The sequence below is a fragment of the Erpetoichthys calabaricus genome, chromosome 3 (assembly GCF_900747795.2).
Source record: "Erpetoichthys calabaricus chromosome 3, fErpCal1.3, whole genome shotgun sequence".
Taxonomy (NCBI): Eukaryota; Metazoa; Chordata; class Cladistia; order Polypteriformes; family Polypteridae; genus Erpetoichthys; species Erpetoichthys calabaricus.
The window spans coordinates 280333313-280477491 of record NC_041396.2 but is presented as its reverse complement, the minus strand read 5'-3'; the positions used below and the strand labels follow the sequence as shown (position 1 = coordinate 280477491).

At 38.4% G+C, this 144179-nt stretch overlaps 2 protein-coding genes across 3 annotated transcripts; one reads left to right on the top strand and one right to left on the bottom strand.

Moving 5' to 3' along the window:
* Positions 1 to 28627: 28627 nt before the first annotated feature.
* Positions 28628 to 90377, bottom strand: phf23b (PHD finger protein 23b). Of its 2 annotated transcripts, none has more exons than XM_028798441.2 (5): positions 90246 to 90377; positions 60934 to 60965; positions 54584 to 54676; positions 46326 to 46989; positions 28628 to 31145 (listed from the first exon to the last, which is right to left on the bottom strand). In XM_028798441.2, the coding sequence occupies exons 2-5, from the start codon at positions 60955 to 60957 to the stop codon at positions 30934 to 30936; spliced, it is 993 nt and encodes a 330-aa protein (XP_028654274.1). In that variant the 5' UTR covers positions 60958 to 60965; positions 90246 to 90377; the 3' UTR covers positions 28628 to 30933. The 2 variants fall into 2 exon arrangements, with proteins under 2 accessions (XP_028654274.1, XP_028654273.1); XM_028798440.2 differs by lacking the exon at positions 90246 to 90377 and adding an exon at positions 61911 to 62600.
* elp5 (elongator acetyltransferase complex subunit 5) lies at positions 90297 to 136540 on the top strand. Its single transcript, XM_028798442.2, has 8 exons — positions 90297 to 90468; positions 110791 to 110851; positions 116827 to 116907; positions 126407 to 126627; positions 128103 to 128302; positions 129128 to 129226; positions 129473 to 129573; positions 136309 to 136540. Exons 1-8 carry the CDS (start codon positions 90411 to 90413, stop codon positions 136415 to 136417), a joined length of 930 nt encoding a protein of 309 aa, XP_028654275.1. The 5' UTR covers positions 90297 to 90410; the 3' UTR covers positions 136418 to 136540.
* The last annotated feature ends 7639 nt before the right edge of the window (positions 136541 to 144179 follow it).

Below are 144179 nucleotides of genomic sequence, written 5' to 3'. Positions count from 1 at the left end.
ACAGATTTACCATTAAGCTTGTTTTAATAAACAAGTATTTCAATATGCTAGTTTTATTATATTTTTGATAGCAGAGGAGTGTAACCCTGATTACTTTATAGCCTTCAGTTGTTGTATTTTGCGATAATATTCTGGTCAGCCTTCACCGCCCTCTATGCCAAGCTTGAGCCATTCCAAAATGTGACACACCCAGTGAGGATGTATCCTGGTGTGTGCCTGTTACAAAGAACAGATGGAGACAAGTAAGCTTTCCTTAGACATCTGAAGAAGTAAAGGCACTGGTGAGACATCAAGACAAGAGTCAAAATGCATTGTACCCACTTTGGTTCATCAGTGACGGTCACTCCAACCTTTCAATAGCATCCTCTCTGATCTAGATGTCAGATGTACACACACACGCACACACAGACATGATTCCAAAAATTATATTTTTGGACTCGTGTAAAATGTCGAGATTCATCAAAATCTCAAAATGGATTTTTTGGATGACTACAATACTTTCCCTATGAGAAAGTAAATCAGACACAGGGAGGTCTAAAAAGTCGAGATTCATCAAAATCTCGAGGTTGAATTTTTGGACAATACTTTCCCTATATTTCGTATATGAGAAAGTAAAAAAGGTTCTTTATTTAGTCATTGTTACTACCAAGTCTGAATGTTTTTTTTGCTCTGGTCATTGTTTCTTCAAGAATTGAGAGCGTCATCTTTTTAACTGGCACCTTAGCCCATTCTAGTAGCAACACTAACAACACAAAGCAGGACCCAAAACAAGACAGGAAGCCAGTCCATTACACCCACACTAGGTCAATTTCTTCCAGTTTACCTAAGATCTTGTCTTTTGTGTTTGTATTTTTCTTTCTCTTTTACCATTTCTTCCTCTTTCTTTACTCAGGAAGAAAATATGGAAGACTGGGACATGAGGCTGCCACTGCATGGAGATCAAATTGCTCAAGAGATGGGAAGTGACTGGCGCTACCGGCAATCATCTGGACTTTTTCTTGCCCCAATAGAAAGGATCTCTGCAAGAGGGCACAGCAAGAATAGGAAGAGGAATAACACAAAGCGGTAAGGTGTTATATGGCACATCAAAAAGTGATTCATGGGAGTGGCATGCTCAGAACTTTAGGTGGGAAGTGGCTCAGAGGGGACAAGGGACACAAATTCATGCCCACTTTTATTTCTTTGCTTTTCATTTCATGGGACATTTGGGGACGTTCTAATATTCACAAAATAGAAAAAAATATTTGGGTGACTTCAGATTATGTTAGACTATCACAATGTTCATTATACTCCCTCTACTGCACATAACCTTTATTTTTCTAATACTGTATAACACACACCAAACAGTCCATGTGAGCTTTCCAATATCTTCAGACTCACATCTGTTCAGTTATCTTGGTAGTCTAAAAATAGGACCCATGTGGGTATGTGTGCCCTGGACTGGTACACCTGTCTAGGGATATAGTACTGGCATAACCACCATGACCCTGAATCAGACTAAGCAGATTTGAGATTCTGTAGATATGTGCTCTATATGGCTTTCATTGTTCAAGACAGGAGTTCTAATTCAAACAAGACCTTCAGTCAACACATTTGCTGCCAGGCTCTTCTCATTGTCATTTCTGTGGTGTGGTAACTGGATGTGGTCTCAGTATTAGTACAATGACAATGAGGATGGGCCAGTCAGCCCAACAGAGTTTGTCAGTTTCTATTGTGAAATGATCTGGTCTGATCCACTAAACCCCAGGTACATTGAACAATTCTTTCTGCTAACTTCATTCAAATATCACATCCACTCCACGGTTTGGTCTTTCCTTCTCCACCAGGTGGGTTCTTGTTACCTACTCACTTCTTGACTCTAAACACATCTTCAAATGACTGGAAAGACCCATTAAGCTTGGGCCACTGACTACCTTCTGGTAGACCCAGGGAATTCAATGGAGTCTAACTGCAGACCCCCAGAGCTTGTGGGAGGGTTACATATATGTACAGTATGTATGTATATACAGTATATAGTACTGTGCAAAAGTTTTAGGCAGGTGTGAAAAAATGCTGTAAACAAAGAATGCTTTCAGAAATATAAATAATGATTGTTTATTGTTATCAATTTACAAAATGCAAAGTGAGCAAACAAAAGAAAAATCTAAATCAAATCAATATTTGGTGTTACTACCTTTTGCCTTCAAACCAGCATCAATTCTTATAGGTCCACTTGCACAAAGTCAGGGATTTTGTAGGATTCTAGTCAGGTGTCTGATCAACCAGTTCTACCAAACAGGTGCTAATGATCATCAATGTCACACTTACTGTAGATTGAAACACAGTCATTAACTGAAACAGAAACAGCTGTGTAGGAAGCTTAAAACTGGGTGAGGAACAGCCAAACTCTGCTACCAAGGTGAGGTTGTGGAAGACAGTTTCATGTCATGGCAAGATTGAGCACAGCAACAAGACACAAGGTAGTTCTACTGCATCAGCAAGGTCTCTCCCAGACAAAGATTTCAAAGCAGACTGAGGTTTCAAGATGTGCTGTTCAAGCTCTTTTGAAGAAGCACAAAGAAACAGGCAACGTTGAGGATCGTAGACGCAGTGGTCGGCCAAGGAAACTTGTTGCAGCAGATGAAAGACACATCAAGCTTATTACTCTTCGAAATCGGAAGATGTCCAGCAGTGCCATCAGCTCAGAACTGGCAGAAACCAGTGGGACCCAGGTACACCCATCTACTGTCTGGAGAAGTCTGGCCAGAAGTGGTCTTCATGGAAGAGTTGCAGCCAAAAAGCCATACCTCCGATGTGGAAACAAGGCCAAGCGACTCAAGTACACACGAAAACATAGGAACTGGGGTTCAGAAAAATGGCAGCAGGTGCTCTGAACTGAAGAGTCAAAATTTGAAATATTTGGCTGTAGCAGAAGGCAGTTTGTTCGTCAAAGGGCTGGAGAGCGGTACAATAATGAGTGTCTGCAGGCAACAGTGAAGCATGGTGGAGGTTCCTTGAAAGTTTGGGGCTGCAGTTCTGCAAATGGAGTTGGAGATTTGGTCAGGATTAATGGTGTTCTCAATGCTGAGAAATACAGGCAGATACTTATCCATCATGCAATACCATCAGGGAGGCGTATGATTGGCCCCAAATTTATTCTGCAGCAGGACAACAACCCCAAACATACAGCCAAAGTCATTAAGAACTATCTTCAGCATAAAGAAGAACAAGAAGTCCTGGAAGTGATGGTATGGCCCCCACAGAGCCCTGATCTCAACATCATCGAGTGTGTCTGGGATTACATGAAGAGACAGAAGGATGTGAGGAAGCCTACATCCACAGAAGATCTGTGGTTAGTTCTCCAAGATGTTTGGAACGACCTACCAGCCGAGTTCCTTCAAAAACTGTGTGCAAGTGTACCTAGAAGAACTGATGCTGTTTTGAAGGCAAAGGGTGGTCACACCAAATACTGATTTGATTTAGATTTCTCTTTTGTTCATTCACTGCATTTTGTTGATTGATGAAAATAAATGATTAACACTTCCATTTTCGAAAGCATTCTTTGTTTACAGCATTTTTTCACACCTGCCTAAAACTTTTGCACAGTACTGTGTATATATATATATATATATATATATATATATATATATATATATACTGTATATATATATATAGTGACAGTTTAAGGGTCCCCGTTACCCCTTGAACCCTCAGACCAGATATTAGACAGCAGATAAAAGTCCAAGAATTGACTTTATTATTATAAATAAGTGCACAGAGCACCACCACTCCACTATACTCAATAACAATCAATAATCAAATAAACAATCCTCCAATCTCCCAGACGCTTAGCCACCCTGCCTCCCAACTCAGCTCAACACTCTGGTCTCTCATAGTCCTCTATATAGTCCGTGACCCAGAAGCGTTTCTCAAATTTCTCGGATGGGTTTTTTCTGTTTTCACAGCTTAAGGATGGCTTTCTTCACCTGCATTGAGAGCTCCTTTGACCGCATGTTGTCTGTTCACAGCAAAATCTTCCACATGCAAGCACCACACCTGAAATCAACTCCAGGCCTTTTATTCTGCTTAATTGATAATGACATAATGACGGACTTGCCCACACCTGCCCATGAAATAGCTTTTGAGTCAATTGTCCAATTACTTTTGAGCCCCTGAAATGAAGGGATTGTGTTAAAAAAATGCTTCAGTTGCCTCACATTTTTATGCAATCGTTTTGTTCACCCCACTGAATTAAAGCTGAAAGTCTGCACCTCAACTGCATCTGAGTTGTTTCATTTAAAATTCATTGTGGTAGTGTACAGAACCAAAACTAGAAAAAAGTTGTCTCTGTCCAAATATTTATGGACCTAACTGTGTATAAACAGTATAAATATATATATATATATATAGGTTTATTTGCACAGATACCTTACAAAAAGGCTTCAAAAGCGGCATAAACATAAATATTCTTGTCCTTTCTTCTTTTCTCTCTCCTTCCACATCTAAAGGTAAACCTTGCCTATCTTCCACCTGACTCCAACTCACCTGGATGAGGCTTCTTTTATGTTGGACTCAGGGGTATTTCTGGTGTCATAGCACTGAATGGCAGAAGCACTTCCTGGTCAAGTGGAGGCCCCACAAAACTGGAGGTTCTTCTCTGTACTGCTCTCTCTTGTCTCACCCAAGAACCCTGAAAGGGTTGTCCCTCAGGACTATGAATCCCATAGTCCATACTTGGGCAAGAGGAGCATTGGCATCTGTTGTACCTGGGAAGGAACTGTTATTGACTGACAACCTCCTCAAGTCCATCCATTAATCTTCTGCCCCAACTGGGATAATAATCAGGCTGGGTTACGCCTCCATATATAGTGTCTATCAATTATAACCTCCTGTCTGGGCCATGAATCGCCCTTCATCCCATTCAGGGTGCCAGACCAGCACATAGGCATTTACAGCATATATATATATATTTGTAAAAAAGATGGGACAGAATGTAAATTTATAAAATGCAAAAAAAAAAAAAAGCAGCAATTGGTAGTGAAAACAGTACACAGACAAAGTATGTAATGTAACGTTTGACATATTTATTGGCGTGAGGCATGTTGGTGCAGTGGTAGCACAGCTGCCTTATAACAAGGAGGGTGGTGCTATGTCCCAGGTCCAGCTTGCACAGAGTTTGCATGTACTCCCTGTTTTGATATAGAATTATCTGGCAGCTCTAGTTTTCCCCCCACAGTCCAAAGACATACAGGTTAGGATGATTATTGATGTTAAATCCAGACATGGACTTTTCAGGAATTGCTCCTGCTTTGCACTGTATGCACACTGAGATAGGCTCAAAATTTACATTTTACATCCTTCCATAGACAGTGTTTCTTTGGCAATGTTTCTGTTTGGACACCCGCAACGCTGCATTGGACTTGTAGGTCCAACTGGCAGTCCTGCTGGGCTGCTTGTTGGTGCTCACTGCTGAGTGAAGTCTCCCCTGCCACATAACCCATAGGCATTTCTATGACACTCTTATGGTGTACTGGAAGTACTTCTGGAATTGCCTTTAAAAAAAGCTTCTCCTCCTAAGCCAGCTCAGTCTGTTCTGCTCTAACGATGTATTGTTTACCTTGCAGGAGGCGGGTTTTTCAGCCTATGGATTTGATTGGCAGCTCATCGTTCTCCAGGGACAGGAGCCTACAGGTAATGAAGGGCTTTGTGGTACCTCATTGACAACAATATCTGACCATCCATCCATCCACTCTGTAATCTGATTATAGGTTTGTAGGGTCATTAGTAGCACCATTCTTGGGCCAGTGTACCCATACACACACCTGCAGGGCTTGCTGGGAATTGTAGTCCTATGGTGCATTCCTGCTGGGTTCCACAGAAATAATCCTGCTCTGTTACTCTGTTATTATCAAGAAAAATTCTGGCTCCTCACAGCCTTGGTCCCTTTCTCATTGAGACAATATGTTACTTAGAAAAATTAATGAACAGTCCACATAGACTTATCTAGTCAAGGTGTCAAACTCCAAGCCCATGGGCCAATCCAACCATTGGACCTTTTTAATGTGACCCTCTTTGTCAATATTCAAAAAATGTTAAATACAACCTGTGATGACAGCTAGTTTTCTCAAAGCCACCCAATTACTGTATTATGTATTTTATATATTGACTAGCATAATACATGGACCACCAGCCTCTTCATTTCTTCATCTTGGTCATATTTGACTTCTAAAACCCGCATAATGCTCATCAGTCTAGCCCCAGTAATTACACGCAGACCTCCAGTCGCATGCATTTCTCCATCTTTGCCATTCTGTATCACACACTTAATGATCAGCCAATGTTGCTGCTCTTGTTCTTCTTCCTATTATGGCATTCGTCATCACATCATCAGATTCTGCGATTTGCTTACCACTCAGCCGATGTCACTGTTGTCCTTTTTCTTTCCAACTTGTCAATTCATTTGTCAATCAGTTTACCATAATAAATCCACTAGCACAGGTCAGTTTACTGAAGTGGCCACCACCTAAAAATTTTTGAAATAACAAAACACATCAGGTCATTTTTGATCTAGGCCAGGTTTAAGGTTCTAGCCCCAGCAGTTTGTGAGTAATCAGGTGACAGACAAACAGACCTTAGCATTTTATAAACTGCACTAGCTGTACTAGCTGTCTAACATGGGTTGAAATCTAAGTAATCAACACAGACCTCAGCATCAAAGTATGCAGTGCATTGTCTATTGGGATTATTTTTTAATGCGTGTAGTAATAAAATGTATTGCATTGTTTATTCAAACAGAAAACACATCACAAACATTTGTAGTAATTAAATGCATTGCTACAAATGCTTGCGATGCACCGTCTGTTGGAGTGACAAGTGCAATATCTATGTCTCCGTTATATGCCATTTGGTATCAGATTTGTAAATGTAGTGTTAATGCTTGTGATATGCCATCAGTCGGAATGAAAAATGCAATGCAATTAATTACTTCAAATTCTTGTGATGTGCCATCTGTCTAAGACGGGTTGAAATCTAAGTAATCAATGCAGAGCTTGGTGTTAACATTTGCAGCACATCTTTGGGAATGTATTTTGTAATGCATGTAGTAATAAAATGCATTATTACAAATATTTATGATGTGCCATCTGTTGGAATGACAATGCAATGCATATGTCTCTGTATGCCATTTGGTATGGGATTGATAAAAGCAGAATTAATGTTGGTGATGCACCATCTGTTGGAACTAGTTCTGAATTTGGTCTCCATGATCACCAGCATGTTTACACTAGTTTTTTTAGTATAGTCAAGTGCCCTCTGATGTGATACATATGTGACACACATGTGTACACATTTTTGCCAGCATCCAAACCACCGCTGATTTTACTGGTGTCGTTAGGCAGATTTGTTGATATGGGTGTTTAGAGTATTATCGTTATCAGCTCTCTTAATGGCACTCCTTTTTGACGGAGTGTGACACACCATTTAAGTCAAATGCATATTTTACATTGACTCCTACACTCTCTTCGTAACACTGAACAACAGAGAGCAAACACGTCAGGATAATTTTATTTTTAAAATCTTCAGTGTGCTCACTGCACATGCAACACACGTTTATATGTCTGTTTTTTTAGGAAACTTTTCGACTGTAGACAGTTCATTGTAATCTGATGCTTGTTGTCTGTCGATCAGGTTATCATGAGTACCTCTGATTAGTGACGTGCAATCAATGCTCCAACACACTTGGCCTGCATGTGCCAAGGCTTCTGAGGGAACATACAGGAGCAACTTAAGGAGATTTAGCAGCTCAGTGCTGTATGTCCTCATTGGTACATGTAGCTGTTGAGAACATCATGGCAGTGTAGTGATGAGTGGAAATGAATGAGAGGGAAAAACTAGATCTAGAAGAAGATTTACAAAATAACAGCTGTGCGTCCCTTCTGATGGATAGCAAAGGCCCCTGAAAGACACAGGACAGCGCTGGAGCTCATTAGAAGCCAAAAAGAGAGGAACCCAGTCAGGCCATCAAAAAACATCTCCAGTTATATATTAAGGTCTGGGTCGCAATCTGATTATTTAGGTGGTTACCTACAGGTAACGTTTGTGGTGGGTAGGCCAGTTGGCAAAAATCCACCCTGCCCTCTCAGTTGTGAGAAGCAGAGATTTGATACCCGCAAGGAAAAGCAAAGGTGCGTACAACAGATAAGCCCCAATTAGTGCGAAACGCCTGTCGCACAGACTTTGCTTCTCACAACTGTCTGCCAACTGGCCAACCAACCCTAAGCGTTACCTGGTAGGTAACCACCTATATATCAGATCATGATAAGACATAGTACTCTGATCTATACCCTGTGAAGTAAGAAAACCAGCCGCCGTAACGCAACGTCTGAGGTACGATCCCCATAAGGGGAAGAAAAAGTGCGTACACCTGATGAGCCCCGATTAGGGCAAAACACGTGTCGTGTACTCATGGTATTATATACAGTTAGGTCCATAAATATTTGGACAGAGACAACTTTTTTCTAATTTTGGTTCTGTACATTACCACAATGAATCTTAAATGAAACAACTCAGATGCAGTTGAAGTGCAGACTTTCAGCTTTAATTCAGTGGGGTGAACAAAACGATTACATAAAAATGTGAGGCAACTAAAGCATTTTTTTAACACAATCCCTTCATTTCAGGGGCTCAAAAGTAATTGGACAATTGACTGAAAGGCTATTTCATGGGCAGGTGTGGGCAAGTCCGTCGTTATGTCATTATCAATTAAGCAGATAAAAGGCCTGGAGTTGATTTGAGGTGTGGTGCTTGCATGTGGAAGATTTTGCTGTGAACAGACAACATGCGGTCAAAGGAGCTCTCCATGCAGGTGAAAGAAGCCATCCTTAAGCTGTGAAAACAGAAAAAACCCATCCGAGAAATTGCTACAATATTACGAGTGGCAAAATCTACAGTTTGGTACATCCTGAGAAAGAAAGCAAGCACTGGTGAACTTAGCAACGCAAAAAGACCTGGACGTCCACAGAAGACAACAGTGGTGGATGATTGCAGAATCATTTCCATGGTGAAGAGAACCCCCTTCACAACAGCCAACCAAGTGAACAACACTCTCCAGGGGGTAGGCGTATCGATATCCAAGTCTACCATAAAGAGAGGACTGCATGAAAGCAAATATAGAGGGTGCACTGCAAGGTGCAAGCCACTCATAAGCCTCAAGAATAGAAAGGCTAGATTGAACTTTGCTAAAGAACATCTAAAAAAGCCAGCACAGTTCTGGAAAAAACATTCTTTGGACAGATGAAACCAAGATCAACCTCTACCAGAATGATGGCAAGAAAAAAGTATGGAGAAGGTGTGGAACTGCTCATTATCCAAAGCAAAACACGGTGTAAAACACAGTGTAGGCAGTGTGAGGGCTTGGGCGTGTGTGGTTGCCAGTGGCACTGGGACACTAGTGTTTATTGATGATGTGACACAGGACAGAAGCAGCCGAATGAATTCTGAGGTGTTCAGAGACAAACTGTCTGCTCAAATCCAGCTAAATGCAGTCAAATTGATTGGGTGGCGTTTCATGATACAGGTGGACAATGACCCAAAAAATACAGGCAAAGCAACCCAGGAGTTTATTAAAGCAAAGAAGTGGAAAATTCTTGAATGGCCAAGTCAGTCACCTGATCTTAACCCAATTGAGCATGCATTTCACTTGTTGAAGACTAAACTTCGGACAGAAAGGCCCACAAACAAACAGCAACTGAAAGCCGCTGCAGTAAAGGCCTGGCAGAGCATTAAAAAGGAGGAAACCCAGCATCTGGTGATGTCCATGAGTTCAAGACTTCAGGCTGTCATTGCCAGCAAAGGGTTTTCAACCAAGTATTAGAAATGAACATTTTATTTCCAGTTATTTAATTTGTCCAATTACTTTTGAGCCCCTGAAATGAAGGGATTGTGTTAAAAAAAATGCTTTAGTTGCCTCACATTTTTATGCAATCGTTTTGTTCACCCCACTGAATTAAAGTTGCAAGTCTGCACTTCAACTGCATCTGACTTGTTTCATTTAAAATTAATTGTGGTAATGTACAGAACCAAAATTAGAAAAAAGTTGTCTCTGTCCAGCTATTTATGGACTAACTGTATATGAGAGGAGACGCATAAATTGTGGTTTTATAAAAAATAACGTTATTATGCAACTTACAGCAAGTCCCTTTTAGTCACTGTCAAAATACCCTCCCAGGGATGCAATACGCTCGCCCCAGCGCTTAATCCATTCCTGTTAACAATTCCTGTACTCATCTTTTGTTACCTGTCTAGAGTCTACTACGGTTTTGTTTTTCCGAATTACTTTCGCACTAGCAGATCGTTTTCACTTCGGTCACAGGGAGAGGAATCTGACGAATACGAGAGGTGTGAGGCAACTACCACAATGTTTTAGGTCAAAATCTCTTTGCCTGACTACGCGGTGTGTGCGGCCGTGTTGTCCTGAGGCAAAAGATAGTTTGGCGTGCGCCGCTGCTCCGGAGAGTTTTATTTTTTCTTAAGATGCTCTCCTGTAGACGCCTCAGCAGCTCAGTGTAAAGTCGCTGATTAATAGTCTGACCATTGGGGCAACTCTGTATGAACATGTCGGAAAAAGCGATAGTCGTTGCTTTAATGTTCAACAGGACCCGACGTGCTTTTCTCGACTTGGATAAAAAATATTCACTGCAGTCACGCGCACGATTGTAGAATAAATGTCAGAAATGCGCCTCTCGACCAACTCAGCACAATGCCACTTTGTCGACTGAATAACAAGACTACAGGCACGCGACACCTAGTGACGTATTTTATAACTGCACGACACATTCGCACGGCATTCCCCAACAGAGTGCAGACCGCAGTAGGTATGAGGTCAGTCATGAAATGTCCCAACGTCACGAAACGCCCTCAACGACAGTCACGTAACACCCACCGTATTCGACTACGATTAACACTAGGGCCCCGTTACACTATGGTTAAGATTACGGTTGTAGTAGGGTGAGTCAAAGGACGTTTTGTGAATGACATTGTGGGCATTACCTGATCTCTGTCATAGGCACTGTAACAACCCTCATCCCAATTTGGGGGATGAGTGGGGGTAGAGGGGAGTGGGGAAGAGAGCGTCTAAGTAAAGAAAATGGCCATTAAGGCATTAAGGTGGGCCGAGGACTCTGGTCTGGTCATGAGCCGGCCGTTTCATGAAATACATGTTATGTACTGGTTACTGTTTGACATTAAAAGTAATTTTCTAAACTACTAAACCTTATCTGCCCGGTACTGCGAATTATTTAGTCCTATATAACAGACCGCATTACGTCATCAAGTTGTTTTAGTTGTCAATACACAACGTTGCAGCGAAATATTTGGTCAAAACTGCCTTATGCAGATTTCTGTTTCGATACCGCTACATTTCGGTTGGCATATACATTATTGCTATTTATTGTATCTCATATCTGGTATTTAAATTCTTCGGTACTAATAATTAGTTTAGATTATGTATTATGCATTTTATTGTTCTCTGGTTGACGCCGTGAGCGATAATTGGTTTTCAAAACTTTTCAGCTGCGATTATTAGTATGGTGAAATAAAGTTATAAAGCACAGGGTATGAATTTTCCATATTAGGACAGAACATTTATAGTTTATCTTTAAGTTAATGGAACATTTCAATCATGTGAGGTTTTCATTATAACCTGTTATAATTTATTCAATTGTAAATTTGCAGCTACTACCCTACTAGGGTACTGGCACTTGGACTTGACATTGACATTTTACATGTACTCTAATAATGTGTAAGCCGTGTTACTAAATTTGTATTTTTTGTTAAATTTTATTTCTAAGCATGTCTTCAAATTTTAAGTTGTGCCTAAACAACAGTGTACAGATTAAGTTTGGCAACAGTTTAGATAGAGTTCAGATCATAGGCTCATAGCAAGTAACGAGCCGCGTACTCATCACAAATTTTAAGAAACTTACAATGAATAATGGGCCGAGTGGCTCGACCTCGTCACCTCACTCGTTGATGGATGCCCAGGCCGGTTTTGAGACCCAGTCCGCTCCTGCAACAGAGCTGCACAGCACTCAACTCCAGACTGTTCACCTGCAGCTCTTATGATTGATCGTGAACTTCACATTCCACTGGGTCATCTGCGTGCTCAGCCATCTCTGCCCACTCCGGCGCATACACACAACAATGCGTCCAAAAGCCAGAAATAAATGAAGCAACGCTTTGATAGGTCACACCGGCTCAAAATGCCAGGCATAATAACGGTATCAGATCGGGTCAGGGTCTGGAGGCCGCACCGAGATCATAAATCTTTTTAGTCTTTTCCTTCAAAAGTAATAAGCCAGTTAGGACCTGGCACATTTTGTGCAGCTGTTGGTTCCCGATATCATGCAAGTCGCCTCCTCAGGGTACCTGCGCCACCAGTACCGATCTGGGACTCTTCATGTTTTACGGCAGAGTGGTTCGATTCAACTGCAGGATCATCTTGCCGGGTGCAGGCGGAGTGCCCATCAGTGTTGCAACCTCCAACTGAAACCATCTCCAGACCTAAACGTGTCAAAACTCGGCCAGCCAGATTCAAAGATCTTCTTACTGGTTACGCAGACTTTAGAAAGATATTTCGTTTTTTGAAGACGCATAGACAGGGAAAAACTGTTCTGTACAGTTTCAATTATTTCTATAAAAGTTCAAGACTCGAGTTTTTCTGTGAGTTTGTGCATTTGTTGGGGGAAGGGAAAATATGTTTGCAATACATTATGTACATTTTACGACAGTGTGTGCTTGTTTGCCGTAAAGTGTTTGGGCGGGAATGGGGAGTCCTCTCTGAGGCAAACTGCGCCTGTCCGCCCTCGTACTGTATGCGCCATCCGGGACTTTTCTCTCCTGTCAGGCAATTAGGGGTCTTCCAGCCTGTAGTCATGGAATCATTCCAAGTGATTTTGCATCTTTTACAGGATGAAACGGAAGAAGACTGGGGTCTGGAAGACTATATCGAGAACAAGGACTAAAGCAAGCAAACATGCAGCAGATATATAGACCCAGAAAAGAATGAAAGGATACAGCGGGACAGGCTTGGCCAGCACCCACTTCACTGACTGCTTTTCGTGGACGTAAATGTCGACTTGAACATAAAATTCTGCTTTCACTTGGGACAATGCAAAATAGCTGCACACATTAGCCGTGATGTTTCTGTTGTCTCTGAAAAAACATTAAATACATAAACTGCAAAGTAACGAAATCTATGTTTTTTGGCAGGTCACGCATGGGGTATCAGCGGGTTCGTTTAGACTGCCGTCCGCAGTCATGTATAAGTGCTAAGAGTGACATCTAGTGGCCTTATATGCAAATTGCACGCTAGTGTGAGACTATTCGTTAACGCTGTGGTGTTTTTTAGAAGAGTCTTTCTCTGTTAGAAATAAATTATTATACGCTAGTGAATTTAAATCTTTTGTTAATATATTGGTAACTAATAAATATAATTATACAATCCATCTTGTGTATAGTGATATATATAAACAGTGGAAAAGAACAATGTGTGTTATTTCTAAAATATGTGTGTGTTCACCCTGCAATTGATTGTCCTTGTGTCAAGGTATTGTTCCTGCATAGCGGACATTGCTGGGTTAGGCTCCAGCTGCCTCGTGCCATGCCCTGGATAAGCAGGGTTAGGAGAATGGATGGATGGATGGATGGGTAGATAATGCTTTCTCAATCATTTCTTCACTTCAGTTTCCCTATGCTTATCCCATAAAGTTTCATGGTGACCAAACTATCTAATCCTCATGAAATTCTTCCAACCCCATCCTTGAAAATTCCTCAGGAGCTCTTGTGCCACTCCATAGGTAAAACCCCTCCAGTATGACCTAAGTCTTCTCCCAGCTGGCTGCACATTGTATCCCTCTAGAGGGTGGCAACCAGGGGGGATCCTCACTACCTGTCTGAATTAGATCAGCTGGCTCGCCTCCCCTCCACTGAGTCAGCGCCTTAATGTGGCAGAGTGGTTTCTGTCATTTAATGATCCCCTGAGAAATGCCATCGGGAGTCATGTATTCCTGGCAGTGCCACCCATTGCAACAAGGTCAGAGGTGAGGTCCTGACTGTGACTTACTCAACCACCCACACCCATCCCACCAAGGGTCAAACCAAAGTGGCGCAACTTTCTTCCGTACCTTGTGGTCTTGCACCTGGCTTACCATGTGGATTCCCGACAGGAAGTGAAGTGGTGTGATTGAGGATTGTGCACCCTCACTCCCACCGATATCAACAACTCCTTTGCGCAGGCTCTTCCTTCCATCTATCTTCCTCATCCTTTCTCCTGCATCAAAGTCCTACGGCGGTGGGCAACACACAAGACATCACTATTGAAGCCAACCTGCCGCACCTGGGGGGCAATTCCCCTGCCCATCGTACCCACGGGTCTGCCTTCCACGAATTGTACACACAGGAGGGGGGACAAGTGGATGGATGGCATCATTATCAGATCGACAGACAGCCATGACTAACTGGCTAGCTTAATTCAGACAATCAGAACTACTAATATACACTATTACAAATAAAACTACTAGAGTGGTCCTGCAGAGAGTTGTCATAGAGGAAACATTTTTAGTTCCCAAAAGATTAATCCATATTAAGGTTCCAGAAAGAACCATTTATTTATTTAGATCTGTAACAGGCTCCATACACTAAAGAACGGAGAACAGATGGTAACCAATTTGTGAAATACCGATGGCTCATGATTTGAAAAGGACTCACTGCATATGTACAGTAACATGGGCTACATCCAGGTTTTCCTAATCTGTTAGTGTCCTGCTAGGTAGAATATCATACATTAAATATTTAGGGTTTTTTTCTGCATATTAGGTTTTTCAAAGCACCAACTTCATGCGCAAAGAACCCATCGCAGAATGAAATGGTGCTTTGCCGAGCAATAGCTCTATGAGGAACCACACAACCCAGTAAGGAACCTTACAGGACCATTAGAGAATCCCCATTCTGAAGAAGGTAAGGTCATCCAAAACTGGCCACACATATTCATGATCTCATTCTTTTGGTCTTCACTCAGAGCTCTTGACCACAGCTGAGGAAGGGGATGCAGACAGCATTGTCCAAGGATCCACCACAGCCTGCTTCAACACATCATATGAAAAACCAGGGTCATTTTATTTGACTTCTCATCACAGAGTATGTTAGACTTGCTGAATGTAGCTGCTGATCTCTCTGGCAGACCACGTCAATGCACCAGAGAAAATTGTAGGGACGTGTCATATTTAACGATTGCATGCTGACCTTCCAGTGCAGTCACGCTCACCCCTTCAGCTGAACAAATGATCATTTAAAAAATGTGTAATTTGTTTACTCGGGTTGTCTTTTGTATTATACTAAATTTGTTTGGAGATCACAAATAATTAAGTGTCATGAATAAGCAAACAACAGAGGAAATCAGAAAAGGGGTAATTACATTTGCTTACTTGGTTGACACCTTTAGCCAACATTTATGTTACAATTGTTTCCATTTCTTTTTGGTTTTCCAATTGGAGCACAGGCAGGTCACTAGACTTGCTCAGGATCACACAGTGGTGTCAGTAGTGGGATTTGAACCCACAATCTCAGGGCCTGAAGGACAAAGTCTTAACCATTGAGCCACACTGTTGATTACTTTTCCACCACATTGTACCGTATGTGTTGATCATTTCAGAAGTAACTGTTTTACAGTATTTTAATAAAAAAAGCATGCATTTAGATAACTGGATAATGGACATGTGGATTATATAACACAAGTAATGAGAGCTTTGACATTGACTTTTTCCATATTATTTTCCATTGTTCAGCTTTGGTTACTGTTAGCTTCTATTATATCATAACCATTTTTTCTTCCCTTTCTGCATGAAAACATGAGATCAAATATTTGTCTTGGTCTTCACTAAAATGGGGAAACGTATAAAGAAACAGATCATTTTGAGCATTCTTTTAAGGAGTGGAGGTTAGCAAATGTTACCCTGTTGTGTGAAAAAGTGATTGAGCTGATCCAAGTAACTGTAGGCCAGTATGCTAAACGTGTATCACAGAGAAGCACAAGGATTAGTTATTCCTTTCTGTGACTGTCATTCAAAACTGGAGTCCTCCTTAACTTTATCCACAAAGCCTTCTTTGGTTTGGAACAATTACTTTTATGTTAAAGATCACATGTCAAATAATGCAAAGAGTACACGACACGTGTTTCGCCCTAATTGGGGCTCGTCAGGTGTACGCACCTTTGCTTCCCCTTATTGGGATCAAACATTGGACATCAGAACCTAAGGTGAAGCCTCAGACATTGTGCCATGGCGGCTGGTTCACATAGATAGATAGATAGATAGATAGATAGATAGATAGATAGATAGATAGATAGATAGATAGATAGATAGATAGATACTTTATTAATCCCAATGGGAAATTCACAACTTGACAGCGTATAATAATAATAATAATTCATTACATTTATATAGCGCTTTTCTCAGTACTCAAAGCGCTATCCACACAGGGAGGAACCGGGAAGCGAACCCACAATCTTCCACAGTGTATAGACCAGAGTATTATATCTATTGGTCTGAATCACATTTTGATTATTTGGGTGGTCACCTACCATGTAAAGCTTGTGGTTGGTCGGCCAGTCAGCAACCATCCACCACGTCCTCTCAGTCGGGAGAAGCAGATCATATGATCCCCAATTAGGGCGAAACACGTGGAGCGTACTCGTTGTATTATTTGATAGATACACTATAATAGAGGTCCCCAACTCTGGTCCTGGAGGGCCACAGTGGCTGCAGGTTTTCATTCTAACCCTTAATAAGTCACCAGTTTTTGCTGCTAATTAACTCCTTTCCCTTCCATTTTACTTGATTTGTTTATGAAGATTTGTTCCCCTGAATTTCTTCATCGCTCCTCTGAATTGCTTCATTTCCTTCCTTAAATGGCACCCAAGAAGAAATGAAATATGAGCCAAAGGAAGACCAAATAAGTCAGGATATCAAACTCCAACCACGGTCACTCCAACCAGTTTGTTAATTAGGTGGAGATTCTTGTTGTTAATTAAACCTGTTCTTTAATTCCATGGCTTGCTGCTGCTCTCATTGTGAAATAGCAGACATTTCTGAAGTTGTCTTCTTCTTCTTCTTCTTTCATTTACTCCCATTAGGGGTCGCCAGTGGATCATCTTCTTCCATAGCTTCCTGTCCTCTGACTCTTGCTCTGTTACACCCAGCCACCTGCATGTCCTCTCTTACCACATCCATAAACCTCCTCTTAGGCCTTCCTCTTTTCCTCTTACCTGACAGCTCTATCTTTAACATCCTTTTCCCAATATACCCAGCATCTCTCCTCTGCACATGTCCAAACCAACACAATCTCACCTCTCTGACTTTGTCTTCCAACCGTACAACATAAGCTGACCCTCTAATGTCCTCATTTCTAATCCTGTCCATCCTCGTCACATGCAATGCACATTTCTGAAATTGTCGATTTTCTCTTTTCTAAGAGCACTGAGTAAAATGTTTTGTGGACCTGAGCAGATCAACATTCCTGAGACCTTCATCTTTCTTTATTTTCAGATATTGTATGATGGACATAGTTTGCTTGTTATGTTTTGGCTCATATTAAATCTCACTATTGTTTGGCTGCTAACTAAGGAAAAAGAAACAATTAAGGGGTCTGAGTTTTCAAGAGCAGGTTGATTATGAGGGATGTTCAAAAAGTTTCCGTACTTGGAAACGGTGAAGGTGGGCGGAATAGTAGTTGGTCGTGTCTGAGAGTGTCATGTGACTAGTTCTGTCTGGAAAGCAGGCTGCCCTTGCAGTTTAGTATAAGAGGTATCACCCCGTGGTGAAGATGGCTGTGAAATGTATAAATTGCACCAAAGAGGAACAGTGTTGTGTCGTATGCTTTTAGATGACAGAAGGTGTGCTGGGAGCACAAATTCATCCCTGCATATGTGCTCAGTATGGGGATGAAGTTCTCTCTCGTAGAGTTGTCTATGAGTGGATTGAAATGTTCCAAAACAGCCGTACTAGTGTGACGGATGCAAAGCACTGCGGACGTCAAGCTACAGGCACGTGATGATGATGTGAAAGCAGCGGTGCATCAGTGGCTACACTCTCAACCAAAACCATTTTTTGCTGATGGCATTAACAAGTTGGTACGACTCTGGGAAAATTGCATTACATAGGAAGGTGACTATGTAGAAAAGTGATGTCACTTGTTATTTAAATTCGTAATAAATAGTTAAAAAAAAGTGCGGAAATGTTTTGAATAAATATTACTTCAAAAGAAGTTAATTAGCAGCAAAAACAGGCCACTAATTAAGAAAATGGTTAGAATGAAGACCTGCAGCCACTGCGGCCCTCCAGGACTGGAGTTTGAGACCCCTGCACTACAACATATCTGTGATCTGCTTCTCACAACTGAGAGGGCGTGGTGGATGTTTTGCCAACTAGCTCACCAACCACAAACGTTACATGGTAGGTGACCACCCGGTTTAGACCTATGGATATTTACATTATTTACAAGTTGCTTATCCAAAGCAACGTACAACATCTGAGATACAATTGGAAAAACCCAAAGAAATGTAACCAATCAGAGCACAGGCAGGTGAAGTGACTTGCTCAGGGTCACACAATATCCAATGGTGGGATTTGAGCCCACAACCTCAGGGTTTGAAGTTCAATGCCTTAACCACAACACCAGACTGGTGAGTCAGAAACCATCCCTCTGCATCAGTCCAGGTCAGCATTGAGCTTTTTGAAGGTTCAACATGATGTTTTTATTCAACAGTTCACACTAACCTCTGATGACTTTTTTTTTGATCAATTTTCCTGTTCCCACCCCATCCTGGAATGTTTGACAGTTCCCAAGCAGCAAACATCTTCATAAAATCGTGAACCGTGGGGCCAGGAATGCCAAGATCTCTGAAGATGGCCTTGTACCCAGGACCGGCACCACTATTAAGGCGAATTGGGCATTCATCAAAGGTGCAGATCATGAAGGGGGACAAACCCAGCTGCAGGGGTTAGTTACCAAACAAGGCGGTTGGCACACAATAACCTAGCACTGGCACTGCTGGTATCCTTTAGGATTTCCATGTTTGGCAAGAAGCGTTTCTGATGGTCTTGAACAGTTAAGTTAGTTCTTCACTTCTGCCTGTTTCAAACTATTTAATTACAACAAGAGGAACTCACACAGGTTCAAAAGTAGATGGTGACCTACTGGTTCCTTTCACATTTGTAGGTCTCTGTTAATTGGTATCCAGTTCAGCAAACAAAAGGCATTCTAAAAAGAGAGAATGAGGTGGTGCAGTCCGAGACAAAAAGAAGCCAATAAAGTGTTGAGAATCAAACAATCGAGTTAGCAAAAATGAAGCACTAAAATATTTCTGGAGCAACAATCTGCTTCTAATTAAGAAACTGGGTTGGAACCAAAACCTTGAGCCATCCAGAACTGAACGTGAGGAGCTCTGGCATAGAACAGCGCGTTCAGAAACTATTCAGACCACCCTAACTTCACGTTGAACACATTTTGTTATATTGCAGCCTTGTGCTGAAATCATTTCAATTCCATTTATCTCCACATCAAGCAACACTGAATATCCCAGCAAGACAAAGTGAAACAAAGACTTTGGGAAGTTGTATAAATTTCTTACAAATGAAAAACTGAAATATCCCGTTTGCACAAATAATCAGACCCCCTTGCTGTGACGGTTGCTATTTGGCACAGGACATCATTGAGATGTTGCTACACCTTTTTTGGATCCCCAAACCCCCCTACTCCCCCAAACCCCCCACACCACCACCACCACCACCACCACCACCACCACCACCACCCATGGTCCATTCAACCGATTGCACATGATGAGGAAGGCCCCACCCTACAGTAATAACCAGGCATGAGGTCAAAGGGACTGCCGGCAGAGCTTAGAGCCAGCATTGTATCGAGGCACACATCTGGGGAAGGTGACCAAAAAAAACAAAACAACTGCAGCACTGTAGGTCCCCCAAGGGCACAGTGGTCTCCGTAATTCTTAAATGAAAGACGTACGAAACGACCACAATTCTTTCCACAGCAACTGGGGGAGAAGGGCTGTGGTAAGAGAGGTGACCAAGAATCCAAAGGTCATTCTGGATGAGCACCAGAGGACCAGCATGGAGACGGAGGAAAAACTGACACCCCCCTCCCACTAATCTGGGCTTTATGGCACAGTAAAAGAAAAGGGTAAGCAGAACCTAACAACTAAATGATAATTTGAAACTGAAATCAGTATAATGAATGATATCTTAGCATAGTTCACAATAAAGAAATAATATACCACAAGGAATTTTATAAATAAGGAAAAGCATACAATTCAAAACGCAATAGACAAATGATAATGGCATATATTTGGACAAGAATTGAATATTTAAATACAAAATATAAGGTATAACCAAGAACTAATGTACTACCCCCCTTTTTCACTTTCTCATATACGATGAGAGTATTGTAATCATCCAAAAAATTTGATGTTGAGATTTTCATGAATCTCGACGTTTTAGACCTCCCTGAGTCTGCAAATAGCACTTTTGGAATTATGTGTGTATGTAACTACGATTACTTGAGTCGCTTTCACTTAGGTCAATTAAATTTTGCATACAAGTTATTAGGTACAAAATGTACATTTCTATCAACTTTTGAGCTATTTCCACTAAACAGAAGTGGTTCTTTTTTACATGCAGCTGCAGAGTCTGATTAATTCAACTTTACTTTTAAAATAATTGTTCAACATATTATTAATTTGATTTGTTGTTGACTGCGGTGGGTTGGCACCCTGCCCAGGATTGGTTCCTGCCTTGTGCCCTGTGTTGGCTGGGATTGGCTCCAGCAGACCCCCGTGACCCTGTGTTCGGATTCAGCGAGTTGGAAAATGGATGGATGGATTTGTTGTTGATGGTTCTTTAATATACATAATATAAAAATATAATCACTGTCTTGTGGTTTACTCCGCAAATATCCATCCCCATATCAGAGTATACGAGAGTCTAGGGGAGACCACTTCTGATTTTATTTTTTAGATTATCTAATATGTCTAGTCACTAACATAACAGCCCCAGTCAAAAAAAAAACAAACAATACAGCAGTGTAACAAGTGCAAAAAAAATGATAAACATCTTTTGACATGTTATTATTCTTGTATTTTTCTTTTTTATATAACCATCAGAAAATCGATACAGTGCAAGAAAAACAATAGAACAATTAATCAGAAAAACAGTGTGAGTGCAATGGAATTATCCAATCAGTATAAATTATAAAGAAGTCAAATTACAGTGGTGTGAAAAACTATTTGCCCCCTTCCTGATTTCTTATTCTTTTGCATGTTTGTCACACAAAATGTTTCTGATCATCAAACACATTTAACCATTAGTCAAATATAACACAAGTAAACACAAAATGCAGTTTGTAAATGGTGGTTTTTATTATTTAGGGAGAAAAAAAAATCCAAACCTACACGGCCCTGTGTGAAAAAGTAATTGCCCCCTGAACCTAATAACTGGTTGGGCCACCCTTAGCAGCAATAACTGCAATCAAGCGTTTGCGATAACTTGCAATGAGTCTGTTACAGCGCTCTGGAGGAATTTTGGCCCACTCATCTTTGCAAAATTGTTGTAATTCAGCTTTATTTGAGGGTTTTCTAGCATGAACCGCCTTTTTAAGGTCATGCCATAGCATCTCAATTGGATTCAGGTCAGGACTTTGACTAGGCCACTCCAAAGTCTTCATTTTGTTTTTCTTCAGCCATTCAGAGGTGGATTTGCTGGTGTGTTTTGGGTCATTGTCCTGTTGCAGCACCCAAGATCGCTTCAGCTTGAGTTGACGAACAGATGGCCGGACATTCTCCTTCAGGATTTTTTGGTAGACAGTAGAATTCATGGTTCCATCTATCACAGCAAGCATTCCAGGTCCTGAAGCAGCAAAACAACCCCAGACCATCACACTACCACCACCATATTTTACTGTTGGTATGATGTTCTTTTTCTGAAATGCTGTGTTCCTTTTACGCCAGATGTAACGGGACATTTGCCTTCCAAGAAGTTCAACTTTTGTCTCATCAGTCCACAAGGTATTTTCCCAAAAGTCTTGGCAATCATTGAGATGTTTCTTAGCAAAATTGAGACGAGCCCTAATGTTCTTTTTGCTTAACAGTGGTTTGCGTCTTGGACATCTGCCATGCAGGCCGTTTTTGCCCAGTCTCTTTCTTATGGTGGAGTCGTGAACACTGACCTTAATTGAGGCAAGTGAGGCCTGCAGTTCTTTAGACGTTGTCCTGGGGTCTTTTGTGACCTCTCGGATGAGTCGTCTCTGCGCTCTTGGGGTAATTATGGTCGGCCGGCCAATCCTGGGAAGGTTCACCACTGTTCCATGTTTTTGCCATTTGTGGATAATGGCTCTCACTGTGGTTCGCTGGAGTCCCAAAGCTTTAGAAATGGCTTTATAACCTTTACCAGACTAATAGATCTCAATTACTTCTGTTCTCATTTGTTCCTGAATTTCTTTGGATCTTGGCATGATGTCTGGCTTTTGAGGTGCTTTTGGTCTACTTCTCTGTGTCAGGCAGCTCCTATTTAAGTGATTTCTTGATTGAAACAGGTGTGGCAGTAATCAGGCCTGGGGGTGGCTACGGAAATTGAACTCAGGTGTGATACACCACAGTTAGGTTATTTTTTAACAAGGGGGCAATTACTTTTTCACACAGGGCCATGTAGGTTTGGATTTTTTTTCTCCCTAAATAATAAAAACCATCATTTAAAAACTGCATTTTGTGTTTACTTGTGTTATATTTGACTAATGGTTAAATGTGTTTGATGATCAGAAACATTTTGTGTGACAAACATGCAAAAGAATAAGAAATCAGGAAGGGGGCAAATAGTTTTTCACACCACTGTATACTGATTGGATAATTCCATTGCACTCACACTGTTTTTCTGATTAATCTAATTGTTCTATTGTTCTATTTACACTGTATCGATTTTCTGATGGTTGTTATTATTCGTGTATTTTTCCTTTTTATATATGCCAAAAGATGTTTATACTTTTTTTTGGCACTTGTTATACTACTGTGTTGTTTTTTTTTTTTGACTAGGGCTGTTATGTTAGTGACTAGACATATTAGATAATCTAAAAAAAGGAGTATTATATTTGTTCGTGGTCATACCTTATATTTTGTATTTATTCTCTCTCTACGTGTGTATATATCTATCTATATACGTGTGTATATATCTATCTATATACGTGTGTATATTTTATATATAGTCACAAAAATGACCCCAAGACGTTGCGAAGGTTTGGAGCAGCAACCCATATAATTGTTCCTGGCTGCAAAATCGATTTAACAAGGTTAACATGTTCACATAACAGAGTCCAAAACAGAACTGATTCTCTTGAGACAAGATGGCAGCTTTAAAGGTCAGTGGAGGAAGTGATGTGATCAATACCGGAACCAGAAGTGACATCAGAGCCGGGCGGGACTTCCCTAGAATGGTCTGCAAAAGATCAGAGAGAGGGAAAAATTAGTGCACTTCATCACCCCCCTGGTCTGGCGTGGAATCACATGTATTCAAGCCCTTTAGTTGTCTCCTAAACACACGTGTGTGACAGGGGAGGGGCCACCTCCCCTCCCTCCCCCCCTCAGCCCAGACCCGTCAAGTCAGGCGTTCTGCACCGAGAGGTCGTGAACGCGGGAGAGAGCATTGGCGTTGGCATGGAGAGAACCCCTCCGATGAATGAGCGAGAACTTCTAAGGTTGTAGATCAAGAAACCACCTCGTGACTCGAGGGTTAGACTCCTTATGCAGGGCCATCCACTGTAAAGGTGCATGGTCCGTGACAAGTGTAAACTCACGACCCAAGAGGTAGTACCTCAACTGTGTAATCAGCCACTTAATCGCAAGAGCCTCTCTCTCCACCGCCGCATACCTGGTCTCCCGATCCAGCAGTTTCCGGCTCAGGAACATGACAGAGTGTTCAGCACCATCGACGCTTTGGCTCAGCACTGCTCCTAGGCCTGTGTCCGAAGCGTCTGTCTGAAGGATAAAAGGAAGTGAAAAGTCAGGTGCCAATGTCAGGGTTTTATTTAAGTCACCGAAGGCTGCCTCCGTCATATCAGTCCATACCACAGTGTTAGGAGCCCTCTTCTTTGTTAAATTAGTCAAGGGCAAGGCTCTCTCTGAAAAGTGTGGTACAAACCGGCGGTAGTACCCTGCCAAGCCGAGAAACGCCTGGACCTGCCGCTTGGTTCACGGACAGGCCATGTCAAAATGGCTTCTATTTTAGAGCACTGTGGCTTCACAGTACCACGACCCACCAGGTAGCCCAAATATTTGGCTTCTTCCAATCCAAAGAAACATTTTTTTGGATTGATTCGAAGACCGGCTTCACCCAGCATCCGTAATACAGCTCGGACGTGCTGTAGGTGTTCCTTCCAGGTGCTGGAATAGATGATGACGTCATCCAGGTAGGCAGCACTATACGTGCTATGGGGGCAGAGAACTTTGTCCACAAGACGCTGGAAAGTCACAGGAGCCCCATGTAACCCAAATGGAAGGACACGATACCGCCAGTGCCTACTAGGGGTGCTAAACGCAGTTTTAACCTTTGCAGTATCCGTTAAAGCAGTGTTTCCCAAACTCGGTCCTGGTGAACCCTTGTGGCTGCAGGTTTTTGTTCCAACCAGCTTCTGTCTTTAATTGAAGTCCTGGGCTAATTAAGTGAACTGTTATTTCCCAAGTTCCGTGTTGTAGTTTCCCAAGTTTGTAGTTGCAGCCTTTGATTATTCAGTGTTGTTTGCCTGGGTGTCTGATCTGCTCATTTTAAATTGTCATTATTAAAGATACAATGAAGAGGGAAAAACTGCACAGATAAAGGTCAAAGTATAATGAAATCAACAAAAGAGTTAAGCATTTAAATCTATAGCAAAAGCAGAAATATTTCTAAATGTCTTATAAATGTAAAAACCATGCTGCTGTGCTTTTCTGAATGTCAAATAAAAAAAACAGCTAATTAAATGAGATCAGTGTTACCAAGTGTTGTCAATAATTAGGAATCCGGTTGGAACAAAAACCTGCAGCCAGAGGGGGTCACCAGGACTGAGTTTGGGAAACACTGCGTTAAAGGAACCTGCCAGTACCCTTTGGTCATGTCAAGTGTGGTCAGATATTCAGCCCATCCAAGCCTCTCAAGGAGGTCGTCCACTCGAGGCATTGGATAAGCATCAAATTGTTATACATAATTAAGCCAACGGAAGTCATTGCAAAACCTCCAACTCCCGTCGGACTTAGAAACCAAGACATTTGGGCTGAACCAGGGACTATGACTCCTAGGTCCAGCATGCGTTTGAATTTCCAGTTCCACTTCAGCCTTCTTTGCTTCGGGATGACAATAGGGGCATTCTCGGACTATAACCCCGGGTTCAGTCACATTATCGTGGGCAATCAGAGAGGTGCTTCTGGGGTTTTCGTCTACTACCTCCGGGACGGACGAGATAACTGCTTTGAGCTCACGCCTCTGTCGGGTATTCAAGTTAGACCCGAAGTTAAGTGTGTTAGTCTGAGTAAAGAAGGAGTGGAGCTGGCCGGAGGTGGGATCAGGGCCCCTTTCATTCCACGGTTTCAGCAGATTCACATGATATATCCGCTCACTCGGTCAACGATTGGGCTGTTTCACCAAATAGTCGACGAGTCCTTTTCTCTCCTTAACTTTGTATGGTCCTTGCCAGTCGGCAAGTAGTTTAGAGTGGGAGGTGGGAACCAACACCATGACTCGATCCCCCTGCAAGAAAGCCCATTTGGAGCCAACAAAAGGTACCTAAAGGACTCTCAAATTACGATGATTCTCTGGTCTGATGAGACCAAGATTGAACTGTCAAGTCTAAGCAGCTTGTCTGAAGGACACTGCTCATCACCTGTGCAATACGACTGTGACATTGAAGCACTGTGGTGGCAGCATCATGCTATGGAGATGACTGGGAGACTACATGCAGTTGAATGAAAGCTCAATGGAGCAAAGCAGAGATATTCTTTATGAAAACATGCTCCAGGGCACTAGGCTAAGAGTTCACCTTTAAACAGGCCAATGACCCCAATAACCACCAAAGCAAAGACAACAGAGGGGTGAGCAAAGCTTGTCAAGTCAAACTCATGACAGCCCCAGGCTGGAATCTGTGCTACAGCGGATTACAGAGTCAAGGGTCTGAATACTTGGTGTCAATTGGATATCTCAATTTCTAATTTTAATACATTTACAAACTGTCTAAATTCCTGGTTTCACTTTATCACTCTGGAGTTATTTTGCTTGACGAGGGGAAAAATGAACTTGAACGAATTTAGCACAAGGCTGCAGGATCAGAAAATGTAAAAAGTGAAGGGCACTCAGTGTACGAAGCACCAAGCAGTACAAGGATTTGAGGTGGCCTTGAAATGGCTCTGGAAAGCTACTCGGCTTAAGAGGACATTCTGCCCACATTTACATGGGCTTTATCTCCACAGCGTTAACAACGTATGTTTGTAGGGTTAATTGGTGATGTGAAAGTGAATGTGTAGGACCCTGGGTTCCAATGCCCATTGTAGGGTTGGTGTCTGCCTTGTGTGGAATGTTAATGTGGCAGGCTCCAGGCACTCTATGACCTTCAACTGTTTTGCTTATAGAAAAGGATGGTTATAATGTTGACCTTTATAGGGGATACACTTTGAAACTTCATGGAGCCCCAAGGCAAGCAGTGGTGCAGTGATGTCCAATTTGTTGTATGAGAAGCAATGCAAATGTAAGGCAGCACGATGTCAGAGATCAGAAACACTGAAGTGCTGCATGAAAGACAAGGATATTGCCTCCGAACTGGCAGACTAAAGAGCTGGATGTGAAAAAACGGACTCAAAGATGTGCTGCAAGCACTCACATCCACTTCAGTGGGAAAAAACCATCACTCCTTCATTTTTCCCGTCATCTGCCAGCTACAAGAGGGCAGGAGTCCAACCTTGAAGTGTCAGGTGCAAAGGGAGGAACAAGTTAGCCCCAGATGGGGTGTCATGTCCTCAGAAGGCACACTCACACACCAGTACCTGGTTTCTCCAAGCCAATTTAAGATGGATTGGCAGAAGAAGCCAGAAAGCATGCAGACCCATTCAAAGCAACCCAATTGGAACTTTAATGCCTTGTTCCCAAGAATGGCTGTACTCTACTGTATGCGATTCTCTCATGTGTTATATAACATCAGGAATTCAGATGGGCTCTCACACATGACTTATTTGTACAAATTTAATGTGAGCGCACAGACAAGTTGATTTTAGTCTCTTGAAAGGTTGGAGGCCTTTTGAACAATCTCATGGGAGACTATGTAGCAAAATTCCCAGTTGAGACTCACAGTGCATGCACAATTTGACCCTCTGAAAAATGTGATGTTTCACCGTGTACTGAATCTGCTTTAATATTAGGCGAAACGTGACCAAGTTTGCTATTTATATTCATTTGATTTGCATTATCTAATGACTTAACTGACACTACTTACACTAGTCCTCACAGGTGGCACAGTGGCAGTGCTGCTGCTTTGCAGTAAGGACACTGTGGAAGATTGTGGGTTCGCTTCCCGGTTCCTCCCTGTGTGGATAGCGCTTTGAGTACTGAGAAAAGCGCTATATAAATGTAATGAATAATAATTATTATTATTAATCTGTTAAAAGTGCAAACCTGCACTGCTACCAAGAGTTTATAGCTACTGGTCAATACTGTCCAGTACTTCTCACATGAAGACCCAATTGTGATCCATATTGTCCTGCTTATCATACTTCCATAAATGTTTTGCAGCCAGACTTTCAAAACCTTAAACACAGTCGAGTCGCTTTGACTGGTCAGTGGGAAGTGAAATGCACAATTGGCTTACTTGGCCACTCACACCTGTCAGAACTATTTTCATGTCAAAAACCATTTGAAGTTTACAAGCCACTCCAATTGGGTTGGAATATCTCATATATTGCAAATAGAGACAGTGACCTTCAACCAAATTTCATGGAATTCTGAAAAACCACTCTGGAGCGCACAACTACAGTTAAAATTGTTTTGTGTACACTCACTCTGAGAAACACGGGTAATCCATTAAGCTAAATTTTGGTCTTGTGGGCTCTTACATAGTTTTTTAGCAGTAACCACCATTCCAGGAGCTGCACAGTAATGTTGTTTTTAAGTGCAATAATGATAAAGGCATCTATCCATTTCTCTTCATAACCACTCCTCCTTCGGGCCAATGGGCACATGTTATACACAGTTACCCTGCAACAATTTCACTAAACTGGGGCACAAACCAGTTGGCCTCCTCTAATATTCACCTGGGCCTTCTGCCCTCATATTACAAAGCCTATGCTTTAGGAATAATGAGTAGTCAACTCAATGTAATTAGATGGACAGGGAGACATGTGCACAAAATACTGCAACAGATAATTATGCAAACATGAAAAAATCACAGATATATCTGGACACTTGGCCAAAAACCTCTGTCCAAGACCTTTTGCTAAAAGCATACACAGGGCACAAAAAGGATCACCACAGGTCAGAAACATTTAAGTAAGGGTGCTGAGGAGGGGAAAAAATAAAGCAAATAAATCAAAAAATGTATTTATTGAGCTACACATTAAAGGAAAAAACATCTGATGCAGAAAATATAACATTGTCTTTTTTCTTTTTAAATCACATATGTACAATATCTGGTCAAATTATGTACAGAAAAGGGAATAAAAAAATATTCTGCACATCTGCAGCAACCAAAGCAACACTTCTTTAGCATTCACTTTTTCAATTCAAGAACCATCAGCAAAAATAAAATAAAATCCCTAAAACTATGAGACCTGCTCCCTCTGAATTACAACCCCCCCCCCCCCCCCCCCCCCCCTCAACACTGAACTCAAAGCTCCAAAACTCATTAAATAAATCGGGAGCTGTTTTCTTGACTACAAGTCATTATTAACAAAACACAATAAAAAATCCAGTATATACAAACAACTTGTCCCCTGCAGCAAGGCCAACTGAATTTCAAAGCCCAAACTGTGATCAATATCTCTTTCGCTTAGCTTTGAGCACAGGACAGCAAGTCGGGTTGCAACCTGGGGCCAATATCCTTAAGTAACTTCATCAGCTGGCATCAAATGGGGGACGACCCTTTCCTACAAATAAAAACATTTTGGAATCAGTGTTTCAATGTCGTAATATACCTCCTAATTGCCTTCCTCATCCTAGAAGCATCTCCCAAAAGGTTTGCACAGTGCATTTCTTAATAAAGGGCATAATAAAACAAATGTTTGAATTTGTACGACTGGACATTTCTGAATGGTGTAATGTCAGACTTTCGCAACATTGTCCGGAAGAAAAGATGTTAAAGATAATGTGCTTGCATAGCTAGCTTCTAAGTGACTTTCTTTAAGGCACAGGTTAAAAAAATGAAATGAGCTATAGTGCCTTTAATCTAAATGGTTTTAATTTCCCCCTAAATGTTAACATTTTTTCCCTTCTGAAATTAAGCAGGTTTCAGCAGAACCTAACAAACAACAGGAGTGAAGTATCCAAAAACTCTGCCAATATATCATTACTGCATTGGGAAGATCAAACATTCTCCATAACCATTTTGCTAATACGACTGTATAAGAATTTATTACAAAAAGGATTGTTTTCCTTGTCAACCAAGCAATTACTACTAATAAAATAGTAAGTTTGTTTATATAGCAATTTAGTTTTCAATATATGCAGCATGGAATGCTCTCTTTATTCTTAGTAACCAACAGAATAGACAATTCGTGAAAGGGATTCTTTTTGATTCTCAAAGTAATTTAAGGCACAATCACTATTTTGTAAGGGAATCTTCAAGTATCTATAGGACAAAAGGAGTTGCTTTTTAAAATCTAATTTTCTAAAATTCCCCTTTTCTTACACAGAGAGAGGATTTTTTTCTTCTCTGCTTCAAGGCCATCCACTGTACCTTGTTACACCCTCTCCACTTTATATGTGGAATGGGTAAACTGAACTCTCGAGTTGTGCAGAAATTTTATGTTCTCAATTCTTGGTGCTCCTCATTAATTAGTTTGACTATTTACTCACTTTTAAAGAAAAACTTGGCACATGTCCAGAGAGACCACCCTCCAACAATTCAAGCAGCAGCAAATTGCCTTGGTACTACACAATTAAGAATCTTCCTTTCCACTAGCAGAACCAAAGGGTCATGAAAATAGATATTGCTCTCCTAAAACTTAAACCTTAGTCAATATATACTGTTGCTTGTTTAATTGTTCAGCTATTTTGAGCAATTAATTATAAATCCATATAATACTCTATCAACCAAAAAAGTCATTAACTTAGCATAAAGGGTTTATACCTCCTTGCAAGTGTGGTTCTTGTTAAATCTCACTAAGCACTGCATTTGAAATACCAGAAACTTAGCCAAGTGCTATCAAATGTGCCATCGACCTGGAAGGAGGACAAAAATGAAGACTGGTTTTCCTCTAAAAATGAAAATAAGCCAGCTACACTTATTTTTGATTATTGTACATAAAACATTTAACAACGTGAATTGCCTCTTCAAATTATTACTTGCAGCAATTAAACATGTATTAACAAGCCAAAAAACCACTCATAAACAAAAAAGTGAATTTTAAACCAAAACAGCATGTGAACAATTGTATAGTAAATTACTGATACTTTGAAAAACTACTTTAAAACAAACAAAATAAAAGTGAAACAAAAACTTGTTGCACACATGACAGGGCCATGTTGCTGAATTCTGTGCTTTATACTGCCTTTGCAGAAGTCATCCAGATATTTATTTGTCCACATTGAAGAAAATTGAGTCGTTCCATCAAGAGTTTCTGATTAAGAAAGGGAGACAGAGCCACAGCTGGGTGGGGACCTTGAACAAATATTAGACTTTCTCAGCGTCCTTCTTGGGCCCTGATCGGCGGTCAATACGCACATCTTTGCACTTGTGGCAGTAGAAGATATCTGGCACATTTGACTTTTTAATTTTTGCGCAGGAGAGGTGCACCCAAATGCCACACTGATTGCATTCTATCATGGGTCGGCCAGCAAAGGGCTTTCGGCAGTAGCAGGTGATTAAGTCCCATGAGTCGTCTCCTGTAAGAAAAGAAAATGAAAAAAAATTATACACATATGGCATTTCACTCGAGTAATCATCACTGCAACAGTTTTTGTGAAAAATCAAAATGTACTCATGATCCTCTTAATACCTCACCATAAATAAAGTACTGTCTTTAATGATTTCACACTAGGAGTGAGCACAAGGCATGCTTTTATGAATCGATAGGTTGTTACTTTCTGCTTGTAGTAAGCCAATCCACAGTGTCAGACCCACCATCAGCATACCATAATCAACACTGCCAAAACAGCACCCAGGCTTTATCAATTCAGACCAGGAAGCAGAGTGGGAGGAGGTTTGAGAATGCAGTGCAAGAAAACCACAAACAACTGGCTGTGGTTTTCTAGAAGACTTACGATGCTCAGTGGTACACCTTTTGTTTAGGGCTGCACCTAACAACCATTTTTTAAACAATTAGTCTAGCAATTATTTTTTCAATTTGTCAACTAATCTAATATTTTGTTACATCTACAGAGACATCTTTTACTTTTAATGTAAGGCTGATGGGATTAACTGCGTATTATGGGATATAGTTGAAGGAAGTATATGGCACACATGTAACAAGTCATCCTGTGGTTCTGAGCACTATTAAAAGAATAAAGTGGCAGAACAAAACAAGGTGTCAGGAAAAAAAAAAAAAAAAAAAAAACACTACTTAAAATAAACAGTTATGGATGTTGCCAGAGCTCCTTCAATTCAAATAGACTGGGATTCGGTCAATTTGCCACACCTGGGACAAAAGTTCATATAGCACGTACAGATAATTGTTCATGGAACCAGATCAAGACAAAAGGTAAAAGGAAAATTATAGTTACTTGCTGCTGTGGATTGGTGACGAATGATGGGATATCTACAACAGACAACAGTAAGAAACTAAAAACATACTATGGCTGCTTTGAGGCTTTTAAAATGCCAAAAGCACATTCGATATCTGCTCACACACTACAAATTTAATGAAAAGATGCAGGTACCTGGTGAATCATTTCAACAGTTCCTGAATGGGATATGGCTGCTAGTCAAAGACTGTGCATATGGGAATAGCTAGAGACATCTGTTACTTTAAATGTAAAGCTGATGGGATTAACAGCACATTATGGGTTGGTCTGTACATTATGGGATATAGATGGAGGAAGTAAACGGCATATGTAACAAGCTATCCTGTGGTTCTGAGATCTTTAAATTTGAGAGATGTTCAAACATCTGTTACTTTAAATGTAAAGCTGATGGGATTAACAGCACATTATGGGTTGGTCTGTACATTATGGGATATAGATGAAGGAAGTAAACGGTATATGTAACAAGCTATCCTGTGGTTCTGAGTTCTTTAAATATGAGGGATGTTCAAAAAGTTTCTGCACTTTTTTTGTACACTCTTATGAATTTCAAAAACCAACTAGTGTACATCACTTTTCTACATAGTCACCTTCATTTGTAATTCAATTTTCCCAGTATCGTACCAACTTTTTAATGCCCAATTACTCCCGCCTTCACCGTTTCCAACAAAAATACGAAAGTGTGGAAACGTTTTGAATGTCCCTCGTAGAATAAAGTGGCAGAACATATAACAAAACTTGGTCAACAGTAGTAACTTTGGATTACTCCATTAAAAATCTAACACCAAATCAAAATAATTTCAGTTCACAAATAAATGATAAAGTAATGAAGTTTGAATCAGATATTACAGATCAGATGTTTTTAGCAATATAAGTGCAAAAACGCAAGCTCAAGTAATGGTGGAGTTTGTTATCAGATTTTAATAACTAGCATTCTGACTAGCAGTCCAACATTAGTGCAAAAATCCTCTTAACACTAGAACACAACTTATTAAGTTGATAAGTAAATATTATATAACCAAAACTTGGCAAAAAAAATAAACTAATATAAAGTGAGAGTAAAGTAGTGTATCAAAAACCTGTTGATTAGCTAACAATATGCTATCCTGCTTACTATACACTATTTCTGCCAGAATGTACACTACTTTTAGATATTTTCTTTTAACTCATTATAAAAATAAAAGCTTGTTGCTCAGTGCTAGCCTACTAATGCATTGTTGCTGGGGTGACAGTCCTTTATAAAGTTCAGCACCCGGTTAGACTTATCAATCAGAACTAACAAAAATAACTAGAACTAACTCCACTGTCTTGGCAGCAACTTCATAAAAAAACTTCAAAATGCTTCTGTTTTAGATGCTCCTGCATAGCTGTTGTGCTGCTATGATATACAATTTCATATTTACAGAGTTTATAGAACACAATATTGCTTGGCTATAGCTTAAAGTACTCCAATCTACAGTTTTTTACATGACCTGCAGATGAACTAGGTGCTGCCATGTCGATCTCTTGAAAGATGTTAAAAATGTGATGCGGCAAGGTATGTCACACCAGTTGATGAATTTATATAAATCAACTATCGATTACATCGACATGCCATAACAGCACCTACTTTGTTCCTGTCTACCAAAGATCAACACCCTACACAACTTAAATTGATTCTGCATTTCTCCACACACAAACAAGATGTGTCAGTCAAACAGTTTTACTGGCTGTGGTCAGGCATTCACTCTGCTGCGCTTAAGCGTTTGTTTTGTAATGGTTATATACACATTATATAAACACAACTCAACTGCTATTTTGTTAGGTGCACCAGCTGGTTAGTAAAAATTTCTTCATCGTACAAACAATCAATCACATGGCTCAAAATACAAGTAGAATTTAGACAAGAGATCAAGGAGATTAGTTGTCATTGGACCAACAGAATGGACAGCTGGTGATAGTTTGACTGTTGGTGCCCAAGGTGTGATTACACAATCTGAAACAGTTGATTTCCTGGGAACAAAAGACACTGCACATTCTAATATATACAGTACATATAAACAAAAAAACATCCAGTAAATGGCAGGTCTGTTGATGACAAATGACCAGGCTAATTCCAGGCAGCAGACAGGATGCAAACATTTAAGAAAGGCATTTGTGAATGCCCAACACTCCAATTTCTCTGCTTGCTGCTTGACTATATCCCTTATTGCTGCAACCATGCCTGCATTATAAAAGGTGCAACTGCAAGTGCAGGAGCATTAACCATATTTATATGTTCTGATCATGCACATCATTAGACTGGACACATTGAGGAGGACCAGAGAGGAAGAGTTCCAAAACCTTTCCAAATTTAACATGGGACCTTTGTCAAAGCCTACATTTTTATAATACTTGATTTGGATTGCAAATTAGATTTCTAGAATCTAGAATTTGCAATTTGACAAGTAGGCAATACTGAAATACAGTAGTTCCTCCTCCATCGCGGGGGTTGCGTTCCAGAGCCACCCGCGAAATAAGAAAATCCGCAAAGTAGAAACCATATGTTTATATGGTTATTTTTATATTGTCATGCTTGGGTCACAGATTTGCGCAGAAACACAGGAGGTTGTAGAGAGACAGGAACGTTATTCAAACACTGCAAACAAACATTTGTCTCTTTTTCAAAAGTTTAAACTGTGCTTAATGACAAGACAGAGATGACAGTTCTGTCTCACAATTAAAAGAATGCAAACATATCTTCCTCTTCAAAGGAGTGCGCATCAGGAGCACAGACTGTCAGAAAGACAGAGGAAAGCAAACAAATCAATAGGGCTGTTTGGCTTTTAAGTATGCGAAGCACCGCCGGTACAAAGCTATTGAAGGCGGCAGCTCACACCCCCCTCCGTCAGGAGCAGGGGGGGGGGGGGGGAGGGAGAGAGAGAAAGAAACAAACAGTCAAAAATCAATACGTGCCCTTCGAGCTTTTAAGTATGCGAAGCACCATGCAGCATGTCGCTTCAGGAAGCAGCTGCACAGAAGATAGCAACGTGAAGATAATCTTTCAGCAATTTTAGACTAGTGTCCGTATCGTCTAGGTGTGCGAACAGCCCCCCTGCTCACACCCCCTACATCAGGATCAGAGAAAGTCAGCGCAAGAGAGACAGAGAAAAGTAAGTTGGGTAGCTTCTCAGCCATCTGCCAATAGCGTCCCTTGTATGAAATCAACTGGGCAAACCAACTGAGGAAGCATGTACCAGAAATTAAAAGACCCATTGTCCTCAGAAATCCGCAAACCAGCAAAAAATCCGCGATATATATTTAAATATGCTTACATATAAAATCTGCGATGGAGTGAAGCCGCGAAAGGCGAAGCGCGATATAGCGAGGGATCACTGTAATGCCTTCTCTGTAAAGCACAATATGATTGAATGAAGGAGGAGGGAGGGGCTTAGGTGCTAATCCCTTCTTTTACAGTCCTAAACTTTTGTCTACTTCAAATTGTCTATACATTTAAATGGTTTACATTCACATTCCTAATACTAATAAATATCCTGATAACAGCTTTTGTTGGCTTTCTGAATTTTTTTTCCAAGTATAAGGTCTTTCACTAGCCATTTAACAAATGCTTGCCTACATTCCTTAGATGGATTATGAATGCAGATACAGTATGTATGTAAACTGTAATCACAGTGCTGTACTGTAGGTACTGTTAGGCACCTTGGACAAATGCAAGTCGAGTGTAAAAAAACGTATATAGTAGTAGTAGTATGCCATGTTTTAGAAAATGAGTTATTTATAATGCAGATAAAACTGAAAATTTAATGTCATATTTTCTGCATTGTTCTCTTGATAAATTAATTTTCTAAAAATGCTTAATTAAAAGTCACATTTACAGCAACAGGCACATGGACAAAACCAAATCTTGATGAGGCTCAAATTACACACAACTTTTGAGATGTGGAATTAAAACCATTAGAGCAACCCAAAAATACATTGATAGAATGTACAAACTTTAGAAAGTTGATTGCTTAATCTACAAAGTTATCAAACAGATTAATATATTAAAATTCCATAAAGATACTACTACCAATATTAAGTGGAATGTGGTCTCATTGTTTGGAAGCACCTGAAACTGGCATGTATTATATCTTAATCTGGACTGGTAATCACAATCTATATTATTGCTATTTAATCACTGCAGGAAATTATACTGGTGTTCAATTTAAGGACAACCTTGGGACACTGATCTTGGCATTCTACTATAGAAACTTAGTTGGTTCTTTTGATACACAGCCATCATTCACAGTACCCACAGAAGAGAATGCCTTGTGGCTCAGTATTGGGAACAATACTTTTTATTTTTTACATGGAACCATTAGTGGATGAAACTCAAAAACAAAAATTTTAAGAAACTATTATAGAGAATCAATTTTAACCAAAGTAAATTTTATATAAGTCATATAATTAACATAGGAAAAAAAATAAGTGAAAATAACTCATTAAGGGAAAAAAAAAATATAGGAGACAATTATACAAAGATAATACCCAATTTTGTTAATTGAAAATAGATTGACAGAATTCCTCCAGACCCAAAATACTAATGTTATCATTGTTTCAAGATTTAAGCACAATTATATTCACAGACTGAAAAATGTGCTTTTTACAGTTTAAAACAAAATGTAAAATTAGGGCAGTTTTTCAATTTCCTACATCTTAGAAAACTATTTCACTTATTTGTGTAAAATAGACTACAGAACTGCTTTATTATGCTCTTCATCTTGATCAATAGTAACAATTTAACAATACAGCACCAGTGTCATAACTAAAACCAAAATATTTTTCTGTTAAAGCCAGTTCTTAAATCACTATATTAAACTCCTCTTAGATATAGGGCAAGTTGCAAAATTTTCCTTTTGTCATAAAATGTCATGGATTGGTCCGACGACAACTTATCCTAAATTTAGAGAGCTCAATAATGTCTGTATTTCACATTTTAAGCAAACATGCCTCTGAAGGCTAAGATTACTTTAAGAAGCTGAACCTTTAACTACAGAGTCCTTACACTCTGAAGTGAACTACAGACTAATATAAGGGAAAATCAAATGTAAAAGCAATTTGAAAATTACGCAGTGACTGCAATGGTTAAAAGCTGGTGCAATTCAACATGTGTGCAATGGCTTATGGGTAGTTTGGACACACACAGTGCAGAGCTCTGCCTTTAGTCTACTAGAAGCAGGATTGCACCATTCTTGAACAATGTAATGCAGCAAGACTTCTTCAGGCAGGGGGAGTGAAACCTTCTGAAATTCAAAGGATGTTAACTCAGTACAGAAGTTAAAACAGCACAAAAAAAATGTATGAATGGATAGAAAAGTTTAAAGCAGGAAGAACAAGTGTAACCGACAAAGCTTGATCTGGTTGACCATCAGCTTCGTGCACACAAGCCCAGATTGACATGGTAAATGTTTTCACAAGAGAAGATAGACAAATCACACTGTATGCTGTTGTTACATATTTGGATATTAGCTATGGATCTGCATAAGCCTTACTGAATGACAGCTTGGGAAGCCAACAGCTTCTTATTTGAGCAAAGCATATCTTTTAGAGGAGCAGTACAGAATGTTTAGGCTTTTTTTTTTTTTTTTTATATAAACTGCAGCAACTGTTTATTGACCATTACTAAATCTCTTAATGCAATTCTTTCTTTTCTTAGCTGAACGTGTTGTTGATGATGATGTGTTATCATTTTAAGCATCAATCCATGTGTAAGGGAAGGAAAGATGCAGCAAATGACCATCAATTACCATGCACTGACATTGTAGGAAAGAAAAAGAATCTAATAAGCTATGAGGTTACTTAAACATCTGTACTCAAGCTAACATAGCACTATTTGAAACAATTATGTGACATTTGCATTTCATATTTTCTTCAGAGAGCAGTTATACAGCCTAAATAATTATACGCCTTTAATCCTCTTATTAAAAAATCTATATGAAACCCAGGAGACTTGCGTTAATACACCAAACTTACTCAGGTTGCTACAATAACAAATATTTGTTTAATTAATGTTGTGCTGTGTTGTGTTTGTTACCTGAATCTGCAAAGAAGTCCTTACATGCTAGACTCCCAGTATGCACCTTTTCCACTAACGCCAAGAACTAGAATAATGAGCTAGCTCCAGGTACCTCAAACCTTTTTTAACCCATTAACTGCTAATTTTTTTCCCCCGAATATTTTCGCTTTACTGTTATAGATTAACATCTGCTTAATAAGGAAAACATATATTTTGAATCTCAACATTTGTACTTTTTCCAACATTTCAAAATTTTGGCCATCCCCAAATGGGGATCATGACACATACTAGTTTTGGTGCCATACTGGAAAACACTCAACATGTAGTCCAACATTACATTTGCAGCACTGTTTTCTTGCATTAGTCTTACACACTGCACACTTCCTTTGTTTGCCCATTTCTGTGCGTTCAATGTAGTGACCAGTTCCAGAGGTTCTGATATCAACAGGAACACGACTCTTGGCTGGTTTGGAGAAGGATTTCCTCCCGGTTTAAAGTACATGATCCCCAAATGGGGATCGTGGCAGTTAATGGGTTAAACATTTGTCCCAACATTAAGCCTACCTTCGTGAAATTAAACTACTTAATCGAAGTCCATCATTTTAAAATTTCTTTAACAGCCTTTGTTCTGTTGATTTCAAGGGACTTCACATACAGTGCATCCGGAAAGTATTCATGCGCATCACTTTTTCCACATTTTGTTGTTACAGCCTTATTCCAAAATGGATTAAATTCATTTTTTTCCTCAGAATTCTACACACAACACCCCATAATGACAACGTGAAAAAAGTTTACTTGAGGTTTTTGCAAATTTATTAAAAACAAAAAATTTGAGAAAGCACATGTACATAAGTATTCACAGCCTTTGCCATGAAGCTCAAAATTGAGCTCAGGTGCATCCTGTTTCCCCTGATCATCCTTGAGATGTTTCTGCAGCTTAATTGGAGTCCACCTGTGGTAAATTCAGTTGACTGGACATGATTTGGAAAGGAACACACCTGTCTATATAAGGTCCCACCGTTGACAGTTCATGTCAGCACGAACCAAGCATGAAGTCAAAGGAATTGTCTGTAGACCCCCAAGACAGGATTGTCTCGAGGCACAAATCTGGGGCAGGTTACAGAAAAGTTTCTGCTGCTTTGAAGGTCCCAATGAGCACAGTGGCCTCCATCATCCGTAAATGGAAGAAGTTCGAAACCACCAGGACTCTTCCTAGAACTGCCCGGCCATCTAAACTGAGCGATCAGGGGAGAAGGGCATCAGTCAGGGAGGTGACCAAGAACCCGATGGTCACTCTGTCGGAGCTCCAGAGGTCCTCTGCGGAGAGAGGAGAACCTTCCAGAAGGACAACCATCTCTGCAGCAATCCACCAATCAGGCCTATATAGTAGAGTGGCCAGATGGAAGCCACTCCTTAGTAAAAGGCACATGGCAGCCTGCCTGGAGTTTGCCAAAAGGCACCTGAAGGACTCTCAGACCATGAGAAAGAAAATTCTCTGGTCTGATGAGACAAAGATTGAACTCTTTGGTGTGAATGCCAGGCGTCACGTTTGGAGGAAAGCAGGCACCACTCATCACCAAGCCAATACCATCCCTACAGTGAAGCATGGTGGTGGCAGCATCATGCTGTGGGGATGTTTTTCAGCGGCAGGGGCTGGGAGACTAGTCAGGATAAAGGGAAAGATGACTGCAGTAATGTTAAGAGACATCCTGGATGAAAACCTGCTCCAGAGCACTCTTGACCTCAGACTGGGACGACGGTTCATCTTTCAGCAGGACAACGACCCTAAGCACACAGCCAAGATATCAAAGGAGTGGCTTCAGGACAACTCTGTGAATGTCCTTGAGTGGCCCAGCCAGAGCCCAGACTTGAATCCGATTGAACATCTCTGGAGGGATCTTAAAATGGCTGTGCACCGACGCTTCCCATCCAACCTGATGGAGCTTGAGAGGTGATGCAAAGAGGAATGGGCGAAACTGGCCAAGGACAGGGGTGCCAAACTTGTGGCATCATATTCAAAAAGACTTGAGGCTGTAATTGCTGCCAAAGGTGCATCGACAAAGTATTGAGCAAAGGCTGTGAATACTTATGTACATGTGATTTCTCAGTTTTTTTATTTTTTAATAAATTTGCAAAAATCTCAAGTAAACTTTTTTCATGTTGTCATTATGGGGTGTTGTGTGTAGAATTCTGAGGAAAAAATGAATTTAATCCATTTTGGAATAAGGCTGTAACATAACAAAATGTGGAAAAAGTGATGCGCTGTGAATACTTTCCAGATGCACTATAAGTGATTGTACTTTGTTACTGCTTATCCTTGTGTCCTTATCCAGAATTAGCTACTGAGCTGGACTGACCTCAACTCCAGTAATTACTTGTACCCTGAGACTACATTCCATTTGTTCCCATGCCGTTCAATTCTGTGCCAAATGTATTTTCACTACATTTGTCACATTTGGTTGTTATACTAATAAACATTGCTTTGCCTTCAAAACCCAACACCCATGACAAATTAAGTGTATGCAGATTATTTTTCAGCAATTAAGTATCTAGTTTTACAAGCCTTTCTAACTGTTCATCCCTGCAATTACATGAGTCTGTTAACTCTTTTATATCATTAGAGATACTTACTTGCCTCATCCTTCAAAGCATTATAAAATCAAGCCACATGAATGTCTGCCCAAAATTATGATTAAAAACTTCTAAATAAACTTTATTTTAGAATGAAAATACAGAGCAGCTCCTTTTAAAAGTGTTTTAGATAAGGATGTCATGATAGCAGAATGCTTGAACTCAATACTGATACCAGTAATAACAGGTTACTCAATTTCTTACCATGACAACGTTCTAAACTTATTCTTTGACATTTTCTGTAACTGAAAAATACTTAATTCATACTAAATATACAAATTCAAACTGTATATACTGCTGAATTAATGAATTCCAATATATTTCTTGGTATTTCCATTTTTATTTAATGCTGTTTTTGTAACAATATGCTTTTAAAGTCTGGTTTCTCAGTGAACCAATTGGTTAGGTTTGTAACATTTGCTTAATAGATAAGTCAAATTAATTCAAACCACCACAAGTTTCTGACATTGACAGTTTGATTTTCCAAGCTTGTACTGGGGCTGAGCTGAAGGCTAGTAGTATCGCCCACTGCTGATTGGCTGAACACATCACTTATACCTCCAAACATTTATAGAAATTTCCTTAGTGTGCCAAACCACAGCCATGACTTTTTTTTTTTTTTTTTTAATCTTGCACCCCTCACAGAAAAACTGTCGGACACTCATATTTGCAGCAGGATGCATGGGAGATTCCCGTGCTTAGCTACTTTAGCAGGAGTGGGTGGTAACTGAGGGAAGGCAGACTAATCAATGTATTACGCTCAAAGTCAGAACAAAACAGGCGTATTGGCAGCACCACACCACTGTGGTACTGCAGACTTTTTTGAGTGCTTGAAGTGAGACAGTACCAGCAGCACTCGAAGCCAATATACGCTCAAAGGGTTAGCCGCATAATCTCCCATCACAAAGAAGTAATAACTAATTGGAAGAGGGAACAACCTGCTGATGAAACATAGTAACTGCGGCCATTTGTTTCCACTTCAAGCACTGCTGGAGGGTTCATAGTATAGTATTTCAGCTGTGAAGTGACACGTCTATAAGGATCAAGGATCATTCCAACATCCATGTGCAGAAATGAAGTTCGGTACTCAGGTACCTATAATTAAACAGTGGTCACGATAACCTACATATTAAAATATAGCCCCTTAACCCCATAGACTTTGTGATAAATGTATCAAAGATAAACAAAGCGGACTCAGCATTTGTTTTTGGCACCGGTCAGTACAAAGGTCTGAGACAGCAAAATTAACTCCTGCATCCAGAGTTAAAATGCTCACACACCATTATACAGCTACATACAGTCATGGTCGATATTATCGGCACCCCAGGAATTTTCCCAGAAAATTGTTGCAATTACAAATGTTTTGGTATATATGTTTATTTCCTTTATGCGCATTGGAACAATACAAAAAAAAACAAAACAGAAAAATAGCCAAATCTGACATAATTTCACAGAAAACTCAAAAACCGGGCTGGACAAAATTATTGGCACCCTCAACTTAATATTTGGTTGCACACCCTTTGGAAAAAATAACTGAAATCAAGCGCTTCCTATAACCATCAACAAGCTTGTTACACCTCTCAACTGGAATTTCCGACCACTCTGCTTTTGCAAACTGCTCAAGGTCTCTCAGATTTGAAGGGCGCCTTCTCCCAACAGCAATTTTGAGATCTCTCCATAAGTGTTCAACCAGATTTAGATCCGGACTCATTGCTGGCCACTTCAGAACTCTCCAGCTCTTTGTCTTCAACCATTTCTGGGTGCTTTTAGAGGTATGTTTGGGGTCTTTGTCCTGCAGGAACACCCATGACCTCTGATGCAGACCCAGCTTTCTGACACCGGGCACTACATTGCGCCCCAATATCTTTTGGTAGTCTTCAGATTTCATGATGCCTTGCACACAGACAAGACATCCAGTGCCAGAGGCAGCAAAACATCCCCAAAACATCTTAGAACCTTCACCATGTTTGGCTGTAGGTACTGTGTTCTTTTCTTCGTAGACCTCATTCCATTTTCTGTAAACAGTAGAATGATGAGCTTTAAAGTTCTGCCTTGGTCTCATCTGTCCACAAGACGTTCGCCCACAAGGATTTTGGCTTCCTCAGGTACATTTTGGCAAACTTCAGTCTGGCATTTTTATGTTTCTGTGTCAGCAGTGGGCTCCTCCTGGCTCTCCTGCCATAGCGTTTCATTTCGTTCAGATGTTGACGGATAGTTCGAGCTCACACTGTTGCATCCTGAGTCTGCAGAACAGCTTCAATATGTTTTGAAGTTGATTGGGGCTGTTTATCCACCATTCGGACTATCCTTCGTTGTAGTCTTATCAATTTTTCTCTTCCGTCCACGTCCAGGGAGATTAGCTACAGTGCCATGTGTTGTGAAGTTCTTGATTATGTTGCACACAGTGGACAAAGGAACATGAAGATCTCTGGAGATGGACTTGTAGCCCTGAGGTTGTTATTTTTCCACAATTTTTGTTCTCAAGTCCTCAGACAATTCTCTGCTCTTTTTTCTGTTCTCCATGCTTAGTGTGGCACACTCAGACACACAACAGAAAGGTTGAGTCAACTTTTCTCCATTTTAACTGGCTTCAGGTGTGATTGCTATATTGCCAGCACCTGTTTCTTGCCACAGGTGAGTTCAAACGAGTATCATATGCTTGAAATAAAATGATTTACCCTCAATTTTGAAAAGGTACCAATAATTTTCTCCGGCCCATTTTTGGAGTTCAGTGTGACATGATGTCAGATTTGGCTTTTTTTCTGTTTTTTTGTGTTGTTCCAATGCACATAAAGAAAATAAACGTGTATACCAAAACATTTGTAATTGCAACAATTTTCTGGGAGAAACGGTGCATTTTCTGGGAAAATTCCAGGGGTGCAGATAATTTCGGCCATGATTGTAGGTAGAGCAGCTAATTATTTATAATTTGCAAGCATCTCTATCTCGCTCTTCTCCACCAGCTTGGCGATGGTATTGTACACAGATGTCTTGAAATTAATATGTGATATTAACCCTTTACTTCAGAACTTCTGTAAAAAAAAGCCTTTGTTTTGCATTAATGATTACACTTTCTTAATGCTTTTTCCTGTGTACAAATCCAAAATTTGAAAATTGAGTGCGGGTAATGACAGCTTAGATTTATAACTGAGACAGCATTACATTCTTCAATGCATCATTCAAATATATGTGCTTTTACTTATGGGTTATACTAATGAACATTAGTTTGCCTTCAAAAGCCAAACAAATGACAAACCCAGAGCTTGCCGATTCATATTTACCAATTAAGAATGCTGGTTTGCTTGTCCTATTGACACTGTTTCATCGATTAAGATTCTCTGTTAATGCAGGTCAGATAAAAAATGGAGGCGGGGCCTGTCCTTCGAAGCATTGAAACACTAAATAAATTTCATTTTGGTATTAAACTGAGCATCATTATCGGTGCAGGTAAACCAAACAGGCACTTCAATTAAAATTTTCTTCAATGTTTTCTCTTTACAACGGTTTGTGCTGGGAGTCCTCTAACATCCCTAGAGTCCTAGATGTGGACACATGCAAAGCACCAACCACAACCCTAAGCAACAACCCTAAATTGTACAAGCCGCTAAGAAAATGGGCAGATGCTTGGATAGGTGTACATCTGTTGCGGGTTCTTTGCAGTCAGAGAATGAAAGATAAGTCTCCATTTGTTTATCAGCACTGCGTAGGACACTGCAATAAAAAGGAATTAATCTTTTTATCTATTCGTCTCCTTTTACAAATGCATGAAAAGCTAAACGATTACACCTAATTGGTAATGTTATGTTGCTCTCAAATCATGCAGAGATCCATTTAAATATTCAATAAGGAGATAAAAGTGGCAACAACACAAGCCTGTCTGTATGTGCATTTTTATATATTTTTTACATACACACATACATACATACATACATACATACTTTTTTTTTTTTTTTAAGTCAGAATCACAATTTGATTATTAGGTGGTTACCTAGCAGGTAACACTTGTGGTTGGTCAGCCAGTTGGACAACATCTGTCCAAGCAGCTCATAGATATGTGACACAGTAGCTGCCAAATACTACAAAGAGTACACGATATGTTTCTCTCCCTTATTGGGGCTCATCAGGTGTACGCACTTTTGTATCTCCTTGCAGGAATCAAACCTCTGACGTCAGCTGCACCATGGCAGCTGGTTCTCTTATTTGGCAGGGTGAAGATCAGAGTTAAGTACTCTTTGTATTATTTGGCAGATACCGTACCACATATCTATGAGCTGCTTCTCACAACTGACAGGACGTGGCAGATGTCTGCTGCCTGGCTGACCAACCACAAGTGTTACCTGATAGATAACCACCTAGTAATCAGATTGAGACTCAGACTTAAAAAAAAATAATACTCCGATCTTCACCCTGCCAAATAAGTGAACCAGCCACCATGGTGTATTATCAGAGGCCTTGCCCCAAGCACGGACATCGGAGGTTTGATTCCTGTAAGCAAGATTTGCTCTTGCAATGCATCTAGTACAACTAGAATGGGCAATACAATTGCCTATAATCCTGAACTGGATAGATCATACAGAAAATAGATGGATGGTTGCAGTTGGGACCATCACATTCAGAAGGCAACATTGTTTCTTTATTGACTGTGTATGCCATTGTATTAAAAAGGCAATTAATCTTGCAATCATTTTCAATTCCCGCTTTCAGGGCACAACAAGTTAAAATTAATACAATTCATTCATCAAACTGGTCACATCATCACACTCTCAAAGCATGCATGAATCATAGTACTTTAATTCTAAACTAAACTCAGGTTATATTGTTGACCTAAACCCACATTTTGTTGCCTTAAAAACGCTCAGAATTTGGAATTAAAAAAGAGGTACATAAAAACAAAAAGATGAAGGTGTACAAGGGCAAAAAATGAGTAATACTAACTGGTCTTGCAATCCAATATTAATCACTTACATTCCCTAATTAGAAGACATTTCATATTATACCTATTATGTCCTCAATTCAAAGGTTCAATTCCATTTCAACATGCTTCACTTTCATACTCTGCTTGGATTTTCCACAAGTATCTGTTCATATTTTCAAATACTTACACCAAAACAGTAACATAAAAAAAAAATCATTTCTGGGCAAGGATCCCTTTAAGTTAATCTAAACACACAGGGTAGTTAAATAGATAATGGAAGGTTTACCTTTAACTCAGACAAGCTAACATTTTCTTGTCATTCTGAGTAGACTCAAGTCTTAGTTTTGCCTTGCAGTCAGCAGGGTAAATCAAAAAAATGTTGAGCAGTTTCAAAGTGTAACTTGTACTCCAAAAAATGTTAGTTTACCAGAATATCAGAATCAGAATCAATAGTAACAATTTTAAGTAAAGAATGTAATTGGACTTAACATGATAAAGCTAAGGCTATAACACAGGAATTAAAATACTTGGGAATTAAAATACTTTAATTTTTGCAAGAAGTTACTGGAAACTGCTTTTCTTTTTCAGGTTTTTAAAATGAACTGAGAACATTTAAAATGACTTGGATTTACCACCTCAGGAGCTGTGTGACTAGGAATATGGAAGAGACAAATTTAAGAACAGTGCTTACTGTGAAAAGGGCAAAGCAAAATAGACTTGGCTTAGCAAGTTTGTAAAGCAGTACCTGATTCAACCATGATATCCTCATCTGCAATCCAGGTCTCCCTTTCACTAGAACTTCTGTCTGCCTCACGAGTAGAATCTTCCTCAAAACTCTCAGCCAATTCAGACTCCTTTTTTTCAGATGAACTCTGATCTTCAACTTTCATCTCGCCTGAATCACTGAAGTCTAATCTTGCCATGTATCCATCTCCAGATCCTTGACCTGGCCCTCTTGGCACCACTAATCCCAAGCTGGGGACTCCCTCAGAATCAGTTTCACTTTGAGCAGAACTCTTTAATTTCTTAAGAACTTTTGTAGTCTTAGTGCTTTTACTGCTTTTGATTCGACTCCCCTTCTCCTGACCAAACGTTCCTATTGAAGCTGATGAGCCTATTGTGTTGCTTAGCTTTTTTAGTTTCTTTTCTTTCTTCCTTTCAGATTTTGAAGTGGTGTTAGAGCTGCTGCTGCTGTCATACAGGGAATCCTTGAGTCTCATTTTCTCCAACAGAGTACCATCTGAGTTGAGCCTTGGTAACCCTTTACCTTTGGAGACACGAGCTTTGTGAACAAATGTCTGAATAGTGTGCAAATCAGAATGCGCTGAAGTCCAACCATCACTTGAGTCTCCACCACCTTTGGCCTGACTGTGTGGAGAACTGGAACTTGTGGGTGTCCACGGACTTTCCTGGAGGGTCAAGGAAGAAGAACTTAATTTCAGAACACTAATATATTTCATAAAATTAAAACACATGGTTCGTTTTGCCAAATTAACTTACACAGTGCATTCTCTAAATCTCTCTAAGGTTCCAAAAACTAACTTTCAAGGCTTTTCCCATTCAAAAAGAGGCAACCAATGACCTATTCTAGTGCTGGGAGGTATACCACTTCATACAGAAAACCGTTTTTTATTTTTGTTATGATATGAATTTTTCTTATTCCGCAATACAGGTTTAAATAGCTTAAACAACGTTCAGAACGTGGTGCAGCGGAAAACTGTTTAAGGGGGGGACCTTTTTCACTGCTACACCACTAAACACGCATGCAACGGAGTATGTGCATTAGTGGAGGTATTGAGCAATGAAACTGGACAGAGAACATTTAGAAACTGAAGCTGTAGCAGATGATAAAGTTGAACGTGATGACACAGAAGAACTTTTGCCGAAAAAAGGAGCCGTGTCTGTTGTCTGGAGATACTTTGGTTTTAAAAGGTCGGATGTAGACCAAACAAACTATTTACTGCAAATGCTGTCGAGCTAAAGTTGTTGCCGGAGGCGGCAACACAAGCAATTTGCTGCACCATCTTAGCCACAAACATGCTTTGGTGTACCATGAATGTATGGAACAAAGATTGGTACCCTCCGTGTCCTCAGGTAAAACTGAAAAAGCTAGAGGACACTCAAGTCAGACGCGTTTGCCAAAGGTACTGCCAACAACAAAAAAAGCAAGCGGTGAATCGAGATAACCAACGTCATTACAATCCATATAGCTAATGTGTCAGTGGACAGAGACTGGGAACATTAACAGAAAGTGTAGTTGGTTTAAAAAAAAATTTACCCTTTATTCATTTTCTAAAACATGTTCAGTGCAATACAACTTTTGACAAGCACCTTGGGATATTTTACTAAGTCTAAATGCCTCTTTGGATGATTGAAAATATGTTGTCAAAATTATAGTTTAAGTCGTTTGCAAAATTTGCTCAATAAAAAAGTTCTATATTTTGACTGCAGCTGTCATGTAATGTGATTCCTTCTCGTCATTATTGCCACCCCCTTGAAAACTATCACTTTATGGGGCCATGCAAACCTGTATTAATACGTGTGTGCACATTAAAATGTTTTTTTGTACAATGTACAATTCTCATGACAGTGGAATAGGTTATTCTTAGTCTCCTGCAGAAATTGCAGTGGAAAATGTGGTTAACATCCACTCATGCACGGGAAAAAAATACTGTCGAATACCATAAAACCGGTATAATTTTGAAAAATACCGTGATATAGAATTTTGGTCATACCGCCCTGCACTAACTTATTCCCATTCATCCACAGCATGAACACACAAAATCTACACTATATGAAAATGCACAAAGTCATTTTCATGTTTTCAGATCCTGTTATACAGCATTATCAGGAACAAAGCTATTGTCTGTTCTAAGTCTGCAGTATTAATACAAATGACACTGAATAAGCAACTGCTCTAAGTGGAGCAAGGCTATTTTCTATCATCTGCACTAAAACTAAAATTTGCTGCTTCAATGAAAACACTCTGAGAAACACGAAAGAGGAAAAAAACCAAAAAAAAAAACAACACACTAATAATTGTACACACGCCAGGGCAATAAAATCTAACACAGCAATGCACTTTGTTAGAAGTTAAAAAACAAAAGCATGTTATTACTGACCCTACAAATCTGCATCAATGGCATATTATTAAAAATGAACTCAGATTTAAGAGACAATAAATTGTCAGAATGTTGCCTAAAAACTAACAATGCTGCCTATTAAATAGCATAACTTTTCAAATTCTTGATGTGAAAAAAACCCTCATGCATATATTCAAAACTCAAAGCATCCAACATTTAAATTTTCATTAACACTACGTACAGTGGTTACAATAAGCCTCAAATGTTGTGAATCCATGAATTGCTGTCTTAACATTAAAATTTTTTAAGTTATAAAAAGAAAAATACCAGACATACCCCAAATTCAGAACCTGATCAAAAACCACAACAAAACATTTCTTTCCTGTAGTGCTCTGTCAACAGTAATATACCCAACATCTATTCACACTGTCAAGCTGCCATTCTTATGCAGAAACCTAATTATTAATATTGGTAAAATAGGAGGATTCTAGTGTCTCTAGCCATTTTGACTATAGTAAGTAACTTGTTTATGTACCTTTAGTAAGTTAATCTTTAATAGAAGCCTAAACCTTTCCTTTTTTTCACTATCACTGAATTATGTCTCATCTCTCCAATACACTTGTGGCTTCTAACTTTAATGTTCTCCATCTTACAGAGATATGGCACGGTTACCAGGACTTTCACTTACAATCCTTGATCGCTAGGTGTATTCATGGTCAACCCAAAGGTGGAAAATTTGTAAATACATATGGTAGTCAGCTGGACTATCAGCTTTGCAAATCTGGTAGTTCAGGTACACTTTCAGGTAGCCCAGCTTTATATACAGAGAGGAGGGGTATGTGGAACTTTTTACAGCAATATTTATTTGGGAAGTTTTATTGAATAGAAGTCATCTTCAAACACCATATTTCAGTTAAACAGATGATTTTAGAGGATTATGCTGATATGTAGTCTTTTTCCAATGTACATAAATTTTACTAAAAATTTACTAGTAGTACTAGGGTGTTGTACCTTGTTAGCCATTGTGAATATAGAGAAAAACCAAGCAAAATGACACCTTTTATTGGCTAACTAAAAAGATTACAATATGCAAGCTTTTGAGGCAACTCAGGCCCCTTCTTCAGGCAAGATGTAATCATCTTACATCTTGCCTGAAGAAGGGGTCTGAGTTGCCTCGAAAGTTTGCATATTGTAAACTTTGTAGTTAGCCAATAAAAGGTGTCATTTTGCTCGGCTTTTCTCTAAAAATTTACTGAAATGCTACATTAATATTGTATTATTAAATTTTGTTTTCAGGCCTAATTTAGACACCACCAATTAATTTCTCAGTTTGACCTTCAGGAGTATTATCAGGTGTAACCAATTTTTTTTTTTTCCCCCCCAATGTCATACAGTTTTCTTTTTTCTAATTTTGGTTTTGTACATTACCACAATGAATTTTAAATGGAACAACTCAGATGCAGTTGAAGTGCAGACTTTCAGCTTTAATTCAGTGGGGTGAACAAAACGATTGCATAAAAATGTGAGGCAACTAAAGCATTTTTTTTAACACAATCCCTTCATTTCAGGGGCTCAAAAGTAATTGGACAATTGACTCAAAGGCTATTTCATAGGCAGGTGTGGTCAAGTCCGTCGTTATGTCATTATCAATTAAGCAGATAAAAGGCCTGGAGTTGATTTGAGGTGTGGTGCTTGCATGTGGAAGACTTTGCTGTGAACAGACAACATGCGGTCAAAGGAGCGCTCCATGCAGGTGAAAGAAGCCATCCTTAAGCTGTGAAAACAGAAAAAACCCATCCGAGAAATTGCTACAATATTACGAGTGGCAAAATCTACAGTTTGGTACATCCTGAGAAAGAACGCAAGCACTGGTGAACTTAGCAACGCAAAAAGACCTGGACGTCCACGGAAGACAAGAGTGGTGGATGATCGCAGAATCATTTCAATGGTGAAGAGAAACCCCTTCACAACAGCCAACCAAGTGAACAACACTCTCCAGGGGGTAGGCATATTGATATCCAAGTCTACCATAAAGAGAAGACTGCATGAAAGTAAATATAGAGGGTGCACTGCAAGGTGCAAGCCACTCATGAGCCTCAAGAATAGAAAGGCTAGATTGGACTTTGCTAAAGAACATCTAAAAAAGCCAGCACAGTTCTGGAAAAACATTCTTTGGACAGATGAAACCAAGATCAACATCTACCAGAATGACGGCAAGAAAAAAGTATGGAGAGGGCGTGGAACTGCTCATTATCCAAAGCATACCACATCATCTGTAAAATACGGTGGAGGCAGTGTGATGGCTTGGGCATGCATGGCTGCCAGTGGCACTGGGACACTAGCGTGTATTGATGATGTGACACAGGACAGAAGCAGCTGAATGAATTCTGAGGTGTTCAGAGACATACTGTCTGCTCAAATCCAGCTAAATGCAGTCATATTGATTGGGTGGCGTTTCATGATACAGATGGACAATGACCCAAAACATACAGCCAAAGCAACCCAGGAGTTTATTAAAGCAAAGAAGTGAAAAATTCTTGAGTGGCCAAGTCAGTCACATGAACTTAACCCAATTGAGCATGCATTTCACTTGTTGAAGACTAAACTTCGGACAGAAAGGCCCACAAAACAAACAGCAACTGAAAGCCACGGCAGTAAAGGCCTGGCAGAGCATTAAAAAGGAGGAAACCCAGCAATCTGGTGATGTCCATGAGATCAAGACTTCAGGCTGTCATTGCCAGCAAAGTATTAGAAATGAACATTTTATTTCCCAGTTATTTAATTTGTCCAATTACTTTTGAGCCCCTGAAATGAAGGGATTGTGTTAAAAAAATGCTTTAGTTGCCCTCACATTTTTATGCAATCATTTTGTACACCCCACTGAATTAAAGCTGAAAGTCTGCACTTCAACTGCATTCTGAGTTTAAAATTCATTGTGGTAATGTACAGAACCAAAATTAGAAAAAAGTTGTCTGTCCAAATATTTATGGACCTAACTGTACATTGACGACTACAGCCAGCGACATATGTATACTGCTGCATAAATTTTGTCAAGCTTAGACCATTAAGGGGGCCCTCATGTTAGTAAAGATGAGGTTTAGGCCAGTTAGGCCAGAAAAAGCATATTCACAATCTGCAGTATTTGGGCTAATATTAAGGAGCACTTTCACAATATACAGTATACCTGTCAGAAGTCCAGAATACATTTCAGTTAATGGTGAGCCTTTTTTTTCCTTTTTAAATTATTCCCCTCATGCCTTTTCTGCAGCTGCTTAAGTAAAGATCCAATGGAGTATTGCTCACTGATTGTGAAAGGTTAATGTCCACTTCCTAAGGCTGAACAACCTGAAAATCTGTGACAAGAGTTGTTGGAACTTTACAGCCATCACATGTGATCAACAAGCTACTTAAAATTTTACGTTATTTTCTAAGCTGTAGCAAGCCCTGTTAGTTGAAAAGAGTCACCTGCTGCGTCGATGTACATTTTTGTTTCCCAGTTGTATATTTCATTAACAGATTCAGTACTGCTCAGCATTTGTTAGATTTTGCAACCTGACTATTATACTAAACAGTTAATGTTATTGCACTTTTTCAGTTTTTTAATCCTAAAATTAGTTTCACCTGGAAACAAAAGACCGTTTTCACATGTGGTTTCTGGATTCTCTCTGCATACAGCACAGTACTGATGCCATCCCCTTACTGTAGTCTTCGCTACTTTTAGGAATATCCTATGTAGTTAATCCACTTATAAAGTTCTTTCATTATTTAAAGTTACTTTACATGTACTTCTGTCATAAGGCTGCTTGTAATTACCCCAGCAAAGTCAATGTCTTAATTCCATATGGCCACTGACAGAGACTGTACTTTTCTGGTTTGATAAATGAGTATCTGCTATGAAATCTGTGGGAACAAAGCCTCAGTGAATTTTATTCCAGTGAGACATGGTGGCACGATAGTTAGCTTGGCTGCCTTACAGCTCATGTCACTATTTGTCCACAATAACCAAACCAGCATAGCTGGCAGTCACTTTCCTAGCATTCATGGACCATTAAGACCATTGCACCATTATAATGTACTCAAAATTGGTTCTCCTTCATCACAGACTTAAATGCATTTCACAATGTTCTAAGATATTTCCATATCATCAAACAGGTAAATCAAATTCAGCAAGGGTCACTCATCACTACTGACCATTACAAATTTTAAAATACAAACCTAAATATATATATTCAAAATTCAATGGAATGCAAATGCCATTTTGCAACCAAATATTAAATAACAATTTTTTTCTGCCACACATCTGCCCTACCAAAATTAATCAGGTCAGATGACTCCATGAATTTTTTTTAAAAAACAACTCAAAACTCATCTGTTCAGGAAGGCTTTTAGCTCTATTTGACTTTATTACCCTTCTCTCAGTTTATTTCTCTGTCAAGATGCTAATGTAACCTGTGTGTGTGTGTGTGCTAGACCATCAATTATGTTGTCTGTTTTCTTTTTTTTTTTTTTTTTTCAGATTCACTGTATTAATCTTTTTTATTTATCTGGTTTGTACAATGCTATATACTGTATACGCTGCCGTTCTTTATTATATTCTGTAAGTGCCTTGAGCATGGGAAAGGCGCTATATAAATAAAATGTATTATTATTATTTTAGGTTGAAAATGTTCATTTATTAATCTACCAATGCAAAACTGGCTTTTGTACGATCTGCTTCATCAAGAGAAATCCACAGATTTCTCTATACAAGAGCTTCTCATATAGTGCCTGCATGTGGCTCTGACCTTTTAGAATGGACTACGTACTACAAAGGCCAATTTTCCCACTAGACTGGTACTTGTTTAATCATCCTGCATAACCTATTTTAGCATTTATTCATAGTTTTAAATTTAACTGATATATTGTGTGGCTAGCTACTCATAACCTCATCCTATGTTCTCCTCTGACTTTTTTAAACATGCGTGAGCTTTGGAACTGTAAAAAAAATAAAAATAAAAAAAAAATACTGGGAAATATTCTTGCAGACAAAAATGGAGAACTATTTTATTTTTTGTATTTGGGGAAAAAATACTATAAAATTCCACATTTGAATTCTCTTTTTTCCAATTTATATTTTTTTAAGAAATAATATAAGGTGCACTCAATCAAGTGAAAACACCACAAATACCATAGTATATTGCAAAAACATGAAAATCTTTTCCTACTAACCCACATTCTTTTTAATTGTTTAAACTGTTGTAGTTTAGTGATGCTGTGCAACTAATTTAGTATGAGACAAAATCCCTGAAAAAATAATTGGCATGCCAGAACAATAAAACATATGTTTGCTTATCCAGTAACAGATGAAAAGTTAACTGAAAACAACACAAGAGAGGCTATAATTACATTTTCAAAATAATTAGTACAAAGCTGGGGCTGACCACAAGGTTTCTGAGCAGCTCCTTACCGCCTTGAATACCCCTGCATTAACTATGAAACGGAGTAAATATAGTTCTATATCAGAAAGTGAACCAGAAATTCACATTAGAAATGCGAGAACCTCTTACTGAAAACCTTGTGACCTCTCCTTTTAACAAAAGTACTTAATAGTGATTAGCGTGCATGTGTGTCAAATTAGGTAACTTAAAAAACATTAAGCTTAGATGAGGGCTAGGTGGAATTTAACAGCTAAATGTAACAAAGGGATACACTTAAGTGGTTGATTCTCTTTCTTAGTACACCTTAAGTGAGAGAGGGCTCTTCTTAAATTCCTGAATACAGCAAATATCAAAAATGTACTGAACTTATATGATCAACTAACCCAATATTACAATAGTAATGAGCTAAAAAAATACATAAAAGTCAAAAAAAATATTTTGTAACTTCTCTAGATTCTTTTAACCCTCTTCACCCAGGAAAGGAAAAAAAGTGTGATACTAACCTCTTTTGGAGTTGGGATATAACCAGCATATGCCAAAACAAAGCTGCAAAATTGCTTAAAGTCTTCTACTGTCCTCTTTCGCTTCTCAGGAGGCTAAGATAGAAAACAGTTGTAAAGCAAGGCAGTGAAACTGACTTAAACACAATTTTACTTTGGATGTTTTCATTAATATTAAAAACTTCGAAGTAAAAGGACTGGGATAAATTAATCCAAATTATATATTGAACACGGCAGAATGATAAAAAGAACATTTTTAAGTAGAAAAAAAAAAATCACGTCTGACAGGCAAAAAGTCAAAAAGCTACAAAGATCAGATAAGCAAGGCTCTTCCAGATATCATTCCAAAAGACTTTTTACTTTTGCCATTTAATGGTTTGCTATGATAGGTGCCATACATAATTCATCACTCACACGCCACACCCAAGACCCCATTTAAAATCACATTTCAAAATTGCCCAAAAGCATTGCAAAGTGTAATGAAAATGTACCAAAACATACTGTGCAACCACAAAATGAAACCATTTCAGGAACCATAATGTATAAGCATATCCATAAATTAACACCTTAACTACGAAATTGTGAACCTAGTGAAACATTGAGTGTTTACCACCACAACAAGATAAAAACAATGATCATGTGTTACAATAGTACCATGCCACATCACTTCTTTCATGTATGAGAAGGCAATAAGTAAAATGAGCCAATTTCAAGGTTTGAATACCTGCTGCTAAGCATGGCTTCTAACCACAACCCAACTTAAAAGTTCAACAAAATAAGCACTAGAAAGACAAAGAAAGAACTAACACAGTCTTTTCTATTCTTTAACTGTGCCTAGTCCCAGGTAGAAAAGGCACATTTTAAAACAGAAAATGACAAAGCAAGAGTTGTGAGCCTGTACCTTTAAAAAATCTGGACATTTTTCTTACATATATAAAAACATTTGACAACACCTATAACTAACAAGAGTAGAGCAAAGGACAATCACTGCAACCACAACAATGTTAAAACATTTCCAAAAGGAATAGTGAGACAGAGTCCTAATTTAGGAAACAGGCATAATCAACTGCACCTATTTAAAATTCCATCTGTTTACTTTCTCAGCTGAACATTTCCAATTTGTGTTAAAAAATGAATACGTAAATATATTGTGCATAAATTCTTGGAGAAACGTGAATTGAAGCAGTCATTATGGTTTCAGTATCTATTAATCGACTTTTTGTATGAAGCATTCACATATGAGAAAATACAAAATTCAAATATAACAGTGAAATGCACAACATACAGCAGGTGGCAAACTATTTAACAGCTCAACTTGCACTGAAAGTGTCAGACGTTACTTTTTTTGGAAAACGCACCACCGCTAGTAACACTAAATGAAAAGCAAAATTTTTTTTCAGTTGCCAATATACAAGCTCATGATTGATTTTCAGACAATATAGTATATAGCTAGTCTGGCATGACTATGTGATTCCTCAAATAACTTACTACAACATATACGTAACACTACCTTATAATGCACTGTTGACACTAAATATGCCTAACATGTTGCAAAGGCAATGAAACAAATTGTAATTCAGACAGAAACAATGCCTAAATTAAACACTTCCAGACTGTTAATTCAGGCACCCTTATATTCGCAGCTCATTTGGAGCGTTCAGGCTAACTCATGTGACTCAACCATCACTAGACTGATCAAAGCTGGACCTTGAGTTCTTATATACAGTAAGTATACTGTACAAAAAAACTGTTGATAAAAAGTTGCTCACTATGGCCTCAGCTTTTGGATGCATGTTTAAATCACTTCCACTTCAGACAGACTGCTGACCCTTGATGAAATTATAGCACTATTACTACTGTGCAAAGCATTCAACAAAATAACAGTAGGTGTAACAAATGTTAGTAGTAACACATAGTTGGGTTTCTCTTTTCAGTGCAAAAATGTCTGCATCGTTGCATGACTAGTAACATTCAGTCAACTGTTACCAATTACAGCTTTGTAAAAAAGGATTATTATGATCTCTCATTTTGAATTTACTCATCTCTAAAATTAACAATATCCCTCTGTCATAAAAAAAAAAAAAAAAAAACTTGCAACAAGACTTTTTTTGATCTTTTGAAGAGAGACAGAGATACTAACTTCCTGCAAGACGGACAAGTCATGACATACTTACAATCTTCAGACACAAGTCCAGTGATACACATGCAGAGCAGGTTAGAGATAATGGAAGTAGGAAAATTCGAAAGTCTCAAAAAATGAAAGCAAAGATCGCATTAGCGAAATCAAACTGAAAATATTACTCAGGGAAATAACGGAACAGTGAAAGATTGAATATTCAGGTGCTGCACAGGCTTTTAAATGTTCAAAGCTCTGCACGAAATGCAGATCACATGCCACGCTGCAGCAGCAAGCCAACAGCTTCTCAAGCAAAGAGGAGGTGAAAAAAGACACCTGTTATATGTTTCCCAATGTATCACCGTTTAAGAGGAGTGGCCGCGTCTCCTTGGGGTGTGCTCAGCTCCCTCTTCACAATGGCACCAACCGCTGGGGGGACGGGGGGAGGGTATGGGGTGCGAAGGGTTGGTGAAGGATTTGCAGATTACGTGTGAGGGCAGCAGCAGCATGAAAGCAGCTGCTCGAGCAAAGATGAGTTAAAAAAAAATGTATCTGTTTCTCATTGTATCACCGTTTAAAAAAAAAAAAATTGTTTACCATTGTATCACCATTTAAGAGGGGTTTCGGAGAAGTGGCTGCTGGCAGGGGGCAAAGACCACTAGTAACTATAAAAAATTGTAACATATTCCTGTTGTCCATTATTCATAAATATTTTTAAATAAGCATCCAAACTAGATCTGCGGGGGATTGATCTTTAAAGCCTTCTCCCACAGCTCATCTTGCTCTTGTATATTCCCACAAAGAAGGAAGATTGTTTCCGATTTGCCACATTGAGCACTGGCTAAAAGTAAGCAACTTCTTGTGTACCCGTGCACATATACAATGCTTGGCATCACAGAACAGCTGATTTTAAAGGCATTTCTCACTTTTTTAGAAAAGGATTGTTTATAGAGGAGAGCATTCACAAGAATACAAAATAACTTTTGTGATGTAATTATGTTTTAGGAAACAGGTGTTTTACAAAATAGCCAGGCACTGACTGCATTAATTATGAAAATCCATTGACCTTACAATAAAATAAAATAAAAAATGTAACCCTTAGAGATGCTTATAAGGATTGTTTATAGAGGAGAGCATTCACAAGAATACAAAATAACTTTTGTGATGTAATTAATGTTTTAGGAAACAGGTGTTTTACAAAATAGCCAGGCACTGACTGCATTAATTATGAAAATCCATTGACCTTACAATAAAATAAAATAAAAAATGTAACCCTTAGAGATGCTTATGAAGTACAGTTTTGATAGAATTCTGAATCTTTCTACAAAAAAATAAAACAAGCGTAAAAAAAGGCAAACAGCTCTGGACAGATCGGCAGTTCATTGTAAGCTTTTTTGACACTCACTAACGCTGGACAAACTTAAGAGTTACCAATTTGAAGAAGCCTACTAATTTACAATGTGATGTTATGCACAACCATGAGAGAGAATTCTATAAGAGAACCATCATCACTATAAGTGCATCAAAGAAAAAATGTCCTGCAAATTTTCTTCTCGATTAGTTCACATTCTTCATCTGTTTTTTCAACTTGTTGGTTATAAGACTTGGCTTTTTACACCAACAGCACCCAGACTACTGGTATTTAATGAGCCTCCTCCCAAAACAAAACATGTAAACTGCCTTACCAATGTAGCGTGTGTTAACTGCTTCTTTCAGTAATGTCAGAAAATAACAGTTAAGAAACAATACATACAAAAAACAAATAGCTAGTTCCTTGCATTACTATGAACAAATGATCTGGATGGAACAGTCTCAGTAATGGATGGTAAAAGATGGCAGTATTTGTGAAGATTACAAAAATTTGAAATACACTTCCAGCTAATATGTCCCATATTTGAAATAAAAATTTGCTTTCACACACACAGGTCATGTCACGATTCCTGATTAGCCTCTGTTTACAAATATTCATTTAATTGAGTAACTCACGTCCCTCCTCATGTGGTTTTAAATACTACAAATTACCAGCAGTTTTAAACTACTGTTGGAATTATGTAGAACCATCATCACAGCACTGTCACTAATAGATCCCTACACATTTCTGTTATAAATGAGAGGTCAGTTTGCCCTTTAATAACAATGCATTAACCACAATTAAAAAATAACTCACATTTAGGCTTTCCATTTAAAATCCCCATTTTAATAGCATGTTCAGTGTTGTTAATACAGTTATCTTGTGCGACAAATGCTTTCACAATATGTTTTAGACAGAGCTATAGATCCAATGAAAAACTAATTTTACAAAATCACCTCAGTCATATCAAGGCTCCCAAGAGCATGGGAGTTGGGCTAGCAGAAGGGGAAGGGAGACAATGTGCCGATTGAAAACATAAAACAAGCCCAGTAGGTTGTAGGACACACTAATCAACAAAACGACTTAAATCTTAGAACAATGGAGAAAACCAAACTAACTGAACACAAACAACTATGGCAGAGTACAAAGGAGAATGTGCAAAGTGGACACATACAATGACCAGGTCATGAATCAAATCAAGGTGGACAAGATCATGGGCATAATTTTTGAGGTGTTCAGCATGTAGATCATATTGATTACACAGATTTGATATGGTGAATAGAAACAACAAGAAGAAAAGCTGTTGACCACCTACAATCTGTCAGTCAGCATTTTTTTAATCCACTTAGTCCTGAACAGTGTCGCAGGGGTCTGTTGGAACCTATCACAGGCAGCACAGGGCACAAGGTAGGAACAAACTCTTGACATGGCACCAATCCATTACAGGGCAATCACATACACCCCCAACCACACAGTAAGGCCAGTTTAGGATTACCAATTCACCTAACCTGCATGCTTATGAACAAATTTTACCCCCTACACCCCCATGCAAATTTTGTTCTGAAAAACTGCATTCACCCTGTTGCCCAGAAGTGCAATTCCTATTGGACATGAAAATCCCAGCATGATTTGTGAAGGACTGCATCAGCAAAAAAAGAAGGTAAAAGACATTAAAATTCAGCTGAATAGCTTTCCTCAGATATTTTCTTTTCACCATATGAATAACCTTGACCTTTCTTCTACAAAAAATAAACCAAAGATAGTTATGAAATCTAGAGTGTCTGCACAAGCCAAAAGCTTCATGAACACTATAGCAAGTACATTTGTGTCCAGTGATTTCTTCTACTTATTCCATTTTATCTCTTCTGACTTGTATATATATGAGATTGATATGCCTGATTAACCCTATTCATACAGCTTTAAAGGTTTTGACTAAAATTTGTCTGGCCAGACACCAGTTTTTAGACACCAGTCTCCTCTAATTTTTCAGGCCTGGGACCAGCACCAAGTTGGGCAGGTTTGCTAACTCGGCAACTGTGTTTACGTCCACATTGATTATGTAGAAAAATAAAACTTATGTTATTGACATCTTTTTGATTCCTTTCAATTTTAAGAACACAATTTCTCCTAACAGTACAGATGATGACTAGGGCCTATCTAAGAAATACAAGGTAAAAGCCGGACAAATTTGGGTAGACTCATATTACAAATTAGTGGAGGAGGAGGAAGGGGTAGAAACACACACACACATACGCTACTGAATTACTGGCAGTATGGTCTTGTGGAAAAACACCCGACTTAAAACCCAAAATTGCTGGGTTCAACATTTGTCTGGACCTCAATGTGTGATCTTCAGCAAAGCACATTATATAGTATGGTATAATACTAATAATTTAATATAAAGTATGGTAATAAATGAACAAACTCCCTGTATGTAATTGCATAAAGTATCTCAGGATTAACTACAGAAAAGGTGCTACATGCAACATTATTGCTTTAACTCTGACAATTTATGTATCAAATAATCCAAAGGGCACATCTTTAAGTAATGCTTATTTCCTATAAATCCCAATAACTACTGATTTGATAGAGGTTTATCGCCTAGCTGCTAAGGGCACAACTTATAAGCACTGCAATTATATTCTGTTCTTTTCTCTGCTGAAGTCCATTTTACATCAATCCTCTCTGCAGTTATTACTTAAGTTTCTGGACAGAATCAGTTAACTATGGCACCAATGTATCTTGGTATTAAACTTAAAACAACGTATTCTTAAGTCCAGCAGTACAGCCGGTAACATATGCACCTTTATCTAAAACTTGCAGGTCTAGTTAAACATGGATTCGTTAAAAAAAAAAAAAAAAAAAGGTTTAGCAGGGGGTACTTACCAGAGACTCCGGTTTGCATTTCATAAGGGAATCTGAGAAGAGAAAGAAAGACAGAAAAAAAAATTACACACTTCTAAAAGTAGCCAACACCATCATCTCTCATGAAATTGTTATTGCACAATTCAGTATATGACGTGAATGTCTCCGTTCCAAGCCAGGCCCAAGCGGCTTGGCTATTGTTAAGTATTAACGTTTATTGTAGAACTAGTTAAGGATAAAAAAGCTATGCATAATACTGTTTCTCGATGGCCTTCTGTTACGATGGCACCTTAAAAGGCTTTATTCGTCAAAAGTCACATCAGCAGAAAAAGCATCTGGAACAAAATATCACCAAATCCGAACAGATTACTGTATTGTAATACGCGGTTTAAAATTAGCCCGATAACCAAAAAGAGGAAAGTGGTGTCGTTTTAAAAACAGAATTAAGCCCACCGTAATCACGCTTTTATTACTTCCACCCTTTTTATCCCCACGAAGAATGAACTGAAACATTTCCTCACAGCCCATGTACAAAACTAAGTAAAAACAAAAGATCTGTGCAAGATAAAATAGGGACAAACAACAGAACTCGGGGTGAAATAAAACTGCTGAAATACGTATCGCTGTTCAAAATCCACAAAACTAAATGTAAAAAGGCACGAGTCGTTAAACAGTTCCACAATGCCACGGCAAGGGAAAAAAAATCCTGCCATCGACCATATTTTGCCAACGCATCAATAGGCCTGACGCCTTTCGTTTGTTAAAAAAAATAAAGAATAAACCAAAAGACCGTCATTGATGGGAGATCACCGAAATCTACCCCCCTTGGCATCTGCAAAACAAGTTTTGACCATTTTTGTCGTCTTCTCGCAAACAGTTCAGTTTGTCGTGATCTTACCCAAAACATGGACCCCAACGCCACCTTTTTGTTTTCTTTTTTGCACAGCTAGACGCGAAATGGTAACGATTAAATGAATTAATGTATTCTCCTTGGTTACCTTGATGCTCGGACATGACTTCGAGCATTCTGTCGCCAGCAGCCTTCCCTCGAGTCCGTCGTTCGTCGATCTTTTCTCCCCCCACCCCAACCCCCTGAACCCCAGCTCTCCGGAACTAAGCACCGGGACTGGGATTTCAGGGGTTTCTGCTCACAAAACACCAGTAGAAAATAAAGCAAAAAAAACAAAACAAAAAAAAACTGGGTATTCTTATTCCTTTCTTGCAGACAAGGCCCACCAAGGGAGTTCCACTTTCCGCGCTGCTCGGTTCTATCCTGTTCTGTTCTCGTCTCTTACGATCTTTGGTCGAGATGTGCCATTCGATGCGACATCTTCGTCGTCCTCTCCCAAACCGACGTCCACTTAAAATGTAGCTCCGCTGTAAAAGACTGTTGCTTCTCCGTCAGCCGGCAGAAAAAAAAATCTGTCCGACGCCCTGATCCGCTCACCCCCTGGGCCGCATCGGCTGCATACAACAACCGCCACAGCTTCTCTCAGAATTCTCCTGTCTATGTTGTTTTCTTTCCAGCAAAATATAAGGATAAAAATAACAAGACAGGGATCCTTGGTGTTATTTTTACCACGACCAAACTTCATAAAAGAAAAAATCTCTCTGGACCACCTAAGCAAACACCTCCTCGAAACCACCATTAACGCAGAAAACCGATTCTAAAGCGGCCTCTCGCGGCAATAGCCTGAATACGGCGTTAAAGGCGGGGGTGTAGAGAAAGTGTGGCGGTCGCAATAAGGATTGTGGGAATTGTAGTTTTACCACCCATATCATCAAGCGTTAAAAATAAATAGAAAACTACAATCCCGTTCGTCTAAGCGAATATTTTTGATCATTCATTATTAGCAAGACCAATCCATTCTAACATTAATCCCTACACAAAAAAAGCTTCTATTACATTAAATTCTAATTATAATATTTAAAGTCTGCACATATATTTCAGCTTTATCTGATTCTTTAACAATGTTAATTGTAACACGATAGATAGATAGATAGATAGATAGATAGATAGATAGATAGATAGATAGATAGATAGATAGATAGATAGATAGATAGATAGATAAATAGATAGATAGATAGATAGATAGATAGATAGATAGATAGATAGATAGATATGAAAGGCTTATAATATGACAGGATACTGATTTTTTTCCTTAGTCTAGCTACAGGTATAATTACATAGTAGTTCTCCTACTCCTTCTTGTTTATTTTTTTATCTCGTTCTCTGTTGCTTCTGATGCTTGAGCCTTCTAATCATTCTTGTATGTATTAAAACTTGCTTTGTAAGTTACCTTGGATAAAGGCATATGCTGAAGAAATAATAATTTATCTATGCAATAAAACCTTAATGTGTGTGTATGTGTGTGTGTCCAGTTCCTGCCAGTAACCTGATTGGTCAATTGTTCTGTGATTGCTCAGTCAAACAAAATTGAAACAGGAAGCGCCAGGCAAGGGAGGTGGACTACACATGAGGATACATAGGAAAGGTGTGGGATTAACGTTAAGAGTCGGCATCAAACATGGCAAGTACTCACAAGAATATGAGGGGTGTTTTTACAGGGGTAATGGGGGCCAATCTACCATTGGTGGTAGTCAAAAGGCGAACTGGAGTCGAGCAAGGCACCTTGAAATATTAATAGATTGGCAGCAGAATTACCAGACAAGAAAGGTTGAGACACATATGGATACCAAAGAAAAGTATAGGAGGAACACGTCAGGTACACATTAGGCAAGAAATATCAAATTTTTTTAAATTTATGCAATTACCTGCCTTTTACAGGTAACGTAGGTAGTAATAATAATAATAATAATAATAACAACGATAGATAGATAGAACTTCATTAGTCCCAAAAGCTTTTAACTTTACAGAAGCTTAATAAAAAAATAATATAACAACAGTTCTACTCAAAAACACACCCAAAATAATAAAAAGAAAGTAAAATTTCTGACTTAACCAGAGATGAAAAAATCAGTCCCAGATACAATGAGGCACTATAAGGACACATAATCATAGATATGAAGGAGCCCCAGCAGCATTTCTTGACAAACTTCTGCTGAATAATTCATTGTCTAAAATCCTCAATGCTGGTGTGTCAGAGAGATGTGTAGCATTTTACATAAAGGCCACAAGTTGTATCTTCATTCTCTCCTCCTCTATTGCCTTCAGAGTATGTTCCAGAACTGAGTATGCCCTTCTTAATCAGCATAAACATTTGGCAGGCCTCTCTTGAAGTGATGTTACCAGCCCAGCATGCCACAGCACTGCTACATTATTTCTTATTAGACATATCAGAAATGTGTATTTTAGGTTGAATATCAAACCTAAACTGACACAGCGTGTGGATCCTGTTTAAATTTAATTTTTGATGCACCCACAATCACAGACTGGAATAGGTGGGTTTAGTGAATGAAAATTCTATCAATATTCAAGTTCAGCTTTATTGTCAAGTGTACAAAGTAAAATTACATTTTACTTGTGTGTTTCCTCATCAAGTTACCTACATTTAGAGCAAAGTCACCATCCCTCTTCCATGTTGCAAAAGGTGAATAAAGAAGGCTGGGGTCAGGAAGGGCTTCCAGCCTTAAAAATGTCTGCTTTAATACCAGCATGATGATGTACATAGGTAAGAGTTACAAAGCATGAGGGGATGAAGCTCATAGTACCCCATGGGTGACCCTCAACTGCCTATATCAAACATAAATTTGGAGACCCTGATTTATAATGTTCCTAAACCTGATGCACCATGGGGAGACTGGTCTGGTGGGAGGAGAGATGTAGATGTTGTTTTAGTAAGACATGTGAAGGAGAGAGTATAAGAAATGCCACAATGCCACGGTTGGTACATTTGTGTCAGAAAAATGGGGAGACAAGTGGTGGGGGTGAAAAGAATGAATAAGTGCTTTGAAATTGCTAAGGTAACTGTTGGTACACAATTGATGAGTATAGTTTCAGCATGGACCTCATGGGCTAGCAGAAGCGGTAAAGAGTGAGTTTTTGGACAGGCTGAGGGAGGTGATGTCTGGAGTAATTCAGTGGAACGTTGTAGTGGGTGGATACTTGTATGGACAGCCAGTGCTGATGGTTATAAAGAAGGACGTGGGAGCTTTAGTTTTGGTATCTGGAGTATTGTGGATAAGAGAATTCTGGAATTTGGTTATGCAGTGGAAATGGTTGTGTGCAACACCATGTTTAAAAAGGGGGAAAACAAGTTGGTGACACATGTATTTGCTAGTGTAAGAAGCACAATAGACTACTAGCTGAAAGGACCATGGTGATTGAAAGTAATGGATATCTGAAAGAAATACATGTAGAATGGTATGATTTACTGTAAAATTCATTGTGAGAAAACAGAAGGAACAAACTGTATGTTTTCATAAGAAGGTGCTGTAGAAGCATTCAAAAAGAAGAAGAAGGGCAAAGCAGCAGGCCCAGCTAATGTAATGTTGGAAATGTTAAAGGCAGCGGAAGATCCTGGAGTGGAATGGTTATCAACTTGCATAATAGGAAAGAGAACAACAGATACAACCTTTGTTGTCAGGCAAATGCAAAAAGTGTCAGGTGAAAGAGAGAAGTTACATTATATATTTGTAGATCTGCAGAAGGCTTTTGACAGGGACAACTGGTGAAAGCAGCATTGCAAAGATTAGCTGTGGATGGATGGTTAGTGTCTGTAGTGATTTTAATGTATGAGGAAATATGAACTGTGGATGGATGCAGCAGATGGGGATAATGAGCTTTGAGGTTACGGTGGAGCTGCACCGGAGATCCATGCAGAGTAGATTGCTTTTTGTGATAATGATTCTGACCAGAGTTGCTGACCAGAGAAGTTCATGAAGCATTGCCATGGTAGCTCTTCTTTGCTGATTTTAATGGCAAAAATAATGGTGAATTTAATTTAATGGTGAATAGGAATTAAAGGAGAAGATCATGGTGACATCATGGTGATGGAATAGGTTGGTACATGGACATATGGGATATCTGTTAAAGGTATTGGAAGAAACGCAACCTAATGCATGATTTGCTGTAAGTGGTTGCATAAAAGATGACATGTAGTGAAGGATAGTCTGCAGGCGGGCAATGGATGTGATCTTTGTTTGCAGTAAGTGTGTGAATAGTGTGCAGAATGCCAATGTAGTAGTACATGTAAATACATGTCAAAAATGGAGTTGTTATGGTGAAAGTAGAAAAGTTCTGCTACTTGGGTAACATGCTCAGTACAGACAGAGGTGTGGACGCAGCAGTGATAGCTGTGGTGATAACATGCATGGGAGAAATTCTGGGAGCTGCATCCCAACATTAAAAAGTTAAGTTTATGAAAGTTGTGTGAGGAGTACTATGGGAGTGAGACATGGCCAGTGAAGTTGGAACATTAAGAAAAGCTGGAAAGAACAGAGATGAGATAAGAGGAAAATTAAAGCTGACTTAAATGAAAGACCTTGTGTGGAGATGATAGGCTTTGTAATGATGAGAAGCATACTAAGGTTGTCTGGGCATGTGGATATAAAGTCAGAGGACGATTGGGTGATGAGATGCACCAAGAAGGAGACTAAGAGGGAAGCTAAAGAAGATATAGTTGGGTGTGGTTATGGGTGATACAAAAAAAAATTTCATCCCAAAGGATGTCCAGGACTGTTAAGAGTAAAGAAAAAGATTTGGGGGTTAACTGGCTAACACAGAAAACGGCCATTAAACAACATAATAGTGATAAATGTAGAATACCATCAGAATACACACAAAAAAATAATACGACAGCATACATAAATATATACTTACAGTATATGCTACATGCTTGTATAGTATTTATTATTATTAATGGCTGTTCAGCAACCTCATGATCTGCAGATAGATACTGTCTCTGAATATACTGGTGAAGGTGCCAATAGACCTCTACCATTTGACAGAAGGCAAGAGTGTAAAAAGTGACTCTGCAGGATGACGGAGGCCTTTAATAATTCTTTTTGCCTTTCTAATGTAGTGAGTGTTGTACATGTCATGAACAGAAAGCAAGTGGGTGCTGGTAATATTCTGTGCCACCAGCACCATCCTCTGCAGTGCTTTCCGTTCCTGAGCCTAGCAAGTGCTATATCAGGATATAATGCACCGAGTGAGGATGAACTCTGCTGTACATCTCTAGAAGTTTGTGAAAACAGACAAAGAAATATGAGTTGTCTTCAGATGTGTAATGAAGTAGAGGTGCTGGGGAGCCTTTTTGACAAGAGCCCAGTTAAAGACAATCCAAGAAATTTGAAGTTGCTCAACCTTTCAATGGCATACCCTCCAATGTAGTCAGACATTAAATATGAATGTACTGTTCTTACACCATTGAGTTATTAAGTAGACCTCTTCTCTGTGAGCAGTCTCATCATTGTTGGTGATCAGACCTGTGATGTCAATGTCAACAACATATTTAAAGCTGAAGTGTTGGCTGTGTCTGCCCACAGAGGTCAGAGGTGAACAAGGAGTACAGAAGAGAGCTCAGCACAACAACCTGTGGAGCACCTGTGTTAAGGGTTTGCATGGAGGGTGTGATGCTGCCATTCTGCACATGCTGATATCCATTGGTTAGGAAGTTCAAAATCCAATTGCAGAGTAATGCACCTAGTTCTAAACTGAGGAGTTTGGTGGTTTGCACTGTTTGTACAACCATGTTAAATGCTGAGCTTTAATCTGTATGTAATGATTTTTAATATCCAGATGTGCCTGGATGGTATGGGGATATAACATGCTCTGTGCCTCGGTTGTGATGATATGTAAACTGGAGGTGATCAATGACTATCTGGAATATTCTTTTTAATGTATTCCAGCACTAATACTGTATCTCAAAGTATTTCAACAGAACTGAGTAAGTGACACCGGTCTGTAGTCTGTTTTCTTAGCACAGGAATAACTGTTATCCTTTTAAAGCAGGCAGGGTCAACAGATTCTCTCAGTGATATATTAAAGATGGAACTAAATACATCAGCAAATTGGTTGCCATGGGTTTTTCAAACAAGCCCTAAAATTTTATCTGGACCGGATGCTTTGGGAACATTAACTCGTTTAAAGGTACTACTTATGTCAAGTATGTATTTTGCATTGCAATGTTATTTTGCGTTTTCCCACCCATGAAACAATGGATGTGAATCAAACTGTGATCCTGGAGGGCCATGGTGGCTGCAGGATTTAATATCAGCCTCTTACTTAATAAGTAAGTCAAACACTGCTACTAATGGAACTGACTACTTTTGCCTTCATATTAGCTGACTAGCATTTTAAAAATTTAGAAACTTTAATTGTTTCTTTTTTCAAACAATAATGAGATTCAAAACAAGCAAACAGACAACCAACTAATTCAGGTACAGGACCACCATGTTCAATACAACAAAATTCTTGCTGTTAATAAAACCAGTTATTTAAAGTAATTCTATGGTTTATTAGTGCTCTCATTCTGCCACACTAGACATTTCCAAAACAGTTGCTTTTGGGAGCATTATCAAAATGTTTTGTGGCACAGAGCAGATCAGCATTTCTTTTCATTTCTTTTTAGAACAGATATTGTTTATGGATGGAAATGTGTAAACTGGTAATCTGATAGGTATTGTCTAGCTGCTCGTTAATGAATAAAAAATAGTTAAGGATTCTGGACCATAAAAACAAAGTTAACTGAAGTTAAGGTAATAGAAATTTATCTCATTATCAGCAGCAATTGGTTACTAATTAGGAAAGTAGTTGAAATGAAAACCTGCAGCGACTGTTTGAAACCCTTAGTAGGACATCCATCCATTGAAAGGCACACTCTCACACACTCCTATATTGATTCACTCACAGTCCAAAGTGGTTGGGAAGAGTGCCAGTTTGGTGGACAAAAGAAAAACTAGGCCCATCAATAAATTCCTTAATTAATTGGACTCTTTACTGACTGTGGTGTGTCTTTGATCTTCTAGAAAATATCACTTCAGACTTGACCAGTTACAGTATTAGGACTGCTGATCCATTTTCCATCTCAGCAGTATGGGTTACGTTGTTTTTACCATTAAAATCAAGAAGGGTGAAGGCCTGAAGTCATTAATTGCACTTATATTACATGATAAAAAGTGACCAGTGTTTGTATACTTGTTCACAAGCTAGATGTGAATGACAATGGTGCTAATTTCTCTTTCTGCTGATTTTTTATACTGTTTCATGTTTTTTTTCTTTATTGACCCTGTTTTACTCTACCAAACATCAGAAAATCTTTGTAATATGCACAGGCATTAACCCTTCCTCACTAATTATGCCACACAACTTAAACACTGATTTTCTCTCAGCTGGACTACTGCAACTCTTTCCTGGTGGGACTTCTTTCATCTGACATCTGACCCCTCTAGCTTCTCTAAAATGCATCTGCAAGCCTAGTGTTCTCTGTTCTTTGTTTCACTCCTACTACTCTCCTCTATTTAGGTCTTTTCACTGACTTCCTGATACTGCAAGGATCCAGTTAAAAACTCTTGTCCAGACATACAGTTATGTGAATGGTCTTTCCCCTCAGTATCTCCAGTCATTGGTTTCTCCATATGGTCTCTTCATATGTCCCTTCAAAAAGTCTTCATTCTGCTTGTCTGTCTGCTGACTGTCTCTCCTCTTGACTGACATGCTGACACTGGACAATGCTTCTACATTCTTGCTCCACGGTTGTGGTGTGATCTTTCTTTAGCTATTCAAACTGCATCCAATTTACTCATGCTTAAGCATCTTTTCATGAAATATTTTGGAACTGGTTAGTTCTATTCTATAGGACAGCAACTGTCGTAGTGACAAAGAGTTTAGGATACTGATGTTTGTCTTAGTCAAGTTAAAGATATAATCTATAGTAGCAGCAGTAGTAGTCCTACTTCCACTTGCTTGGTTTTTATCTTGTTCTCTATTGCTTTTGATGTTTACACCTTCTAATCATTCTTGTATGTATTATATCTTGCTATTTAAGTCACTTTGGAAAAATAATAATAAATCAATAAAATATATTCACACCAAAACAGCACTCTGTTATGGATCAAGGTATCAAAGCCACAATCAGCCCAAGACAATAAGAGATTTGACAAATCACAGGAGATTATTCACTCTACAAGTTCTCCTAATACTTCATCCACATACCTTTTTAAAATGTTGCTAGGCTTTCCACTTTGACTACATGACTCTGTAACAAATCTGATATTAAATTCCTACAACCCTTTTTGTAAAGAAGTACTTCCTATAATCAGTTTTGAATTCACTTCAGTTTAATTCTCACCATTTTCATCAAGTGCACGACTGTCTATTTACGTGAAAGTAAACTACTAAGATAGCTGCCAATAACAGTTAGTACTTCAACTACAGTCATGTTCCCTGTTCCAATCATTTTCTTTAAAAAGTGGGTATTACAAAAAAAAAAAAAAGGCACAAATTCAGACAGTTATAGTAAAATGGCCAGCAGAGGAATACTGCTTCAATTATAGAATTCTGATCTGCAGGAAGACCTTGGCTGAAACTTAAGGCTGCAGCATAACCAAGGTCTCATTGAAGTATCACAAAGATTCCACATACAAAACAAAAAACAACCAAGCTGCAAAACGTCATTACTGCTTCCAGAAAACAAACAAATATGACTTAAAGAGTTTTCCAAATATAAAAAAACAGCATAAGACTTGGACCTGTTGTCCTCAAATAAAAGGTAATTAATTAAAAGTGGCTGAATTTCCCATTGGGATTAATAAAGTATCTATCTATCTATCTATCTATCTATCTATCTATCTATCTATCTATCTATCTATCTATCTAAAGTCCAACAGTAGAATGATAAACTAAATATAAATTTCAAACATATAGGCACCATGTCTTAGAGGGGAGAGGTGGATTAATACAGGCTTGCATGTATGGCAAAGCTAAGGAGATGTATGTGTCAGTCTGGTCCTAAAATAAAAGGGAATGGAAAATATTTTCATAGGCGGTATAATGTGGAAATCCAAAACAAAAGAAATGTATTATTGATAAAAGGAAAAAACCAAAAAAAAAACAAAAAAAAAACACAAAGACAAAGCAATGCAAGAATGTGATAAAACATTAAACCAAAAGCTTAAAGTATTGTGTGTTATTAAGAGAGTTGGTTTTGTGTAAAAGTGGCGAAGAAGTACTTTTTATCTAGTAGTAGCTGTTTAATGATGTGTATGTACTTGTAGTTGGTATTCCTGTTTAAGATGCATTCTACTTGTAAAATATTGGGTGCATGGATCGATGAAGGCATCTACAGTTAGTGGAGGCACTACAGAACATCAGCAATAGCAATTTTTGGTAAAAAAAAAAAAAAAATTAACACATCAAAAGAAAGATGCAATTTTTGCATACATATAATTAAACACTTGTTTAAAATATTTTATCATTTTAAATTTAGAGGTTATGAGATGTGACTGTTACATAAATACTTGCAAATATGCTGTATATATTGTACCCAACTGTGCATATACACACATATACAGTACATACTTGTATCTTCGTGTTGGTATTACATTATTGTTAACTATTCAGGAGACATTCAAGAAATAATTTCATTGTACTGTACTAAGCACATATGACAATAAATTTGACTTGGATAGTCGATCTGAGTGAAGCTTTTTGCGCTCCTCCGAATGCTGTCTTCGGTTAATTGTGACTTTAAATCGGCTCAAGGTTTGTGAAATGCTATGTTAAGACTTCTTGCTCCATGAGTAACTGAATGTGCAATTTCAGATAGTGGTTATATTAGATGGCAGTTATTGTTGTAGTTAATTAATTTTGCGTTCACGTCTGGTCGGAGGAATTGTAGATAATTTCACTCTAGTCAGCGTTGACTATTCACGACCATTCGGGCTAACGGCTTCCAAAATATTCCGCCTTTGTTACTGTTAATAAAATTGCCAAGTTGGATTACCTTAATGCTGGATAACATACACCTTCATAATTACTAAATTACATGTTTTATTCAACTTAGAACATAAATATGTCATAATCAACCACAAAGAAGACTGTCTCTACCTGCAAGTGGACACATCCCTCGCTACCCATTTAGCCTTTCCTCAAGGGGTTGTGGGAAATGTAGTACTCGCGTTTACTAGTGTTTGTTGCCAGTACATGCGCATGCGCGCACACACACAACTACACTCCCGGTGTCACATAGAAAGGGGATGGGACTTATTAGAACATACGATAATCTTCCGATGCGTGTGTCAAGTTGGAGTACAGGTCCCAGGGGTGTTCCGATATTCAGGTCTTCGGGGTGTTGCGTGTGTGGTCAACGGTATACGAAAGTGCTGTTCAACTTAAGAAGCGCGATTCTTTGTTTCCGCTTTACGAGTTCGTTTAAAGTGCTCCGCACTGCACAATATGCAGGTCTCACAGTTTGGTACTAGGCGGCAATAATAGCGATGAACAACACATTGGCAGAAGCTGCATTTTGAATTACATTTTATAAACGTTTTAGATATGTGACAAATGTGTATACTGTAACTCGGTAAAGCGCTTATGGCTATATCCCAACAGAGTTGACTATCATGTCATTTAATTCCTCAAAAAGTCCGGGTTCTTGTAAATGATTAAAAGAATAACTCATGTCATTGTATAATCCGAATCCTCAGTTAACTGATAGTAATGTTTTATAATACTCGAACTATTGCAATTTCCATCGTGCAAATCTCCAAAAGAGAATTGCTATAGATAAAAATGGATACAGACTTAATGTCAAAGAATGCCAGACCTTCGCCTGATATCTACCTGAAACACGCATCCGAACTTTCCAACGGATAAGAGTATCTGCGGTGTTATGGATGATGCCACAACTCTACTAATCATTCATAGAGGTGAGAAAAATACATTTGTAAACCGCTACCGCTGGCGAAAAACATCGGAAAGCGTAATGCGAATGTAACGCACGCAGACTACACTACAATAATAATATCAATAAAATATTTACCGGAGGATGCCATTCTCTTTGACCCGTCTTCTATTGCTATAGTAAAGTGAAGAACTGTGCAGAATTCTCGCGTTTCGTCTGTGGCTGCCGAACATCGTTGTAACGTAATCGAAAGTACAACCGGTGGAATCGAAAAATAACTCCTCGTAGTTCGTCCAACCTTTAACGGGAGAAAACTCTTCTTAGAGGTTGTCCCAGTTGGAAGGTTTATCGTAAAGCCCCGACTGTATGTATTTTAATGTGTGTATTTTAAGGTTTAGCTTGAAATCCTCACTCACAGTTCTTTTGATAGTGACACGAGTACTTAGGTAGTCGTGGTCACGTAAGCCTGTTTTCTTCTACGTTTTGTCTGGGCCATGTCAAATTAATAGACCATGCTCGAAGTATGTGACATACTGTATACCGGTATTTGTATCACTCATAGTGGATAATACTGCCTATCTATCTATCAGACAGATTCAACATGCACACCCACTATGGCTTTTTATTCTTTTAATGTGGAATAAACTCCATATTTTCTTTTGGTGCCAGTACATGTGCGCACACACACACACACACAACTACACTCATATAATGGCACCACATACATAAAATTATTATTATTATTATTATAGGAATAGTTATGCTTATTCCATCCGTCCCTGTGTTATACGAACAGTAAAGCATCCTGAGACCATTCATGTGTGGGGTTGCTTCACAGCCAAGGGAGTGGGTTAACTCATAGTTTTACCTAAGAACACAGCCATGAAAAAAGAATGGTACCAAAACATCCCCTCTGAGAGCAACTTCTCCCAACCATCCCATGAACAGTTTGGTGATGAACAATGCCTTTTCCAGCATGATGGAGCACCGTGCCATAAGGCAAAAGTGATAACTAAGTGGCTCTGGGAACAAAACATCAAAATTTGGGGTCCATGGCCAGGAAACTTCCCAGACCTTAATCCCATTGAAAACTTCTGGTCAATTCTCAGGAGACGGGTGGACAAACAAAAACCCACAAATTCTGACAAACTCCAAGCATTGATTATACAAGAATGGGCTGCCATCAGTCAGGATTTGGTCCAGAAGTTGATTGACAGCATGCTAGGGCAAATTGCAGAGGTCTTAAAAAAAGAAGAGCCAGCACTGCAAATACTGACTCTTTGTATAAACTTAACATAATTGTCAATAAAAGTCTTTGAAACTTATGAAATGCTTGTAATTATACTTCAGTATACCAGAGAAACATCTGACAAAAATATCTAAAAACAATGAATCAGCAAACTTTGTGAAAACCAATGTCATTCTCAAACCTTTTGGCCACGACTGTACTGACAAAATACAAAACAAGATAAAAAAAAGTCTGAATTCTCGTAAGCCACCCTAATTCAGGGTGTTCATAAAAAATGTAATGATTTAGTTCATGAGATAGAAGTACATAATAAACAAGAATAGTTGATCAATATTTGAAATATTAAAATATGTGCTTCAATTCAAATATTTAAAGTCTAGATATTCTTGATCTTTATATATAATACACTACCATGGCTGTCCGTTTGTCTGTCCAGGATTTTAAATCACCTGTAGCTCGCAAATCGTTTGACCTATTGACCTGAAATTTGGTACACATATACTATGTGATGTCTACTATCTGCTTTCGGGGTGATGATTGACCTCCAAGGTTATTCCTCTTTTTATTTTTATTTATTGTAGAATCAACTCTCGGCAGCGGCCAGCAGGGTGGTCGTGCGGCGCACCGTTCTGATCCCTGCCACCTTTTCTGTCACTTCCCCTACCTCTTCATATCTTAAATCATTCTTGAGGCAGATTGAAGACTTAAGTGGCAGCTTAAGTGAAAAATTAAAGAAAACATACTAAGTAATTGCAACACAAACACTGACTTAATCAGTTTTAACATAAAAAGATGCTGACGAAAGAAGAGAAGAAGCAGGCCGTTTGGGTGGAGAAAAGAAGAGCTGCTCAGGAAGCAGCAAGCACATCAACCTCTGAGCAAACGAATGCTAAATGTACAGAGAAAGAGTATGAAAACTAGGAATGCTCAAGTCAAGTGTCAAGTATATTCACTGCACGTTGTTGTGCAGTGCGCCATTACTGGTTCTAATATAATAAATGTGTCACTTTCACTCTCTGATAGATAGGTCCATAGAGGTCCAAGTCCCTATTAAAGGATCAAAAATAACAACATATTCATAATTACTGTCCTTGAAATGTCCTAAATTGATACCCCAAATGCTTATGTTTGAAATGTGTCATTTTGACCCTTCTAAGAGCAGCTCTCAGAGGGGTACAGAATCAAATATTAAAAATATTATCATATTCATGACCAGCATCCTCGAAATAGCATAAAAGAACACTCCACATGTCTATATTAATGGTCCCCATTTTGTCAAATTTTTTTGTGATGAGGAGTAACTTTGACCCCTCATATGCCAATGTGTGCACAACTTCAAGTCCTTTTAATAATTTTTGATAAAGACACCAATTGGTTTACCCTTTATTTTAAGGTTGTAATTTTGTGCATAAAATATAATCCAAAAGTTGACTAAAAATGAGAATTTATTGGGTCTAGAGGACAAAACATAAGTGAAGAACCCGAAAACACTCAATGTCTTGTATGACAAGACATCAGACAAGTTGATCATTATATTATATGTGGGGGTTTTTTCATGCAGGCGAGTCAGGAGATATTGGACCAAAAAAACTGAAGTGATTTAAAAGTGTTCATGAGTGATTCTTATGAACACAATATATTTTGTAATACTAACAATGCTATCTACATTATGATTGTCTCTGAATTTTACTTTCATTTAGTACAGCACATGCAAATAGTACTTTTAATAATTTTTTTATTTGACTCATTTTTGTAAACAATACTTGAATAAGATGATAAAAAAGGTGCAGCCAGCACAACCTTTTGCTAACTGACTGTCATATTGACTAAATATATGAGTGCTGAGTTCATCCAGCTGTCCAGCCTTTAGATCTTTTCCTATTAACCACCTGAATAAAAAGAGCCAAGAGCTCAGCATGTACCCTCTACTACAGAGGTTCTCAACCTTTTTGGTGTCACAACCCAGTTTTCCCCATATAATTGTCTTTACAATACTCCTTGATGAATTAGGAACAATCATTGGAACAGAATTGAGACTGAGCTCAATAGTGAGAGCAGCAACCCACTGCAGCCTAATGTGACCCAGTACCAATATAAACAATAGCAATTCACAAACCATCAGCAGCAGCCCAAGACCCAAAAATGGTTTGTGACCCAGTGGTTGGGAAACACTATGAAAGATTGCCATGTATGGTTAATGCCTTGCTTGGAATCACAATCTTAGAACCCATACAGAATGTACTATTCTTGCTTTTTTAACTGGGAACCTGTGGCTGTGTTATTTTCTTTATGATGTTATTTTTGCCCCTCATTGTTATTTGACCATAAATTATTAGGTTTCTGAAATGGAATATGTTATTTTATAATTGTTTTCCAATTTTAAACTAATTCAAAGTCAGGGTCCCATGGAGCCAGAGTTTATCTCTAGCAGCACTAGGTGCAAATCTGGAAGCTGTCATTTTTTTTAATCCTTTATTTGCCATATACAATTTCTTGTATTAGGAATTTGTCATTTTTTGCATGCCCCCAAGTTACTCTCCAGAGAGTTTCGGGGTCAGAGTGCAGGATCAACTATTTGTATAGCACCCCTGGTACAGTTGTAGGTTAAGGGTCTTCCTTATGGGCTCAACAGAGTACCGTTCCTTTTGTCACTGCCAGGATTCGACTTGGCAACCTTCAAGTTGATAGCAAAGATCCTTTAGCCAGAGAATCACCACTCCACCCATTTTGTTCATTGCACTGATCAACTCATGCATACACCTACTCTCTCAATACAGGGCTAATTTGGAGTCACCAAATAACATACACATTTTTAGGGAAACAGAATGAAAACTATTAATCAGAGAAAATCCATGTAAAAATGGAGGGAATGTGCAAATTACACATGAAAAATAAACAAGCCTAACCGTATCTATTCTGTTTCACTTCCCCAGATCCTGCTGTGACACATGGTGCCACTTCTCTACTGCTAAACTGTTCTCTTGCTCATGGAAAAGACACCTGAAAATACCGGGTGCAGATTTTTCTAATTTTCTAGTTTTATAATAATTACAATGTATTTCTGCATTTTATTATTTTTTTAATTAATTATAGCATCAGAGAGTTGTGGTACGTCACTTACTGAACTACTGTGCTGTGCTTTTCTATATTCTCTGAGGTGTTTTACATTATTGTGTATGCGTATAATTAGCCTTGCAATGTAAGCATTATGCCTTCTGTTTATTATGCTTACCATGTATTCACATTTTACAATCAGTAGTCAACAGTTTAAAGTTTCTTGTTTCCTACTGAAATATAGCTCCTAAGTATTTGAACTGTTCTGATACAATTTAAGTTGCTATGTATTGTGAATTGGGAACAATATGCCGTAATTAAAGTTAATTCTGAATGCCATAATCTCCTTTAGGATTCATTGAATAGGTTTAACATACTGTTTGTGGCACCAAATATTGGTTGGTTATATAGTCAGCAATAAGAGATATGTTTTGCTAAAGTACTTCCCAAAGAATAACAGAATAATTGCAGAATAACAGCATGAAGGAAGTGTGGGATGGGATGAAGATCATCACTGGCTGCAGCTCGAAGCGGGGTACCACCATTGAGAGAGACGTGAAGAGAGCAAACCAAATGAACAACTTTTTTAACAGGTTTGACCACCCTAACCCACTCTCACTCTCACCTCGGAGTACTGCACCCTCCACACATCCTTCTGCTGATACCAGCATAAGAAAGACATCCCCACCCATAATAACAACAGCGCAAGTGAGCGGAGAGCTGAGGAGACTTCGTGCCAGCAAAGCACCGGGTCCAGATGGAGTACGCCACGACTGCTGAAGGTCTGTGCATCGGAGCTGGGGGGTCCTCTACAGCGCATCTTCAACCTGAGCCTGGAACAGGGGAGAGTCCCAAGGCTTTGGAAAACATCTTGTATCACCCCAGTCCCAAAGGTATCACGTCCTAGTGAGCTGAATGACTTTCGGCCTGTTGCTCTGACATCACATGTGATGAAGACCATGGAGAGGCTGCTGCTTCACCACCTTAGGCCACAGGTTCAACACGCCCTTGACCCTCTGCAGTTTGCATATCAGGAGAAGGTGGGAGCGGAAGATGCCATCATCTATATGCTACACCGATCCCTCTCTCACTTGGACAGAGGCAGTGGTGCTGTAAGAATTATGTTTCTAGACTTCTCTAGCGCCTTCAACACAATCCAACCTCTGCTCCTTAGGGACAAGCTGACAGAGATGGGATTAGATTCATACCTAGTGGCATGGATCGTGGACTATCTTAAAGACAGACCTCAGTATGTGCGTCTTGGGAACTGCACGTCTGACATTGTGGTCAGCAACACAGGAGCGCCACAAGGGACTGTACTTTCTCCGGTCCTGTTCAGCCTATATACATCGGACTTCCAATACAACTCGGAGTCCTGCCATGTGCAAAAGTTCGCTGATGACACTGCTATCGTGGGCTGTATCAGGAATGGGCTGGAGGAGGAGTATAGGGACCTAATCAATGACTTTGTTAAATGGTCCGACTCAAACCACCTACACCTGAACACCAGCAAAACCAAGGAGCTGGTGGTGGATTTTAGGAGGCCCAGACCCCTCATAGACCCAGTGATCATCAAAGGTGACTGTGTGCAGATGGTGCAGACCTATAAATATCTGGGAGTGCAGCTGGATGATAAATTAGACTGGACTGCCAATACTGATGCGCTGTGCAAGAAAGGACAAAGCCGGTTATACTTCCTTAGAAGGCTGGCTTCCTTCAACATCTGCAATAAGATGCTGCAGATGTTCTATCAAACAGTTGTGGCGAGCGCCCTCTTCTACGCAGTGGTGTGCTGGGGAGGCAGCATTAAGAGGAAAGACGCCTCACGCCTGGACAAACTGGTGAGGAAGGCAGGCTCTATTGTTGGCATGGAGCTGGACAGTTTAACATCTGTGGCAGAGCGAAGGGCGCTCAGCAGGCTCCTATCAATTATGGAGAATCCACTGCATCCACTAAATAATGTCATCTCCAGACAGAAGAGCAGCTTCAGCGACAGACTGCTGTCACTGTCCTGCTCCACAGACAGATTGAGGAGATCGTTCCTCCCCCAAACTATGCGACTCTTTAATTCCACCAGGGGGGTAAACGTTAATATTTAACATTATACATAGTTATTGTCTGTTTTTTTCACCTGTATTATTATCATTCTTTAATTTAATATTATTTATTGTATCAGTATGCTGCTGCTGAAGAATGTGAATTTCCCATCGGGATTAATAAAGTATCTCTCTATCTATCTCTATCTATCTCTATCTCTCAAAGAGTGTCCTGAATCTGTTGGTGTTTGACAAAGGGGACAACTAGGCATTCAAGGGCAATAGCAAATAACATTAGTGATAACACTGGACAATAACATTTTTAAATTGGTTTGCTTCCTCAAGAATTTTTGCTGATTATGATAGATAGCTTCAAGCTGAATGCAAATATAATTGCAGATTGACTGCATCTCATAGTAACTTGGACTGACATGAAATTAACTTTTAATGAGTTTTGCATGTTTAATTGTATACTGTTGCTGACACATTGCATTAATTCAATAAAGCTAAAATGTTTTGATGCTGATATTTGTTTCATCTCCATATCTGATGCTTGTAATTTCATTGTCCAATAATAGTTAGCCAACATTGATGGATTCCACTTGTGCGATAACACGTTTACACCAGTGCAATATCTTGGTGAAACCTTCCACTATGTTCATGACTGAGTGTGAATGCAGAAAATGAATCTTTAGCAACATTTTACTGTAATGTTCAGTTTTCTATGCTTGAAACATATTGTCAACCAGCTGGTTGTAGTTTGGTGCTTTGTAGTTGCCAGGAAAATTTTCAACAACTGCTTTGAATGCTTTCCATGCGATTCCCTCCAGCACCACTAGCAGGTCTTCTAATCACTTGTCATTGATGACGTGTCTGATTTGTGGACCAGTTCTTTCCTTAATTTTGGCAACAGTTATTTGTGGAAACATCTGTCTCAGATATTGAAATCCTTCTGTTTCCTTGTTTATTGCTTTCATGACAATATTAAGCAGTCTAAATTTTATAAGGAGAGGAGGCAAAAATATATTTGTTAGGTCGATAAGTAGTTTATCTGTCACAATTTTCTGTCCTGGAACTAAATGCTTACAGAGCAACCAGTTGTTTTTTAATGTAATAAGACTTTTTCGCATGGCTCTCACATTTACAAATGAAACAATAGTGCTTTTTATAGTATTTGAGCTGCATAAAGTTCTAATTTCCTTTTTTTTTGATAATTTCTAATATCTATCTATCCCTTGCATTAGTGCCAGTGATTTTAGGTCACTACAGATGTTCCAACTGTACCTGTTGTACTGTATATGTTGTCACACACGTGTGCCTGGGGAATAACCTAAAAGGCTTTTGTTGAGTATAATTTACCGCCAAGACATGAGAGGGCATTATGTAATAACAGTCTCTCTTCTCCTTCCCCTCCTGCAGAAAGAAAGATTGACACCTCTCCAACAGTGACGTCACTTCCGGGGCCAGACCAGCTGGTCCCGCCTTTTCCTCCCATAATCTATCATAAGAGAAAACAACACCATCTCGGGCAGACCGATTGATTTCTAAGATATCTCAGTTTTGCACGGTTCCTCACATTTTATTTTTAGATAGATTGATACTTTATTAATCCCAAGGTGAAACTCACATACTCCAGCAGCAGCATACTGATACAAAAAACAATATTAAATTAAAGAGTAATAAAAATGCAGGTAAAAATAGACAATAACTTTGAATAATGTTAACGTTTACCCCCCCCGGGTAGAATTGAAGAGTCGCATAGTTTGGGGGAGGAACGATCTCCTCAGTCTGTCAGTGGAGCAGGACAGTGACAGCAGTCTGTCACTGAAGCTGCTCCTCTGTCTGGAGATGACACTGTTTAGTGGATGCAGTGGATTCTCCATAATTGATAGGAGCCTGCTGAGCGCCCGTCGCTCCGCCACAGATGTCAAGCTGTCCAGCTCCATGCCTACAATAGAGCCTGCTTTCCTCACCAGTTTGTCCAGGCGTGAGGTGTCCTTCTTCTTAATGCTGCCTCCCCAGCACACCACAGCGTAGAAGAGGATGCTTGCCACAACCGTCTGATAGAACATCTGCAGCATCTTATTGCAGATGTTGAAGCAGGCCAGTCTTCTAAGGAAATAACGCCGGCTCTGTCCTCTCTTGCACAGAGAATCAGTATTGGCAGTCCAGTCCAATTTATCATCCAGCTGCACTCCCAGGTATTTATAGGTCTGTACCCTCTGCACACAGTCACCTCTGACGATCACGGGGTCCATGAGGGGCCTGGGCCTCCTAAAATCCACCACCAGCTCCTTGGTTTTGCTGGTGTTCAGGTGTAGGTGGTTTGAGTCGCACCATTTAACAAAGTCCTAGATGAGGTTCCTATACTCCTCCTCCTGCCCACTCCTGATGCAGCCCACGATAGTGTCATCAGTGACTGCACATAAATTCAAAAACTTTTACCAGAATCTCATCATTGTAGTCTTTCATAAAAGTCTGCTGGTTTGCCATCTGAACCTACCGATTTCACACTTGCATGCAATTAATACCATCTTGAATTCTAGAGAGCGTAGCAGTAGAGGTATCGATCCACCTCTTGAACCCTCAGGTACCACTCCAAACACCAGGTAAAAGTCCAAGACTTCTTTATTTTACAATAATCACGTGCACAAAGCACCCTCCACTCCACACTACTCATATAATAAATAATACTCCAAACACAAATACCAATCCTCCTCTCCCAGACACTTCGCCACCCTACCTCCCAGCTCAGCTCAGTGTACTGGGCTTTCCCAGAGTCTTTTATACCCCCTGACCCAGGGGTGTTCCTGTTCCATTACCCACAAGTCCTTATTCCTTCCGGGTCAGGGTAGACGTTTTCTTCAACCTGGAAGTACGTCATCTCTCCTGTTCACGTGACCAGGACGTACTTCCAGGTTATAGGGCACATACGAGTCCATGAGCCTCCCTACAGCGACTCCTGGTGATCCCCAAGGTATCCAGCAGGGCTGTGTATAAAAACTACATAGTCCATGAGGCCTTGCTGGAATTCAGGGCCCGTCCATGCTGTCGGGAGAGCTCCTCCTGGCGGCCTGGGGGTGAGGGCCGGAATATGAAGCCGGCCATTCACCAGAAGAGCTTTACTTATTTGTAAATGCTCTGAGGTTTCTATTTTATCAAAAATTTTCTGTTATTAGTTTCATTTTTATAAGTCATTAATTCTGATTTATTTTTAGTTTTTAGTTTGTCTTTTTGTGAAAAAGAGGTTATTTGTTCACCCAAATACACTTGAAGATATTCCCACAGACCTGTGTGGAATTACTGCATCAATTTCTACAGGGACAAATTTAATAAAATCTTCATCAGCTGATATTAATTAATTAAGTGAACAGCTGCGACTGAAATAAGTGGTGCATAATATTTAGAGTTATAAAAAAAGAGGTGCATTTTTTTTAAATAACAATGACATCACACATTCAAGATAAGACAGAAGGTAATGGGTTATAATGCGTGAAAAGACCATCAGCTTGTAATGAACTGTGATGCACTTGTGAGAAATAAAGAATATTGTCTCAAATGTGGGTACAGAAACCTCTTGACAGACTGTGGTCCTTGCTAAATTTGGAGTTACTGGGGCAGTTTTAGATATTTTAAGCTGCAGGTGACCTATTTAGAGACAGGTTTAAAACAAAATAAAATCTCCTGCCATTAAAAGTTTATGAGAGCTCTTACTTTTAATTAGAAAGAGAATACTGACTAAAAATTATTAAATGTTCCAATTGGATTTCATGCATCAGCTAAAAATATTTTAGCTTCCTTCAGTTTCCATAGCATCATTCCAAGTCCCATATTATCAGTAGCCACAAAAGGGATGTGTTTCTTTTACACATCTTTTACACTCTTCTGCTCATCCTACCATAGTTTGAGAAGAAAACCTGAAAACTACAAATAGCAAAGTTCCTGACAAAAATAGGCTTCTGTGGGGACTAAATCTGAACATGCCTCCTGATCAATGAATAAAGAGGGAAGTGATTCTTCAATTCAAAGGTCTTTCTGAAAGTAATTTTCTAACCAGCTAAATCAAGACAAGGGTTGCATGGATGGTGCTGGGAGCGCAAGGGAGAAATAGGGTGCCAGTCCATCTCAAGGCAAACACACACACACTAGGACAAATTTAGTGTTGCCAATTCACCCAACTTGCATGTCTTTGGACAGTGGAAGGAAACTGGAGTATCCAGAGGAAATCCATGCATGCACAGGAAGAACATGCAAACTCCATGCATGGAGGAACTCCTTACTGTAAAACTATTATTTAATTTTCTATGCAGTAGTACACTGGGGAAATGGCATTAGTGCATGTGATGCCAACAAGTTCAAACAAACAGATTAAAAAGACTGGAGGAAGTGGTAAAACAAAGGTCACTCAACAAGCTGCTTACTATCCTGGGCAATGACTTGCATCCCCACACGAGGTTTTCGCTAAACTGAGGAGCACCATCAGTAACAGTGGGGAAACTGCACTGCTCCAAGGAGCACCTTGTCAGGTGGTTTCTACCTTCAGCCGTTCATCTCTATAATTAGTCACCCCATGCAGTATTATTATCTGTTTGCTGAATGGTACTGAGGTGGTTAGACAATGACACTTTATGAAATATACTGAGTCAAAGACTGACATCCTGTACTGTGAATTTTGTAATTGATAAGTATGTGCAATTGTAATCACTGTACACTTGGTGACTACTTAAACTTTGAAGATACACTTATAGATAATTCTTATTATATGTTTACTTTAACCTTGCTAGTATACTTAAGATTTGTGTATTTCTTGCTACATGTACACTTGTTCCTTGTTATGTCGGCTGCTGTAACCCAGCAATTTTCTGTTCAGGATTAGTAGAATTTTTACCTATCTAGCCAAAATATATGTGTTTTTGATGCATTGAACATACAGTTAGACACCTAAAATATAAAATTATGTGACTTGACTAATATTAGTCATGGACATTTTGATATTGCCTGCTGTTTGTTCATCGCTGGTCTCCAGAGAAGACTATTGTGGAACTTTGGAAGGATCTTTGCTATTTTCATTCCCTACATAAAAGCATGACATTAAATTTTTTTCTCACCCATTACTGAAAACGTCATGAGGTAAGTAACAAGTAAAAAATGATTAGGTAACATTGAGAAATGCCGATAAAGACAAGAAGTCCACAACCTAACTCCAAATCATCAAAAACAACTCCTAACAGGCAGTGACCATCTTGGGATTTGGACCTAGGGCTCTGTAACTATGTAGCTCTGTAGCCAGCAGTGCTAACCATCATGATGTATTATAAATTACAGGAAAAAAAATTGACATTTACTTTCTTTACTGCATGACATTGTGTGGTTTGGGCCTGTATCTAGCCTTATACAGTACATCTTCTTAGCAAGAACTTGTGTAAATCCATTAAGTAGACTGAGTTCTGTTAGCATAACATCTCCCACATGGTTTATGCTTTTCAAGCAGTTTATAAGGCACATACTGTGTAATCATTTTACATTGATTTGGGCAGTGCTGAAGCCAGCCAGTAACCAATAAAAAGTTACAGATGAGAGGCACAGCTATTGGCATGGCTCTCATACAGCTCTAGACTAAAGGGTTTAGCCCAAACCTGTTCCCAGTATATGTATGTGTGATGTCCAGTGATGGACTGGCACCTCATCCAAGACTGTTTATTGCTTTGTAACCCATACTGTTGGGTTAGGCCTTGGATCTGGATTAAACAACTTTGATAATGGATGGAGCAATATAAGCTTTGCACAAGTGGATTCGGAAATTATTCAGATCCGTTCACTTTCTGCACATTTTATTGTGTTGTGGGTTTCATTTTAAATGTATAACATGGACATTTTCCCCATCAATCTACACTCAATAATCCATAATGGCAAATTAATACTTTCTGGAACTACTGATTACATCAGAAACACTAGTGAAAAGTGAGGAAAGAATTCCAAGAAGTAATCCAGTCTGGAATACTGTAATACAATATGTTAAAAGATAGAGGGCAGACATAAGGTCATAAGAAACTTGACAAATGAGGGAAGACTATTGTGAATAAGTGAATTTCTCCTTGGGATTAATAAAGTATCTATCTATCTATCTATTCAGTCCATCAAGTTAGTTTGTTTATCTAATAGCTAAGCTGTCCAAATATCTCATTTATATCCTTCTTAACAGTTGTCAAGGCTTCTTCTTCTACTACATGGCTCAATAGTTTGTTCCAGATTACCACAACTCTTTGAATATAGAAGTGCTTCCTGACTTCAGGCTTAAATGCACTAACCTTTAATTTCCACTAGTGTCCTTGAGGATGTGATTCACCATTATGCTGAAAGATGTTTTCTGGAGCTACTTTATCAATGCTTTTGAGAATTTTGAAGACCTGGGTTAGGTCTTCAAACAGTCTCTTTTCTTCAAGACTAAATGTTTAATTCAATGAGCCTATCAGAGATTGAAACATCCTTAAATACTCTGATACACTAGGTTGCTCTACTCTGCATGGACAAAACTGTGATCAAAGTCTCAAGATCTGTGGAGCACCCAGTGATGATACAGAATATGCCGAAGGTCACATCACTGCTGTCAATAAGTGTCTGCTCAAAGTGGTAGACATTAATAAGCACCATTTCTTATTTTTACCATTTTACCATGTGTTATTTTTACAACAATATCTGTCATTTACTTTAAAGAAGATTGAGATTTTTAAACTTGATATTTATAAAAAAGAAACAGAAAAATGCTACACACCCTGAATCAGCATTTTTTATGTTTACTTAATGATTCAGGTCACATCACTGCTGTCAATAAGTGTCTGCTCAAAGTGGTAGACATTAATAAGCACCATTTCTTATTTTTACCATTTTACTATGTGTTATTTTTACAACAATATCTGTCATTTACTTTAAAGAAGATTGAGATTTTTAAACTTGATATTTATAAAAAAGAAACAGAAAAATGCTACACACCCTGAATCAGCATTTTTTATGTTTACTTAATGATTCTCACATACCTAACCATTAATAATCAATTTTGGATCTTACACTGGACGCTGGATATTTTATATATTAGTGTTTCTTAAATTGTGTTTTGTGGAAACCTAGGGTTCTGTAAAAACTTTCAAGAGTTCTGTGAGCTGTCAGTCCTAATACCTTGCATTAGCTGTAGCTACTGGAAAAATTATTGGTGATCAATGAAGAGCCTGAATTTGACAAACTCAGCACTGAATGCTGCTCTCACAGCACAGAAAGAGAAATTTCTTGGTCTGTAATGGTAACTGTTAAAAGTCTCTATTGTTTGATGCATGCAGTGCTCCATTCATCGTCATGCGTCTAGCTGCATGCATTAACTTCATTATACTTATTTATATTGCAGTGAGTATTTGTATTAAAAAAAAAAGAATCAGCAACTTAAGCCATACAGTGCAGTGAAAAATATTTGCCCCATTCCTGATATTTTTACTTAGTCATTACACTTTTTTGTTTCTGATCTTGAAACACATTTAGTATAAAATGAAAGCCAAACTGAGTTAACATGATACAAAGTTTTTAAATGATCATTTAATTTACTGAAGGATAAACGTTTTCACAGCACTGTGTATATACAGATGTGGCCATAAATATTATCTTTGCTGATTTTCAGATAATGTACCAATTCTTCCACAAAATTTGGAGTAGGAAAAAAAAACTGGGGAAAAATAAGCCAAATCTAATATTTTTTTCACACAGATGCCCAAAAAAAGGTATTAACAAAATGATTGGCACTTTTTAGAAATTATAAGAAATAACTGGATTTAATGCAGGTAATCCTCCTGTAACTGGTATTCCAAATCACCTGTGTCATTTACAAAATGTTAATCTATATATATAAAAGTCAATATATGTTTGTGTGTATGTATGAATGTATGTATGTTCCTGCATCACTTCCGAATGGCTGGAGCGATTTTCATGAAACTTGGTACACATGTTTCTCATTGGTCAACTAAAAATACTGTAGGGTGAAATCAACCCTAACCCACCCTCCTGGGTACGGTGGGGGTAGGGGGTGATCTTGTGGTCTTATATGCATGCTATCATCCAGTTGACACTTGGAACAACCACCAGAGGGCGAACTGGAGGTGACTGACAGCATTCTTTATGTTTGAGCACCACCGAGTCTGTTGCATTTGAAATTAAACAGAGTTGGCCGGGTTGGCATCCCAACTATTTTTGGGACTCATTCTGTTTAAGTGACTCGAGCCGCCATATATATATATATATATATATATATATATATATATATATATATATATATATATATATGGAAGAGAAGGTCTGTTATACGGTTTGCATATTTGCAGATGGAGATCCACAAAGGGAGAAAAATGAATCACGTATCATAAAGTAGTTTTTATTCCTGAGCGTTCAACCCCTGCCAGGGGTCTTCATCAGAGGATAATGCTTAGACTTACAAGAATCAAAGCCAATATATAGCAGAAGAGTTTTTCATAGCTGTGTGCTTCATGGATTGCCGAAGTTTCCCATCGTCTAATACATTGGAGGGCTTCTTGCCCGAAGGTTTTACGAATGGAAGAGAAGGTGTGAAGAAGAAAAAAAAACTCTTCTGCTGTATATTGCCTTTGATTCTTGTAAGTTTAAGCATTATCCTCTGATGAAGACCCTTGGCAGGGGTTGAAAGCTCAGGAATAAAAACTACTTTATGATACGTGATTCATTTTTCTCCCTTTGTGGATCTCCAGCTGCAAATATGCAAACCGTATCACAGACCTTCTCTTCCATCCGTACAACCTTCGGGCAAGAAACCCTCCAATGTATTAGACGATGGGAAACTTCGGCAATCCGTGAAGCACACAGCTATAAAAAACTCTTCTGCTATATATTGCCTTTGATTCTTGTAAGTCTAAGCATTATCCTCTTTGTGGATCTCCAGCTGCAAATATATATATACTGTATGTATATATATATATATATATATATATATATATATATATATATATATATATATATATATATATATATATATATATATATATAAATGTGTGTGTGTGTGTGTGTGTGTGCGTGTGTGTGTAGATATATATAGATATATCTTAAATATAAAGCAGACTGTAACAATCTTGCGGTCTTGTATATATGTTATCATCCAGTTGACACTCATAACATTTCTGGTGTGCTCCGTAAATGCAAACAAAAGTTTTATCATGAAAAATCCGTAGTATTATTTGTTTGTCGTTTAATGTTTGTTTTTGTTAACTATATTTTAATTTTGCATTACTCTTGTTGTAACAATGTTGTAGTGATGATAGAATTAAAACAATCTAATAATAATATTAATTTAATTGACATTTTTTATGTCGTCAAAAATTCTGCATGTAAAAACTTATTACTATACCACAAAACAAAAATTAATCTGTCAAAAAACCTTAAAAAAGCTTAGCTTTTCATCATTTTTACACTACTTTGAACTTATTCAGTGATTACATTTTGATTAAAATAAGCTATCTATTATATTATATATAAGATAAGTAAGCAATTTTATTTTTATCTACCATAAACATCCTATATTTATTTTGTGGATTCAGCATCTCACTTTGCGATTTTTCTTTATTCATTAATGAACTAAATGTAATTTGTTCCACAACATCGTAGCTAACGTGTTGGTGTTACAATTTTTCGTAAAAAAAATTAAACAAGAATTTTTTTAATACATTCATAATCAAAAAACTAATTTAACTTATCTAAATTTAATGTAAAGTATAAACCAAATATAGCTATGATATTTAACTTATAATATTTATTTATATACTGTACGTAAAATATTTAATGTTTAATTGATTGTAAAACAATTTCAATTTGAAGAGACTAACTGGAGATTTGGTCTTGTACAGTATGCCTGTTATCATCCACTTGATGCTTGGAACGTTTGGACAGTCATTAAAAATTGCTGGAATCAATTTGGACACAGCCTGTTTCTCACATGAACAACTTTATGTGGCACGTTCAAGGGTACGAAGTCCTAAGAACCTTTATATATTGGCTAAAGATGGAAAAACTAAAAACATTGTATATAACAAGGCACTTCAGTAAACAATACAACACTTTAGTGAGTCTTCATTGTTTGTTAATTGATTTTTATTTTTAAAGTTTTTTTTTTTTTTTAATGATATATTTCTCAAACAATTAAAACACTTTATTTTCTTCCCAGGCAACGCCGGGTATTTCAGCTAGTTAAATATGAAAACTACTTTTCTAAAAGTCAGCACCAACGAGAAGGTTTTTTTGGGGGGTTCTGGCTCCATTTAATCATAATTAACAATTAAAGAATATCTTTTTCTATGAATGTTACAAGTTATGTTTAACAATTTACAGGTTAGTTAACCTCTTGATGGGGTTAATATGGTACCTACATTAAAGCTATCCACCTTAATAAAAGGATACTGTAAGTGTCTGTGTGGTCATCTGATTGCTATAGCTCTGTCATTCCAAAAGATAGTGCATCACAATCACTTTAAGTACTAAAATGCATTTCATTAGTCATTCCAACATAACATTAACACTCACAAACATTAACACTGCTTTTATGAATCAAATACAAAACTGCATATACCAGAGACATATAAAGTACATTGCATTTGTCATTCAAACCGATGATGCATCACGTACGTTTGAGGCAATAAAATGTTACAAAATACGTTCCTAAAGATGGTGCTCTGCAAACGTTAAGGCGGAGATCTATACTGATTATTTAAGATTTCAACATAAGACTTTAACCTGTCTTGAACAGGTAGCATAGCTGGTCCACAAACGGATAAGTGTCTGTGTGTGCATCTGGTTTCTATGTCTCTGTCATTCCAACAACAGATGGCACATCACAAACATAACACTGCTTTTACGAATCCCATACCAAATGGCATACAAGACATTGCATTTGTCATTCCATCCGATGGCACATCACAAACATTTATAGTTACAAAATACATTTCTAAAGATGGTGTACTGCAAAGGTTAAGGATAATGTGTACAGTACTGCAAAATGTTAAGAGAGTGTTATTTTTAGAGCCCTGACATCGAATGTGTGGTGATATGACAAACCTGTAAACAAATAAATCTCTTTTATCTTTTTATTCATTCACAACACTTACAAGGCTCCATCCTTTCTTGATTTACCTTATAATGTCATCGTATCTCATACAGGCCGTCTAACCTCGGCGTTGAGTCGGAACTAACGCGCCGACTGCAGCCTGTACTAGACGGTCGTTGGAGACGGCGGGACTCCTCTCGACTTCCGGTGGTGCAGCGGAGAACGCTGCGCTGCTGTCACTGCAGAGAGTCATGCTGAGCGAAGTAATCACGGGCTCTGAGGGAGGAGAAGGCTTCGTGCTAATTAAAGGTGAGAGGGGCTACAGTGTACCTCATAGCTCAAGTAATCAGTTGCACATTATTGTATATTGCGCAGCATGTCGTGTTTCAAACTTAAGTACATTCCAGTACAGTTGTGTATATACAAACTGATTAGTATGAGAAGAGTTCAGACAGCAAATGCAGAATATGCATCGATGACAGATAATGGAAAAGTTATAAATATCGACAGTCACAATTTAGCAGTATATTGAGTGTTATAAAATGATGCTTAATACTTAGAAAATGTAAAACCACAGGAACACGATATCAAACATATGTAGAGTATCAATTAGTGTCATTAAACCCATCGGATAATCCAAAAAAGAAATAAACTCCATTTTTATTCCAGTTGAGATTTTTCTGTCTTAATGTGGTTTCACTGGTCAAAAAAAATTGCAAACTTCTCCCATTCCCACGTCCACAGCATGGCACAGGGTGAACTACTGTATGATACACAGCACATGAAAGCATTGTAATAGTTTTATTTCCCATGTGATACCAAGAATTGCTTAAGTATATAACTGCTGGTGAGATTTTCCAGGACACATGCTGGAATACTAATCAAGTCTCTGTTGCAAATTTAGCACACTCTCATCTGTAATGCAACATGGGGCAAAACAAGGTTTAACAGTAAGCATAAGACAATACATGTATCCCACAATGCAGAACAAATTGCAATTCAGGTTTCACAATGTAATCAGGTCAGGTCAGGTCAGGTTGGGGAGCATGCAGTGGTACAGTGCGTTGCTGCACCCACCACAAGACAAAACAGCTCGTGATCCTGGTTGGCAACTCCCCAGGGTGACACGGTGCAGAAATGACCGTCTCTGCCGCAAGTAAATGTTATGTGTGTGTCCCCTTGGCCTGGTCTAGCCACTCATTTCCTCAGCAATGAGGATCCTGTGAGCTGGATCACCCTCGGAATCACACCACATGGCCATAGTGCCATAACTGACACTGCCTCTCCATACAGGTAATGTGCCTCATTCAAGACTCCGTGAGTAGCCGCTCATTCGATACAAAGTCAAACCAGCAGTACCCACGGATTCTCCAAAGAGACACAACCCTGAAGGAGTCCAGTCTTCGTCCTAGCTTACTGGATGGCGTCCATGTCTCGCAACCATATAGCAGAATAGGAAACACCAGGACTCTAAAGACTTGGACCTTGGACCTCTCGTCGGACAGACCCACTGCTGATGGCAGTGCCCAAGAGGTCATTAAAGGCCTGAATCTTGGATTTTATCCAGGACATTCTCAAGCCCAGACAGTCAGACTCCTCCCTCAGTCTCTTGAGAGCCCTGATCAGAGCCTCTATTGACTTGGCGAAGATCACAGCATCATTGGCAAAGTCAAGATCAGTGAATCTTTCTTCATCAATAGATATATACAATATATTCCCAGGATATGAAAGTTTCAGAAAATAAATGCACTGTATATTTGCTGCAACTTTTTATTAGACATTCATAAATAAAAACATTACAAAATACATTCAATTCACTATGCAAATAGACAAGTTTTAATGTATGTGTTTGTAACTGTTTTCTTTTGTATTAAAATAATCTTAAATATTGTAATGAACACTGACATAGACTGAAGCACTCCCCAAATGACAGTTAAGCCCAAGAACAGGTGCATGTATTTAATAATGAGATTTTCTTCTTTGAGAAGTAGCACCTTCTCACTGTTAATGGCCACAGGAAACGCTTAATAAAATAGCAGAAGCCAACAGACAGCTAGGCAAAGCCATTCTTGGCCCCCCAGTCATCTGCCTCTGTCTCGTGTGGTTTCTACTAGCAGTTCACTGAAGATCAGTTGTCTTTTACGTGTACTTCTATTATCCTGTGCTCCAGGACTCTCCGCCTGCATTTTTGATCCTTGCAGGGTTTGTGTGGTGTAAAATGAATAATCCTAGGGTTTATGGAATACAGAGCTCTGCGTACCTGTGTGACAGGTCACTGTCAATTAAGAGTTCAGCCCACCCTTATTCAGGGTACTCGGCTGATTAGCACAATATTGACATAAAATATTTCCACTGCAGTAACCTAATTAGTGCTGCATTGTTGTTTAGTACATATAAGTAACAATTTTACTGTACTCTGTACACGTGACAGTAATGGCCCTTTCTGACTGTAATATAAAGTTACCTCACTGCCAAATCACCCAAATTTAGATATATCTTTTTGGTTTGTTGAGATCACATCAAACATTGTTCTGACAATGGCTGTTCTTTTCCTGCTTGAATGCCTTACTGACCCATTAGCTGTGGGTTGTGACTGGGTATGTAAAGAACTTATAATGTGAAATATCCTTTTAAGAAAGATTAGAATTTTAACACACTCTGCATGAGACTAAGGCATCCCCGCTGTGTCAATATCCCCTTTGATCACGTGCTACAGACACAGCAGGGATAAATGTATTGTTTGAGCAGATAAACAAGCATTTGCTTTGGGAATTTGACTGCTTTCTGTCTCTGCCATTCTAGTTGATTGCTCTTGAGATCAATGCAATTATCCATTGTTCTATAATACCTCTATTTCTGAATTTGTATCAGTGAAAGGTGTATTGATGTCTTGAGTGCTTGCTATCACATCTGCAGCTCATGAGAGCTGCTATTTGAGTATATAATGAGAACAGTAATATTTCAGTATGATGATAAGTTTGTGTTTTGCTGGTTTCAGTAGAGTTCAATTTGAAAACTAACCTGTAGATCCCATGATGCATTCATTAAATAATTTTCTGATTTGTGGTACTCATTCAAGAAGACGACTCAGTAAATTAAGTGTGTGCACAAAACAATTTACTTGCAGTCCAAATCCACTTTTACATATGGCAATGTTTGTGTTGCTTGTCAACAACTTTCAGCTTCCCATTATTATACATACAGTGATTAAGAGACATTGGAATTATCTTTGTCATGTTTCACTTTAGTTCAAGTTTTAAATTAAGATTTATAACTCCCTGCTTTCAATGAAAGACATTCTCGTTTGCCTTTATGTTACATTTCATTCATGGGGTAAAGTCATACAATACACGATACAATGTCACATTTTGTATTGGCAATATTTTGTATCGTGAAATTTGATACAATTAAATTTTGTATCATGCCTGTTTAACAGGCATTTAAGGTGATTGAGTCATGTTGGGATAATTTTGTTTTTATATGTTTTTACATCTTTGCAACAAGAGTTATCCCAGTGTTAAACCTTGGTGAAGATTTGCCAGGCCTAGCTAGTATACTAATCTAATCCACTGCCAATTTTAGCTTGTTCCCACATGTGTAACATAGCACAAGTTGGAACACAATATTTAAACATATAGTCCAAATAGTGAAGATGTGTACATTTCATTTTTCATTTCACATTTTTGCAAAAACAGTTATTTTTGGTTAGAATTACAGCAGAGACTTGTCTGACCTAACAGTTGAGTACTAATATGGCCCATTTGGAAGTGTGGTACACTCCCATATGTGTGACACAACATTGGGCAAAGCACAGTGTTTAACAGACAATTGAGGTGGTTAGATTCTGTTGGGCTACTTTTGTTTTCACATGTTGGCATCAAAAGTTATTCCATGGTTTGCCTGGCCTAAAACTGTTACATGCAAAACTAATCCCACAAGCTCTTCCATAGCTGAAGATCCTTAAAACAAAAGCATTATCAGCCCACAGCTTCAAGCATGTGTGTGGACAGTAATAATTGATCAAAGGATCTGAGAGACTTGGTGGATGAGTTGGGATAGAGGAAATCAGCAAGATAGGCTGGAGCAGGCTCATGTAAGTTTTTGAACATGCACACACTAACATTTTAAAATTCACCCTGTATTTCACAAAAAAATAAATGAAGAGAAGCTAACACTGTTGAAGTGTGATGTCTGGCCCCTTAGTGCCAGTCAAGACTCTAGCAGCAGCATTTTGAATTAGATGTAGCTGGAACACATGAGTGGCAAATACCTTTATAAAGGGAATTACAGGAGTCTAAATGGGATGAAACCATCATGATCATTAAAAGATAGAAATGGTTTAGATTTAATCATGATCCTAAGATGAAAAAACTATTTTTGACGTCAGCACTTATCATGTTTAATATCTGAGTCAAAGATAATTCTAATGTTTTTAGCATAAGGCCAGATGTGTGGAGTTAGTCAACCAAGACTGCAGTTGATGCTGTGAATAGAGGTGAAAGCCCAAGAAGAATAATCTTTGGTTTTGACTCTTTTAGTTGATGAAAGTTTGATGCCATCCAACATCTGATATCCTCAAGGCAGCTAAAATGAGTAGTGAGAGTATCCTTATCATTAGGTTTCAGAGGTAGACAGATTTGGTAATTATCTAAGTAACAATGGTAAGAGATGTTAAACTTTTATTAGGAATAGTGCAAAATGGTCACATATACAAAGAATGAAGAACTGGTCCTAGAACAGACTGTTATTGTAACTCACAGATGCTATAGGAGATGATGAATTAGCAAAGTTGGTCCTGAATGCCAACCCAATGTTAAAGTGGACCAATGAGAATGTCATGATCCACTATGTCAAAGCCAATATTCAGATGTATCTGAGTTGGTTTAATCCCATGTTTGAAGTAGTATTACATATTTAAAAAGTGTGTGGAATACAAATATTTCAAATGACATTTTAAGAAATACATTTAAACTAAACATTTTGAGCTTATTTTGCTATGTTAGGTGCATTAGTCTTGCAATGGTTTTAGAGAAGCCTTTGTAGATGGTGAGGAAAAAGTCAAGAAAATCAAGTTTACACTTACGGTAAAATGAAAATTGAATTTGGTTATCTAAATAAGAAGAGAAACTGTGGATGAATAAAAATGTAATTTCATAAGGACAGTTTTATAAAGTATATGTGAAGACATGATTAAAATATTATAATTAAAGGATTTGGCACAGAAAGAGGGCTAACATCAGAATAACTTCTCATGAATTCAGTATGAAGTAAGCAGTCTGAATAGGTATCTAGGGTGTGGGGCCTGACAGCATAACAACATAATTAGTGAACTTACTAAATCATACTGAATCCAACAAGTTACCCTTATATTTGAGCCATGTAAGGTGTAATGTTATCAGTATTGACATGTTTTGTCCTGACCAGAACTCTAGGTGGTGAAGGAATGAAAAGGAATTGCAGCATCTTGACATGAAGAGGGATGTTATGAAGTAGCATGCCTATTTTTAATGTCACACATTCATACTTTAGCTATATTAGACTTCCCTTTATATCTTTTTGCTTCACTCTTGTTAAACACAAGCAAGCCACGAGGCCCAAGCCAGTCATCTGTTAAAAAAACAGTATCACTGTACTCTGCCTACAGGATCCACTGATGAAGGGGCTTTATAGTTCAACCTTTGTGGAGAGTCATATTGCTTTAAATTCGCTTAATTTTTACAGTTGCAACAATTGCCTTCCAAACTAAAACATTGTGCTGTTGTTTAGCAGATTAAGTGGTTTGTATAATGTATAGACTGAATTTCAAGACTAAGAAAAGACTTCGTATCTCCATAGAATTTCACTGATATACTCTTTGTGAATTAAATGTGTTTTAAATTGTTTCAGGCCATTTCAGCACCCTTCACAGACACTTTTAGCAGTGGTTGTTTAGCAAGCCTAAACCTAGCATCACTGTAGTCAAATTTGGCACCATCTGTGCGAAATTACACATGATGATAATGTTGCTCATTTCAGACTTTGATTATGTAACCTAAATTGTTATGTCTGTTTTTAACAAAAAAATTCTAAAACAGGCTTTCTCAATTTTGGTCTTAGGGGTTCACAGTGGCTGCACGTTTTCATTCCAACTAGTTTCATAATTAGGTCTAGCAGATAATGAAACCTGGTATTTGATTATATGGCTTGCTTGTACTTTCATTCTTCCTAGACAAATCTTTATCACATTTTAGTTTTTTTTTCTGAGAACATTATGTTTTGTAGTCTGAAACAGATATGTACCTCTTGGTCCTTCCCTTCTTTCTTCTGTATTTCAAAACATTTTATTGACACAGATACGTTTTGGTCACACTCACAGGTTTAAATAGAGGTACGCTAGAGAGAGCTAGTGGTTCCTTTGTTATTTGTACTTCATTGTTAACTGATGGCTGGTTAAGGATAAGGGCAATAATTAAAACCTAAATACAGCTGTTTAAAGCTAAAATAGGAAAAAGGTTTCAGAAACTTGACAAGTGAGTTAACTAAATTTAACCCCAAAAAGGTATATTGCTCTACTAGTAAATAAATGTGAACTAATTATGAAACTGGTTAAAGTGAAAACCTTCACTTTTTGGCCCTCCAGGATGTTATTGAGTAGCCCTATTCTAAAGGTTATTAAATATTAATGAAAATTACTGAATAAATTAAAACAGTAATCTTGTAATTAAATAAATACATTTCTATGATAATAAAGCTTTATTCAGTCATGTCACACACTATTGTAACAAACAGGTGCACTATTTTCCAGTTCATTTGACTGAAATATGGGATACTGGACGTTGCATCTTTTGTGCAATATTATGAGGCAGGATCAGCAAACAATGTCTTATGACTGGATCAGTTTCACTTGAAACTTTTAATTTTGCCTTGTAACAAAATACAAAGATAGATCATAAAAGTTTGGGGCACCAGCTTTGATCCCTATAATCCCTATAATTGTTGGCCAAAATAACAAGAGATTTAAACATCTTTCCACATGCAAGCCTATAGCTAGACTGATTCAAGATGGCAGCGGTGGTGGTGGTCATGGTGGTTATCACCATGCAGGCAGGAAGAGGCTGGCTCGGCGTGACCCAAAACTGGAGGTGATGTCAGAGGTCTTTGAGCTGTCAGTCTTCTCGCCTGTGGTTAGAGGAAGAAGAAAAGAATTAAAATACAGTGCCAACCCTTGACTCAGGGTAAAATTACCCCTCGATGAGCCATGAAGTTCTTTCCTAAGCACACCTTTGTATGTGACAGCATTTAATTAGTGCCCAGCAAGTGTCTTCTTTTCTCCTCACTCACTGACCAGTAAGCTTCCTCAACCACTTATCCAGTTAAGGCCCTGTCACATTACACAAGTTTAATAACAATTTTAAGTCAGCATTGTATATATGTGAGGAATCTCCTTAGCATACCATTTCTTGGAATATTAGATGTACTTTTCCCACCACTCATGCTGAGCCAGTTATCATAAAATGCATGTGTTGAATGCATATTAAAATGAAATTCACAGAACTTTCTTACAATAATGTTTCCATCTTGATCCTTGATGTTGCTAAAAATAACATAATTTTTCAGCAATTAGAGTTGTTAAGGATGATATATTAATGTACACAAAAGCAACAAGAAACTCAGAATGAAGAGCTTCTAGGGAAGAGAGTGACATAAAAGAAAGATGTCTTGTGTTTTTATGTGGTAAATTCAGAAGAAAAGTCAGAAAGGCAAGGTTTTGTCACAAAGAAGATGTGAATCATTAAACAGGTAAATGTTTAAAAAAATAGAAACAAGAACTGCAAATTTTAAAAAGCAATTAGATTGTGATTGAAACAAGTCTTAAAGAAAAAAAGCAAGGCGTGCATGTTAAACATGCTGTCAGCTGGTCCTTAATAAAATGGCCATCCTGATGCAGCACACATTGTCATAACAATGATTACACAAAATTTGCATGCATGATGTCACTGGCAATACAGTTAAGTATAAACATACAGTAAAAGTAAAAAGTGAAAATAACTTAAACCTGGATTTGGCAAATATTGTTTTCAGTTGGCTGTATTCTTTCCAGTGGTGCATAAAGACCTGTACTACATCTAAAATAGTAGCACTTTTGAATAACTGAGATGCCTTTTGGGAGTGACCTGGAGTATTGAAGATGATGTTCATCTCTCCATAAAATGTCAAGAATGCTAGCAATGTGAAAGCTCAGTTTTTCTATTTGAAAGCAAAAAGCTGCCTTTTCTCATTGTACAGAAGACTGTTTTTATTCAAGACAATGAAAGCAATCCAACTAAAAATATGAATGGACTATTCCCTTGAAGTGATAGGTGAAAATGATACGGTGATCTGAAAATTTCAGCAATACTGTTTAGTACATCTGGAATAAGATGACTTTGATTTGTTTTATTTTGAATCATAAGACTATTTTACATATATTACATATTTTAATATACGCATAATTTAAATATAGATGTGTGTTCTCAAGTTTGTAGTGTATTAGAATACCTTTCATAGGACAATACAATACTATTAATGTTAAGCTTCTGTTTGTGTAAAATAGTGAAAAACCAAAATAAACACAGATTTTTAACTTCAATTAGCTATTTTAAATATACACTTGTTGGCAAATAAAGCACTTCTAGTTAACAAGTTACCCTTTTTATGTGTGTTTGTGTATATGATTACAGTTCTGAGATGGCACACATACTACAAAAGTGCATACCCAATAAGGTTTTCGTAATATAATGTCTGCAGATCAGCATTATTCGTAAAGACCTCCAGCTTGTCTGTTTGCCTCATTCATTTTTTGCATATATCACAACCTTTCAATCTTAGGAACAAAGTAGTTGAGAATGATGGGGTTGAAGTTGTACTTTATTTTGATAGAAACGATATGCATATTTTTTACTCAATTTAGTTTTGGTTTGCACATTTGTGAACCATTTTAGCTGAATGGCAATGTTGTGCTAATCAGCTACAGATATGACTTTAATTCCAGAAAATTACGCCCATAGCAGATCCAAATGGCTTTGTGGCAGCCCCTCCCCTCACACCAATCACTATAAACACGCATCCTTTCATTAAGAAAGACAGTGACAAGAATTTTTGTTAAAGCATAAGTATTTCTAGTTCATTTTGCTTTCATTAACATACCTCTGAAATATGAAATACATGTTTTCTGAAACCACAGCAGTTGCCACTTCGAAGTGGGTGCATTTGTAACTTGTTAAAGTTTTTGTTTCACTTTTTTTTAGCCATTAATTGCAGTTATAAGTGTGAAGAGTAGACCTACTTATTTTAAATATTATAAAGTTTGTGTAACAACGCAAGCCCTCAGAGCTAATGCATGCTTGGCAATATGGAAAAATATCTTTGACTTAAAAAATACAGCATTTATCTTTTAATGTGAATACTCCAAACCTAAACTGCCAACCGAAGAAGCAGTTCTTACAATTGTAATGTGAAGGAAATGATAAACTCATTTTATGTTAAATATACTTTTTTCCTTGTATCAGTTATAGAAAGGCAAGTGTACTTATTTTATTATGTTTGAGATCGTCACTGGGATTCTAAAATTTAATGAGAGAGGAAAGTTGGGTGCAGAGAATCAGTTAATCTCTTCCTTGTCATTGTGGATTTAGCATGCTGGATTCATTTTAGACACTTACTGTAATTTTAAAAAATTTCTATCTTTGTCAAATTCTTGCTTCATTAAGTGATTATAAAAAATTTCATTAAAAATGGACAATTATAGAACGTCAGGTTGTAGTGTGTCTAGAGTATAATAGGAGCTACGTATTCAGTTCAATTTGTATCTGTGTGCTTATTACCTAGCAATTGCACTGATAACAGAAAGGAAAAATAAATCAAAATTATGAAAAGCATGCACTTGAATCTTTCCTTGAATGAAAAATTAACTCCCTGTTAAGTGTAATTAAAATATCTGCAGTCATGGTGAAGGGAATAATGCTGAGCTGCAGACTAGGATTGTGACAAATTTTCTATCGCAATTCTTTTAGCTAGTGTATGTTTGTTGTTCAAGTAATTGAGTGCATTTGACAGGAGTCAGGTTGTTCATATACATAAAACTAGGAGGTTTGCCAAAATACGGTATATTGAGCCACTTTGGACATACAGGTATGATTGATAGATAGATAAATCATTCATTCAAAATGACTATCAAAATAACTTTATGTGCCCCCAATGGGGAAATTTGGCTAATATATGTGTACTCACACATACACGCTATGTCTGAACACACACCAGAATGATTGAAAAGAAAGAAAACTACAGGAATTACAGTCAGAGTGAGAAATCATAAAGGCATATTGCTGTTGGTATAATGGAGCCCTGTAGCATTTCATGATACACATCTACTGAATAATTTATTGGCTGAAAGTCTTCGGTGTTAGTGTGTCAGAGAGAAGATGTGCAGCATTTTTCATAATGTCATTCAGTTTTGTTTTCATTCCCTTCTGCTACCTCCAGGGAATCAAGAGTGCATCCCATAACTGAGCCTGTTTTTTTAAATTAACTTGTTAATTCAGTGGCCATCTTTTGAAGTGATATTACCAGCCTAAGACACCACGGCGTAGAGAATCGCACTGGCCATCACAGAATTGTAGAATATGTAAAGGATGTCACTGCATACAGTACATTAAATGAACACAGTCTCCTAAGAAAAAAAAAAAGAGTCCTCTGCCCTTTCTTATTTGGTTCCTTTATGTTATGAGACCAGCCTACTCTGTCACTGGTGTGGTCCCCCAAGTACATGGAGCAATGCACGACCTCTACATCCATTCCCTGAATAGTGACTGGGCATAGAGGCCCTATGGTCAATTGGCATTTCCTTGGTTTTGCAGATGTTAAGTTGCAGACAATTTTTTCTGCACCCAGAAAGAAAGTTCTCCAGCTGAGTCCTTCTCCATATCCCCCATATCGATACACCATGCAAGTGCAGAATTATCCAAGAATTTCTGCAAGTGACATGACCTGGTGTTATATTTGCAGTCGGTGGTATACAGAGAGAAGAGAAAAGGAGACACAACTGTTCACTGTGCTGCTCCAGTGTTTCTCAAATTCGTATCAGAGACAAACTCCTTGAGTTTCATAAACTGCAGTCTGTCCAACACATTATCCAGGACACCATAGGTTCACCCACCTGCATATGTCTGAGCTTACCTCTTGATGGGGATGTCTGGATGGTACTGAAGACACTGGAGAAATCACAAAACATAGTCCTTACAGTGCTGCCAGCTTTGTCCAGATGAGAATAAGCCTTGTGAAGCAGATGGATAATTGTATCCTCCTCTCCAATCTTTATCCACTAGACAAACTGCAGCAGGTCCAGGTGATCTACTAGAAGAGGACCCGTATAGTCCAGGGCCAGCCTCACAAAGGTTTTCAGGGCTGAGATGTCAGTGCCACTGATCTGTAGTCATTTGGTAAAGAGGCACTTGCCTTCTTTGGAAAAGGAATAATGCAGGATGTTTTCCACAGTACTGTGACTTTTTGCAGCCTTAATGATTGACTTATCAGGTGACCGAGTTAGTCAACACAAACCTTAATAACTAAAGGACTAACTCCAACTTGTTCAGCAGCTTTTCCTGAGTGTAGCCTGCTTAGTTGTCTCCTCACTTGATCATTAGTTATGGACAGCTGGGACAATACAATTCAGTGTTGTCAGTAATGGTTATAGGAGGACTTTCACACCTATTGTTATGGATTTGTGCCGCTTGGCAGCAGAAAGGAGAAATATCACTACTATAGTTGGCATTCCAAATGATCTGCCAGGCTGTCAGTACACCAGTGCCAATGTATTTCTCTGCCTCATGTACAGAGATATGGTGTCCTCAGTAAATCAGTGGGCAAGTCCTCAAAAGCTGGTTGCCTGCACTGCTTGTTAAGAGCATTTTAAATTCACAAATGTACATTGAGGAAATCTTGAACCTTATTGTACAAGCTTATAAAGTACACTGCTTTGTGCTGTTGTTTTAGCTGCACTGTGCCCAAATCACACATGACTGCCAGACTTGGTATCTTCATGATGGTATTTTCTTTCTTGTCATCAGAAAACAGACCTATATGTAGCATTTTAGGATAGTACTGTAATTTGCTGCCTTAATTTTGTTTTCTAGCATTACAAGTCTTCAACGTCTGGGGTAGCAATTATTTCCACATGCTTTATGGTAGATTCTGTGTACTTAGAATGATGTGTGTTGTAGTAATTCTGACAAATGTAGCACTTTTCATCCTGTTAGGAGGTAGATCAGTTGCAGTCTGCTCAAAATACAGAATCTGAGTCTCTCATAGGCTTCTGACAAACTGTTGTCAAAGTGATGTGTATTTTTTTTTTTTTAAGTTTTATCAGTTTTAAGCCCAGACTTCTTAAGCACTTTGGTAATGACTGTCATATGTACTGTTTCTCCATTCTCCAACGCTCATTTTTATAGAGAGTCCAGTGGCCTCTTTATCTAGGGATCTTCTATAATAGATACTTGGTTTGGAGGGTGCCCTGTTTTACAGATTCACATCTGTCCCATATTTTATTGATTTGTGAGGTTTTCATTGTCTTGTACCTTTTTTTAATACCATTCTTCTTATTATTGCCGTCCATAGCAACATCTCAGAATATTATTCTGTCTTCATATTCTAATTTTTGTTAGGCGATGCATTAACTAACTGTGGGACTCCCCAGAGGCAGGTGTGATTAACCGGAGCTCGTGGGAGGTGCATTTTCTACCCACAGATGGAGACAATTCAGATAGTTATACGACTTCTGGTTGATTACACCAGAGATTATTTAGGCATGTCAAAGCAAAGTGGGGGATTCTTATTCAGTTCTGTTTTTAATTTGTAATTCATCTTGAAGAGTCTTTAGAGGTTTGCATTTACTTTCACATTTTAGAATTCTTTGTCTAAATAAAGACATTTAAGTGATACATACAAAATTCTCAATTGTCATAAAGTTTCTTATTAAATATATTTTATAGTCAAAGCTGAAGTGTAGGTTATACATAACACAGTGGTAGTGCTGCTGCCTTACAGTATGGACACTGGGCCTTGCATCCTGTTGCTCCCTTTATGGAGTTGGCATGTCTTACCCAATGTTTGCTGGAGTTTTCCCTGGGTGCTCCTGTTTCCTCCCACTATCAAAAGACATGAAAGTTAGATGTATTACCAATGCAACATTTGGCCCTAGTGTGTGGGTGTGGGGTGAGAGTGTATGTTTTCACCTTAGGATGGCACCCTGACCAGGTGGTGTTTCTGTCAGAACCTGTTGCTTGCTGGGATAAGCTCTAGCTACCAGGTGGTCCATTTCTGGATACATGGGTTTAGAAAATGTATGCTGTAAGTGTATGTTCATGAGTGCCAGTTCCTGCCCTGAATCTAATGTTGCTGGGATGTGGGTTAAACAAATGAGTAGAAGAATTAATATAAACAAGATTCAAATTATGCTGATGTCCTCTGTAACAAAATAGAAACCACACAGATAAAGTGTTGGGATCCATTATGGATTCCCAATCTAATATCCATGCTGCTTAGAAAATGTGTAAGATAAGCCTGGGGTCCAGAATAAGGTGCCTCCCATGAACTCTGTTGTAGGAAAATGCAAAGAAGTGTGAAGAAAAAAAGGACTGATGTTAATTATCAGTTTGACTTTGTTAATTTGGTAAGGCTCCATCTTTATTTTGCCTAACTTACCTTTCTCTCTGTTCAAGTGGAGAACTTTTCTTGTGTTGGAGTACACTGTTTTTCTTTGGTATATTGTCCTTTGTCTGTGGTGTGATGTGATGCTGCCTAAGAGCACTGTTTGGCTCTTTGCTGTGTTCTCTGTAACATCACAGGGAAAGCATTACTCTTTCTGGTCCAAGAGAGAAGAAGCTGAATTTCCCTTCTTGAAGTAATGGCTGCTTCTCGGACATTTCAGATTGGGCACAGTTACTGGCACAGAGCTAGGCTTGGCAGAGTAGATCTTAGAGCTGATTCAGGGTGTCCAGCTCCAAGGCTCTGCAGACAGTTGGTGGCTTTTCAGCCCAAAGAGAATGAATTGTCAGCTTTCAGCTTCCCACAAAGAGACAGAGGGGATGAATGGAGATAGTTTTGAGAGGAGGCGTAACTTTTGGTGATTTAATCAAATTCATTTCCAGTTATAGATCCAGTGCCTGCTTATATGTGCCTTATTTTGTCCATCACATCCAGCTAGAGTTTAGTTTGCAATTACAAGCTTAAAATGAAAGTCTATTTGGGCTCTTCAGAGGTGTCAGCTAAACTCTGATTTGCACCTTTGGCATCAGGTGAAGTGTGGTGCTCACCAAAGTGTTATTAGATAGAACCCCAGGTCAGCCATTCACTTTAGTATTCACTCAGGAATGCAGGTGGGCTGGGGTGCACTTGGATTTCTGCATCTGCTGTATTAGCAGGTCTTGTGTGCCACTAAAAAAGCCCAGCAAAATGGGCAGTGCCCACCTTGTTTAACATCAAATCAATCAAATCAAATTTTTATTGTCAATTCACTATATGTGCAGAACATACAGGAGAATTGAAACACTGTTTCTCTCTCATCTTCATAGTACAATAAAATATAAAATTTTAAAAGTATAACATATAAGATGAATAATATTAGAACTTGTAAGTAGACCTGTATACAATGTGCAGTAGTCATTCGTGCAAAAGCCAATTACAGTAAAAAAAAAAAAAAAAAAAAATGAGAAGGTGCATTATGGGGTAGCTTATGAGATGTACAAAAAGACAAACAGTTAGCAGCAGATGTAATGTTGAGTCTTTATATAATACCAGCTGAGGTAGGGTACTTGGTAGATAGTGACTCTTCTTACGGTCCAAGGGCAGGGGGGGAAAGGATGTGGGCAGAGGTCAGCATCCTGACAGCTTGGTGGATGACGCTGTTAGACAGTCTTGTGGAGCGGCCCCAGAGGCTCCAGTAACTTTTCCCTGAGGGGAGGAGGCAAAAAAGGGAGTGAAAGGGGTGGGAGAAGTTATCAGCAATGGTGATGGCCCTACGGGCGAGACGGGTGTGGAACATGTCCTTGAGGGAGGGCAGTGGGGCACCAATGATCTTACTGGCCGCATCCACTATGCGTTGCAAGGACTTCCTACAGGAGGCAGTGCAGCTTCCATACCACACAGAGATGCAGCTGGTGAGGATGCTCTTGATTGTGCCCTGGTAGAAAGAGCACATGATGGGGAGTGGAACTTGTGCTCTCCTCAGTTTGCGTAGAAAGTAGAGGCGTGAATGAGCTTTCTTGGCCAGGGATGTGGTGTTATCTAACCAGGATAGATCCTCGGAGATGTACGTCCCCAGGAACTTGGTGCTACTTACTCTTTCCACAGCTGCACCGTCGATTGTCAGTGGGGGGTGATGTGAATGACCTCTCCTGAAATCGACCACAATATCTTTGGTCTTTCCCACATTCAGGACGAGATTGTTGTCTTTACAGTACTGGACCAGTTGACTCACCTCGTTCCTGTAGTTGGCTTCATCATTGTTGGTGATGAGGCCAACCACGGTTGTATCGTCCGCAAACTTGACAATGTGATTGGAACTGTAGATTGGTACACAGTCGTGGGTCAGCAGGGTAAAGAGCAACAGGCTGAGCACACACCCTTGTGGGGCCCCTGTGCTCAACGTGATTGTCTTAGAGGTGTTATTGCAGACCCGCACATTTTGTGGCCTCTCTGTAAGAAAGTCCAACACCCAGTTGCAGAGAGAAGTCTTGAGTCCCAAATGGCTGAGTTTTTGTATTAGCTGCTGGGGAATGATTGTGTTGAATGCTGAACTAAAATCTAAGAACAACATTCGCACATAGGAGTTCTTTGAGTCCACATGGGTGAGGGCTGGAAGGAGAGCAGCAGAAATGGCATCCTCTTTGGACCTGTTTGACCTATATGCAAACTGAAACAGGTCATGGGAGGGGGGAAGAATGGACTTAATGCTCTGCATAACCAGCCGCTCAAAGCATTTCATGATGGTGGAAGTCAGTGCTATGGGCCAATAGTCATTATAGCTAGATGGGAGGGGCTTCTTAGGAACAGGAATTATGGTTGTGACTTTAAAACATGTGGGAACAACAGCTTGGTCCAGGGAGATATTGAAGATGTCAGCAAGGACATCCTTGAGCTCCTCAGCACAATTCTTCAAAGCACGACCAGGTATGTTGTCTGGTCCGACTGCCTTGCGTAGGTTGATCCTAGAGAGGGTTCTCTTCACGCTGGCTGGGGGAAATGGTTTTCCATGCTGGTGAGCTCTTTTGTGTCTTGAACTGGCCAAAGAAGTCATTTAGGCAGTTAAGCAGTGTGATGTCACCTTCACAGGTCTGTGGTGGGGGTTTGTAAATAGTGAGGGTTTGGATGCCATGCCAGAGAGACTGTGCATCTCTGGTGTTACTAAAGTGTCCAGATATTTTCTTGCTGTACTGCTTTTCTGCTTCCCTGATGCCACGGGACAGGTTGACTCTGGCTGTTGCTAGTCCTGCAGTGTCACTGGCCCTAAAGGCTGCATCACAGATCCTCAGAAGCCGGTGGACCTCTCCTGTCAGCCATGGCTTCTGGTTAGCACGATATTTTTGTAATGGGTGACATCATCAGTACATTTTGCAATGAATGCTGTAACCACCTCAATATACTCCTCAATGTCTGTGTGGTCATTGTAAGTGGCTGCTTGTTTGAAAATGTCCCAGTCTGTAGTGCTAAAACAGTCCCTTCAGAGCACTGGAGGCACCCTCTGGCCACACATTATGGAACACTAGAGGACAAAGGGCTGCCTTTGTCAGAATCTGGTTCTCCACCAACCTCTGATTTCTTTTCTGGCTTTCATTTAAATAGTGGACAAGGTGGAAGGGGCAGGACTTCCATGCTCTGAGGGGAAATGACTTCAGAGGTCCTCCTGGCCACTTTCCCCCATTCTGGGTTCAAAGAGGGAAAAGAAGTTAACAACTGTGTCATACCTCACACAGTCCCTTTATCTCCTACCTTCATACCGCTCGCAAAACTGTGTCAATCCATGCATTGCAGCCAAAACTGCAGAGATAGGCTCCAGCTCCCCTTGTCACTAAAACAGAATTAAGTAGTGTCAGTTAAAATCTGGATGGTTTATATTAAAGTTCAGTGTAGAAATTATAAAGCCAAAAATGTAAAATTTTTTCCAAACGTTGCTATTAAATTAAAGAAATAAATAATTTCAATATTTGCAACAAACTGTCCGAACAGGGACAGCTGTGGGTCAAAGTTATCTCCTTACTTAACTAAATCTCTGTTAATTTTGTAAATCAGTAGTGAAATCTTCATACCCAAATACGCATACATCATATAAATTTGGTACCTGCAGTTAGGACAGGACTAAAAAGTTAAAATAATAATTGCATTACAGGATGCATTTACTATCATTGCCTCCCAAGACAGTATAATAGTATCTTGTTATGTATCAGTGAGAATGTATGTGTATTTAATGTTGTATTCAGCCATACCACATGCACTTCAGAACAGGTCATCCACCTGAAGTTAAGCATGGTTTGGGCCTGACCAGTACTAAAAAAAAGCTTGGGATGTTGCTAGAACAGGAGTTGGCGAGTCCAGCAGGGGGTGCTTACCCTGTTGTCTGAATATGCATCCCAATACCCCAGTGCAGTGATTGGGAACATTGTGGTGTTAAAATGGCGCAGTCCTTCAGATCAGACGTAAAAATTAAGTCCAGACACTCTGTGGTCTTAAAAGATCCCTGGATATCCTTTGTAAAGAGTAGAATGTATCCTGATGTCCAGGCTAAATTGCCCGCCATTGCCTTGTCATTCTGGCCCCCTAATTTCTCTCACCACCTCACCATCTAATAGCTCATGTGTGGTGAGTGTACTGGCACAAAAATGGCTACCGTCGCATTATCCAGGTGGGTGCTACACATTAGTGGTGGTTGAAGTAGGTCTCCACTCATTGAAGCACTTTGTGTAGTGAGAAAAGCACTATATAAATGTAAAGAATTATTATTATTGTTGTTTTTATTAATTTTGTGTTATCATCTTTCATGTGTTTGTTATTTCAGAGTAGTTCTCACACATCCCTATTGAGTCTCTCTGTTTGCATTTTCACCTAACAATGTCTGTCTGTTTACTTTTTTAAAAGCATAAGTGATTCAATCTGTGTATAATCGAATCATCTCAAGCATTATCCACTTATTACTGTGGCAAGGCATTTGCAAACAGCATATCACTCATGTAGCTTAGAAACAAATCTGGAAAGATTCAAACACAAAAGAAACCAAAGAAATCTACAGAAACTACAGTTTAAGGAATAAAGAAAATACATTGGTGCTATTGTCTTAGAGGATGACAAATTAATATTTGGTGTTTTAAGGAAGGCAGTGTAGTTTGATAATTTGTGAGTTAAGTTTCCACCCATTGTGCATATATGCAAGGCACTGTGATCCAAATGAAAAAAATTACCTTAAACAGTTCTATTAAATATCTCAACTTGTAAAGTGCATTTCGGATGGATTTTAATGTAATATGGTGCTATATTAAGCAATTTTTGTTCTTTGGTTTTTGCATTTTGTCTAATACAAAGCTATCCAGCATGCCAAAATTAGAAATGCAATTTCTCTTAGTATTAATAAAATGTCAAAAAAGGGCTGTAGTTTACATATTTTTAATAAAATTTGGACATAATTTCAGTAAGTTGTGCTGTAAAATTTGTCAGGTATATGTCAAAGCTCCTTCTTATAACTGACAGCATTTTGTGTTACATTTGTTGTGTTGATTTCAAAGTCTGATCATTTTCAAAATTATTAATCTCATTGGCTGTGTATTACACCAGTGGTATTGGTGTATGCTGTAAATTGTATATTGGTATATATCACGTTTTAGAAACAGGAAGGTGTGCTGTAATGACATCATGCAGTCTCCTAATGTGACATACCCTGTAATATTTATTTGCGTAATCTGACATCCTCGGTGTCAAGATCAGCAACTGCAGTCAGCTGTTTAGTGGTTGTAACCTCTTTTTGGCATGTGTGAGAATACAATACACAACAGAAAGGCCTTCACATTTAAGGGTTATATTAGTTGGTCTGTCTTCCTTTGATAATTACTGTTTTTCTCTACATTATGATAGAAATGTACAGTGTAATACAGTTGAACAATAAGTGCTGTTACACAATTTGCCATTCGGAAGGCATCTATCTGTAGGTTGTGTTTTCATTGGCATGTAAGAAGTCCAGTCAGGAAGGATTTTTATATTAAGTAGCAGAAATGCCTAAATAAGTCTTTACAGGTAAAATTCAAAGATAGCCATAGCCAAGGTCAGTAAAATATATTACTCAATAAACCAAAGTACCAAAGCCAAAACACAAACTAGAAGTCACATTTAATACAATGTTAAATGCCTGATTAAACTGTGCAAGCAAGTTATAGGAGTTTTCAGTATTACTCTCTTAAAGTTCATACTCTTGCTTGATGTGAGTGGCCATCTGAAGGGAATTATTAATTTTGCTTTCTGTTGGTGTAATGTTAGGCCATGCATCAATTAGATGATCCTGAAGGAACCTTCAGTTGTGCTTTTAGATAATGATCCCAAACATAAAATCAAGTCTGTACCTTAATTGCTCAATTCAAAGAAATTCATAGTTCAAGGTCAGGTTTATTGCCACTTGTACAGAACACAGTGAAGTTCTAGCCTTGTTGTCTGACTAACATGCACCACATCACTACTCTCAATGAAGTCATGATCATGAAGTGTAACTAGTCACCTTCATCTTATATCAGAAGTAATGTGTTTGAAAAGTAATCTGAAAAGCTTTGAGTGACTGGGAAGTTATTTTGATGTTCAGTGAAATAAACATAGTGAGATGGGATGCCCATACTTTTGAACATAACTAGATCTAGTTCTCGGAGTGAAAAAAATGTTAGAGGGTTGTTAACCTAACAGTTTAGATCAGCACAATCGTATACTGTACGTACTGACAGAAATACAGTGGTTGGACCCATTACATGCAGTTGAAAACTCTCAAACGTTTGGTAAGATGTAGCTCCTCCTCTCTGGAGTGCTTTGTGTAGCTGCGTAAAACTCACTCTTCTCTCTGAAGCAAGTGCAAAGTAGAAAACATTATTGAAAAGGGTACCAGACCATTTCAGGGCACGCTGATGCGCACACCCACATTCACTTGTATAGAGTCAATTTAGAGTTGCTAGTTACCATAACGCACACACGTTTTTGAAAAAGAAAATTAGAGGAAATCCCATTTATTTATTCACATACTAACAATCTTTTTTATATAGCACCCTTCTGTAGAGATCAAGATGCTTTACAGGTACATTTTCTTTAGATGACTGTTTACTTTCTGTATATTTTTTTACAGCTGGAACAGGCAGGTTAAGTAACTTGCTCAGGGCCACACCACTTCGAATTAAAGTGGAAACATAGTGGTTTTAAATCCAGTTAGATATCCACTACACCACACTGCCTGCTTTTCTTTACGAATTATTAGCACTTGGATAAATATCAGATCCAATTTATATCACATTAATGCAGGAATACAAATAATTCTAATTGATTCACAAATGTCTTTTTTTTCCTGTAGTGCAAAGCTACAACCTGCTCTGTTTTACTTTTCAGACTGTGTTCAATGCGGTGGTCGTGGCCTGCTGAAGAGTTTTATCAAAGCTGCACTGCTTCGGTAAGTACAGTATTATTAAGTTCTCTTTGTTCTATTAATTTTTGTTTCATGCGAATTTGTTTTTTTATTATAAGTCATACCTATTCCTTTGTTAAAAGATGCATTCACTATTTTTAAGTCAGTTATTTTTTCATAAATGTTACATGCATTAATTGTTCCATGGAAACATGCATTGTTAAGTGAAGCTATATTTATACATTAAATCAGCATTGGGGCTGCTACTTTTTTAATATATATAAGCAATCTGGGCAAAAATAAAATTAATAAGCTTGTTTAGTGTGCATATGATACCAAACTATTTAGCAGGAAAGATAATGTAGAATCATTTAAATTGTTATAGAGCAACTTGGGCAAGTTTGTGGCAGATGGAATGTAAAGAAAGTAAATGTACAGTATTAGATGTAGAAAGTAGAAATGTTAGATTTGAATATGCAATGGGTGGTCTGACAGTTGAAAGTAACCCTTACGAGAAGGATGTGGGAGTCATAGTGGACTCATTGCTATCTAAATTCAGACAGCATACAGAAGTGTCAAGTTATAGGATGTTAGGTTATGTAGCTCAAGGTATATAATGCACTAGTGAAGTACTGTTTGCAGTTTTGGTCTCCATATTACAAAAAAGATATACCAGCACTAGAAAAAGTCAAGAGGAGAATGACTAGGCTGATTCCAGGATGGAGAAGTTAAAGGAGTTTAACATTTTCATGTAAAGCAAATGAAGATTAAGAGGTGGCATGATTAAAGGGTTCAAAATTATAAATGAAATTAGTACAGTTGATCCCAGCTGTTAGTTTAAAATAAACTAGCTGAAATGAAGTACCTGGCGTTGCCCGGGAGGAAAATAAAGTGTTTTTTTTTTTTAATTGTGTGAGAAAAATATAATTAAAAAAAACTGAATTTTAAAAGTAAAAATAAATTAACAAACAATGAAGACTCACTAATGTGTTCGTCTTGCGGTCTTGTATGTATGTTATCATCCAGTTGATGCTCCGAACCAGCCAACTCTATTTAATTTCAAAAGCAACGGGGGCACGGTGGTGCTCAAACATAAAGAATGCTGGCAGTCACCTCCAGTTCACCCCCGGTTGGTCATTTCCGAGTGTCAACTGGATGATTAACATGCATACAAAACAGCAAGTTCACCGCCCACCCTACCCAGAAGGGGGTGGGTTAGGGTTGATTTCATCCTACAATATTTTTAGTCAACCAATGAGAAACATGTGTACCAAGCTTCATGAAAATCGCTCCAGCCTTTCGGAAGTGATGCTGGAACATACATTCACACACACACACACACACACACATACATTAACTTTTATAAATACAGTATAGATTATTCAACAAGAACACAGGGAAATGGTTAGAAACGTGTTAAGGGCAGGTTCCTCACAATTGTTAGAAACTTTTTCTTCATGCAAAGAACCACAGACACATTGAACAAATTACCAAGTAGTGTAGTGGAGAGGAGGATTTTAGGGAACTTCAGATCTCGATGTTATTTTAGACAATCTAGGTGAAAAGAATTTTCATGTTTGCTGGGCTGAATGGCCCATTCTTATTGTCCTAATAAAGAATAAATGCTCCTTCCTTAGTGGCTTACAATTGGAGCCAACGAGGCACCAGAAAAAAATCAAAAAAAGGACCTCCAAACTTAGTCCTTTTTGAAGCAATAGAAGTTGCAGTTTCATAAACTTACTTTCCATGTTCTTTGTTAGTGGCAACAAAATGAAGTTGGAGGTAATTAGTTTTATAAATTGTAAATAATTATTTATGATCTTACATTCTGGGTGCTATATTGAGGGAAGAATATATGTTCTTATCACAGACATGGTAAAAGATGATCAAGAGAAAACTGAAAGTGCAATAAGTAAAACACATTCAGATGCTCTTTAGCATACATTGCCTTTCAGCTAACACAGTTTCAGAAATATCTGATTGTGAAATTAAAATGAAACAGTAGAAAACATACATAACATGATTATCAGATAGGTTAGGGTATTAGTTAACTGTTTTGAAAGAAAGGAGACAAATACCACATTTTTATTTATTAAATATTTTATAACAAGTATTCATATTAAACTATGGCTAATTGTAGTTCATATTACATAAATTTAACATTTGGAAACAAGTACCTGATGGAGAGTTAAGATCATTGTTGAAATGTCAAGGTAAACTTTTTGTTTGCAATGTACCATGATGGATAGTAGGTGATTGTGGTACTTTGCCAGTAAATTATAGCCATCAGTGAAATGTAGAGTTGTTATCTGTAGATGATGCAATTGTGGGGATCTTTCCTGCTTATGGAGCTCTGTTTCTGTCTAACCCAGGTCTACATAATTGACTTTTTACTTTCCTTGTGTGCTTTTTTTTAACTTTTATGATTGCAAAGAGCATTTACCTTAGCTAGTACAACTAGAAGTAGCAGGTGGATGTGAGATAGTTTGTCAGACATTTGTACATGCAGCCTATCTAATTATGAGTTGTCTGCTGGAATTTCAATAACGTATTATGAATCTGCTGTCAGGAGCAGCTATTTGATTAGTAAAAGAGGAAATTATACAAGATTAAATAACCTTTCAAGATAGATTTGAAAAAGTTAAATCAGTAATTTGGTCACTTGGAATATTTCTCTGTTTTAATATAGTTGATTTTGAAAGTTTATGAATGCTTTTAAGTTTTTTTTTTGTTTTTTTTTGTTTCTCAAATTTCAAAAGTTTGTACCTTTTGTTAGGAAGTCACTCCTATCATTAATGGAAATGGCTTGAGTGTGTTCTGTGGTGGACTGGCAAACTGCCTTTTACCCAGTGCAGAAAGGACAGGCTCTGGCTTCCATAGACCCTTAAATCAGATATGAAGAATGAATTTGATGACTGATAATCTATCCATCCATATCTTGTTCAATGTTCTTATCCATTTTAGTTCTGCAGTGAGGTTTTTTACAGTATATTCTAATAATTGTTGAAGTATAGCCTTGGCTTGTTTTTTGTCTGCTTTTCTATTATTATTAAATCTGAATTATTATTTTTCGTGTCTTTGTTATTTTTATTTTATTTATTGTTGTGTAATTGTGTTCTGTCACTCTAAATGTGCTTACATTCTATGTGTTCTGTGAGTGGTACTCTCAAGAGAGTACCTCCCTTTAGCTGTTTAAGTCCCAGGAAAGATGATCTCAGGCAGTACTGCATTGAAACTCCTTGGAATCTTTTATAGATATTATTGTTTTTTTTGTTTGTTTTTTTTTGGAATTATGTCTTTTTTTTCAAGCTATTTAGTGCTCTGATGGTTTTTGGACTATTCTCTTTGATTTTTGGATTAGGATTTGGTTACCAGGGGCTGCCTTTTAGGTAACTCCTTTTTGCTCATCTTGAGCATTTTTTGTTATTGTTTATTTTTTGTGAGCAAATATATTCATTGATAAAGAGTCTTTGCTTAGAAGACTTCAGGCTGCAGTTTTCACATTTAAATCCCCTTGTAGGGCATTTTGCATATTTTGGGACTTTAAGGAGCCCTTTTTAACTTTAAAGGCCAGTTTCCCTATTTTGAGCTTGTTTAGGCCAAAGACAGAAAGTATGCAATAAGGACAAACTAGTCAGGGGTGAGCTTCTTCTGAGCTGACCAGTGAATGTCCACTTCTGCTTTGTGGCTACTTTTGGAGGCCTCAAACCTTTTCGCTATGTCTGGGCCTCAACTTCACAGCAGTAACATTGGATGCAACTTTTGAAAGGACCAATTTAGAATTGCCAATTAACCTAACACAAGGTTTTAGAGATATGGGTATGCCTAAGTAATCCTTCCAGAAACAATATTTAAAGTCTTTTTAAACATGGATGAAATATGTCTGAGTGGACTTCCTTTCCATGGCACACATTAGCCATTTTTACACATGATATGTATATCTCTGTGGTGGGATACAAATCCCTGACCTGTCAAACTACAAACTACAGCTTCCCCAAATCCCAGAGATATTCAGAATGCCACAGAATTCAATTATAGTGATTTTAACAAAACTACTACAGAAATAATAACCAAATTACAGATGTTACATGTGCACATCAACAGGCAAGTGAGGCATTAACACCATGTTACCTTTTGGAGTGTCTCACCTAGCTGTTCAGCACAAAGTACAGCACCTTCAGTGTTTCTTTCTTTCCGTCTCTTTCGAGTGAAGGACTGTCTATGAGGAACCTTTAAACCCCAATCAGGGTTTGTTCTGGCCATGTCCATGAATTACTTCTAAACCCAGGGGATCCTTCCAGTTTGTATCCCAAGACACAGGTTCAGATCTATCTCTAGGGGTGACTGATGTCCCTGCAACAATGAGCCTTCCATTGCTTTTAAAAAGACAGGTCATCAAGACTGCTTCTTTGATATTTATCCAATCAGAGAGGCAGCATAGCCCCATACATGACCTCCTCCACCTAGAGATGTGTACCTTCTGTTTGTTAGAAAGTGTTGATTTTGCTGGCATTTCGTCTCGCATTATAGGGTAGGTGAGGTATCTTTGACACCTGCTTGATTGTCCTTCTCTCTCTTCCATCCCCTTCTTGGGGGCCTTTGCCACAAGCACTTTTGAGACATACCTTGTACCAACGAATCATGCCTCCATCCTCTGCCTTTCCTTTGGTAGTGAGCTGACAGCATATATCCCTGCCAGTGTATACTGTCCTTTCCTATGGCCTTGCTGAACCCTGCCTCTGCACTGTACGGCCCTTTCATACCTGTAAGTCCTCCTGACTACCAGGCCACTCATCAAACTCGAAAAAAAGAAAATTAAGAAATTATATTTCTTTTCAAGATGAACTGTGTCTTTGAAGATATTGCTCATGCTACCGCAAAATAATTCCTTTTTAGTTTGCTGCTTACAGATTATTGTCCCAAATTTAGGTAGGATTTACAAAGAGGATTGTTGAGTAATCGTGCTAGTCTGTCTTTTATTGTATTTGTGGTTAGCAGATTAAGATGTCTAGAGGAGCAATCAGCCTGAAGCCATACAAAGAAAGAAATCCAGTTAAAAATAATTTTACCAGAGCTGAAATCCACCAGGAATTAAGTGCCTGTTAAGCAAGCACAGGAAAAAAGTAAATAAAGTATATTTTCTTTATTTTCCTTGATGGCACATTAGTACAAAGATTTGTGCTACTGCTCCACAGATACAGCACACAGGGTACACATCCTAAACCAATTTGTTACCTGTGTCGAGTTAACTTGTTCTACCTTTGTTTGCTTAGTTTTTCACTAGGCACTCCAGTTTTACATCTTCATCCCAAACAGGTGTATGTTTGGCTAATAGGTGATTCCAGAGTAGTCGTTAATGAGTGTGAGTATTGGTTGTGTGAATGCGTAGGCCCAGGTATAGCTTGGTGCCCTTTAAGGCCTAATACTTGACATATTCCTAGTGCTGCTGAGAATTTGCATTTGGATAAAGTGGGTTTAAGGGTTTTTTTTGGGGTTTTTTTTAAGTGGTTATATCTCATATCTTCATTAGAAGTATAAACTCCAAATTGTCCAGTGTATTGTCCTAAAGTACATTTCATTATCACTAAATAAGATTTATTATTTTATGATGGGTAAAAAATAATAAACTCTCATCACCAAGTATCAGTAAATAAACAAATTAAAATGTATACATACTGCAAAAAAAATATTTTAGCTTATTTTTAGTGCTTGCCTTCTAGTTGGTAGGCCTTGAGCAATATACTAGTAAAGAATAAGGAGCTTAATGAAAGAGACGAGACCATTCAGTCCATCAAGCTCATTTGGCAAATATATGCTAGGTTTTGTTTAAAATAACATTAGTTGCTTTTATTTTCACTTTGCTATCAAACTTAGAAATGTCTACGGTTATGTATTATATTGAAGTGCATTACTTGTTTTGAGGGTCTTGACCAGCTGACACAGGAAATGCTATGATGAATACTCTACGATCATTTATTTAATAAGGAGTGGAGCTTGTCATTCTTCTTTTTAATTTACAGGAATGAAACTGTCCATGTTTTTGAATTTGAGATTTCACAGGAAGAAATGTACTCTGGATTGACGGATGGAACATCTTCAAGGTATTTATCACATAGGGCCTTTGTTGATAATACATGATAATGTATTCTAAAAATATCATAGTAGAAGTGAATGTTGTTAATTTCTTCAATGAAGAAATAGTACATGCCAAATATAATTTTGTAGACATATATGCTTGGATATTTACAGTGGCTCTGTACTACAAGCTGGTGAACATATGATATCAATGCCCATGATGCTAAGTTAAATACAACACTTCTTCATAAGGCCCTTTTTAATTTCTATTTAATGTGTACTTTCTGTGTGTGTGTGTGTGTGTGTGTGTGGGCCTACTTATTGATGGACTGGTTTTTAATCTAGACCTTGCAGTTAATGCTTCTGGGGTGGACAGGCGGTAAGGCATTGAACTTTAAATAACACGTTATTGTGGAAGTTGCTTATTATGTCTTTGCTTTAACTGTAATAAATGAATGAATAGTTACACAATTAAACCATACCCTGGTTGTGTTAGTCACCTTCATTAAAGGCATCAGCTAATGCACAGTAATAATAATACACCCTTAATAGAAAAAGTATGTGCAGAAAATCTGTGATTGAATGGATTGATCGATTACTGTTTAATTACTATTATTAGCTATAGTCTGTGACAGAATTTGCTGTACTCATTAGCAGTGGTTCAGTTTCCATATAGAAAAGCTTGAGAGAGTGGCATAATAAGATTGAAAAGAGGGCTATAAATCGGGATCTCCATAGAAGATCAATTGCTGGATGGAATCCAATCAGGATCACATTGACATTACTACAGAATTATTGTTAGAGAGTGCTTCTATGACGTACTGATTAGCTGAACAAACAATTGAGTGGCTCTGGCAGATCATATGAAATTGCATAATAGAACCTATGTTATTTCCAGTTAATGAATGAATGTTTTCAAATATTGTGCAATAACTCCACAGAAAGCACTTTACAGAGATTAGAAGATTACAATAATAAAGGCTTCTGTTGGCTCACTTTGCAACTCAGCATTGGTAAGGAAAAAGGTAACAGGAGTTGTGATTCTTTTAAAAAGAATTCGAATAAAATCAAGGCAACCAAGTCTCTTCCTTTAGTAATAGTGATTAATTACTAATAAGGTAAGTGGCTGGAATGAAAACCGGATTCAAGTTTGACACCATTTGGCTTAAAAGATATGTCTTCAATATTAACTTCAATAAGTAGCTCAATGGGGCGTTTAATGTTGCCAGGTAGGAAAACAATTTTATGGACCTATGCATTGTGTGATGGCAATATCCATTCTAAAGTGTAGGCATTGTTAAGTTAAGGTGGTAATGTGAGGCATTTTTGACTTTAATGGGAAAGAAGTTATTTTCATATTGACCCCAAATTTATAATTGATGGAAAACAGTGTGAGAATTTTAAATTGTAGTAGTAGAAGGAATAGTAGTTATTATCAAGATAAACTTGTGGAAAAATCCATGAGTAAAACTCCAGAATTATTAATGAATGTAGAGGCAGAGGTGATAACAAAAAAAAATTAATCTGGAGTAATGGATATTCGTATAATGTGGGACGTTGTTTACAGACACACTGCATAACATGCTGACTCTTACCTCTCCAATCTGTGAGGGCTGCCTTTGTCGTGAACGGAGGATTGCTGAACTGGGTGAAAGAATATGTATTCTCCATCAGATCAGAGATGATGAGCAATATCTTGACTCCATAGTTGCAACAGGTGCCACCACTGCAGTTGCCAATGGTGAGCTTGACTCCACCATTCCCCAGTTTGGCTCAAAAGCCACCGTTCCTCACCCTGAGGCTGCCCTGTGCTCTGGGGCAGTCATGGTCATATCGACATAGCCCTGGTCCAAACTAGGAGCTAAACCCAAAGCATTAGCAAGATCTACTCCGCAGAGGGTGGTAGGATGGCGTAAGCATTATAATCCTGCATTGCCATCAGAAACTCCACTGGAAAACAGATTAAGCATCTGAGTGAGGCAGAGTGAAGCAGAATATCTTCTGCTTGCCAGCTGTTCTCATCTTCCTCCTCCTCTCGCACCAGCCTGGACTCAAGTTTTGAAGAATGAAGCTGTCCATACAATTGGCATCTGCAGGCTCCTGGAGTCAGCAAGCAGGTACCTCCACACACCCCCATCTACCTGTGCCATGCAGCTCTCAGGCTACAGGCTGGGCTGTGACGTTGCCACAGTCCGTTCCCCCATCCACCACCCCCCCCCCAAACAGTGTTCTGGTAGACTTCCAATGACACTGTTAATCAACAACTCTGTAAATAGGGAAGTGAAATCAAAGTGGATTATAACTGTCTGTTTTCCCAATGCCAAAGTATGTGACATAATGTCCGAACTCCCAGGCCTGCTAATTGAACATGATTTTGTCACGAAGGTTGTCATTTATGTAGGAACAAGTGATGTTTTCTGGCACCAATTAGAACTCTTAAAAGACAATTTTACCTCATTTGCTGAGTTTTTGAAAATGACAGATGAAAACCTTTTTTATTTCAAGATCTATTCCCACGCTGCAACGTGGGTACGATTGCTTTAGTAGGCTTCTTAGTTTGCAAGAATGGCTCCTGACACAAAGTAAAATGTTGAATTTTTGTTTTATCAACAACTTTAACCTTTTTTGGGAATGCAGCATGTTTTTTAAAAAGGACATGATTCATCCTAGTAGGTTAGGCTCACACGTGTTATTCAGTAACATTATACATTCCACTAATTGTCCACGTGCATAACTACATTATTTCACCCCTGTTTTCATCAGGACTTCCCAAATTACCTTCTGTACTAAGTGGTGGATTAAATGCTACAAATCTCGGTACGTTAAAATTCTGTCCTAAAATGTTCTCGGAGCAGACTGTACAGAAAATGCCAGAGACTTTATTAGTCACATTCTTATCCAATCAGTATTGGAGCCAGCACATCAGAAGGGTCATACACTAGATCATGAGTTACCATCTGGTTTCTCTATCGCTCAACTTATATTGATTCTGGTGTCTCTGATCATTTTGTGGTTGTGTTTGAATTGACATTATCTCGTCCCCTTCCCACCTCCTCCTAGTCCCATGCTCATGTCCCCATCCTATCAATAAACTCTACCACAGCCACTCATTTTACTAATACACCTATGCTCACTCACTTACCTTATATCTTAGATACCCTTCTCTCATGCACTGATACTAAGAAATTCATCTCTCTTTTCAACTCAACTTGCTCCCACACTCTGAATTATATATCTCCTTTAAAACTAAAAAGACCCAAGGTAAAGAATGTTGTTGGCACCTCCTGGCTGAATGACTTCACCTGTGCTCTAAGATGAGATTGCAGAAGGGCAGAGCATTAATGGAAAAGAGACAAAGTTCAGGTCTCATATGAAATTTAAGAAATTGTTTAAAGCTTTACCAAAGCTCTGTTAAAAAACTGAAGCACAATATTAGACTACATTAATCAATAAAAATGTTCACAGACATAAAATACTATTCAGCACAGTTAACTCCATCTTAAATCCTCCTACTGCTACTGCTGCTGTTACATTTGCTTCTTCTACTGAAACCTGTGAGAAGTTTTTGAATTTCTTCATTGACAAAGTTAACAACATAAGATCTTACATTTCACCCCAAGACACAGATACCTTGCAGAAATGTTATTCAATCATCTACCTCCAGCAATTTCAGCCAGTGTCATCTGCCCAGCTTTCTTTGAGGTGGTCTCATAAATGAATGGCACTTTCTGCCCCTTAGATATTATACCTTCACGTTTTTTAAGGAAGATTTTATTACAATCTGACCCTTTATTTTGGCTATAATTAATAGCTCATTAACTAGCGGAGTCATACCTTCCAATTTTAAACATGCAGTCATGCAACCTCTATTAAAGAACCCTAGCCTAGTCTCCAATGACCATAAAACCTATAGGCCAATCCCTAACCTAACATTTATTTCCAAGATATTGGAAAAAGTTGTAATCTCCCAGATCTCCTCGTACTTGAACAAGCTTAACATCTTTGACAAATTCCAGTCTGGCTTTAGAGCTCTGCATACCACAGAATCTGCCCTGCTGAATGTACAAAATGACATTCTTCTCACTGTCGATTCTGGTTCTTGTGCAGTTTTAGTTCTGCTCGATCTTAGTGCAGCTTTTGACACAATCAGCCAGGATATTCTTTTGAAACGCTTGGAGGCAGAAGTTGGTTTGCAGGGCTCAGTGTTAAAATGGTTTACCTCCTACCTGAGAGAAGGAAGCTTCTCGGTCAGAATTGGTAACTGTTCTTCATCTTCCACTCCCATTAAATGTGGCATTCCCCAAGGTTTAATTTTAGGGCCTCTTTTATTCTCACTATACATGCTACCCCTTTTCTCTATCTTCAAAAAAATATATTTTTTTATCATTGTTATGCAGATGATGTACAGTTTTACCTACCAGTTACAGCTGATAGCACCTGCTCTCTGAAGAAACTTTTCAATTGCTTGGATGATAATAAATGCAGGATGGCAAGGAACTTCCTACATCTAAATGAAAACAAAACTGAATTAATTATATTTGGCCCCCCAAATTCTGTCACTAGCCTTAGCAACACGCTTGGACCACTGTCCGTAAATTTACATAATGATGTTAAAAACTTTGGTGTGTTTTTGGATACGTTATTGAATTTCCATAAACAAGTCAGCAGTGTTGTAAAGGGCATTAGTTAGAGCTACAGTATAGCCAAGGTAAAGCCGATTTTATCTCATAAGGACCTGGAAATAGTTATCCATGCTTTTATCACCTCTGGCTTGACTACTGTAATTCCCTGTCTACGGGGACGTCCCATTCAACACTTTCTAGACTTCAAATGATTCAGAATGCAGCTGGTAGATTTTTAACTGGAAAAAAGAACAGACAAAATATCACTCTTGTTCTAGCTCATTTATACTGGTTACCTGTGAAATACAGAGTTGATTTTAAAATTTTATTATTTGTATTTAAAGCACTCAATGGATCTTCTGTTTCCGTATTCAGACCCCTGATCACTTAGGTCATCCTCACAACAGCTGTTCTCAGTTCCTCATTTAATGTCTCAAAACCAAAGGAGACTAGGCTTTCCCTGTAGGAGTCCCCAGACTTTGGAATAGTCTCCCATCCAACGCTGAGTCGTACTCTACCAAATTAAAGACCCACCGTTTTTCTCTTGCTTTCATTTCAGTTTGAGGTTCTTCTAGGGTTTTTGTGAAGTCTAATAATACATTACTTTTAATATCATTTTAATAACTCTTTAACTTCTTCTTAATCCATTATATATTGTATTACATTTAATTTAATTTTATTTTAATTTAACTTTTATTTTCTTACTTCTTTTATGTACGTTTTCAGGTTATTTTATTTATATATTTTATAATCTTCTACGTTACTTATTTATATATTTTACTATGTATGTAGTATTTATTTAATTCTTTTTAACTGGAAAGCACTTTGGGTCAACTTCTGTTGTTTTCAAATGTGCTATATAAATAAATGACTTGGCTTGACTTGACATTGTTCTACTTGTTATTGTTTTGAAGGGAGCTTGATTTTCAAGATCATCTATTGTTGCTAAATTCTTCCATTTTTATTTTTGAAATTGCCATTTCCCAAATAATAGTACACAGCTCAACTACTTTTGAAAGGAGAAATATTGTTTCATGATGATTTAAAATGTTTAAGATACCAAAAAAACACTGTCATTTAGTCGCTAGCGGTAATTAAACAAATAAGTGGAGATGATTATTTCAGTTTTTATGTTTTTATTATTTTATCATTTACTTTTTGTTTGGGAAGAAAAATATACATACATTAATTTTCTGATCTAGTTGTCCAGTTTGAGTTCATGGTTGGTAGGTGCTCACTCCAGCAGTGCTGGTTAAGGGCGCAAGTCCACCACACAACACACTCAAGCACATTGATACTAAAGGATCGATACTAAAATTTTGATCCAAATGGTACTGAACCAAATAAAAATTCCCAACTCTGTCTCACGGCTGCTTCATTTCTCTAGCCTGCAAACACACGCTCCTCCCTTCTAAGATGCACTTTGCAGATCTTGAAGAGAAAAGAAGGGAATGCTGGTGGTTCCCATTGGTGCATTTATACATGTATAAATATATACATTTGAAAAATGGGACAAGGAGTTGTCCTCCTTGATTGAAACAAGCTAGATGTAAATCAAAGAGCATGGGGAGGGAGGGGGAGGAGGAGTACCCCTTGGAGTTCAGATCACACTAATAAATGAGTGTGAGGTGCTTGAAAACTACCATTTACTTCTGGTACCAAAATTAATGAAATTACCGATATACCATACAACCCTATTCCTAACACAAGGCTCATCTGTATTTACCAATGCTAGTTCTCTTAAGAGGTTTCCACTCTATCAGTAAGTAATGCCACTTAGTAAAAAATTTTTGTAGGGAAAACACCGCACTTTGATACCCCTTTTTTTAACTTTAGCTAACAAAGACATGCAGTTTTATTTGAGATGTGTTTACAGTAAGTATACAGCATCAAATATTTGAAACATTATTGTTAATATATTATAAAAGACACAATTTTCAGGAAAAAATGCTTTTTGAAAGTGCCCTTGTTCCATATCCACCACTCTCTGCATAAATCAAAGGCTATTTATTAACCAAACATTAGCTTAGGTCATTTAAAGAAAATCTTACAGCTTTTTTTTAAAAAAGCACCTTCTTGTTTGCATTTATTTTACAGAAAGTAAAAGTACAGTTCTTCAAGTTGCTGAAATCTGCTTGCTCACAAATCTCAAAAAAGGCACAGGCTTCAAAAACAAAAGCCAGTCCTACACTCTGCCAAAGTTTGAATCTCGCCACTTAAGGCAGCCTCACCCCAAACTCAGGAGACAAGATTATGGCCTGTGCTTTCCCAGTAACGAGGCAGAGCCCTTAAAATCAAAAAAATACTCAAGGAGGGAGAGAAGGAAAAAGGTTCCTTTTAATATTTAGATATTTATTGTAAGTATTCACGAAACTTATAAACAGAGAAAGAAAGGCAGTAGCACAGAAAACTAGAAAATAGAAGGTCAGATAGATCAAATAAAAAGAAATACACTTAAACATTGAATGTTAATACATTTATTATGTTGAATGTTAACGAGGGGGCAGGGAGATACTTCTTTGGGGAACAGTGGTATTAGAAACAGTTCATTTGGATTACATAGCCCTTCAATATTAGTTGTTTATATACTACAAGGCCTGAGAAGTTGTGAGGTGTCTGTCATGGCAAATGCATTTTACTCCTGCAATTACTTGATATGTGAGGTTTGCTCTTTCAGCGTCTCTCATACATACATAGGTATTACTGTGAAAGTAAAAAAACAAATAGATGCACTGTATTTTCTAGATGGTGTTTGTTTTTAATTTTAATATTTTAAATTTTAACTTGATTTTTCTTTGTTTTTGCTGTTTATTCCTTCACTGCTTAGTATCTGACTGCATAAGTTAGGGTCTACATTTTAGTGCTTTACTGTGATCTTTCATACATGTCTCACATAGGTATACATAAAAATTGTAGAAAATTAAAACTATGATGTTACAGTTTGTATGCAAATTTTTGATGTTTCATTTTTGAAGAACCATTGAGTCATTTTTGACTAAAATAACTTATTTGCAGATTTTTAGTTTTGAGTTTTAAGAGTACAGTAGTGTAGCAAACTTCACTTCTCACAAAGCCCCTTTTTGTCTTTGAAAAACCTTTCTCATTGTTCCTTTGAAATCCTGACTTGTTAATCTTTTTGTATTTGCTGCTCTCAGAAAGTTTAGTTAAGGTAATGCCCTCTACTGGTAAGGAGCTGTACTGGCCCCAGTGTTGTGTTTTTCAGCCAGACTTGTTTGTTATTGTATGCTACCTTCTGGAATCAATATTATTAATTGCTAGAATTTAATGTTCTCTTGTGTTCAATCATCTGACATTGACTTCCGCCCTGAGACTTGTGTTTGCTGAAATCCTGCAAATGATCTCAGTTTACAGAGTCCCTCAGCTTCTGTTTTACAGCTAATGTAATACACTACTTTGTGTAATTTTATTCCATTAACTGAATTGTTTTTTAAAGTGTTTTATGGTCGTGTCCACTGTTGCAGTCATTAACATACAGAAAAAAGAGTTCAGACTCTTTATTGCTTACAGAAGGAGAAACATTGAGGAGTACTATAGCTTACTGTGTTTGTGCCCTTGAGGCTTAAGATGGCAGTGATGGAATGGATGTGTAACAAAGCTGCTAGGCTAAAATAAACCACTGCAGGGAAATTTGTGAACTATTAAACTTGACAGTAAAGTCTGACTCGGGACCTATGATTATAAAATGCTGCTGCTCCATAATCATGCCTCACCCAATTACACCGATTATGTCTAATATGAAAATAAGTCTTGACTGTTATATGTTAACTCCTATTTTAGCCAATGATTTTCTTGAACAAACCTGAATAAATTGAACTTGAGAAGTGATTGTTCAGCATTGAATAGTGAACATTCAGTGAAAAGGAAATACATAAAATAAAAGTTGTTTAATTGATGTACTCTCGTATCACTGCAATCCAAATCTGATTGCAGCTGGGGTGCCTTTTGTGTGAAATTTGTATGTGGTCCTCTTAACAATGCAAGTTTCTTCACAACATGGTGGTGTCTTCCAACAAACTATGCTAACAGGTCCATTAGCTTGGTGTAACTGACTACCTATGGGTTAGTAATGCTTTTACTGTAAAGTACATAAAGCTGTGCCAAGCATACTGCCACCTGGCTATGAGGAGATTTAACCAAAACTCTAGACTACATAGATCTCTGAAAATATAAACCACTGGGGCCATAGTCTCTTTTTCAATAACAAAATCACTGCCCATATGGCCCTACACCCACACCATTTTTTTAGTGTTCTGTCATGTTGGTAAATTCCAGTGACTTTACAGGAGTATAATGAAAATCAGCATCATCTGTCATTAGTGAAGCTGGTATCTCCTCCCCATTCTGAGTGGCAATACTGATCTTCATGCTACGAAAAAGCATAGCAGGAATTAGTAACTCCAAGGACACTGAAGAGAAAAAGAATGATATGGCTATAACCAGTCACCGAGATTTTTATTGTCTTTGTCTTTTATTGGCTTTTTTTTCTTCTCTGAATTCACTGTCATAATCTTCTTTATTTATTTATCTGGTTTGTACAATGCTATATACTGTATACCCAGCCGTTCTTTCTTATATTCTGTAAGTGCCTTGAGCATGGGAAAGGCGCTATATAAATAAAATGTATTATTATTATTATTATTTGTGTGCTTCTATGCCAAAACCTTGATTAAATTGGTATTGATTGCATTAATTACATTAAAATGATAGGTAACTATATTATGTTGACCCTAGAGTATTATGCGTTGGAGGGCCAACTTTATCCAGGTCATACTGATGGGCCATAGGTCATGCTAAGCTCATTTATATATTAATGTCATGCAATAATGTAAATATTTAATTAGTCTTTCGTTGCCAGTCCATTTTAATCCCTTTTATTTCCCAGTCTAGTTTTTCATAATGGATATACAGATCCTCTTAACTGGATTAGCAATGAAAAACCCTTTGACTTCAGCATCCAGTCTATAAAGTCACAAATCGACCAATCAAAGGACAAGGAATCAGAAGCTAAAAATGTCATCCTAGTTCTAGATTCACTGAGCTGGCTTCTCCATCACATTCCCATAACTGATGTCTGTCAGCTGCTGCAGGAGCCGAAGAGAAAAGGTAAGGGAGAGATGGAAAGTGGGCTGGTTCATGCTTTCAAGTTGTCAACTGAAATTCTATAAATGATGTTTTAATATTTATGCAAGTGCACAATATCTTCTTTTTAGGAATCATAATTTATGTGCACCAACTTTGGGAGCGTCACATTAATTTCTAATGGTATTTTGTGCATGGCATGAAATACATGGGAGCCTTGAATAACTCATCTTCCCACAGTGTTGCACAAGCTGACTCTCTGAATGTGTCATTTGTTAACGTGTGTGGGGGTTATTATTTAACGATCAGTTTTCAATATGTTATTATTTATAAACTTGAAAGTACAGTATAACCAAAGAACCTATTTTGTGTCTCAAATTTTCTTTGCACCTGAAATTCTGTTTTAGTTAATTCTATGTGTGCATTTGCTATGACCCCAGTGTAGCACCACTGATGGTATTACAAACTAGCACACACCCTTTTTTTGAGTGAAAAAAATGCAAGGTTGGGCAGCACGGTGGCACAGTGGGTAGCACTGCTGCCTCGCAGTTAGGAAACCTAGGTTCGTTTCCCGGGTCCCCCCTGCGTGGAGTTTGCATGTTCTCCCCATGTCTGCGTGGGTTTCCTCCGGGTACTCCGGTTTCCTCCCATAGTCCAAAGACATGCAGGTTAGGTGCATTGACAGTTCTAAATTGTGCTTGGTGTGTGTTTGTGTGTGTGTGTGTACCCAGCGGTGGGCTGGCACCCTGCCCAGGGTTTGTTTCCTGCCTTGTGCCCTGTGTTGGCTGGGATTGGCTCTAGCAGACCCCCATGACCCTGTAGTTGGGATATAGCGGGTTGGATAATGGATGGATGGAAATGCAAGGTTACAAGTCACTCTTGATCAAATGTGTTTGGCCTATTAAAAAACAAAGTCAAACATGACATTCATTCTTGTCTCATTTCATTATGTCTTTCAAGTAATAATGATTTTGACAACAAAACACAGAGTCTTGTTAGCTAACTTTGGTTTTGCAAAACAACCTAAAATAAGGACTGTATCATTTGCTCTTAACATTATACCAGTGAGTGCTGCTGGCATGAGCACTCCACTTCCAGACTATTTTTTTAAGCTGATAACCTACTCGAAATAATAACAAAGCTGAATGTAAATATTTCACCACATTTCCCCATGTTGATTGTCTATCGAAGTGCTCCACAACATTTTTTTAAACAATAATCATTTATGAATTTCAGAAGACTTGGCTGATCCTAATAAAAGGAATTTTAGTTGGAGAGCTTTGCCAGTGAAATTTTGCTCATTTTGCTAATATTTTGCCTATTTGGGGTCTGTTATGTGAGCAAAACAACACTGATAACATCAGTGCGGCATCAGTCTGACATTACATTACCTATAGCGGGATGGAAAAGTGAAAGGAGGTTGTAGTTAGGTACAAAAGCAATACTGTTGAAATTCTGGTACCTGATGAATAATTGTGCTGTTTGATCTTTCCCTTTAGAGTCAACCGTGAAGCGAATTATTGCACTTATGCACTCCGAACTTCATGATCAAGGTATTGTTGGTAGTGTAAGTCATATGGCAAACACAGTTGTGACATTATCCCCAATCCCAGAATTCACAACAGTAAATTGGGAAGTAGATCCTTATGCCATCGGAGAAACAGTTCAACGCAAGAAATCAGGCAAAGTTAACAGAGAGGTGAGGAAAGCATTTGATAAGTATCTTTAAACATAATGGATAAAATACAATACACAGTTTGAAGGGTTTTTTGTCTTTTGTGAAGATACTGCACGATAACATGCAGTGAATACACTTGACTTGTGCTTTCATAGTTTCATCCTCTTTCTCTGTACGTTTAGCATTCATTTGCTCAGAGGTTGATGCATTTGCTGCTTCCTGAGCAGCTCTTCTTTTCTCCACCCTAGCGGCCCGCTTCTTCTCGTCTGTCATCGGCATCTTTTCACGTTTAAACTGATTGTCAGCGTTTGCGTTGCAATTACTTAGTACGTTTTCCTTAATTTTGTCACTTAAGCTGGCACCTAAGTCTTCAATCTGCTTCAAAGGTGATTTAAGATATGAAGAGGTAGGGGAAATGATGGCGAAGGTGGTAGGGATGAGAACGTTGCCCGTACGCATGCGCTGCATGGCCGCTGCCAAGAGTTGATTCTACAGTAAAATAAAAAGAAGAATAACCTTGGAGGTCAATCATCACAATGAAAGCGGATAGTAGACATCACATAGTATATGTCTACCAAATTTCAGGTCAATAGGTCAAATGGTTTGTGAGCTACAGGTGATTTAAAATCCTGGACAGGCAAATGTACAGCCAGGTTATGTATTATATAAGAAGATATGATTTGGGATGGGGTGTAAGTTTGTAGAACAGGTAAAATGATATTCTTCCAAATATTTAAAAATGTATAGCTTCTTGTTTTGAAGCATTGCGTTTAGAGCACTACAAGTTTGTCTGATATGTTTGTGATTATTTAGTGTTGCAAAAGCTGTTGTTTTTTGTATCCGCAGGAGGAATGCTACACTGTACAGAAAGACTTTTCTCTCATTATTCATCATGACTTACACAACAGAAAGCAGGCCATTCCTAAACCAGACAATACAGCCCAAGTACGGCATAAGTTTTTTATTCAGCTACAAAATACCTAGAACATCTTCTTCTAGCCGATTTGTATTCCAAAACTTCTAAATAAGTGGAGTAAAACTGAAACACTATCAAATGAGTTATAGTACTACTTTAAAGAGATAATATTAAGATTAACAAGCCAGATAGATGGACCTTCAGGGTTTTAAATAACATGGCAAGCATGAGAAACGTTCCATCTGCTTTCACCTGCTTTTGTTTATCTCCCCCAGGTGGACCCTGCGGCTAATTTAACATTTAATCTTCGACTATCTGAGGAAGAACGTCATGCAAAAGAAAGGCTTTCTCTTCCATTCACCTTTAGTGAAAAAAAGTTAGTTTTTTTTCTAATCAATAAATCTCATTGTAATTAAGTTCATTATTGATTTAGATGCTGTTTTACTGAAGTAGTCTTTTAGAGGTTAAATGGTCCTAAGGAAGTGTTTTTTCTTTTTTTATATAAAAACCGGCTGTGTTAGCCAGCTTTGCCTGGGAAATTTCACATGACTTTGGGCCTCAGTCATAGTGCCTTTGTTTAATTGGACATATCAGAAGTACTTTTTTGTGTATGGCACTTGTAGAGTTATTCCCAAAGGCTAATAGTATTGGCAGGCAGTGTGGTGTAGTGGTTATAAGGTTTTGGACATAGGACTTCAAATACTGAGGGTGTAGGTTCAAATTCTTCTACTGAAACTGTGTGACAATGAGCAATTCACTTCACTTGCCTGTGCTCCAATTGGATAAACAAGTGAAATGTAACCAAATGTATCTGAAATATTGTAAGTCTCCTTGGATAAAGGCTTCAGTCAAATGATAAGAAATAATAATATTAGGTCACTGGAACTGATTACTCTTGAACATGCTATATATAATTGCATATGAGGTAAACATTCCTGCATTAGATCATTTCCTTCATTTCCTAGCGACTTGGTTTTTGTTGGTCATTGCATAACCCAATTTTACAGGAAAGTGTATTCTTTTAAAATGAAACTGGTAATTAGGAATAAGGTGAAATTTGAGCATATATTATTATCATTACTGGACCTTATATTTTTTGTCTTGTTTACGTTGGTCACTCAAGTATTTCTTGTCATGTTTTTCATCAGTTGGATGTTCAAGCCTGTATTTTTTTTTTGCCATAGGCAGACAATAAAGTTCTAACACTGAATCACATTTTAGCTTGTTATAAACACCACTAATGTTTATGGGCTGCACACTTCTGTGTAATGAATATTTTCCTTTTGGGGTTGTTTTCTTTAGTGCTTGAAGTGGAAGAAAATATTTGGCAATATAATGTTTTGGAGGCTCATTAATACAATTGTGCGTCCTCATTTAAAGTGTGCATCTTTCAAAGTATTCCTGTTCAAAGAAAGCAGATGCAAATGTAAATGTTAACCGTTTTGGAGGTTGGAGGTGTGTTCCCCTGTCAAAGACCTTAGATGGTAATGTATATTACAGCGGAGTAGCACTTGGGGGACCCATTAAGTTTAAATTTATGCTGTTTGACCCCTTAGTCTTGGATCCGAGGACACCATTTCTCCCTGGTAGAACACCTCAAATGCCATAGCAAGTTAGAGTAATATATATCAACTGGTTGTGGATGGTAGTGTAATCAATATGGACATTACACTCAACATTATAAAAAAATGTTTCCATGTCTTGCCTTGGTTGGAAAATAAACATTCTTCCATTTTTTACATTGTTTTTTGTTGGTGACTCTTTCTGTGAAGTCAGAAGATGGATTGGGAGAGCATAGTGGGGTCATGAGTTTGCTGGAAAGGGGTGAGTGGCGCTCCCGATATCTACAGTATGCAAAAGGATGAAGGTCCAAGTCTTTAGAGTCCTGGTGCTTCCTGTCTTGCTATATGGTTGCGAGACATGGACGCCATCCAGTGACCTGAGATGAAGACTGGACTTTTTTGGTACTGTGTCTCTCCAGAAAATCCTTGGGTACCGTTGGTTTGACTTTGTGTCAAATGAGCAGTTGCTTATGGAGTCCCGAATGAGGCACATTACCTGCATTGTGAGGGAGTGTCAGTTACGGCACTACGGCCATGTGGCGCGTTTCCCAGAGGGTAATCCAGCTCTTAAAATCCTCTTTTTTTTCTTCATTTCAGTAATCATTCTGTCTACCCAAAATTCACAGTCCATGCTCAAGTTTAATTGCCTGTGAAGAATGGATTAATCTGGCCCCTAATTAACGCCTGAAGTGTCTACTGTCTCATGCACCATCACTCTACAATTGCCCATAGTAGCTCCATGGTGGTCTTTTTATTCCATTAAAGGCCAGCCACAACTTTAAGAGCTATCCTGTCATGATGGAATTCTGTAGTTAAAACTCCTGAGTCAGGGATGTAAAAGGGACTGGTCCTAGGCAAAAATGAAACTCCTAAAGTGTATTCTCTAACATTGGAAACCTTTTGATAGCAAGATTCTTGATTTTGTGGTTTTCAGCATCCATATTGACTTGGTTGTGAAACAAGTAACATAACGATTAAACCACAAATGCTAGGAAAAAAAACTAACATTCACATATTTTAGTACACACAAGTTAATTTTTAAACACCTATAAAACTGCCACTGTAAAATACCACTTTCAGGGTCAGGATCAGAGTGTTTTGCCAACTGACACCCCTTGATCGTGTATATTAAACTTTCAACACCTTTCACAAATGTCAGGTTTGGCTGATGGTTATCTCTACACTATGCAAACAAGAAACGTGGGATAGGGAAAAATCCTACAGGAGCACCTGTTTTTGTTTAGTGCCAATAAAAATCACTACAGCTTAAGACATGTGACCTTAGGACATGTTTTAGACTATCATCAATTAATTCTAAACACAGTTACAACCACCATCATAAATGGCGGGTGTGCGTCTTATTAAGCAACTAAAAAATTAGAATTTTTTTATTTTTGATAAATTTTCATGATGTGTTTTTCACATATATATTGTTATTTACAAGAAAGTGATTTGAAATGATTAGTGGATGTAAAGGCTAAAATGACAAAAGTTGACATTTCAGTATGGGTGTGTAGAATTTTGATATACACTATATATCATATATGGACATTTTTATTTATTTTGTATTGCCCTTCTTTCATCTCAGATTAGTGGTAATATAAATAAATGATAATGTAAACGATATTAATTTAAGGTTAAGATAAACATTTTAAATCGTAACAATAAATTTAAAAGTTAAAAACTTTTAAGTACAATCATTAAGTCAGAGATATTATAAAAGTAGTTCTTTTCACATCGTTTTTTTGGAAGTGTAAGGAGGAAAAAGGACTCTAAACTGACAAATTTTATAAAGTAGATATGGAAGTAACAAGGATTATTTTTGTTGTTAATAATGTGACAGGCGCCTTTAAGCAAGCTGTCTTATGACATCAGGATACAATTTTGATGTATATTTGTCTACTGTTGGATTGAATGAATGTTAAGTGCTATAGTGAGAAACGTACAGTGAGTTGGAAGTAACAATTAAACTGGTAAAAATGGGTTTAAATTCCAAGTCGCTAGCCCAAGATGTCTTAGAAAGTAATTTTAATCCCATACTAAAACTATTAAATTGTTTATGCTCACTAGTGTCGTGAATAAGTAAAAATGCAACCATCATATATGTTAGAATATTAAAATAATAATCTCTTTTTCATTATGCTATGTGCAAGAACAAATCCAATTAATAGTAATTAATAATTTGGTTGCTTTGTAATGATAGAAACCCCTCATTAGAATCAAACTATCATTTTGTGAACTTGAGAGTCTGTATCAGTATTAAACAGTTTTATATTCAGTGTTCTACGACAGTTTGGGTGTGAGTGATACCCAAGATGAACCTGTTTTGTGTTACTGGTGCCCTGTCCTGGGTTAGTTCCTACCTTGCACCTTGTACTACTAGGATAGCCCCCTGCACACTACAACCCTGAAATGGATTAAGCAGTTTTCAGAATATATACAGTATTTGCATGCATAATCATGTCTGATATCTCTCTTATTATAAAAAAAAATAACAATAAGAAAGAGCACTGAGGTGATGGAGTGGTTACTGCTGCTGACTCACAGCTCCATGGACTGTTCTATAGATTCTACTCAAGTCTCTTTCTGTGCAACATTAGCATGTGTTCCCTGCTACTTCCTGAGTTGTTCTTAATGAACTGTGGTTTTCTGTCCATCGCAAAAAAATGTTTGTTAGGATGACTGTCATACATGACTTGGCTCAGTGTGAATGTGGGTGTATGCCATGTAAAGGAATAATGTTGTGTTTAGAGCTGTTTTGCCTCCAGAGCTACTGTGATAGGCCTCTAGCTCTTCATAGTCTATTAGCAAAATAGATAGGATACAGTGTCTAGTTAAAAGCACAGATTCATCTGAAATGTTTCTTGATTGTGCTTCTTGTAGTTGTATAATTCATTTATATATATATATATATATATATATATATATATATATATATACTGTATATATATATATATATATACTCAGTGCATCCAGAAAGTATTCACAGCGCATCACTTTTTCCACCTTTTGTTATGTTACAGCCTTATTCCAAAATGGATTAAATTCATTTTTTTCCTCAGAATTCTGCACACAACACCCCATAATGACATCGTGAAAAAAGTTTACTTGAGGTTTTTGCAAATTTATTAAAAATAAAAAAAACTGAGAAATCACATGTACATAAGTATTCACAGCATTTGCTCAATACTTTGTCAATGCACCTTTGGCAGCAATTACAGCCTCAAGTCTTGTTGAATGTGATGCCACAAGCTTGGCACACCTATCCTTGGCCAGTTTCGCCCATTCCTCTTTGCAGCACCTCTCAAGCTCCATCAGGTTGGATGGGAAGCGATGGTACTCAGCCATTTTAAGATCTCTCCAGAGATGTTCAATCGGATTCAAGTCTGGGCTCTGGCTGGGCCACTGAAGGACATTCACAGAGTTGTCCTGAAGCCACTCCTTTGATATCTTGGCTGTGTGCTTAGGGCCGTTGTCCTGCTGAAAGATGAACCGTCACCCCCAGTCTGAGGTCAAGAGCGCTCTGGAGCAGGTTTTCATCCAGGATGTCTCTGTACATTGCTGCAGTCATCTTTACCTTTATCCTGACTAGTCTCCCAGTTCCTGCCGCTGAAAAACATCCCCACAGCATGATGCTAACACCACCATGCTTCACTGTAGGGATGGTGCCAGGTTTCCTCCAAACGTGATGCCTGGCATTCACACCAAAGAGTTCAATCTTTGTCTCATCAGACCAGAGAATTTTCTTTCTCATGGTCTGAGAGTCCTTCAGGTGCCTTTTGGCAAACTCCAGGTGGGCTGCCATGTGCCTTTTACTAAGGAGTGGCTTCTGTCTGGCCACTCTACCATACAGGCCTGATTGGTGGATTGCTGCAGAGATGGTTGTCCTTCTGGAAGGTTCTCCTCTCTTCACAGAGGACCTCTGGAGCTCTGACAGAGTGACCATCGGGTTCTTGGTCACCTCCCTGACTAAGGCCCTTCTCCCCTGATTGCTCAGTTTAGATGGCCGGCCAGCTCTAGGAAGAGTCCTGGTGGTTTCGAACTTCTTGCACTTACGGATGATGGAGGCCACTGTGCTCATTGGGACCTTCAAAGCAGCAGAAATTTTTCTGTAAACCTTCCCCAGATATGTGCCTCGAGACAATCCTGTCTCAGAGGTCTACAGACAATTCCTTTGACTTCATGCTTGGTTTGTGCTCTGACATGAACTGTCAACTGTGGGACCTTATATAGACAGGTGTGTGCCTTTCCAAATCATGTCCAGTCAACTGAATTTACCACAGGTGGACTCCAGTTAAGCTGCAGAAACATCTCAAGGATGATCAGGGGAAACACGATGCACCTGAGCTCAATTTCGAGCTTCATGGCAAAGGCTGTGAATACTTATGTACATGTGCTTTCTCAGTTTTTTTATTTTTAATAAATTTGCAAAAACCTCAAGTAAACTTTTTTCACGTTGTCATTATGGGGTGTTGTGTGTAGAATTCTGAGGAAAAAAATTAATTTAATCCATTTTGGAATAAGGCTGTAACACAACAAAATGTGGAAAAAGTCATGCGTTGTGAATACTTTCCGGATGCACTGTATATATGTGTAGATATATGTGTGTGTATGTATATATATATATATATATATATATATATATATATATATATATATATATATATATATACACACACACACACACTTTGCTCGGCAACCCCTCAGCCTGCACTACGTGGCAGCCACTTTGCGTCTCTACCACATACGTATGTGGATTTTACTTACCATGTGCATGGTTATGTGAGCAGGACTTTTCCAAATCTCTTTGCATAAGCTCTTGTCTCGCGGGGCTTGATATTTTCTCTTGCGGGATTTCACTTTCACCAAACAACAAATCTTTTAATTTTCTCGGATAGGCCTCTTCATTGGGAAGAAACACTACTTTTTCCTAATGGCAACATGAATTAGACAATCTACAAGTCTCTGATTTAAAGTTTAAAGCCGAACAATATCTAAATACTTTTGTCATATCACCTATGTCCATATATTCGATCTGTTTTCGCTGTTCTGTTATTTCACCGAGTAAAAATTTCTATTTGTTAGCGCTAATGCGATCTTTAGTATCAGGTTTTTGAGACTTTTGAATTTTAGTACTTTCACAATCTCTAACCTGCTCTGCATGTGTATCATGCCAACGTTTTTGAACCTCTTTACGACGTTCTGCTTTGTCTGCTACTCTGTCTTTTATTTCCAGCCCCACTTGGAGCTGAGAGTGCAGGAACTATGTCTGACAATAGCATTCACACGAATGAGAAGTGAGTGGACCGTGGGTGTGGTTGTAAATGTTTGAGAGGAGGGTGGGACTTGTCAAAATCTCTTGGCAAAAAGTCTCATCTCACGGGACCTGAAATTATTTCTCGCGGGAGTTGAAATTATCTCTGAGAAAGTCTCATCCCAGGATTTCCTTTTGTAATATATATATATGTTAAATATAGAGGTTAAAGACAAATGTCTGTAATATAGCAAAATATCAAGTTAACCTTGTGTGTTGTTTTCCCTTCACACAGGAAGCACTCTATCTTACAGCCTCGTCCAGGTGGAGGAAAGATTGTTTATGAGCCTGATGCCCAAGATGACTTTGATGAGGAGGATCCTGATGATGACTTAGATGTCTAGAAATGGTCTTTAGATTGTTTCAAACTGTTTGCTCAAGTAATGCATGCTGTAAAATATCACCTAAGATCAATTGTCAATGTACTGTGGTGTCTTTTTTGTAAAATAAATGTGTTTACATTTTTATAGATATAAAAATTACTTTATTTGTTCCAAAATTCAGCTTTTACATAAGCTCAAAAACAAAGAACAACATGAAGTAAAGAAGTACTTTATTATAACAATAACAATCTCCCTCAAACACACACAGAATTTACCAAAAAAAAAAAAAAAAACCTGATTTGGCTGATGATAAAAGTGAAGCCCAGTGAGGCACTATAAAGGTGTATTAGTATGTATGAAGCAAGCACCTTGAGCATGGGAAAGGTGCTATATAAATAAAATGTGTTATTATTATTATTAAGGAGCCCCAGTAGTGTTTCTTGAGACACTTCTATTGAGTAATTCATTGGCTGAAATTACTCAATGCCAGTTTGTCAGAGAGAGGATGTGTAGAATTGTTCATAACGGCCATCAATTATATCGTCATTCTCTTGTCAAGTACAACCTACAGTGGGTTGAGAGTGAGCCCATAACTGAGTCTGCCTTCTTAATCTGCTGGTCGATTCTGTAGACCTCTCTTGAAGTGATAGGTTTAGGTTAGGTTAAGTTTCTTTATTTAGTCATGTTTACACAGGAAAACATGAAATTTGCCTTCTCAGTTGCATCTAATAACAGGTAACAGACAGAATGAAATAAAACAGACAAATAGAAATAAGAAAGGTTAAGGTAAGGCAGTTAGATAAAACATATTTATACCAATCCTCCCTGCGTGGAGTTTGCATGTTCTCCCCGTGTCTGCGTGGGTTTCCTCCGAGTGCTCCGGTTTCCTCCCACAGTCCAAAGACATGCAGGTTAGGTGGATTGGCGATTCTAAATTGTCCCTAGTGTGTGCTTGGTGTGTGGGTGTGTTTGTGTGTGTCCTGCGGTGGGTTGGCACCCTGCCCTGGACTGGTTCCCTGCCTTGTGCCCTGTGTTGGCTGGGATTGGCTCCAGCAGACCCCCGTGACCCTGTGTTCGGATTCAGCGGGTTGGAAAATGGATGGATGGATATTTATACCAAAAAAAAAAAAAGGTAACAGGATATATATCAAAACCTTAAACATTATCTCCGATATTTCTTATTGAAAAGTCGTATGGCACTAGGAAGAAAGGAGTTTCTGGAGCGATTTGTGTGGGTTTTCAAAGCGACTATCCTTCCTGATTTACTGAAGTTTAGTTCTACATGTAATGGATGTCTGTCATCAGTTGAGATGATTTCCAGTTTCTTTAGCATTGCCCTCTGACACACACTAGTCAAATCATCTACCTCAGCCCCAATAACTTTAGCTGCATACTTCGTAATCTGCTGGAGCTTTTTTGAGTTTTGGTTTGTCAGACTATTAAACCAGGCAATGAAACTGAAAGTGATAACGGACTGGATCATACTACGATAGAAGGACAACATGAGGTCCTTGTCTACTTTAAATAGTTTGAGTTTATGGAGGAGAAATAAGCGCTGGTTGCATTTAGAAAATAATTTTTTTGTATTTGTATTCCAGTTAAGATTGTTATCTAGGTAAGTTCCTAAGTATTTATATTCATTCACTATTTCTACCTCCTCTCCCAGAACTACAATAGGTGAACATACAGATTTCTGTCTCTTAAAATCAAATATCATTTCTTTGGTCTTTTTTACATTCATAGTGAGAGAGTTTTATTGCACCAGATTACCATACAGTCCACTTGATTTAGATAGTGGCTTTCATCCTCCCCAGATATGCATCCTATGATCATGGTGTCATCTGCATACTTAATAAAGTGATGTTACCAGCCCAGCACACCACAACACAGAAACTCACAATGGCCATCACAGAGTGGCAGAAGATACAAAGGAGGTCGTTACTTACATTAAAGGAGCACCATCTCCTAAGAAAAAAAAGAGTCTGCCCTTTCTTCTAAAATTCCTTTTTGTTACCAGACCAGTACAGCCTGTCACTGATGTGGACCCTGAATACTTGTTACAGTGCACCTCCACCTCTACTCTCTTAATAGTGAAAGGGCAGAAAGTATTCAGACCCCTTCACCTTCTGCATGCTTTACTGTATTGTACATTTAATTTTAATTGGGTTAATGTGTTGTTTTTTTGTTCATCAGTAACCCATAAGGCCAAAGTGAAAACATGTTTTCTGAAAAGTTTACAAATGTATTAAAAATCGAAAGCTGAAGTCTCTCATTGCCGTAAGTGTTCAGACCCTTTCTAAATTGTTGTCAAGTGCCTCCTGTTTGGTTTAACTGTATTTGAGATGTGTCTAGAACTTGACTGGAGTCCACGTGTGGCAAACTGAATTAATTGGATGTTGTTTAGAAAGGTAAACACCTGTGTATATAAGATCCAACAAATCACACTGCATGTCAGGACAAAAACCAAGTCATAAAGGAAATCTCCATAGACCTCAACAATCAGATTGTGGTGAGGCATAGATCAGGTCAAGAATGTAAAACAATTTTATAGCTTTGAGCATTACTAGGAGCATGGTGGCCTCAATAATTGTGAAATGGAACATGTTTAGACTCTTCCTAGAGTTATAACCAGGGAAGAAAGGCCTCAGCCAAGAAGGTGACAAAAAACCCAGTGGCTATGTCTATCAGAGCTTCAGAAGTCCTCTTCTGAGATGGGACTACCACTTGGAAAGATGCCGACTCAGCAGCACTCCATTAACCAGACATTTATGCCAAACAGCTTTTTCAGGAATCTGTGAGCCTGAGGAAAAAGACTCTCTGGTCTGATGAGACAAAAATTGAACTCTTTGTACAGAACCCGAAGCACTATGTCTGGAAAGACCGGGCAGTGCTCATCACCTACCTAATATCATCACTATGGTGAAGCATGGTGGTTACAGCCTCATTCTACAGAGGTGCTTCTCAGCAGCATGGATAGAGAGACTGGTCAGAACTGACGGCCGGATGAAATACAAAAAAAAAAAAAAAAAACGAGAAACATCAGCAGGTTTCACTCTTTCTGCTAAAAGAAATCTCACTACAGCACGTTGTTCAACAATGGTGGAATGTGCAGCAAAGTGTCCATGTTCGTTTGACCTTGGCTTCAACTAGAATAAAATGATAGAGCACTGCACAGGTATCGGATGTAAGACAGGAACAATCCCTAGATGGGCACCAGTCCATTTCAGGGTGAACACACAGATGCACACTGGCACTTTAGTAATGCCAGCCAACCTAACTTGCATGTGTTTGGGCTGTGGGAGGAAACCGAAGGAACTGGGGAAACCATGCAGACTCTGAGCAAATGCTAGGAAGAAGATTAATCTGTTTATTTTCTCTGCTATAGCACACAGTCATAATGATAATAATAATCAAGAGCAGGTCATGTGGCAGCTGGAGCCTGTGTCAGCAATTATTAAGCACAAGGCAGGAAGAATAAGGGAACCAAAATTACATAAAAACATAAATAATATAACAAAATACACATAAGCCCAAGATGACACATAAAAGGCGTATTGTTTACAAAGGAAAATACTGTCTAAACTATTTATTAATTGATTGATAAAAGGAAATAGTTTGTTTAGACTCAATGAAATGTGTCCCCAAACCAAAAATGCTTTACATTTAAACAGCATATGGACACTAGGAGATGCTCTTAAAGTGTCCCTGAACTGAAAATAATGCCAAGAGGCCAAAATGATACCAAAAATAAGGTGACTTTTATTGTAATTAAAACAAACGGGGTTAACAGAAAGGCTAACAGGAAGTACCGACTAAACCGAAATTAACAAACGCTGAAGAGTGTACCTTTACAGGATTGCCCCATTTTTCATTAACACCCGGTCACACTGCACGACGTTTCCAGCGATTTCAAGTCACAGACTTCGTTTGCATAATTTGAGTGAGTCAGAGGCAGGTGGGAAATTTGACATCCCCAGCAACTGAGTCAGATTAGTCTACCACTCACCCCAACAAAATCAAACTGGTTTCATTTCAGCTTGATTCATTGTCTATAAAGAGTGCTGTGCTGAAACTGCAATGCGTATAATGGCTGGCTCAGCAGTCTTAGCTGTGGAATGGCCAATAGGGGGAGGAAGCTTGATGGCTGAGGTCTCAAGGACTCTAAACAAATCCAAATCGTATTTTGTGATATCATCTACTGTTAAATTCTGCTATGTACTCGTAATATTTTTATTTTTATACTGTGTTAAGGATTGCTTATGTTCTTTTCTGTGTATTGTATTGTATTGACACCCACTGATGCCCAACCTATCTGGAAAGGGGTCTCTCTTAGAACTGACTTTCCCAAGGTTTCTTACATTTTTTTCCCTGCAAGGGTTTTTTTTTGGGAGTTTTTTCCTTGTCTTCTTAGAGAGTCAAGGCTGGGGGGCTGTCAAGAGGCAGGGCCTGTTAAAGGCCATTGTGGCACTTCTTGTGTGATTTTGGGCTGTATAAAAATAAGTTGTATTGTATTGTATATGTTGCAGCTGCAAGGAATAAAAAACACTTGTATTATGGTACTTTTTTATTCATGCAGCAGCAGAGTTTGATTTATTCAACTTTACTTTTACAATAGTTATTCAATATATTATTAATTTGATTTGATTTGTTGTTGATGGTTCTTTAATGTACATAATATAAAAGTATAATCTTTGTCTTACAGTTTACTCCTCAAATATCCATCCTCATATCTCATATCATACGAGAAAGTCTAGAGGAGACCACTCCTGATTTTTAACATGCATAAATGATCTGGATAAGAATAAAAAAAAATTATATCAAGCTGGTTAAGTTTTCAAATGATAGAAAACTAGGTGGAGGTGCAAAAAATTTAAAATCAATGGAATTGTCACAGACAGGCCTAGACAGAATACAGACATGGTAGAATATTTTTCAAATAAAATTCAATGTAAATAAATGCAAAGTATTACAGATAGTAAGTAAAAATATTCGATTTCAATGCACAAATGGAAGGTTTCAAACGTAAAAGCACACCTTATGAGAAGGTCCTAAGAGTTGGGCTGGACTGGTCACTGAGCACTTCTAGATGGTGTACAGAAGCGGTCATGAACACTAATATGATGTTAGGTTATATAGTCCCCCGGATATGTAGAGTACAAGTCACAGGAGGTAATTAATAAGTTATTTAACACACTTGTGACAGCTCACCTGGAGTACTGTGTTTCAATTGTGGACTCCATATTACATATTAAGACATAGCAGCACTGGAGAAAGTCCAGAGAAGAGCAATCGGCTGATTTAGGACTGAGAGGTATGAGCTCTGAGGAGCCACTGAAGGAGTTCAACCTTTTCACTTTAAGCAAATGGACATTGAGATGACATGAGTGAAGTTTAAAATTGTGAAAGGAACTAGTACAGTGGATCTCAAGCTGTTATTTTACAATGAGAATTGAGAAACTCTATAGACACATATAATAAATGACTACGAAGTCCAGTACAGAATTGCATGGACTGGGTGTTGGGCAAGGTAATGGGGTCCAGTGGCTGTGGGGTATCTGTTGGTGAATAATGATTCATTGATCTTGACTTTGCTGACGATGCTGTGATCTTCACAGAGTCAATGGAAGCTCTGATTGTGGCTCTCAAGAGACTAAGAGAGGAGTCTGGGCTTGCAAGTGTCCTGAATGAAAAACCAAGATCTGGTCCTTTAATGACCTCTTAGGCACAGCCATCTGCAGTGTGTCTGTCTGCAGAGAGAGCGTCGACCACTTTAAAGGTTTACTTATCTCGGTAGTGACATTCGTGAAGTCAGAAGATGGATTAGGAGAGGATGGGGGATCATGAGGTCACTTGAAAGTAGGATGTGCATTGCGCTCCAAATATCTTTCCTAAAGGATGAAGGTCCAAGTCTTTAGAGTCCTGGTGCTTTCTGTTTTGCTATGTGATTACGAGACATGGACGCTATCTAGTGACCAACTCCTTTGTACTGTGTCTCTACAGAGTATCCTTGAGTACCGCTGATTTGACTTTGTGTTGAATGAGCAGTTGCTCATGGAGTCCCAAATGAGGCACATTACCTGCATTGTGAGGGAGCATCAGTTACGGCACTACAGCCATGTGGCACAATTTCCAGAGGGTGATCCGGCTCATTGTTGAGGACCCGAGCAGCTGGACCAAGCCAAAGGGGCGTCCATGTAACACCTGGCTGCGGCAGATAAATGGTCATCTCCTGAGGGTGGGACTGGACTGCGTGTCTGTCTGAGAGGTTGCCAACAGGGATCCCAAGCGGTTTCTTTGTGTGGTGCGGCAACGTGCAGTACCAGTGCATGCTCCCCAATCTAACCTGAGCTGACCTGCAGTAGAGAATAGGACTGTGAGGACGATCTAAAGCTGGCTTCATGCATTTTGGAGAAGTTAGGTAAATTAGATTGAAGAAATATCGGGCTGAATTGCCTGTTCTGGTAAATTTTGTTGTAATATTTAAATGCTTTATCCTTTTAGTGTTAATATCTGCTCTAGATGGGGAAGGCAGTCCATTTTAAACCAAACTCGAACAATCGGCAATTCAAAGTAGTCTGTCAATCTGCCAGCACAGAGGCAGCTTGAAGTCTCATGGGATGCTAAAAGAATGCAGAAATGGGGAGTGATGCAATATTTTATACATTGAAATAAACAATTGCATATTTACTGTTTTTTAATATGTATGTCATTATTAGTTTTTAAGTTCAAGTTGATAATATTGCCACAGATAATCATTATGTATTAGATAGCCAAGTTGCTGTATGTACTTATGCAGGTATTTTTTGTTGCCCCCCGGACACAGACAGATGGACTCAAAATGTCCTCAAAACACACACATTTAATTTTTCTTTTTCCGGCAACACACAGTGCAAATCCAAATATTCTCAATGACTCAGGCCCTATCTTTTGGTCTTTCTTTTCTTTTCCTTTCTTTTCCTTTCTTCACTTCTCTTCACCGCCTCCTCCACTCCTCACTCGCAAGCTCCGTCTTCTTCCACCCGACTCTGGCTCCCCGAGTGAAGTGAGGCGGCCCCTTTTATACCACACCCGGAAGTACTCCAGGTGTTCCTCAATTAAGTCCCGGAAGTCCACACCCAGAAGTGCTGCATTTTAAATCCGGCTCCTGTTCTGGCAGCACTTTCGGTTGAGGCAGAAAGTGCTGCAGACCACGGCTCCAGAACTATCCCAGCGGCCCCTGGTGATGACCACGTAACCCAACAGACTTGAGCATTACAGCCCCATGCTTGTGGCCCCGATGTAATCCAGGGTGGCTGTCTTTTCGTGTCCCGGGTGAATGGTTTGCCCTTTTCTTGGTCCCCTGCTCTCCCAGACTTCCCCAGCCGTCCATCACACTATTTAGATGAGATCCTAGAAGAAAGCACTCTTGATCAGCTCAGACCTCACATATCCCTGCAGAAAAACTGAAGTTTATTTTTAATAAATTTGGAAAAAAAACTCTAAACTCCAGTTTTCCCTTTCTCATTTTGTAGTTTTAAGTGTTCCTTGGAGAAGGAAAAACTTAAATGATTTTAGCCTAAAGCTGCAATATAACGAAATGTGAAAAAATTAAGGGGTCTGAATACTTTTTGAATCCATTTTATACTTACAGTCCACATGAAATGTACACATTAATGTATCAGTTCATAATCCATTTAAACTACCAGGTTACAAAGAAAATGTTATATAGGTAATACTAGATAAAACAGTGAAATTTATATAATCCTACATTTTTTAAAGTATGCTGTCAGAGAAACGATCATAC

What these genes read in the sequence shown, in the direction of transcription:
- elp5 (XM_028798442.2), top strand. Translation starts at nt 90,411, where the DNA reads ATGCTGAGCGAAGTAATCACGGGCTCTGAGGGAGGAGAAGGCTTCGTG. An exon ending in AGGCTTCGTGCTAATTAAAG is followed by an intron (nt 90,469 to 110,790) that starts GTGAGAGGGGCT and finishes TTTACTTTTCAG; the next exon opens with ACTGTGTTCAATGCGGTGGT. An exon ending in AACCAGACAATACAGCCCAA is followed by an intron (nt 129,227 to 129,472) that starts GTACGGCATAAG and finishes TATCTCCCCCAG; the next exon opens with GTGGACCCTGCGGCTAATTT.
- phf23b (XM_028798440.2), bottom strand. Translation starts at nt 61,938, where the DNA reads ATGCTCGAAGTCATGTCCGAGCATCAAG. An exon ending in AATGCAAACCGGAGTCTCTG is followed by an intron (nt 54,677 to 60,933) that starts GTAAGTACCCCC and finishes TTTCTATCTTAG; the next exon opens with CCTCCTGAGAAGCGAAAGAG. An exon ending in ATATCCCAACTCCAAAAGAG is followed by an intron (nt 46,990 to 54,583) that starts GTTAGTATCACA and finishes TTGACCCTCCAG; the next exon opens with GAAAGTCCGTGGACACCCAC.